The 134,185-nt window shown below is 40.2% G+C and overlaps 6 protein-coding genes across 14 annotated transcripts in view; 3 read left to right on the top strand and 3 right to left on the bottom strand.

The window, feature by feature from the left end:
* The window catches only part of LOC133514601 (phosphoribosyl pyrophosphate synthase-associated protein 1), a 10,372-nt gene extending 7,144 nt beyond the window's left edge, over nucleotides 1–3,228 (top strand). For both annotated transcript variants that reach the window (XM_061846424.1, XM_061846425.1), the window contains 3 exons: nucleotides 669–739; nucleotides 2,221–2,367; nucleotides 2,799–3,228. In XM_061846424.1, coding sequence (XP_061702408.1) covers nucleotides 669–739; nucleotides 2,221–2,367; nucleotides 2,799–2,957 — 377 coding nt within the window. In that variant the 3' untranslated portion in view covers nucleotides 2,958–3,228. The remainder of the gene's footprint in view (nucleotides 1–668; nucleotides 740–2,220; nucleotides 2,368–2,798) is intronic.
* A 3,038-nt stretch (nucleotides 3,229–6,266) lies between these two features.
* Nucleotides 6,267–8,697, bottom strand: rasd4 (rasd family member 4). The gene has a single exon (XM_061846447.1). It carries the CDS (start codon nucleotides 6,945–6,947, stop codon nucleotides 6,321–6,323), a length of 627 nt encoding a protein of 208 aa, XP_061702431.1. The 5' UTR covers nucleotides 6,948–8,697; the 3' UTR covers nucleotides 6,267–6,320.
* A 6,877-nt stretch (nucleotides 8,698–15,574) lies between these two features.
* Nucleotides 15,575–18,563, bottom strand: LOC133514630 (uncharacterized). The gene is made up of 3 exons (XM_061846459.1): nucleotides 18,533–18,563; nucleotides 16,025–16,348; nucleotides 15,575–15,931 (listed from the first exon to the last, which is right to left on the bottom strand). Exons 1-3 carry the CDS (start codon nucleotides 18,561–18,563, stop codon nucleotides 15,582–15,584), a joined length of 705 nt encoding a protein of 234 aa, XP_061702443.1. The 3' UTR covers nucleotides 15,575–15,581.
* A 2,029-nt stretch (nucleotides 18,564–20,592) lies between these two features.
* LOC133515002 (alpha-1,6-mannosylglycoprotein 6-beta-N-acetylglucosaminyltransferase B-like) lies at nucleotides 20,593–72,050 on the top strand. The gene is made up of 18 exons (XM_061847189.1): nucleotides 20,593–20,962; nucleotides 22,903–23,015; nucleotides 35,259–35,403; nucleotides 40,214–40,323; nucleotides 42,751–42,824; nucleotides 44,060–44,227; nucleotides 45,421–45,585; nucleotides 47,159–47,328; nucleotides 58,160–58,291; nucleotides 59,630–59,763; nucleotides 62,848–62,978; nucleotides 63,033–63,041; nucleotides 64,758–64,913; nucleotides 64,996–65,142; nucleotides 65,283–65,399; nucleotides 69,240–69,314; nucleotides 70,670–70,941; nucleotides 71,337–72,050. The coding sequence occupies exons 1-18, from the start codon at nucleotides 20,901–20,903 to the stop codon at nucleotides 71,533–71,535; spliced, it is 2,379 nt and encodes a 792-aa protein (XP_061703173.1). The 5' UTR covers nucleotides 20,593–20,900; the 3' UTR covers nucleotides 71,536–72,050.
* Nucleotides 72,051–83,459: 11,409 nt separating this feature from the next.
* Nucleotides 83,460–126,318, top strand: LOC133514537 (SEC14-like protein 1). 8 transcript variants are annotated; one of them, XM_061846312.1, is made up of 23 exons: nucleotides 84,054–84,177; nucleotides 85,101–85,300; nucleotides 85,438–85,523; nucleotides 86,979–87,128; nucleotides 87,630–87,761; nucleotides 87,968–88,096; nucleotides 88,261–88,429; nucleotides 88,867–88,896; nucleotides 89,522–89,631; nucleotides 89,819–90,008; nucleotides 90,271–90,359; nucleotides 90,452–90,522; nucleotides 91,104–91,275; nucleotides 92,666–92,800; nucleotides 92,911–93,045; nucleotides 94,785–95,036; nucleotides 95,104–95,282; nucleotides 95,393–95,494; nucleotides 101,477–101,602; nucleotides 115,923–116,106; nucleotides 116,697–116,793; nucleotides 119,031–119,180; nucleotides 120,257–120,394. In XM_061846312.1, the coding sequence occupies exons 3-19, from the start codon at nucleotides 85,461–85,463 to the stop codon at nucleotides 101,526–101,528; spliced, it is 2,160 nt and encodes a 719-aa protein (XP_061702296.1). In that variant the 5' UTR covers nucleotides 84,054–84,177; nucleotides 85,101–85,300; nucleotides 85,438–85,460; the 3' UTR covers nucleotides 101,529–101,602; nucleotides 115,923–116,106; nucleotides 116,697–116,793; nucleotides 119,031–119,180; nucleotides 120,257–120,394. The 8 variants fall into 8 exon arrangements, with proteins under 8 accessions (XP_061702293.1, XP_061702296.1, XP_061702299.1 ...); XM_061846309.1 differs by lacking the exons at nucleotides 84,054–84,177; nucleotides 120,257–120,394 and adding an exon at nucleotides 83,460–83,584 and having other exon boundaries at nucleotides 119,031–119,177; XM_061846315.1 differs by lacking the exons at nucleotides 119,031–119,180; nucleotides 120,257–120,394 and adding an exon at nucleotides 126,214–126,318 and having other exon boundaries at nucleotides 116,700–116,793.
* Nucleotides 121,869–127,087, bottom strand: nptx1l (neuronal pentraxin 1 like). The gene is made up of 5 exons (XM_061846318.1): nucleotides 126,208–127,087; nucleotides 125,367–125,574; nucleotides 122,902–123,146; nucleotides 122,643–122,822; nucleotides 121,869–122,120 (listed from the first exon to the last, which is right to left on the bottom strand). Exons 1-5 carry the CDS (start codon nucleotides 126,649–126,651, stop codon nucleotides 121,899–121,901), a joined length of 1,299 nt encoding a protein of 432 aa, XP_061702302.1. The 5' UTR covers nucleotides 126,652–127,087; the 3' UTR covers nucleotides 121,869–121,898.
* Between the last annotated feature and the right edge of the window lie 7,098 nt (nucleotides 127,088–134,185).

Here is a 134,185-nt window from a genome sequence, read left to right as displayed (position 1 = left end):
AAGTTCAGCTAAAACAAAGGCTTATTGTTGGGATTTGATTGCTATTTTCATCCAAAACAATCTCAAATCGCCTGTGATTGGCAGGTGAAATGCATTGTGATTATTGTGTGCATGTATGCAAATATTTGCTGGAAGCAGTGATGTTGAACTGGTGTTTGACCCATAAGAATGACAAGCGTGAATGAAGAAACCCTCAGCAGTGGTTGCCATACACTCTTGTCCAGTGTCAAATAAGTTTCTCTGGTGCCTACTTATTCATATGCACACTAATGTATGCATATGTGACGAACTGCCAAAGGCAGTTGAGCTGCTGGCTTCCGATTGGGTATCCTGGGCAGAAAACCCTCTCGATTCTTTGCATGGCATGTGCTCTACATTTTCACATTTAAGACAAACACAAGGGGTAGGTGGGGTAGAATGGGGGGAAGAATTCTAAAAGGTTACATCAATAACATTCTAATGCCAAATTAAAGTTAAGACATCTCTGAGTTGTCAAGTGCACATATTGTATATATTAATCCACTACTACGTAGCAATTTGGCACAATGATTTTCCTGAAAAGCAAACTATTTTCTCAACCCATTTTACCCAATCTATTGAGAATGATTTGTGATCTGGCAAAATGCAGAATCTGCCGCGGTGCTAACACAAACTGGTTTCCTTTTCAGTGATGATGGCCAAGGAGAAACCTCCCATTACTGTTGTTGGGGACGTGGGGGGAAGAATTGCCATCATTGTGGTAAGACGTTACTACAGTGCGTTGTTGATTGTATCCCACCAGGGGATACATTTGACTGTCCGCCACTTAGATTCTTGTCATACCCTACACCAAAATATGAAAACAAATATTTTGTGTAATGTGTTAACATTGATCACTTTACTTGGTATCAAGTTATTTAAGGGTACTGACTAGCACACTATTCACTATATTTGGTCAATACTGGTCATGTACTTGCGCTTGCTTATTTGTTGTGAATTACTAATACTCTAGTCTTCTCATCTACATTCACTATTTTGTTTTATTTATTCCTCCCATGTGAAAAAGAATTTCATAGGAAACTGTTCCTTTCAAACTGGACTCAAGTTCAAGAATTTCACATAAAAAACGTCTTGCTGTAAGACTGCAAAAATGGCACACACGACAATGAACATGCTATATTTTGCCCCAAAAGAATTGGTGTGATGATCATTTCGGTAGCTTTAATGTAACTCCATAGTTGTCTGTGTGTACTAGATATACACTCTAATATGATAAGATATAAAGTCAAACAGATGTTTCTCTGTGAAATGAATCACTGTGTGGTTTGAGACCCGTGATGACTTCTTTCGGTGAAAGTGTTTGGGTATCCTTTTTCACATGATTTATAGAAAAACTCACAATTCCGTGTGGAATTTGCCAAACCACTCAGACTTGATGTGTCTATTTTGTGTCCTAATGACATGGTTGTTTCTCCACGTCTTCCTGTTGAGTTTTCCAAAAGGGATAGGGGTAATTCAAAATTGTTTTCCGTTGTTGCTTAGCATGGCTGGCAGGTTTGTTTTACAGCAAAAAGGCAACTGAATATTTCAGTTTTCTTCCATTGTAGGTTAGCAACAAAGGTGTTAAATTGCTAACCCTCACTAACATGCCGCCAATGGTATATATAAACTGGGTCATTGCATTGACAAACAATGGTGTGGTTATTCTGTAACCAATCATACGCATCAGTTTCACCATGGAGAATTGGGGGATCACTTGATTTCCATCTGGACATTTCTGCTTTGATGCCGTGGCTTTTGATGTGGGATCCCACGGGGAGATTTTGACCAGCTAAATCAACCTTTCGCCAGCATGCCAAATGTGAGAATCTGTAACCTCGCATTTCAGCTTGACATTACCGATGTGGCAATGGGGCACCATACTTGCCGGTGTTGTGTTGATGAAGTAGATTCAGTATGTCCAAATGTGAATACAATCGTACTGTATTTTTGAGTCAATTCATAAGTAATTTTGTTTTTAAGAGTTAATGTCACACTAGCTGTTTTCCTCGTTTTTTACATAAAGTATTTCAGTCATCTACAGTAAAGATAATTTATGGATTGAAAAGTTAGCTCTTTTCAAACTGCACTGAACTGAAACTGCAAGAATTAGGCTCTCCAAAACCGAACTATTCCTTAAGCTTTGGGGACGGGGGTGATTGCAGCTTTAAGATCCACTTATTCCTGACTGTTGTTTCCCAGGACGACATCATAGACGATGTAGGAGATTTTGTAGCAGCCGCTGAGATCCTGAAAGAGAGAGGCGCTTATAAAATTTACATCATGGCCACACACGGATTACTCTCCGCTGATGCCCCACGTCTTATTGACGAATCAGCCATTGATGAGGTGAGAACAAGTGTTTATTAATGTGTATTCTTAGCATTGTTGAAACATCGCTAGTAAACACAGTATGAAGGGATATTTAAATTTGAATATCGTGAAAAGGTTCAATATGCAATACAGTGCACATTGTGCTTCTTTTCATCAACACTTTTCAATTTGGGTGTTACGCTACATGAAGTTTCAATATTTTACACCATGTGTAATGAATTGATAGAACAAATGGGTAGGTGCACCAGTAGTTTGCCTTATCACTCAGCATCCTATATAGTCAACAACAGCAACAATTCAAATGGATTTACATGACAGATTAAATCCACTGGTAGAAGTTAATTTCCCATCTTTCAACGGAGATGACTTGGAAATTTATAACAACTCGCAAATGAGTTAGATGCGTTAACAGTACATTGTTAATAAGTATTTGTCGTGTATTTCAGGTGGTGGTGACCAACACAGTCCCCCACGAAGTACAGAAGCTCCAGTGTCCAAAAATCAAGACCGTGGACGTCAGTATGATCCTGGCGGAGGCCATCCGCCGGATCCACAATGGAGAGTCCATGGCTTACTTGTTCCGTAATATTGCTGTGGACGATTAATGTAAAGCACAGAGGTGGGTCGAGTGTGATTTTTTTTTTTTTTTTTTTTTTTTTTTTTTTTAAAGGCTTTCCTGCTCCTTCTAGTACACTACTGTGATACAAATTTAAAAATTCCATTGCAACAACTATCTAAATCATTGTCCAAGTGTACATAATTACGTTTCCCCTTTTTTTGGCAACCGAAAAATCTCAAATGGTGTTTAAAAAAAAAAAAAAAAGCTTCGTGATTTTTTTTAATCGTGCCTGAATAAAGATGAAGTATAATTCTTAACTGTAGTGTGTTTTGAAGTTTCAGCTCTTTCTGGAAAATGATTTATTATTGCTGTAATGAAGCATTGCTGTGCTTCATGTCCGATTGCCTATAGAAATAGTAAGACACAGTTCTGTCTCCAAACCTCTTTGTGTTCCTAGCTGTGTTGCACTGTGATTAGCTTTGTTATGAGGCGTGTGGTTTGCGGCCGCCCAAACTTCTACTCATTGCAACCAAATTTGGAGGTTTCTTTTTTTTGCACCATTTATTAGACATTTAATGTCATGTGGCTTATGCTGAGTAACTACAAAAAAGTCTTTGAATTACGCTGCAAAATAATTCAATACAGAGAAATGATATGTTTGTGTTAACTTTTATATAGTTTACTGTCCTCTAACTGTTAAGACTAACACACATTCAATAGCAACTGTTACATCATTGTTCACAAAGCTATTACTCCATTATTATTTTGGTTTACAGCAGCACAGTTTGGACAGTGTTCAGTTTTGAGCTTGTCTGGTGGGTTAACATCGATCTTAGCTTTACTTTCCTGAGTATTTTCATGAGTTGGTATGTGTTGTTTGTGCTCATTTTATGCCTTTTTTTCAACAGTATTTTAAATGTTGGTCCTTGAAGTTAAAACACTTCTGGTGCCATAATCTTGTCAAATCCCATTTTGATGAAATCCCCAAAAGCAATGATCATGTGTTAAATTCAAGCTCAACTATGCTAGCAATGTGGTGTGACTGTTAATTTAATGCAAGCGCCCTGTCTGTGTATCTTCTTAAAAAAAAAAAAAAAATATATATATATATATATATATATATATATAATATATATATATATATATACCATTGACTTCTCATCTACCTCCATCATTAAGTAGGAATTCTGGTTCAGCTCCACCTTCGACTGAATTAGCATTGCAATTGTTAGCATGCTAAGAGGCTAAAATTAAACTTGTACATTTCCATGAGCATTTACCTGGCCTCAGACCGAAACCAGCATGATTTTTAGACTTCACCAAAATGAATACAGAAAACCACTGAATGCCTAGAAGATATCTTTGCTAATGAGAAAGGAAAAAAAATTCTTGGTAGAGATGCAAAAATAATGCAAATATGTAATTACTTACTTACTCTTAGTGTACAGTTAAGTTGACTTGGTTCCCGTTGACCCATGTATGTTATGAAGATGTGCACCTTTTGACCATTTGAAGTTATGCTTCGTCTTGATAATATATATCTATGCTCATCGAGCCCTTTGCTCAGGGACATATACCTTTAATAGCCAATACATATTTTTTCCCCATGTTCCTGATGATGGTTAGATGGGGTGCTTGCTTTTTGCTTTTTTTTTTAACCATTTTTCAAAGTTACTTTTCAATTCATTATTTCTCATCAGCTAAACTGTAATTGCATGTGCTGATTTGCAAGCGGGAAGTTGCTGTAATTAAATAATGTCTTCCCTTTTTTTCCTTTGACTCACTTACAACCTGAATGTTTGCTGTTGTCTGTTCAATAAATACTTTTTTTTAGGGCCATACTGGTGCCTCATTTATTTAAAACTCATTTTAATGTGCCTTTATAATGCGTAGTTCATGTAGTTTTCATTCTAAATTACAGTGTGCCAGACAAGATACATTTTGTTTGAAAAGTGCATATTAGAATATTCAATAGTGTAAAAAAATTGTAAGACAAAAGTGTATCATTGATGGGTCAGCTGGGTGAAGCTAATTATCAATTTTCTGTTTTTGGAATTTCTCATACTTTACATACATAATGCCATATATTTTTGCTGTAATAATAACGCTGTTTTTTAATATATTTAAATTTTTCTTTACTGTCCTTGTCCAGTTAAGGCCAGAATAATTATTAAAGTCACCTAAATGATCATAAAATTTGATCTCTCTCTCGCTCTCTCTCTCTCTCACGCACACACACACGCGCACACACACACTGTTTCTCTTCTTTAATCTAGAAATGTGTCTAAAAATGACCCTAGAAATTTGCAGTGACCTAATTTCTGTCCTTGCTGCAGTACAACTATTGACCATGAGAGAGCAATGTTACACACAGGTGATTCTGCTGGAGATTTTCCACGGTGTCAGTTCTTCTCTCTCAAAGTAACACGTGAAAAAACAAAAGGGGAAAAAAGTATTGTAAATTGTCTTTTTGCATTAGAGACGTTAGTATGGAAGCGTATCACATATCATAGAAATGTAATATGTTATAACGTAATAGTGAATTTTTTTTTTGGCGTGGCAACAATTGGCAGCAATATGCTGCCGTACTTTAAAATGCAAGTACATTATTTTATAAAGATTGGGGACATGCTATTGACAAAATTTTGAAGCATTTACTACAAAAGAACTGAAGCAGATCGATTTTACTTCCACTACAACAGGGCTGCATCAGTTTGGCACGGTTTTTATTCACATCAATTCATGTTCTGAGATGTCATTTTGTTCATATTGAAGCCATTTTTCTCATTCTTTTTCGACCAAAGTTTGTGGGTTTATTACATGCATTTATACATTTATTTTATATAGACCACAAAAACATTGGCTAAACCAGATGCATTGATTGAAATGTTTTAGCAAGATTGCTAATGGTCAGCATTTGCCTACAGGAGTCTTTTGAGCATCTACATAAAATACAATAAGGTAGATAGAATACAATCATGTATAGATAAATTACAGAGAACTTATTCCATATTTAAAATCACCTATGGGGAAGCTATTTACTAGCAATTCTTACAATGATGAATCCAATGAGGACAAACTAGCATTAAGGAGCAATCCAATACATCAATCCAGTCAGCCAACTGTCAATGAAAATGAGGCACCTGCTTTCTATCTATCTATCTATCTATCTATCTATCTATCTATCTATCTATCTATCTATCTATCTATCTATCTATCTATCTATCTATCTATCTATCTATCTATCTATCTATCTATCTATATCTATCTATCTATCTGTCTGTCTGTCTGTCTGTCTGTCTGTCTGTCTGTCTGTCTGTCTATCTATACCCCCCCCACACACACACACACACGAGTCCCCTTTTTCAGTGCACTTTTCGCATCTGTATCGCCATTCACTGTCACTGCATTAGGAAAGAAAACAGCTATTGGCCTTGTTCATTGGAGCAATCTTGTTCTTCTCCTTGGGAAAGCTTTCCCACCTGTGGCAAAGCGCCGGGCTTAGCCAGCTGGGCAGGTTGGCTTGCTGTAAAAGCTCCCGGAACGCTTGTAGCACGTTGATGTTGTCTTTGGCAGATGCCTCCACAAAGCTGTTGTTCCAGTCCAGCTCCACTGTTGAGACAACATCTTCACATGACACGCGACGCTCGTGGTGACGATCAATCTTGTTACCTATCACCACGATCGGTGTGTACTTGTCCTCCTTGACCTCCAGAATCTCATCCCGCAGACGCTTCACCACCTCCAAGGATGCCGGGTCGTTCACCGCGTAGACCAGTGCAAAGGCATCGCTGTTCTGGATGGAGAGCCTTCTCATGGCCGGGAAAGAGTAGCTGCCACTGGTGTCCATGATGTTGATGTTTACTTTGACACCCCCGACCTCGTACTCCTTTCTGTGGAGCTCCTCTACTGTGCGCCGGTGCTTGGGCTCGAAGGTGTCCTTTAAGAAGCGTTGGATGAGGGCTGTCTTCCCCACACCTGCCGCTCCCAGAAAAACCAGACGCACATTTGTCTGCTCCTTTTCTTCAAGAGACATGTTGTCTGAGTTACTAAAACTCTTTTGAACAGAAGCTCTCTGATGTCTTTTGCCCGGAGCCGAGAACGTTTTAATCTCAGTGTGTTAAAGACTGGCAGATGATGACTTCTGACACTGGCATGTATGAAGCTGGACTATCTGAATGCTGTATTTATGTTCACACACATGCCTGCCTCCTACGTCTTCCGACCAATCGTAAGAGGGCTTGTCATGTGATATAAGACATTCAGATAGATACGGTAGATGGAATATCTTTCCATTAGGCATCTAATGACAGATTTCAATTCTTTAGAGCGCACTTTGTACTAATAACTCTTTTTTAGTATCTTGAGCAAAAAAGAGAGCTAAAATCTTTATTCATTCAATCTTGTGGAGGAAAAAAAAACAACTGTAGTGTATAATTTTTCGAATTGTATATTACACGCACAAGAGAGAATCCACTTTTTCCAGTTCACCAGTAATAGAAATAGTTTAACAGATGTTTGTGTTTTTCAAGGGGTAAAAAAAAAAAAAGCACAAGAAATAGGCTTTAGAAAAGTATGCAAAGTTTAATGCAATTAATTAAAAAAAAACACACAGTAGCCAAATTTTGAGTTGAAACTAATTTGTCTTTGCATCCATCCATTTTCTATTCTGCTTTTACTGTTAAGCAGTGTAAGGTGCTCAGCTGACTTTGAGTGTAAGACGATCCACACTCTCGACTCGTCACCAGTCAGTCAACAGAAACATACAGAGACAGACAGTCTTTCGCACTCACATTCATGATGACAGTGAATGGGAAGTAAACAGACCCCGCCTGCATTTGTGATCTATTATATTGTGTTGTAATCTAGTCTATATCTGGGACATATATACCAATGTTTTGAAAAAGGGTGCGTATACTGTAGTTCAGAACTTGTATGTTTATGTTTTGTTATCTAAACAATATATATTGAATGTTTACCTGAAAATTCACAAAAAGATAACGGCCTTTTGAGAATTAACTTTTTTTTTCTCTAGTTATGATGGTTTATACCGTATAATGTTGAGGCCCATCAAGATAATTCAATTGGTCGGTACAAAACTCTGCAGGGTGACTCGGATGTAAATGTGTCCCTTGGTGTCGATTGTTGCTATGTTACCAGGGAAACCACGTGTGTTGGAATTGGAAGTCCCAACTGTGCACATACTGTATGAGGCCGCCAATCAGTTCTGATTGGACTTCAAGTTGGTTGAGAAAGTGGAAGTGATGAACATTCATGGGGAATATCGGATAATTGGGCATAATAACAAAATGGGGTGACTTGTTTTACCAAATGCATGAGGTATACTCTCATGGATCTTTTGTTGTTATTGTCCCTCTGGGCTGCAAAGTTTTAAGGCACGATGAAACCACTCCTGATGATAACAGCTGATGCATTTTGTAGTTTTCAGATTGTATTTTTTTGACGCTTCTCAATATGCATCTCCTCCTTGAGCTTGCTTGTTTTCTACTTTCATGACACGGTTGGTCTGTCAACATGCACTCCAGTTAACAAATCCCACAAGTGCACATGTGCATTGTTATGTTCTGCTCTGGCTCTAATCCAGCCATTCACTCTGTACCCTCGCGTATTCACACATAATGAGATGGCACATGCATGCGGCCTACAGAAGTACTTTCAGACTAGCAGGTTGTCTGGCCGGGAACATCCAGTCCTGGTAATGAGAGGCGTGGTGGTGCTGGCACAATGTTTTCATCTCCTCTAATTATATTACATGTTCGTGCTGTCCCGACTTGAGAAAGCATTTGTAGTGTTAAATGATCCGAACCCGTATTTGTGCTGTTTTTCCAAACTTAATTATTTACATTAAAAAAAAAACAATTTAAGACCTCTGTTGGTTCAGGTTTATAATGTCCAAAGACTATGTGTTGTCTTTCTTTCTTGAATTAATTGTTATTTTACGAATGTAATTCGTATGTTCAATTAAGTAGCAAACACAACCCTAAAAAGACTGCTATTTAAACTACTCACTATGTTATTCTGTTTTCATTAAGGGTGAGTAACCATTAACATGCTGATGACAACAATTTAGGGAAAGCGATTTATGAAGAAAAAAAAACTGTTAAATGCATTTGCCACAAGGAATGTAAGAATCTATCAAGCCAGAATGGGCAAGCTGCTTGAGAGATACAGTAGAATTCATTCGGGAGACAGCAGACTGGGACGCACTGGTATTTCAGCAGAGGTGGATCAGAGAGAGTGGTGACAATTTAATAACTTGTAGGTTAAGACGAAGACAAATAATAGCACCCACCTGCTATCAATGTTACCTTTGGAACAGAGATTTGGTTTGCAAGCATGCAGCAGCAATGGATAAAAATCTGAAATGAATTGCAAAGATTACAAACTACAAGTTTGTGACAAGAGTTTGGGGTTTTGCAGAGGAAGTGGCGAAACCAGTACCGATTGAGCTCTGACGCCAATGCAGGAAAATGAGAAAAGCGCAAACCAGGAAGCAACCCCCCACCCCACTAATCTGATGCAATTCACGTCGCACTGATGCCTAACACAAATAATAACCTGCATTCTTCAAGATCATTTAATATGTAACCAAATAATGTTTCCTGCTGCTATTTTATGAAGTACCTTTATAATTGTTTAGATATATTTCTTCCAGATAAATAGTTTGGATTTTTCATTGATTTTGATGGGTAATTAAATGGTGCATTAACTAAATAATCCATTGATTTTCTTAGTCGCTTATCCTCACGAGTGTCACGGGAGTGCTGTTGACAGCCTATCCCAGCTGTCAACAGGCAAGAGGCAGGGTACACCCTGAACTGGTTGCCAGTCAATTGCAGGGCACATGGAGACAAACAGACACACTCACAATCACACCTTGGGGCAATTTAGAGTGTCCAATTAATGTTGCATGTTTTTCGGATTTGTGGGGAGAAACCGGAGTGCCCGGAGAAAACCTACGCAGGCATGGGAAGAACATGCAAACACCACACAGGCGGAGCTGCGATCGAAACTGGACCTCAAAACTGTGAGGCCAACACTTTCCAGCTGAGCCACCGTGTGCCGCCTGAGAATCCATTTTCATAATTATGATCGTATTTTACCAGCATATATTTAACATTTAGTGTTCATCAGAAAGAGGCATAGGCAATGTTAGAGCTGTGTGTTCTGTCAGCATACAATTATCATAAAATAAGCCTGTGGGCAAAAGATGAGAGGAAAGGAGAATATTTGGCTGCTGATGCTGATACATATAAATGACCTTTTCCCCACTTGTTTGGACTTAAATGGTCAAACGAAATGACAACAATTTGTGTTTGAATCTTTGCAATAATCGTACTAGGCTCCAAGCATTGATATTATTTGGATCCAGTGACGTCATTTTAAACATTCGACCAGGGAAAATATACAACTGGTCTTTTTATGTGTGGAAGGAGAGAAGATGATTTTGATTTTACATTTTTAGTTTGCTTTATTAGCAGGCCATGTAAAATTCTTCCAACTGACCTTTTAATAGCTTTCTTTGGTAAGAAATGCAGTAGAAGTAAGTGCTAATTATTAATATCCTTTTATCACTAAAATGTATTTTGTAATTGGGGTTTTAAGGCATTACTGCTGTGTGTTATTCTCCCTCTATCAGTGATATTACCATAGTACAGATATATACCGGCAGCGATGAAGTAGAAGGTCTTAAAGGTTTTCCAAATGTAACTTTCTGAAACCTGCTTGACCTTTAATTTTGTCAAGAGTGTCATATGTCTGTTCACAGTTTCTTATACTGGATAGAAAAGACTCTTGAAGTGAGGAGCCAATTGATCCATGGTTTGTGATGGAGCTGGAAAAAAAAAATTCACCTACCTAAAGAAGCAAGGTTCTTTCTTTTTTATCTTCTTAGTAATTAATGCAGTGGAAAACTGGTGAATATTGTTTGGAGGCTCAGATACCTTCTTCAAACTGACTTAAGACGAGGTTTTGCCCACTCAGTCACGGTTCTCCCTGCTTGAAATCATGTTCTATTTCACAATATGGCAACTTATAAACACATGTTATTTTCCGACCAGGTACCGTTCTAGTACAAAGTCTGCAAGGTCAGGTTGTGTGCTTGCATGGGTGAAGGGAAGTGATGGTGTTTTTGTATAATGTCTGCTTGTGGCTGAAAAATGTTCTCTCGGAATCACCGAGGACTGTTCTGGTGATTCTGGAGCTAACAACCTTTATCAACTAAATATTTTGAGTCCCAACAATTTTCTGTCTGTTAAATCAAAATGATATTGTTTCCAGGTCTGTTAAATCAAATTTCCTTTGTATTCTTTTTTTATGCTTGTCTGTCAGTCATCTTTGGTCTAAATATTTAATACATTTCACATTTCTGCCTGGATTTCTACATTTCAGACCTGGTAGTTTGGCTTCTTTATTCTCTGACCACCACAAGAAATTAACAGTGTTTCTTGCACATCTTAATAATTGTATCATGCCTTGTCATCATTACCATGGGGACCTATAATGGAATTAAACTTACTGAAGCACATTTCCTCTCACACGCCCTTCCTGAAGAATCTAATGTCTGGTTTGGAAGCACAGAGCTTGTATTGTTTAAATCTGATTCTGTATGTATTATGCTCATGCTCATCTGACCCAAAAGGTGAAAACTGTTACAATTGTTTAACAAAACAGGTGATGGCGGACAAAGGGGCAGAAAACAGTGGTGAAAAGAAGAGGCTTGAGAACTGTTAAATTCATAGGGTGGCGTCAATTCAAGCACAAAATCCTTGAAATTTCCACAAATGCAATATAAATTGTACTTGCAGTTCCCCATTTACATTAATAGAATAAGCGTCCTTTTTTGTGCGCATGCAAGATGTCACAGACTCATCGCATCCACATTAGAATTCGCATTTGTAGTGTGAACAACTACAGAAAAAAAAAAATCTGATTTAGCAAGAAAATCCAAATTCGGCGTCATGCAGTATGCCGGTTGAAAACAGCCTTACAGTATGCATCAGTTCTAAGTAAAATCCAGCTATTTTCTTTGCCACTTATCCTCACAAGGGTCACGGGGAGTGCTGGAGTCTATCCCAGCTGTCAACAGGCTGGAGGTGGGGTACAACCTGAACTGGTTGTCAGCCAATCGCAGGGCACTCAGAGACAAAATAGTCACACTCACAATCACACGTGGGATCAATTTAGAGTGTCCAATTAATGTCACATGTTTTTGGGATGTGGGAGGAAACCGGAGTGCCCGGACAAAACCCACGCAGGCAGGGGGAGAACATGCAACTTCCACACAGACAGGGCTGGGATGAAACTCTGCACCTCAGAACTACGAGGCCAACACTTTACACCTGATCAACCGTGCCGCCCAGTCTAACTAATAGTAGGTATTAATTCCCAGCTCAACCTTGTATGTTTTATAAGCATGCAGTATTCCACTCTGAGGTTTTTGAAGAAGCGCGGAAGCCCTTCAAGGTGAATTTCATCGAAGAAGATTGTAAAATATCCTCGGGTTTCACCAACCTTGGAGATATTTGCGTTGGTGTGATCAAAAATGTTAAAGAGAATGAGAAGTGCTGTTAAGTAGCGTGATGATCTGAACTTCAGTGAACCGTCCTGTTGGATATCAGAATTAAATCATCAGCATTGAAGTAAATATTCCCATTTAACTCAAACCTCTTGTTTTTTGTGAGTATGCAGACATACTACTGAACATTTTGGTGTAGATCTGGACTGGCTGTTGTCAAACATGAGCTGTACCGCAAAATTCACAACATTTATTTGAGCCATGAATCAAGTAGAATTGGTATTCAAACATTCCTCTTCCTCATGCTGTAAACAGTCAATTTTAGACGTTCAAGGCTGCTGTACAAACCGGTCACCGACTCTGCCCCCCAGATATTGTTGTAAATATGCAAATGAGTAACCCTCAAACTGTTACGCCAGTTTTTTAAAGTATTGACACAAAATAAGACAGGTTTTGCTGTTATTTTCACCCTGAGAAGCTTGACAAATGCCACCCCATCATATAATTCCCACTTTTCTTGTAATTTTGCCATTTTTTTTGGTACAAGTCAAATTAGATTAGAACGCCTTATATCGCCATATTAGAAGAATTTATGCAGTAAATTATCTAACACGGTCATTAATTGAGAGAACCACCCTTCTAATCAATACTAGTCAAGTTGACTGAAGTTTTCTTTATGGTTGAAAAGTTTGAAGCTGTAGTTTGAATGACGAATTTGGATGCATGCGACTGGATGTGGCGGCACTGTGGGGCAGGTTTAAAGCGTTAGCCTCACAGTTCTGAGGACCCCGGTTCAATTCCGGCCTTGCCTGTGAGGACTTTGCATGTTCTCCCCATGCCTGCGTGGGTTTTCTCTGGGCACTCCGGTTTCTCCCCACATCCCAAAAATGTGCGTCATTAATTGGACACTGTAAATTGCTCCCAGGTGTGATTGTGAGTGTGACTATTTTGTCTCTGAGTGCCCTGCGATTGGCTGGGAACCAGTTCAGGGTGTACCCCACCTCGTACCTGTTGACAGCTGGGATAGCCTCCGGCATTCCCCATGACCCTTGTGAGGATAAGCAGCAAAGAAAATGGCTGCATAGATGGATGGATGGATGGATGGATGCGACTGCATGTTTCAATCGATCCCCATCATCTCCAGACATGCATTGGATTGTTCTCTTTGCTTGATGAGCGTTCAAATTGGTCCTCCTCGGAGAGTGCTTTCCAAAGGAAGACATACAGTATCTCATTATTGCGCCTTCAATAATCTTGTGTACAGAATATAAAAATCAAACACTACAGAATATAGCAAATCTAGTTTTTTTGTTTTCTGTCAGGCTCCACCACTTTCATTTCACCATGGCAACAGTGTCTTGGAAACATCAGCTCATCTTGGCTCATTTAAAGGCTTGTGTAGCCAACTACAATCTTTGTGTCCAGTTTGGATGGCCGATTTTCTCAAGTTTGTTTTTGCTCTTAGTTTATGTTACGGTTTTGTTCCCTGTTGTCTGATCATTCATTCAAAACATGCAATGTGCACACAGAATTATTTCTTGTTATCTTGGCTTCTGCTTGCTGACAGTTAGTAGTGTCACCTCTATAAATAGCATCACCAAAATGGTTTCTGGCCTGAAGGAAAAGCTGGGTATTGTTATTGTATTTGCGTTCCATCATTTCTTTGCCATTCTGTTTTCTTTACATTCAGTCACTCAATATCATATGAAGTATTCTCCTTTATCAGCTGTCAATTATGTATCCTTTATTTACTGCTGCCATTCTTACAGTATGCAACAGCGACCATTGTAGGATAATCATTCAACACATCAGGCAGCTAGCGTGGCCAGCTGGTTTTCCTGATATTGATTTTAGCATCTTAATTGTGATAAAATACATATTAAGAAAATAGCGTAGGGCTTAACTATCAGACTAGCAAAACAAAAATGTGTTTTGATGTTTTATTAACCACATGACTGGAAGGCACTTTGTACTAAAGCTTTCTGCTTTTTCTTTCTGAGCAAAATCTAAAAAGATGACATATCTTTGCTGTTGCATTGTTTTTGTTGTTTTGTGTTTTCCTAAAACAAAGAAAAAGAGGAATTTACATTTATATTTCAACATAAAAATATTACGCCAAACCATATAATTTCAATTTCATTAAAGTCAGCTACAGTACAATGCTAACATATAATAAGAAAAGGCATATACTGTACAGACAAATTTGAGTTAGCATACGTTTTAGCTACTATATGTACAATATATACAGTATACTCGGACATAAGTGGTTCGAGGTGTATGGTGCCTCTCATTCAAAATTTCTCGGGATTGGTTCCCGTGGCTAAACTGGAGCCCCGAACACAATAAACAATCTGTGTTGATGAATCCACTTCGGGCTCCCTCAATCCAAACAGAATTCAAAACTAATGTCAATCAATCCATCAACCCAATAAGATTACATATTACATGATTCAAAATTGGCGGTATACATTTGTCGTGTATGTTCTAAATCAAAATGTTTCTCATGGGAAAGTTACTGTTTTTAAGATTTTTTTTTTTTTCCCTTGAGCACACGAACATAGTAAAAATAAAAGACAGTCATGTGTATTACAAATGACGACCTGTCAGCCTTTTAAGTAATTTGTATTTTAGTATACTGTATTTGTTGTATTTTTTTTTTACATTACATGACAGCATTGATGAAAAGAATGTAATGAGCTATTGTTCAAATACAGATAAACATTAGGTGGTAATAAAAATATTTTCTTGTGTATCACTGGCCAAAAAAAAAACAAAATCACTTTAAAAAAACGTTTTTTTTCTGTCATCATTCACTATTTTGAGGCAATAAATGTCGGCAATGACCAAAACAACAACAATAATAAGAGTTTGGACCATTTACCTTGATCTAGAAGTACTTTCATTTTTAAAGAAGGCTGATTTTTTTTCTTTTTACTTAAACTGCAGATTAATATACAGAGGAACTGAATTAAAAGAAAAAAAATGAACAGTGTGCTCAAACTAGAGGAAATCAACATTGAGTAGTGCAAACCAAAACCAGAAACCCATGTTAAAAAAAAGGCTTGGCACATAAAACACATTCAGAAAAATACCGATATACACTCACCAGTATGTTCAGACCTGTTTGTATTATTACATAGTAAATATCAGCAACATGGTTTGTAACATCAGGCAGATCCACTGGAGTTTGCATTTAGTTTCGGATGCGTTTGTCGACTCTTTAACCATGACTATCTCTTGACTTGAGACATATTTGCCGAGTATCCAAAGTGAGCAGTTGTAAATTTGGTTTTCTCTTTGTGCTTTTATTGTACTTGAGATATTGTAGCGGCCATATTGGTCACGTTCTGCATTTGTGCTGTTTAAGTTCATCAACCGTTCATCTCCCTTGAACCAGTGGATTTCTCCAGGGCCGTAAACTCCATGGAACCAGCACTTTGCGGTGGACCCATTAATGAAGTAGTTCTGATTTGCAAGGCAGTCTGAGGTGATAAAGAACCATTAGAAGATTATAAACAAGGCTGCAGATTAAACACTCATGAATCATATCTCATGATCATAACTAGCGAGCTCACCTCGTACGGCAATGTTTGTGGTGCTGGATTTTACTCCGACTTGTGAACGAAATTTGCACAAGTACTTTCCTTGGTGAATGGGCATGATGTTTAAGAGTGTCAGAGTGAGATTATGGTGGTATTCATCCGTTGTGTTCTGACACAGAACTGCAGAGTCGTTGTTCTTGACCCCAGAGTCACATAACGTTTTGTTGCGACGAATCCAAGAAAACAATTTAACATCCAACGACTTGTCGGATGTGGCGTTGCACATCAGATTTACGTTTTCCCCACAGCGGGCCACCACGTCAGGAGTTGTCCACACAACCAAATCTGCCCTCACAGCTTTATGGTGAGAGAACATAAATCATTTTATAGTTCATATAAAATTCATGAACATTACATTTTTCAGAAAAAGGTTCAGTGTAGGATCCGAACTTCAAGCGCAAGTGCATTGCTGTCACTTTGTATGTTAAGATGTACAAAAATTGGTTACTGAGCTAAAGAGCACACATCAGGGGTTTTAAAACGAGTCTTAATAATGATTTGCGGTGGTCAACTATGATTGTCAAAGCGTTTCTAGCATCATCGATATCCTCACATTGATTCATGGCAATAAATCAATCACTTTAATTTGAGGCACACCATGAGTAAATTTGGTCTGTTGCAAATTGACTTTCATCCTGTTGCGTTTGGATAATCAAAGTAAATTGAGATGGCAGAGTGACAGGGGAGCGAATCTATTTAGCTGGATAAAGTGCCTTACTCTAGGGCATCGTATCCTTATCCTTGCAGCTCATGGGTGTCAAATGTACAGCCTGTGGGCCATAACCAGGCTCTCACGCAGCCCAATCTGGCCCGGGAGCGTGATTTTTGCAAAGTGTGGCACGGTTGCACAGCTGTAGAGCGTTGCCCTCATAGTTCTGACTACCGAAGTTCAAATCCTGACCCTCCATGTATGGAGTTTGCATGTTTCTCCGGACACTCCGTTTTTCTTCCACATCCCAAAAACATGCATTAATTGGACACTTTAAATTGCCTCTAGGTGTGATTGTGAGTGTGACTGTTGTCTGTCTCAATGTGCCCTGCAATGGCTGGCAACCAGTTCAGGGTGGACCCTGCCTCCTGCCCGTTGACAGCTGGGATAGGCTGCAGCTCTCCTGCGCCCCTCGTGACGATAACTGGCTTGGGAAATGGATGGATAAAACAGAGAACACCTTAAGTGCATTTTCCCCCATTCAAAGTAACTATTGTTGGTAATTTTGTACATGAAGGTCAGATTCATCATATTGCTGAAATTGCACTATGATTTGTTCAGAAATTTCACCCTGCTAATTTTTTTTTTTTGCAACAAGATTTGCAATAAAATCAAAATCAATACCATAAATGTGAATCTCCTTGTATGTTTAAAAGAATTTGAAAATGTAGAACAGACATTTCTAGAGATCAAAACCAGTTTGGTAGTGTTTGTGGGCACCTTTCACTCTGAAACCCCCCCTCCCCCCCTCCCCACCTCTCCCCTTCTTCTTTTTACTATATTGAATCAACCAGTCATTTTCAAGCACGGGTAGATCATCCTTACTTGTTCACTATTTATGGAGTCCAAACCTGTGCCAGATTTTAAGAGTAGTAGGAGATGATTTTTAACCCCTATCCAGATCCTGATTTAAAGGAGAACGCAAGCCTACATTACGTTCTGTCATGTAGCCTTCTCTGCTTCAAAAATATATATCCCACTACTGCCACCTGCCGTTCAATGAATGTAGTAAATTATTCAAAGTGAAACAAGATCAGATTCTAACAACAAAAACATTAAGTTTTGGAGATGATGGGGATCGATTGAAACATGCAGTCGCATCCATCCATCCATTTTCCTTGCCACTTATCCTCACGAGCTGTCCCAGCTGTCAACAGGCAGGAGGCGGGGTACACCCTGAACGGGTTGCCAGCCAATCGCAGGGCATATGGAGACAAACAGCCGCACTCACAATCACACCTAGGGGCAATTATTGTTGCATGTTTTTGGGATGTCGGAGGAAACCGGAGTGCCCAGAGGAAACCCACGCAGGCACGGGAGAACATGCAAACTCCACACAGGTGGGTCGGGGATTGAACTCGGGACCTCAGAACTGTGAGGGCAAGCTGATCCACCGTGCCGCCTGAATTGTTCCATGCCATTAGATTTCTTTTTACTAGTGTTGCATATGCACTCCTTCAAAACTATTTCCTCATGTGACACATTCCATCCCACTTTCTAACATTGCAAATTTCTCAGACATTCAATATGGTGAATCTAAAGTAACAACTGAATCCTTCTGTTGCGGTAGTAGCATAAAGTAAAAGAAAAAAAAAAAAAACATCTAGCAGACAGAACTAACACGCACTTGAAAAGAACCAAGAACTAACGTCGCTGCCCCCTTTTCTCTATTATCCGATATGGTGATATTTTTCTATTACTACCTACAGCTGGGTTTGAGACAAATCATTAGGATACTCTTAACATACTTTCAATGTTGAGAAAGCACTCACCTGCCGTGGTGACTGTCATAGTGAAGCACATGACGGAAAACCAGTTGAAAACACTTCTCGTAATAGCAGAGGAGAAAATCTCACTTTTGAACTGTACAAGAGTTTGTCATATTAGAAGTGGAGGGGTGGTACTTAAAGATTCAAATATATGTGTTGATGGTCTTTACTTACCATGGTGTTTGTCTGAACACAAGGTGAATGTATTTATTATTATTTTTTGATCCAGGGAAAGCTTTCTGCAGAATTAGAGCCACTTAATCCGAGAGCGACTCATGCGGGACTTCTCACTTCTCATCTGCGTTTAAAAGACGAGTGTGATGTGTTTGTCTGAACGTGAAAGAACATGTCCCGGAATGACAGTTGAGGCTTGCGTGTGCCGTGAAAGTCTCTTTCCCTGTTCAAACGTTCACCAAACTCTTTCGGACACTCCTCTTTGGATTTCACAAAAGCCCTTTGAATGAGACAAAAGAAACTTCCTTTGGATTTTCCAATTTCATCACAAGTAACCAGAATATTTATAATATATACACGGTGGTCACAAAAAATGGTTGCAATCCCTCAATATTATTAAAAATTAATATTTGTTATGATGGAATCGATTTGAGCAAAAAACACGATGTAGATGAACATGATTTGCTTGCTTTGGCAGTCAACCTCCATGAAATGGGCCCCAACAAAGCTCAATTCTGGTTCTGAAATGCTTCAGAATTCCTCAACAAATATATTGAAGATGTTTTTTTTCTTCTGAGTTTGGCAGGTGATGCCAAGCTTAATTAAGCTTTGCACAAGACGTATCCGCATTGTTCCGTAACCATCTTTCCTGAGATGAGTGGGCGTGTACCAACCATGTAGTGAGCAGGTACTTGAAAAATGAAAGGATTTTGGAAGTCACAACGGCAGCAAATTCCACCCATGTTGCAAGGGGCCTGTGGTTCAAAGGTCATTGCATTCAATCAGTGAACCAAGCATCCATGTCTTGTTGTTTTTTCATAGTGGATCAAGACCCCAATATCTTGAGTGGCATGACAACGCAAGAAGATCATGAGTGGAACAAGTGTAATAAAACATGTGTTTCATACAAAATAACAATTGTGTATTCACTGCATAAATGCTTGATTCTCTTGCTATCCCGCTTCTCATTATTAAGTCATAGAAATGTTGTAGCTATACAGTATAAGTACATATATCCAGGATCATTGTAGTCATGACTAGTCAGACAGATTGCGATATTTTTTTTGTCGCTGTTGTTGAGATTTTGAATTTTGGAATGATGCTCACTGGTGGTGTAGTGGAACACATGCCTGTCTTTGGTGTAGCAGCGTGGGATTGATTCCCACTCAGTGGTGGCAACTGACTGGTGACCACTTCTGGGTGTAGTCTGCCTTTCGGCCAATGTTATCTATGATAGGGTCTGGCACTCCCGTTACCCTTGTGAGCCTTGGAAAATGGACATGCAGCATCATGGATTTTCAAATGATAGATGTCTTTTATTGAAATCATCCATCAACTGTTTCATTGCACTAAAATAGATTCCCCACATACAGTAAATTGTCATTTTTCTTTTTAGCACTTTAGATCTAACAGCATTACAGGAGCTATTGAATGTTCCTCCTCCACTTCCCCCAATGTCAAGAGTGATTTAAGATTTTTTTTTTTTGTCCTTGAGCAATTGCTTGATGAGGTTTGAATGACTGTTTGATCGATTGCTTGAAGATGAGGGAATTCAACCTATGCAGAGGGGAAAGGACTCAAGTTTTTGGACAAGAATACAGAGGACAATGGTGGATGTTATGACTGATGAATTCAGAAGGAAGCGATGGTGCATGATTGGGCCCGGTGAAGGAATGTAAGACAAGCTCCATTATCTTAAAAATAAAGTGATCTCTGTTCTGTTCAATTTCCGACACTCCCAATAGATGGCTTGGGGGAAAACGAAGAAGAAGAAAAAAATGGCGTTATTAGCTTTCAATCAACAAATTGTGCTCTCTTGAACCACGTTTCACCTGAAATTCCAGTACGACTCGCTAGATGGTGGTCTTAGCCGACTTTAACCAGTGTTGCCCGTTTCCCGAATCCGCCAGTCGTGTGTTGTTCGCGCCCTCCGCACACCGTTGTCAGCATCAGCTGCGAGTCCCGGAGCAACAGTACACAGGACGCGGGTCTGACATTCTGACACAATTGTACGCTTCACCCCGGAGACGCCGAGTCGCAGCACGCATCGGAAGGTGAAGTTGGAGCAGACCTAAGAAAGCGTGGAAGTTGGGCTTTTTCGCTGACACTCTTGGTCGCTTGCCCGATTGAAAGTTATGCGTTCGAGTGCCGCGTTGCCCTGCACACACGGCACGCTGAATGGACCTGCGTGCGCGCAATGATGAGCAACGAGCTTTCCATGATGACGAGGAGACGCCTTCTCACTTACAAACCTTTCAGGTGAGCAAAAAACGAGCCAGCCAATCACGTGTTTTCCTCATGTCAAAATGCGTCGTTCGGGATTTCAAATCATACTTTGGAATTGGAGCAAATTCATGATGAATTATACACATACTGACAAATCAAAAGAGCAAAGTGTTTTGGGGAAAGAAAAGTTGCACAATTACGTGATAAAGGCGTATGTGTGAAATGCATTTATTTATTTATTTGAAGATTTATACAGAAAGATTCCAGATACATAAATTGGCAACTACAGTATTTTTTCCCCCAGGCATTGTCTGGATGTTTTACCCATTATAGTACTTAATCAAATTAGGCTGACTACCATTCCAATTTCCACGGGTGACGGCACTAGAAAAGATTTAATAGACAGTGGTGAAGTCAACCGAGGTTGAAGTGATTATGTACAATATTGACTGATTGGTTGACATTTTGGGGACTTACAAGGCAGCGCAAGGAACCAGAAAGGATTAAGGACGAGGACACAATCGAGTCAGAGAAGCAAGATTATTCCCATGACCGTTGGCCTTATCTGATGTTGTCTGCTCCAAGAAATATTGGTGGGGAATGCTTTGTCTTGCACCAGCATAAAAAAACAAACAAACACAGAAGCTTTCAGAAATTCTGCACTTCATCTAAAAAAAAAAAAAAAAAAACCATACAGGTACTTTTTTTTGTAAATTATCATTAGCTAATTTAGCATTCTGGGAGGCATGGTGGCTCTACTGCTAAAAGTGTTAGCCTCACAGTTCTGAAGTCCCGGGTTCAATCCCGGACCTGCCTGTGTGGAGTTTGCATGTTCTACCCATGCCTGGGTGGGTTTTATCCGGGCACTCCGGTTACCTCCCACTTCCCCAAAACATGCAACATGAATTGGACACTCTAAATTGCCCCTGGGTGTGATTGTGAGTGCGGCTGTTTTGTCTCGATGTGCCCTCCGATTGGCTGGCAACCAGTTCGGGGTGTACCCAGCCTCCTGCCCGTTGACAGCTGGAATAGGCTCCAGCACTCCCTGCGAACCTCGTGAGGATAAGCGGCAAAGAAAATGGATGGATGGATGGATGGATAATTTGTGTTGTATTTCCATAACCTTAGCAAAGATATTTTTTTCATTTTGCCGAGTTAACAAAGTTAACTATCTTTAAAAAATTCCATCCTTAAAGAAATCCTCTTTCCAAAAGTAAAGAGGTTTAATCATTATTTTTTTTTACCAGATTCTTAGCTGACTCAAGTATCTGTTCTACTCAAGTACCAAGTGTGAGTAATTCCGCCACCTGCATTTATGAAAAGCTGACAAGTACTAAATAAGCACTTCCTGCACAGTACAAGGGAATCCCATTTTGTGTGTATCTATGTGTCATATCTAACACTTTGTAAAACTACAATATGTTTCTTATTGTGGTTGTAGTAGAAATTCCTAACATATCTCATGTTAAACTGCAGTTGTACATGTACCTTTGTCTCAGTGTCTTTCAAAACTGAACATAATTATCACGCCATGTCTTGTATGGGATTTCTTTAGAATGTGCTTGTTTTTCTCTTGCTGTGGTGATTAAATGTTGAAGTGCAAACAGGGCTCACAGTAACACGGACCCTTCAGCGTCACGCACTGCAAATGCAATCAGTAATACTCATTATTGTAAATCAATTTGTATTTGATCGCAACGTTTGGCACGAGAAAACTTGAATCGTGGGATTTCAACTCGTTTGGGTTCGCTCCTTCTCTCTGAGAGATCGGGAACGAGTGCTCGTTCATAAAGAGAGAGAGAGGCAGAGAGATTTGAATTTACACACACAAGTGGCCACCGTGTGGTTTGATGGGTACTGTGTAAAAGTCTCACAAAGGACCTAAACTTGGACAGCAACTAAAACTGCGTATGCTGTGTGTAAATTACGTTGCTTCAACTCTGATGTCTATTTTGTCTCCTCTTCTCTCTCAGGATCTTCGTGGTTGGAATTGGTTTCTTCAGTCTGTGCTTTCTAATGACCTCTCTCGGGGGGCAGTTCTCAGCCAAGCAACCCTCAGATTCCCCTTTCACCACACGAGCCGAAGGTAGGCCTGCGCTTTCGTGGCAGTGGTTCATGCTGGTAATGGACACGCGACATCATGCTGAGAGCTGCGTGGGGCTTTCTTGATTGCTGCATAGCAGGCTGGCAGAACCCCTCGCTTTGTTCATCAGGGGTCCATCATGTTCATCGTCTGGCTCCTAGATGAGTTTCTATTATTTGATCTAGGCTTTGGTCTTCTTTTTGCATGAATAAGGGCTTCGATATTCACATCTTGATCAATGGATCCATCAGATGTTGTGATGCAACAAAGTTGCTCAGCGTTTTTTTTCCTCCGGTTAGATTTGTAGGGAGTTTACGTTTGCCACAACATGTGAAATCCAATCATTTCTGCGTTGGTGCCCCAAAATTTCAACAAGGTAGACCAGCATCCCCACTACTTCGTTTGAATGGGAATCAAGACGCCAACAACATTTTTTGACTCTACAGAATAAAAATGTGCTGTTCCTCTTGGGCCAGGAAAACAACAGGTTTTATTGATTAATTAAAGGTTACTTTTCAGGTTGATCTGTCAATTATTTTTTTCGTTTTAACATCTTCCACTGTTCAAAACACATCCCTGCGGATCTGTCTCTATGGATCCTGATACATTTTCCACAGACACTGTTGTAGAGAGAAACTCTTCAGAGCAGAGAGAAAGGATAAATGCTTCTTTTTTTTTATTCCATTGACAAGTTAGAGTTTATCATTTACCGTAACCTTAAAATTGTTCCCGGGAGAGAAAGCTGTTATCTTTCCAAGCACGTTGTCAGTGTTTCCACTTTGTGCCTGTGCATATAAATGGTCACAACACAAGCCATGGGGGGGTGTCACTGTTTGCTTTTGGGGCCACCTTCTCACCTTTTATCTGTGTCCGGCATGCTGTTGACATGGTGTGTCGTTCTCTGTGGCTGATATCAGCTGGCAGGAAACTTGTGAGCGATGGCCGTGTCATTGCCCATTTCTCTTGTATTGACCAAAATATTGGCAGAATCGCTTTATCCATTGAAGCTTTTGACGTAATCGAGACGGTAATGTTATCTCCGTAATCTACCTTTTGCTTTGAAGTTATTAGATCCCATTGTAGTCTTACTGAATGAGTTTTACATGGATGGGTGAATAATTGGTGCAGTGCCACTGAGTGCACTTTAAAGAGTAGTAAGAAGGGGAAACTCCAGTAATGTGCACTGGGCGCTCTTACATAAAACAATTCAAAGGTTCTTGCTCATTAATGAAGCCCTATATGCAGACTTGTAGAGGGTGGTGGGTTGGAGATGACAGGAGGGCTGTCTGATTAATTTAGCACTCACACGCTATAGTCAGCGGAAGGCTTGTTTGCCCTTTAGCTCATTAAAATCAGCCTCACTGCAAGCCACGGGACATCAGTCTAATGTAAATCCTCACACGTATGCGTATGTGCATATGTATATGCATCCATAAACATGTTAGTGAAAGTGCCTTGGTAGCACTGTACACACTTCCAGTAGCCATACAGCCTGAAGTTTTGACTCGGAACACGAATACACACAATACTACATACAGTACATGTGTTTATACAGAAAATCCCATCAAATACAAATGGGATGAAACACAGTATAGAATGGTAATCGGTGCGAAAATGTTTTTTTTTCTCCTCTAGCTTGGTTCTTCTAGATTCCTCTTTCCCTTGCTCTTTACATTATTTTTCATGACATTAAAAAAAGAATCTGCCAAATTCCAACCTTGGTTTTATTTCCCCTCATGTCCCTCAAGATTTTGTTATGGTTAAATAAAACAAAGGTTGAACTTTTTGGCCAGCCTGTAATTCTCATGCATTTGTTGGACCCAGCCGTCACGACCAAAAGAACACCATACCAACAGTGTAGCATGATCGTAGCAGCATCAAGCTTCGGGGCAGTTTTTCTTCAGTTGGAAATGGTGCTTAAGTTTAACTGTAAGGAATCGTGAACATTTTGAAACAGCAGTCAGAAGAATTTAAGGAGGAGGTGGGACTGCATCAGGGTTCTGCGCTGAGCCCTTTCCTGCTCGCGGTTGTAATGAATGGGCTGACAAACAAGTTCAGACTGGAATCCCCTTGGACCATGATGTTCGCAGATGATATTGTGCTCTCCAGTGAAAGCAGGGAGCAGGTGTAGTAACAATTAGAAAGATGGGGGTACACACTGGAAAGGAGAGGAATGAAGATTAGCTGAAGTAAAAGAGAATATATTGGTGTGAATGAGAGGGGCAGAGAAGGAAGAGTGAAGCTCCATGGAGAAGAGATAGTGAGGGTGGACGACTTCAAATTCTTGGGGTCAACAATACAGAGCAATGGTGTGTGTGGTAAGGAGGTGAAGAAACTGGCCCAAGCGGTATGGAACAGTTGGCGGAAGGTGTCTGGTGTTCTATGTGACAGAAGAGTCTCAGCTTGGATGAAGGGCAAAGTTTTTAAAACAGTGGTGAGGCCAGCCATGCTGTACGGATTAGAGATGGTGACACTGAAGAAACAACAGGAAGCAGATCTGCAGGTAGCAGAAATGAAGATGTTGAGGTTCTCGCTCAGAGTGAACAGGTTGGATAGGATTAGAAATGAGCTCATTAGAGGGACAGCCAAAGTTGGATGCTTTGGAGATAAGGTTAGAGAGAGCAGACTTTGATGGTTTGGACGTGTCCAGAGGGCAGAGGGTCAGTAAATTGGTAGAAGGGTGGTGAGGATGGAGCTGCTAGGCAAAGGGGCGAGAGGAAGACCAAAGAAAAGGTTGATGGATGTTGTGAGGGAGGACATGAGGACAGTGGGTGTTAGAGAAGATGCACGAGATAGGCTTAGAAAGAAAAAAAATGACACGCTGTGGTGACCCCTAACAGGACAAGCTGAAAGGAAAAGAAGAAGAGATCAATGTTAGTACACACCTTTCATTCTCAGGGCATTGAATCAATCACAACTGGACTGTTCCGGTTGACTTAGAGCATGTTTTGCCATGCAACGGAACTAGTGAGGACAGCACTAACTAGGCATTGTTGGTGTTGGTGGTGATGAGAAACCCAATTATTTATTCTGCAATTTGGAGGCACCTTACAAACCACAAACGTTAACATTCTTTTGGAATGCAAAACGCCAGTTGTTTAGATGCCCAGCACAGAGGCCACTGTCTGTCAACAAGTGACATCGGGCGGAAACTCCCTCATTAAAATTTCATTCAGGCTTCTGCTAAAAACAATGACAACAAAATATGTCAGGGAAAAATACTCAAACGTCAGAGATGCAGATATTTTAAATTGTTGCAGGTGTGTGCTGATCCCACCATACAGAAGTTTGAATACTATTGGTTAATTATGAACACAGCTACATCACCAGCTCTCAGGATGTGCACACTTGTGCAAGAACATGATCTGACTTATTTATTTTTACTTCCTCTTTTGAAAAGATAAACAAAATAATTGAGTTTGACAGTTTGTATGGCACACTGATGGTTGTAAAAGTTTTAGAACGGTTGATCAAGGTCTTTTTTTTTTATATCACAAAAACCTTGTATTTAGACATGTGTGTACTGACTCTATGTGTTTAGAAATCTTATTTAGTCCTGTAAAACATCTGGATTGGCTCGAGTGCCCTCTTAAACCTTAAAATGATGAGCGTCATTGAAAATGGACTGATGAACAGGTTTGACAAGAGGGCAGAATTTTGACAAACTACTCTGGGTGTAATGCGGTTCTACATTTACTGCAAGGGAGTCCAACCTGGCCCGGATGACACATGAGTGGATGAGAGCTGGAGCCACTTTTAAAATGCACGTGTTTCCCTTAATAGGTTCCCTTGAAGGTACATGCCGACTAATGATGTGAAAAAGAAGAAGGGTGGCACGGGGATACATTTTCTAGCGGGGTGGGAAGCATTAAAGACAGAGATATTTGAGCCAAGCTATCTTGAAGGCGCCAGAGGTGTACTGGCACTTTCAAATAAGCTCTTTGAAGACCACCTTCAGTATGTCCTTTTAACCAGAGTTTCTTAACGCAGCATTGCCTCAAAGGCCTGTGATACTTACCTTGGGCAAAGTACACTAAATGGCTTGGATGTTAATGGAAACCTTTTATTGCTGGCACACAAACAAAGCCATATTTCTTCAAATAGACATGGAGAGTATGGCGCACGGATTTAGAAGGTGAACTATAAATTGAATTTCCAAAACCAGGGTAATGGAAAAAAAACAAAAAGATTATGTATTTCATTTAGGTCTGTGCTTTGGGGTTGCTATTTCAGAACTTTGTTTTGTTTTTCTGGTGAAGCTATTGTTTTGTTGATTTGGACTTATACATTCGGTCATCATCATGCTGAACATGACATTCGCTCATCTCAATCAAAGGTTTCGGGCCCAAATTGACTGGCTGTGGTTTGGTGTTAGTATTGTAATGTGCAGACAGTGACAGTGACATAATATTTTGCAACATGATGGATAAATCTAATTGACTCCTGACAACTGGTCCCATTCTGTCATCTAGTGATAGGCATATATTTTTCGCAGATGTTGATGCGAATACTAAATGACTTTCTGCATCCTATACTGAATCCAGGATTGGAATCTTTCCTTGTAAAGAAATAATTCACAAATAAATCTATAAAAGAGCATTGGTGTCTGGATCAGCTAATCTTACACTCATCAAAAACACAATACGCTACAATGTGCACTTCTGAAAAAAAAAAAAAAAAAAAAAAAAAAACAATGGGTATTTGCTTGATGTTTTAGGTGACCTCAGAATGTATTCTTGGATGTACTTTGGGCATCGGATGGGATGCTTTGCACCACCTCATTTTGCCTCGGTTGCTGAAAGATTTGGTTAATCAACAATAAATTCCACACCGTTGATCTTTACTGTGCTACTTTTTAGAAAGCCTCCATTGAAGGAACAACCGCAGTGATACTTCCCTGGTACTATGTAGGTAGTTGTCCTTGTAGTATTAAAACTGCTGCACATTTGATCAGACAGATTATTTCTAAAATGTGATCATGTGAATGTAAAGAGAAGAAAACAAAATATATGTTTTCACAGGCATCGCTTGTCTTCTTTTTGTCATAACTAGGCACAACAAAAAGAAAAAAAATACAAAATGCAAGGTGCCATCCTTTGTTTATGGCCATGTTCTTTGATTCTTTATTTTGTGTGATGTCAGACTATTTTACTACCTGACACAGCTACCACCATGATATGCCCACTGGCGGTGTAGCGTACACAAAATTCTGATTCAGGCTTTAAAATTCCAAATATCTTTCCCAGCTGCACTATATCACAAGCGTAAACTGCACTCAGGTCTCCCGTGTGTCATCCTGTTTTGTTGTGTACAGCTTTGTGGCATCACCTACCACTTATTGTCTCTTCAAACCAGAGACCAATTTTTGCCATTTTGCTGCTAATGACTTGGGCTGCAGGTCTCAGTACGCGAAGTGTTGTTTCAAATTTGCACCCACACGGTGTTGATGTAAGTCGTGCTACTTGTTTAAATTGTCTCCTGAGGATACCAGTGGGAAATGAACAACTTAATTCCAATGGCTTCTGTAAATTAGCTGCAGAACACTTATTTGCAAGGATTGTCCATGCAACATGGTGACACATCGCTGCAAAAAATAATCCCACAGCTGCAAATCTAAAGTGTGATGCAAAGTAAATCTCTCAAGTCTCACAAAAAAAGACCTTTTGAACTGAATAATTTTATGTAGTCAGTGAGTGGTGATTCTGATTCAGAAAGCTCATCCTTCAAATGTTGCTCAAATGTTGTTTGGTTGAGCTGAAAGTGGGTCAGAAAGTTCACCTAAACTTTTAGTTCAGGTAACATTTGCTATTCTTGTATACTTATTTGGCATACATGCAAACTTATTATTATTATTTTTTTGCTTTGGAAACAGGAAATATCTTTATGCAAATGAACATCATATTGTCCTGGTTTGGCACAATGGGAACACTGAGAGCATTAAAGAGAATGCAACTCATATCCTCATTGTTTGCTGTGACACACTTCAGAGAAATTAATTGTGTTTTAATAGCCTCGAGTTTTATCAGCTGAGCTTTGCATATGGATGCTGGAATTTTTATTTTGTAATTTTCTTCTTTTATTTTATTTTATTTTTAAATGCAGCCCTATGGGGGCACAAACCAGTGCAATCTGTAGGCCGGTCCCAAGCCCGGATAAATGCAGAGGGTTGCGTCAGGAAGGGCATCCGGCGTAAAAACTGTGCCAAACAAATATGAGCGTTCATCTAAAGAATCCCATACCGGATCGGTCGTGGCCCGGGTTGACAACGCCCGCCCCCGGCACTGCTAACCTGCAGGGCGTCGGTGGAAATTCAGCTACTGTGGGTCGAAGACAAAGAAGAGGAGGAAACCGGATCCATCGTCAGAAGAAAAAGAGGAATGCACAGAGCCTACAATTGAGTGTAGGGACTTTGAATGTTGGGACTATGACAGGAAAAGCACAGGAGTTGGTTGACATGATGATTAGGAGAAAGGTTGATATTCTGTGCATCCAAGAGAGCAGGTGGAAAGGTAGTAAGGCTAGAAGTTTGGGAGCAGGGTTTAAATTATTCTACCACGGAGTAGATGGGAAGAGAAATGGAGTAGGGGTTATTTTAAAGGAAGAGCTGGCTAAGAATGTCTTGGAGGTGAAAAGAGTATCAGATCGAGTGATGAGACTAAAATTTGAAATTGAGGGTGTTATGTATAATGTGGTTAGCGGCTATGCACCACAGGTAGGATGTGACCTAGAGTTGAAAGAGAAATTCTGGAAGGAACTAGATGAAGTAGTTCTGAGCATCCCAGACAGCGAGAGAGTTGTGATTGGTGCAGATTGTAATGGACATATTGGTAAAGGAAACAGGGGCGATGAAGAAGTGATGGGTAAGTACGGCATCCAGGAAAGGAACTTTGAAGGGCAGATGGTGGTGGACTTTGCAAAAAGGATGGAGATGGCTGTAGTGAACACTTATTTCCAGAAGAGGGAGGAACATATAGTGACCTACAAGAGCGGAGGTAGAACCACGCAGGTAGATTATATTTTGTGCAGACGATGTAATCTGAAGGAGGTTACTGACTGTAAAGTAGTGGTAGGGGAGAGTGTAGCTCGACAGCATAGGATGGTAGTATGTAGGATGATTCTGGTGGTGGGTAGGAAGATTAAGAAGACAAAGGTAGAGCAGAGAACCATGTGGTGGAAGCTGAGAAAGGAAGAATGTTGTGCGACCTTCCGGAAAGAGGTGAGACAGGCTCTCGATGGACAACCGAAGCTCGCGGAAGACTGGACGACGACAGCCAAGGTGATCAGAGAGACAGGCAGGAGAGTACTTGGTGTGTCATCTGGTAGGAAAGGGGAGAAGGAGACTTGGTGGTGGAACCCCAAAATACAGGGAGTCATACAAGGAAAGAGATTAGCGAAGAAGAAGTGGGATACTGAGAGGACAAAGGAGAGGCAAAAGGAGTACATCGAGATGCGACGTAGGTCAAAGGTAGAGGTGGCAAAGGCTAAACAAGAGGCATATGAAGACATGTACACCAGGTTGGACACGAAAGAAGGAGAAAAGGATCTCTACAGGTTGGCCAGACAGAGGGATAGAGATGGGAAGGATGTGCAGCAGGTCAGGGTGATTAAGGATAGAGATGGAAATGTGTTGACTGGTACCGGTAGTGTGCTAAATAGATGGAAAAAATACTTTGAGAAGTTGATGAATGAAGAAAATGAGAGAGAAGGAAGAGTTGAAGAGGCAAGAGTGAAGGACCAGGAAGTGGAAATGATTACTAAGGGGGAAGTCAGAAAGGCACTACAAAGGATGAAAAATGGAAAGGCAGTTGGTCCTGATGACATACCGGTAGAGGTATGGAAGCAATTTGGAGAGATGGCTGTGGAGTTTTTGACCAACTTATTCAACAGAATACTAGCGGGCGAAAAGATGCCTGAAGAATGGAGGAAGAGTGTTCTAGTTCCCATCTTTAAGAACAAAGGGGATGTTCAGAGCTGTGGGAACTATAGAGGAATAAAGTTGATGAGCCACACACTGAAGTTATGGGAAAGAGTAGTGGAGGCTAGACTCAGGACAGAAGTAAGTATCTGCGAGCAACAGTATGGTTTCATGCCTAGAAAGAGTACCACAGATGCATTATTTGCCTTGAGGATGCTCGTGGAAAAATACAGAGAAGGTCAGAAGGAGCTACATTGTGTCTTTGTGGATCTAGAGAAAGCCTATGACAGAGTACCAAGAGAGGAACTGTGGTACTGCATGCGTAAGTCTGGTGTGGCAGAGAAGTATGTTAAAATAGTACAGGACATGTATGATGGCAGCAGAACAATGTTGAGGTGTGCCTTAGGTGTGACAGAGGAATTTAAGGTGGAGGTGGGACTGCATCAGGGATCAGCTCTGAGCCCCTTCCTGTTTGCAGTGGTAATGGATAGGCTGACAGATGAGGTTAGACTGGAATCCCCTTGGACCATGATGTTCGCAGATGATATTGTCATATGCAGTGAAAGCAGGGAGCACGCAGAGGAACAATTGGAAAGATGGAGACATGCACTGGAAAGGAGAGGAATGAAGATTAGCCGAAGTAAAACAGAATATATGTGCGTGAATGAGAAAAGTAGAGGGGGAAGAGTGAGGCTACAGGGAGAAGAGATAGCGAGGGTGGACGACTTCAAATACTTGGGGTCAACAATACAGAGCAATGGAGAGTGTGGTCAGGAAGTGAAGAAACGGGTCCAAGCAGGTTGGAACAGCTGGCGAAAGGTGTCTGGTGTGTTATGTGACAGAAGAGTGTCTGCTAGGATGAAGGGCAAAGTTTACAAAACAGTGGTGAGGCCGGCCATGATGTACGGATTAGAGACGGTGGCACTGAAGAAACAACAGGAAGATGAACTGGAGGTGGCAGAAATGAAGATGTTGAGGTTCTCGCTCGGAGTGAGCAGGTTGGATAGGATTAGAAATGAGCTCATTCGAGGGACAGCCAAAGCTGGATGTTTTGGAGACAAGATTCGAGAGAGCAGACTTCGATGGTTTGGACATGTTCAGAGGCGAGAGACTGAGTATATTGGTAGAAGGATGCTGAGGATGGAGCTCCCAGGCAAAAGAGCGAGAGGAAGACCAAAGAGAAGGTTTATGGATGTGGTGAGGGAAGACATGAGGGCAGTTGGGGTTAGAGAGGAAGATGCAGGAGATAGGCTAAGATGGCAAAAGATGACACGCTGTGGCGACCCCTAACGGGACAAGCCGAAAGGAAAAGAAGAAGAAGAATTTTATTTTATTTTTAAATAAAAATGAATCTTATTGAAACCACCAAGTGACAATGTGATTTGATTTCCGGTGTGGAAAAATAAATAATAACAAATAAATCATAACATAGCAAAAGTGCCGCCTCGCATATGCAGACAACAGCAGCTTTTGACTCGAGCTATTTAAATAGCAGAGCTGGTTTCCATGTTCAGAGAGAATAAGAGTGTGGAGTTGCACAGAGAATAAAATTAGGGGCAATCGTTCACTGCTCTGAGAGCCTTTAGATCTCAATCGGCCTTCTCTTTAATGAATCTTTAAATTAGGATTGAATGCACAGGAAGAGGAGATAGGTTTGTGTGTGTACTCAGAGGTGAGGAGTGTTCCCAAATATAGAACTCAAGTAAGAATGCTGCCCTTAATGTATATACTTGAGTAACAGTAAAAATGATGCTTCAGTAAAACTTCTCTGACCAGTCAAATTTTTGCCTAAATGAGCTTGAGTAAGTGTAATGCTGAATGAAGTGCAGTCCTATCAACCACTGTTTTCTTGTGAGATGATGACCATGAAAGTGAGCTCATCTAGCGAGACGGTATCTTTCAAAAACGGGCTTTTTGTATAAACAAGACGGAAACCCTGAAAATGTTCAATTTCGATTGTATCTGGCGTTAGCAACTGAAAATGTAGCTGTGTAAACAGCACATTTTGTAATGTAACCGTAGAGGTTCTCAAATGGTGAGGCTTCCTTTAAACTTTAAGCAACTCAGTTTATACATTTTAAATGCCAAATATACAATGTTATGTCATCTATCCTACAGAAGTTATTGCTGGAATAAGTTCATATTGTTCCTTGATGGTGTGACAAGCTAGTAGCAAATTGTGGTACACATCAATTTTTTTATGTATATATATATATATATATATATATATATAACCTCATGCTAAATGTTTCATCTCATATAATTTTGTTATATTGATAAAGCAAACCAAAAGCTAAATTTCTATTACACGATATATGTACCATTACTACAATGCATTACAGTATTACACCACTGAAAAATCTAACTACAGTGATGAATGAACAACTAAAATTGTGAAATTAACACCTCTCTAGCAGTACTAACCCAAACCATGCAGAAAAACCTTTGTAAAGACAAAGTATTTTTAATTTCTCTCATATTTAGCAAGTGGTCAGTATGTTGTGGCTGGTCGGTGTTTATAACATTTATATCCAAATTTCAAATTACGCTATGACGTTACCTTGCTAGCCGTCTGATCTCAGAGCACAAAGCAGGCTGCAGTGCAAATGGTGCTCCAATCCAGGAAGTTGTTCAATATTGATGGAGTCGTTAGAGGAGATTAGCTGCTGCTATTTAAAGTCGTTAACGGCAGATGAGGAATCGCACAGTGTAGGCTCCACATTGGCATTAAAAAAAGTTACGCAGTGTGATTTTAGTAAGGAACACAATGGAAGTTGGAGTGAATGATGGCCTCATGAATACTTGATTGGAAACATATGCTATATAAGTTACTGTTCTAAAAACGTAACGTGGACAAAGGGTGTTGAGTCTCAGTATTGGTGATTTATGAGACGTATTATCGTGAAGAATTGTCAGTTCTCCTTCCTCGCCCAGAGGCTTTTAGATTTACTGCAGCGCTGCAGCTCAGAGAGCAACTTAGGGCAAATATCTGGAATCCTTCTCAGGCAGCTCCAATCTCCCGTTTAAAGTTGGAGGCACTATTCTCAGATATAATTGTGTACTGCATGGTAGAAGATGTTGGAAGCCTCCTACAATCAGTACAATTTGGGGCAGAGAGTATATTCTATTTTACTTTACAGCACTTGGGTCCTATTTAAGATCTCGTCTTTTTTCCTGTTTGGCTTCGTTCTTTCTACTTAAGCGATTGTTCAAACTGCTGCTGCTACAAAGCTGTCTGTGTGGGAAATCATCTGTCTTTGGAAGTGAAAAATTATTGTCAAACTGTTGAATTATTGAAAGGAGGCTTTCGCTCGGCCTATTTGACTGCATATATCCCGGCAATGATTGAAAGTGTGAGGAAAAGGAGAAAGAAATATTTACAGTCACTCCAAAACACTATTCGCTTCTCAGCTGAAAATCTCCTGCAATTTCATGTAAGACCTTTAAACTGAGTTGAGCGTGTTTTTTTAAAAAAAAAAAAAATATATATATATATATACGGTACTCTTTTCTTTTTGTTGCTGCACTGCACACCAAGGGTAGAAAAATATTTTCTTGTGGTGCTTTTTCTGTTTGCTTGTCTGTTTTTCTGTTCTGTTTGCTTTTTCTTTTGTACAACTGGTAATTAATGTATGTATATTTTATTGTGCTTTTCAGCTTTCATGGAACCACTCCAATTCTTTTAATTTCTGATGGCATACACTGTGGTCACGTGCTGCATCTAATTGTAATTTCTTTGCTGCAAGGATCCTCGGCTGCTTGACTACTGACGCTATTGTGCGCTAATTAGTGTTTAGAGCTTAGTTTGATCCAAAACCAGTGCGGGATGAGGACCTCAACATGTAGCGATGCAGTCTTTTGACATTACTGCCTGCCGCTGTAGGCCAGTTAATTGACAAGGTGTTTGCTAACAGCACGAGACCACCACTCGGGTCATTAATTATTTGAGTCGAGCAAGAAAACAAAACCAATACTGTCAGAATAAATTGCTGATTCTGCCTTTTCACCCCCGTCTGCTGGAACACAGGCTCCTGGTGAGCTGCTGATTTAATAATGAAGGACAGTCAGGGAACCAAAAAAAACTACAGTGTATTATTTAAAATAGAGTAATGATAGAAATAATAGATTGACCTTGGCGTGCTTTAGTTGCAGTAATCAGTAAATCAATTTAATTTAAATCAATAGCATGCATTTCATTTTGTTGGTACTGCTTATTTTCAACTACTACTGGACTTTTAGTGAAACTGTGATTAAACCTAAATTCCTGACTTTGCTCCATTTTCGTCCCGCTTCTGACCTGTTTTTTCAACTTTTTTTTCTTCCCTTTTCAGTATTTGGGGGTCAAGAATCCCGCGGTGTGCTCAGGAAAATCAGCGACATGCTGGAAGTCATTATGAAGCGGATGGACACCCTGTCTAGACTGGGTAACACCACCGAAACCCACAAGTTGGATGAGCTCGCCTCTGTCCTCGACAGGTACGCCAAGCGTATCTCCTTTATCGTTGAGTCCCAGCTGTACAAGCGTTGTACTCGTCTTGCAGGACACAATATTTTGACTTGTGTGGCAGCTTTTTAAGAAGCAACTTCAGCTATCGGGTGATGACAGTTGATTCTGTAGGGAAATTATGAGGAGTCAATGTCCTTCTAGCCTACTATACAGTTAGACATTCCTGTTAATTCTACCGCTATTTACCACATATTTTACAGTAAAATACTAAGAAGTGTTTTTATAGGTGTTAACAGTGTTCACCTTGAAAAAGTGACGGTAATATAAGGGTGACCTGGTGTACTTGTGCAAGATCCTCCTGTAACCCCCTACCACCACCACAAACATTCACCCATCCATTTTCTTCGCTGCTTATTCTCACAAGGATTGTGGGAGTACTCAAGCCTATCCCAACTATCAATGGGTAGGAGGCAGGGTACATCCTGAACTGGTTGCCAGCCAATTGCAGGGCACATGAAGACAATCAGTCACACGCACAATCACACCTAGGGGCAATTTAGTGTCCAATTAATGTCGCATGTTTTTGGGATGTGAGAGGAAACCGGAGTGCCCGGAGGGAACTCACGGAGGCACGGGCAGAACATGCAAACTCCATATAGGCGTGTCCGGGTTTGAACCTGGGACCTGAGAACTGTGAGGACAACACTTTCCAGCTGATCCACCATGACGCCTCCACCACAAACAATAGAAGCAATAACTCGACACTATTTTCCATAATTTACTGCAATTCAAGTTGAGAATAAAACTCTTAAAACCCGATGAGGTGTCTAACCGTGTACTCATGCAATTTGTGTGTGAAGTAATTAAATGTCTTCAGGTGAACCATCTGTAGCAAAATCAAATACAGTACATCTATTATGATCTCAAGAAATGACATTCGACTTTTGTATCTACATTGATGGCATTTCTATGACAGAATAATAGCTTAGCTTGAAACTTATCAATTTCAACTATTTTGCATGTAAACTGAGACAAGGTCATTATTTCTGTCAGTATACTTTTTTGACATTTTTCTTTTTTGGTGCTACGCTATGAGATTTTAATAATTATCCTTTATTTCACACAATAAAGGAAAAGAAACATCACATTCAATCATCTATAGCTTAATAACATTACCTGGTCATTTTTTTGAGAAAACGTATGGATCATTTTTTTTAACTGTAAATGAAAAATGTACAGTTTTCTACTGACATTTCCTACTAAATGATACCAGTTCTTCAGATTAAAAAAAAGTAACTTTAACTCTGCATAATTTGTGAACACAAAACAGTCCAAGACAACGATAAGAGCATTGGTCTTTTAATGACTTGCTCCAGCTGCCAACCCGTATGTGAGTGTGGTTGCCACAGCAACAGACCTCTCACACTCGAATCTACTCATGGTTTTGAGTAATGGAGGCTGCCCCTCTTTGTGTACCGTCCATTTCCATCGCTACTCCACCTGGATAATAACTATTGATTTTTACACGTACTTTTGCTTTCTTACATTTTCTTACATTCTTGCACAGAATCGTCAAATCACATCCTATTGGAAGTATACGGAACTTTAATAATACATATGTAATACTCTCTCAGGTAACAAAAGCAAAGGCTTCAATACAGTTTTAGATTTTCCAGGTTACCTGATATCTTTTTTTAAATTTTTCATTTTTCCTGAAGCCCACAGGAAAACATTTGATTCTAAATTCTGACTCTCATATAGCAACAGAGATGTCACTGAACAACGGCCCACAAAGTACTCATAACTACATTTTTACAATAAGGAATGTTAATCCACTGCATTTGCCATGGAACCAGAACAGTTTGCTTAATGTTATCGTGTTTACCAAATTTCTTGCAGTATGTGGCCACAAACTAGACTCCCGAATTCTGGACAAAAAACATTTTGGATTACATTCAACAGATTTCAAATTTTTTAATATGAATTAGTAAAATATAACCCGATGCATTATTCGCACCATTAATCTTACAATCATAACACGAAGAAATGCTGTACTTGATCGGTGTTTTTTAAACTAAGGAATTAAGACAAAACTGGGACTTTTGTCCTTAGTGTGCAAACTAAAAGATGCAACAAATTATGACTGGAACAATGGACAAAGAACACTGATATCTTTGCATTCGTCACAGTTCTGGCAGCTGCAGTATGTTATATTTATATGATATTACTACAGTTATAACTACTATTATTATCATAGTATATTAAAAAAAATCTACTCTTGTATTCCAAAATAAAATGCATTAAATAAAATCACGGTGATCATACATTGTTTTCACCAAAGTGTTCTGGTACAAATAATAATTTTCCATTTTGACAATTATGCAGTGCATGACAAAGAACACATTCACTCCCATTCACGCAGTGTCCTTGAACGCACCTTGCCCACTCACCCAGCTGCCACTTTTCTTCCTAGTGTCACTCTGGAGAGCGAAATAGGACATGCAGTAGACGTACATTCTTTCTACAAGCATGTCCGAACAGGTCCAGGTGCTGGTCACTTCATATTATATTAATATTACAGAGCCTACGATGCGACAAATGTGCACAAGTACATCACAATGACGATGCTCAAACAAAATATTTTCAAATAAACATTTAATTGGCCCCTTTCACACTAAACGGTAAATGTTACTGTGGCAAAGGCCCCCAATTTGGTGCTTCTAATTTTGTGGATGATTATAATGCCAACCTCCATTTAATCTGACGAAACTGGTGACCCCAGAGATGCAGCCGTTGTACTGTTGCACTCCGTCGCTTTCACTGTGCATGTGTGTACATTGTTCCTGTCGTGCTTGTGTCCCCGCATGAATGGCATTTCATTTTTTTGTTATCTGATAAACAAGAACATTTTCCTGTCACGTCTTCCTGGAATTGTGGGGAAAAAATAGGGGTTGATGCAAGGTTAGGATATACTATGCTTATGTAAATAAGCTCATCGCCCACAGAACCCAATAGAACCACCGTTCCATTACTTTGAAGAGATTTTCAGAGGGAGGCAAAGCAAAAGAGCTCATTAAAAAGAACTCTTTTCAAGGAGAAGAGCCGTGTTTAGACAATTTTGCATGTAGCATGTGAGAAAGTGGGAATACGGTCCATATCTGACAGGAGGGAGCACGGGCAATTCACCTCTTGTATTGTGACAAATTCTCTCCCAAAATCTTTTCTATAAGCAAAACGAGAATGTGAGTCAACCATTCCAATGAAACAAAAATACAGTGTACATAATTTAATTTCAAACGATGTAAAACATTTATTATGGTACAACAGTGTAGATTATTTATTGGTTATTCTTTTCAGAATATACCCACTTCTTTACCCACGCTGTATGTCTTTGAGTACAATGCGCCGTATGAATCATTCAAGTGCATATATTTTATTACAAATTGTATGTGTGGGTGAAAAGTTTTGCGGTATTTATTTATCGCTTTAATACTCCCACTTTTTCACCAGTTAAAAATGTAAGAGCACATTTTACATCTAGGCCAAGATGCACAGAAGGTAGTTCTGCTTTTTTGTATTTTTTTGACAAAGTATTTGCTAATTAAAACGCCCGACAAATTAGTTTTAAGTATTATGAATTCGAGAATTATGCACGTCTTTTGTGATCCCCACTTTTGTAATGCAAATAAATGCTCTATAATCATCTCGGCTCATGTATCTAACAAGGCATCTTAGAATCTGGATCTCTGGGCCAAATGAAAACAAAATCATTGAATTTATGCAATTCATGCATTATACTGTACACAACAATACAGGATTTTTTAAAATGTGCTGCAGGCAGCAAGCTTTTTTTATTATTTTTTTTTACAACAATGCACTAAGATCAATGTGTATTTCATTCATCCATCCATCCATTTTCCCTGCTGCTTATCCTCACAAGGGTCATGGAGTGCTGGAATCAATCGCAGCTGTCATTGGGCAGGAGGTGGGGTACACCCTGAACTGGTTGCCAGCCAATAGCAGGCCAGACAGAGACATACAACAGTCACACTCACAATCACACCTAATGGCAATTTAGAGTCTCCAATCAAGAGATGTTTTTGGGATGTGGGAGGAAACCGGAGTGGCAGGAGGAAACCCACGCAGGCACGGGAAGAAGACGCAAGCTCCACAGAGGCAGGGCCGGGATTTGAACACCAGTGTCATGAGCAAGGCCGGACCACTGCCAAGATGGGGCGCCCTGGCCACCATCTGGGCAGTGACACCTCTGGTACTCGTCACATCTCTTGAGCATTGGCACTCTAATTGATCATGTATTTAAGTTTGGAGGTTTGCCAGTTCGTTGCCTCGTGTCAGTGTGTTGAGTTCACTGCCAGTTGGATTCGCCAACACAGAGAGTCAGTGTAGTGTTGAGCTATCCTCGTCACAGGGATTCTGTGCCCTTTTGTTAATCACATCCTGTTATGCCCATTAGTTTGCCCCATAGTCATCGGCTTGCTTTACGTCTTTTGGATCCTGCCTAGCCTCGTGTATCTGTACCTCTTCCTTGTTTTGACTTGCTTTTTGGAATCGACCAGTTTTCTAAATAAAACCACGCCTAACATCATGCCCTTGTTTTGGAGTCCTGCATTTGGGTCGGCCGCCGCACCGTTGGTTTGTGATTCCCACTTCCTCAGAACTGTGAGGCCAAAGCTATACAGCAGCGCTATCATGTTGCCCCATATTTCATTCATTATGTTGAAAAAGATCAGGATGAAGCCTGATGTATTTAGAGCAGGATGTATTATTATTATTATTTGCTTGGAATATTATATGTGCGCATGTGTGTGTGTGTGTCAGAATTCAGCCAATGGGTCTGGTGGAGCGGATCCAGGCCATAGCCCAGAACATGTCGGACATGGCAGGGAGGGTGGAGCAGATTCTCCAGCGCACCATTGCAAGCAAAAGAAGTGAGATTGAAACCCGAACACACACACACACACACACACACCACACACACACACACACACACACACACACACACACACACATGCACACGCAAACACGCGTACGCATACTCATACACAGACCTGTCCTGCTCTCTCCCACACCTTGAGAATGTCAAGTACAGCTGTAGCCCTTCAGATGTCTCCCACCCAAGCATTTCAAATCCGTGCAATTTCAAAAAACACTTTCCTCTCTGCCTGCACAAGCCAAACTGTCAAGTCTGAATGTTCTTGGATGCACAATTTATGAGTAACTTGCACTTGCTGGTTGAGCTCACAGAACATGACAGGCATTATTTACGACACGATGCCCATTCAAATCGTGAACCCTTCATTTATGACCTGTTTGGAAGCACTCCGATGATCCACACAACACATTCTCCGTCCGGCCTTACAGCGCTACTTTGCTGAAGCAGGATATTTAAATCATAATGATGAATGACCGTGACGCTAGCTATTGGGATGCGGCTCTGTCAGCGTTTTCATTAGCTGTGACTTTCAATTTCTGCATCGGACGGAAAGCAAAATCTGATTTTAATCCACGTTGCTCTTTGGGATGACGGTCCAACATGTTGTGTCATTAACGTGTCATACTGTCTGATACCATTTAAATGAGCTTGAGTTAAATGCGGCGCCACGCAAATTTTCTTTTCAAGTCATGCCGCTGTCATGCTAATAAGACCTTGTGACTGATGAGGTGCAGCATGGGGGAGAAGCTGCGACTTCTCCCCTAATTGGGCTCACTAGTTCTCGGTCTTTGAGGGGAATGATGGATGGAGAAGGAAGGAGGTGCGGAGAGATAAAGATAGAGTGCATTAAGTGAAAAGGGAACGAAAAAAAAGGAGGACGCTGGAAAAGCGGCTAAGGGATAATAAAAGGTGACATGGTCATTAAGCACAGGAGCCATGTAAAGGCCAATAACTTTCATGAGCTTGGTAGGGACTCATATTACCTAATTTGTCGTTAATGAAAAAGAAGATGAAATACAATCATAGGCTAAAATATTACTTACACAAAATTGTGCCATATCAAAACATTAATTGACACCATTAATAAAATATTTATTCACTGTACATGCAACAATTTAAGTACAGCAACATTTAACAGAATTCATTTTCTCAATACAATTTAAGCGTGCACATACAGTGAAGAAAATAAGTATTTGAACACCCTGCTATACTGCAAGTTCTCCCACTTAGAAATCATGGAGGGGTCTGAAATTTTCATCGTAGGTGCATGTCCACTGTGAGAGATAATCTAAGAAGAAAAATCCAGAAATCAAAATGTATGATTTTTTTAATGATTTATTTGTATGATTACAGCTGCAAATAAGTATTTGAACACCTGAGAAAACCAATGTTAACATTTGGTACAGTAGCCTTCGTTTGCAATTATAAGGGTCAAATGTTTCCTGTAGTTGTTCATCAGGTCTGCACACACCACAGGAGGGATTTTGGCCCACTCCTCCACACAGATCTTTTCTAGATCAGACAGTTTTCTGGGCTGTCACTGAGAAACACGGCGTTTCAGCTCCCTCCAAAGATTTTCAATTGGGTTTAGCTCAGGAGACTGGCAAGGCCATGCCCAAACACTGAAATGCTTCTTACGGGGCCACTCCTTGCTTTTCTAGATTTTTCTTTTTAGATTATCTCTCACAGTGGACATGCACCTACGCTGAAAATTTCAGACCCCTCCATGATTTCTAAGTGGCAGAACTTGCAATATAGCAGAGTGTTCAAATATTCTTCACTGTATAGAAATGTTTAGCAACTCTTCTAACACAAATGAGATGGGGTTATTTAGGCCATTTATAGAGAAATGGTTTTTTTTTTAACAATAAATGCCATAAAGGTATACAGTTGAATCCAGGCAGTTGGCGGCTAGCCCGTTGGGGAAGCTAAATAGAGAAAGAGGTCTACAGCTTCATTCAAAGCTCTTTCTTGTCAAACAGAACTCAAAGCGCGTGACACCTGTCACAAAAGATCCAAAAAGTCACAGAAAGTTGGACGATAACACCTGTGGCTGACAGCTAGGAACGAGACAAAAAAAACCCCAGTCAAATCGCTTACGAGAAAAATACAATTTCTTTTAAAGTCATTCCTATAACTACTGATGTTCAACTGGCAATAGAATGAAAAAACTGTAACACAGAACAAAAAAGTGTCGCAGTCTTTCTGCTTTGATTGTGAGCCACTGTCATTGACATTAAAGCGTCAAATATTCTTCTTTGTCTCGTTCTTTTCTTAACACAGTACTTTCAGATAAAAGTGTCACAAAAAGCGAAAGGAAAAAGCAAAACACATTTAAATCCTTTGACGCTGGCTGAAATGAGGCCTAGACAGATGTGTGTGTGTATAAGCTCTGATAACCACTCGCTTTTCTTGTCTCTAGTTAAGGAAGGAGCCTTCGGACAGTGTGACATTTCTAAAGACCCTCGTTATCCAGACTGCCCCAGCAAGATGGATGTAAGTCTGCCTTGGATACTAGATTCCAAAACTATTTTTCACACAGAAAAACACATTTATTGTCCTGGCCGTCTCGGCGCAGCAGAGATTGAGTGTACTGTAATACGAACTGAGAGCGACACTCCTCGCGGAGTTCTGGGTTGTCAAGATGAGCACATTTCAAGTGGCAAAGGGGCAGCATGTAGCCTGTGGGTGGAGCTACTGATTGCAGCTCTTGTTGTACAGACATATATATACATATATATATATATATATATATATATATATATATATATATATATATATATATATATATATATATTCGACAAAAGTCAAAATGCTATTTGCACAATGACATAAGGGAGCCCCGACCAATGTATTTTTCAAGTTCATGCCTTCTTTTGCATCTCGCAATACCACCTTTATCCTCGAGGGGTGATAATGAGCATCTTGAACCATTCTCTAAAAGTGAGACATTTTCTACAATGCACTTCCACGTAAATTTCTAGTGATGCAAAACCATTATAACTATGTTGACACTGAAAGCCCGCATGTAACAAAGATGCACAGATTCTGAAACTGCAGGGAAATAACTCATCAGTGCAATGACAGCCCTGAAGTATGTAATAACACAAATAATTAATAAAAAGAAACCACATTACTCCAGTGGACACTGTAAGTAATTTTTTTTTTCTATTTGATGACCGACTGGCATATTTAAATCATATCTAATCCAGGGGATGGGGGGGGGGGTATCATACCAGCACCGGGTGTGACTAAGGAGTGAATAAATAATTTCTTGAAATTCTAATCTGTGTTTGGGTGTCAAGAAACGTGCTATATATGTGTGATGCGTGATTATTATTCTAGATGACCATTACGAACCCTGCTAAAAATTTTCTACAGAACATTTCTAAAGAATTTCTAAAGAACTAGAGAACTTTAGGACCCAAGTTTATAGAAATTCTATAGAAAATCTCAGCCAAAGTTCTATCGAACAAATTGTTCTGTACAAATTCTATAGAATTCTATAGAATTTCTATAGAACATTTTTAGCAGGGAGGGAACACTGTATTTCAATGACGTCAAGCTCGCCTTGACGCCGTATATCGGATCTTTCCATTTTGGCTCCAATTACGTAGGAAAACCTGACTGTGTGTCGTTCTTTTTTCCATCTCAAACCTTGTGACAGTTTTCAATCAAAAAGACTGTTTGACATTTGAGTCTTGAAATACGGTTGTGCGTGTGTGTTCCAGTGGATGCGTGCCCGTTGGACCTCTGACCCGTGCTACGCTTTTTATGGCGTTGATGGCTCGGATTGCTCCTTTCTCATCTATCTGAGTGAGGTGGAGTGGTTCTGTCCTCCTTTAGCCTGGAGGAATCAGACTGCAACGCCCACCTTGAAGCCTCAACCTCGGAAACAAGTAGGACACAAAGGACTGCTATTGGTTATAAAGGGATCAAACTTATTACCCCTGCAAAAATCTTTGTCTTGGAAGGCATAAATTTTCGGGAGCAAGGCTGCCAATGTGAGAGCTGTCAGGGGCAAATATTTCAAAATGACAAGCAAAATTAAGTAGAGCAGAATACTAAACATCAAGAGGGTCTCCTACCTTTGTAGATTTGGTCCTGTGCCTGTTTCTGCAGCGTGCATTTAACTTATTGGGGTGAAACTGAGCATTTATCACTTCTTAAATCAATCCATACTTTTAATTTATGAAGACTAACATCCTGACATGTTGAATATGCAACACGGCATCCTTCCACAAAGCACTACCTGTCATTCCCTTGGTGTTTCTACACCCTTCGGTCATTCAATCGCCGTTTTCGCCATTACCAAATGATGCATTTCATGCGCAATGATTATTAAAGCTCGAATTCCCCTTGCATGAAGGGTCCTCTCAAAAGCATTGTGTCGCCTCCACTATGAATTCTGATGTGGAGTCAGTCTCCAGCCCTCCTTTTTGCACGCTACTGTATTTGCAGGCGCAACTCACTGAGAGGAATCCTTTGGGTACTGGATGTGGTTGTGCCTTCCACCAGTTGTTCTGCAGATTAAATGTAACTTCATTGTAAGAGCGCGGGCATATATGTGGGAAACAGTCAAATGTACTTTTTTCCCTGAGATACAGCCAAAAAGCTGCATTTGAAATTATTCCTCTGCAAAGATAATAATGCTCTGTTTTGATTGGCAATGTCTGACAATTGTTGCTATTGTTTGTAGTTGTACAACAGCACTGCATCAGCCTGGCAGCTGTTTTTACAATCTTCACAGCCCAGTAAGGATAAAAAAAAAATCCGGGATTTCAATTTTCTCATCTACAACAAACACATTCGTAAGTTATAAATACAACATTTATTGTAGATTTCCTGTATTTTATCTAACAGCAATGTGCTGGCATACCTAATGTGTGCAAATGGACACAAATGTCTTTCTGTGCCTAATATAGTTTTAAAATCCCCCATTGATCAGGCCAAGCAATAATCCCTCATGCTTTTTGTATGATGACTCACGATTCGCTAGAAGAAATGAAATACTGGCGTGTTTTAAAAAAAAAAAAAAAAAAAAAAGATAAAATCAGGAGTTACAAAACTAACAACGGCTCATGTCCCCCAGGCTGTGTTCCGGTTCGACACGGGCGCTCTGCTGGAGCAGGTGGGCACTGGAAAGGAGTCTCTGAACTTCATGAAGAGACGCATACGCAGGCTGGCAGCACAGTGGGCCTCTGCTGCTCGGCGGCTGGATGACAAGCTGCGCAGCCACTGGAGGGACGAGAAGCGGGTGAGCGTGGAGAATTTGCACACATAAATATGCATCCCCACACGAGCGCTTCCATCAGCAGATGACACGAGACTTAAAGTGCCTCATTTGGTTGCAGTGAAGTGTCTTAATACCGTCTAAACAAACATTTAGGTCGCTCTGACCACGCTCTTTTTTTATGAAGTGCCTTGACCAAAACTGCTGTGACATTTGTGGGAATAAAACCCCACTTCCTTAACTGAGTCCGTTTCCAGTGAATGGTAGTTTATACAGCTAGAGATTTGAATACCACGATGAGAGTAGTAGAATAGGCATTGATTGGCTCGGCTGAGCTGAAACTCCAGCGTGTTTTTGTGAACGCCCTCTGAAGAAAAGTCAATGGCTTTGAAGTCCCTTGGCCTCAGTTGAATTGTTTGAATGGTGCCTCTGATGTTCTGCTTTTTTGTATGTGTGGAAACAATAGTGGTTTAGTCCTCCTAAAGACTTGACAAACCCCACTTTTTCTTTTCTAATTGTGTTTCAAGAGTACGTGTAGGGTGAAGGGGGCCACTTGTTCGAATTGAACAGCATGTATGTGATTGTGGTGAAAATCGCAGCTCTGACATTTTGTGTGGAGTTTTTGTCCTTGTGTTGTTGTACGTTTTCTCTGGGTAGTCCAGTTTCTTCCCACATATACGGAATTGTCACTGGTTGTCGACACGTGCCCTGGGATTGAGTCGTGACCAATCTCGAGAGTCTAAAATAAAGATGATCAAGCCAAAGGTCAGCTGGGATAGGATCCACCTCGCACATAACCTTGAAAAGCAGGAGAGATAAATGGATGTTTGTCATAGAAACAGAACACAAATAATCATCCTTTTAATGTTTTCTTTCTGAACACTAAAAATGGTTGTCTGTGAAAAAAGAGAACACCCCCACTTGTGTTCAGGTTAGGCAACAAAACAACCAATGGCAATCCACCAACAAGATACAAACTGCCTGCTTTGCTATGTTCCGGTATATTACGCTCCCGTTGCTTTTCCAAAACTGTATACTGGAAGTGTGATGTCAACATTGTTGTGAAACTGAAAAAGAAAAAAATAACAGTTTTACTGCATGGTTGTGTGGGGATGGGGGTGAAGGGGGAAAAGGGAAGGCTGGTTGCGAGTACATTATGCATTTTCTCTTTTGTGAATAAATATATTATGCTCCGTGTTATTTTCATTTCTCGTGTGTGTAAGGTATACTAATTAAATTATATGATTTGAGACGAGAGATGTGTGTTGTTAAAAGATTGTGAACAAAAAAAATTTTGACTTTTTGGGGGGAGATTCAATATGCACGAATTTGTCTATTTGGTCCTATCACTTTCATTAGTGTCAAAATAGTATATTATATCTGAGGCTGTCTGGGAAATCTGAAGCATCCAGTATGTGAAAAAAAATCACTTCTTCCCCCATGGAGGAGCACATGTCGTCTAGACAGGTAAAATCTTCAAATACTGGCAACTTGGAATAAGATATTCCACAAAAATCCAGCCACACAATGTGCAGAAACAAATATTAGCTTGACTGTCCTTTCCTGGGCTCACTTTTGACCATTCCTGTGAATACAGATTCTTGTCCACGTGGGATTTCTGACAGAGGAGTCTGGCGATGTGTTCAGCCCTAAGGTGCTGAAAGGGGGTCCGCTGGGTGAGATGGTGCAGTGGGCCGACATCCTCACAGCTCTATATGTGCTTGGACACGACCTCAAGATCTCGGTTTCTGCCAAGGAGCTGCATGGGTATGTATCGATTCCCCCGTTTATGTTCATTAAAGCACCAACTTGAAATATTTTGGGTATTTCCTTTGCTCATATTTATGTGGAGTTTTTGGCCACCATAGTGAATACAAATGGATAGCAGTCAAATGTATAGACATGGTTAGATGCAAAAGAAGGCACTGGATGGGCAACATTGTCGGGACACAAGTTACAGGAATTAAAAATTATGATCAATTCCATCTCGCCTCATAAGCAGAATTCAATTTTCTGTGAAGAGTGAAACAAAGGGAGAAGAAACAAAACTGGAATTTTCTCCTGAATTTGTGAGGTCCTGTTTTGCTCGTAATCTTACTCGTTATTGTCACAATGTTGGATGAGGCTGTTGGGGTCTTCACCAAATCGTTTTAAAACTTTTTACAGTAGGTGGATAAGCAGTCAGGAAAATGGATGGATGGATAGTAAAGTCCTTCGCGATTGATGGGGTGTTCTCTGAAAGTAATCAACAGCCCAATCACTGATAATTCTTACTTCCTCCGAAGAACATTTTTGAATGAGGGCTCGACAGTGAGCATCACTGCAGTTTGTGCAACTCCTCCCTGGTGCGACTCCCGAGTGCTAACCGGCTTGCTGCTTGTCATCGGGCCACACATGCTAACACACGTGCACAACACTTCTTCAAAGTTGACAGGCAGTTTTTAACTTAAAGTGCAAGACTTGATCGATTGTCACACTCCCGAGGTGGGGAGTTCAGGCAGCCGGCAGTGTTCGTGATCCTTACGGATTTCTTCTCTGGGAAGACGCCTGTGTGCAATATTTGATTTTCTGTGGGCGCTGAGAAGCGGGTGAAGACAGGCTGATGATAATGTGTGCTTGTTAGTGGGCAAACCATCCGCCGCTGTGGAGAAGAAGCAATGGCATTAATGGGTTTGGCTGCCCTTTGAGCTCAAATATCAGGCCAGGAGGAAAAGGTGCTTTGATAAGGGCAGAGTCGGGAGAGCCACAAAGTGGGAATTATGCTTCGGTGGGAATAGTACGCCTGGCCGCAGTATTATTTACCTCTGTAATTGGTGTCATGTTCTATTGATTTATAGCCGTTCCCAAATCCATTGGGAACACTAAGATAAGAAGTGATTAAATGAGGTCTAACGTGGACCCAAAAGCTCGATTTCCATGCTTGAACTAGCCAATTTAGTGTCTGATAGCATTTTTAAATATATAAATCTACTTTAACTCGACCCACATATGATATGACCGTGTTTACATTTACTGCATACCTGCATACACACATGGCCAAACAAATAAATTATGAAACTGAGTGGCAGGAGGCAGCTATGACAAGCTATTGAAGTGAACACACTTCCCTTATTTCATGCTCTGGGCACTGAGAATTCATTTTTTTGTTTTACAGCGGATGTGTTTATGGATAAAAATATTGTGCGTTTACATCGTCGCTCACTCTGCAGTCGTATTGGCAGATTCAATTAACGTTTTTTAAATGTGTTGGATTTGTTCATCATCATTTCGATTACAATGATGAAGCAAAACTATTGATTAGCTGTGTAGTCTTAACCGCATGAAGTACTGGTTCCCATTTTATTGTGACAAAATGACCGCTGTGCAAGAGTTCATTAAAACAACAAAGAAGCATTATCGATGCCTGACTCCACATGGGACAAAAACTATTGGAATTGGACCACTTGAACCGTGCAGCCGGAAAGGAATTGGCAAAGAAGCGAACGCCGTGGTTGTGGTCATTAAATCGCAACTGCTAATGTCCTGGGACTGTTCTTCAGCAGATGCTACTTTAGAGACACACAGTTGATAGCTTGTTAGTAAATATACATTTATAGATGCAGGCAGCGTAGCATTTGTCTGGAGCTGATAGTGTACTCTCTTCATCAGGAAATAAAACTTGCAGCCTGAGGGAAGCTATAATGGGGGTCTGAAATTGGAGGCAATTAGATTGATCAGTCTCAGTCCTTCGGGATACATTTTTTAGTGTATGTACACGACGCATCCCACTTGCATGTATGGCATTTCTAAATTGCCCGTTTATGGGCAATATTTGAAAATCCATTTTGCATGACTATTACTGAGTAATATCTGTCTCTCAATTCCTTATTCCTACTCGCCCACGTGCTATTAAATTGACTTATCGTGATGTAGGTTGTGCTCCCACAGATTCCCTCAGGCTCCAATCTATTTACATCTCCTGCTCGTCGCTATTTTACCCATGCTTTGGGAAGAGGCTCACCATACTGCTCATTGATATAGTTCTACATTTTTATGCAAGAGAAAGATTAACTCCCAATCTCACTGAACTACCCTGAGAGGTAAGTTGGTAAAGTCCAGTAATTTATTCTCCATCTATCCAGTTATTTTCTACTGCTTACCCTGGTCAGGGTCACATCTGAACTGGAGCCCATCATACTTGACTTTGGGGAAGAGTCAGAGGAGCACACTTGACAGGTCACCTGTGTTAGTCGCAGACATATATTATACATATTACAGATATGGTATTATACATATTTTATAGACAACAAATCACATACTTTTCATTTAACCTAGCATGCACAGTGAGGGAATGTGAGAGGAAACTGGAGCCAGGAGGATTTATGTTTTTTTTGCGTGCTTTTGAATAAATCATTTTGAACACAAAAGCCACAAAATTGTCAATAACTGGATAGCAGTTAAATTTAAATTATTTTCATTTATCTGGTTTGTAGTGGGCTGTAATGAAACTTTTTTCCCCGCTAGTGGCAGCATTTTTCCTGGCCTCACAATCACATTATTGGGTTTATGGGCCTTTCAAATGAATGTTAAATTGTCAATTTCTCAGTAATCACCACGAAATCCATCCACTTGCACATTATTGTATTCAACATTCATGTGTAACTAATGAAATACTATCATTAAAATTGTACTGTATTCATATTTAAATCATTGTTCAAACGGGTTTATCGACTTAATAACGATGATAGCTGCAAAATGTGAACATAATCCTAAATTGTAGATATTGTGTGGCACAGTAAAGCCTTGTTTCTCACAAGTTATAGTACGTAAGAAGTAGGAAAACACAGACACGTAGTAACCTATATATCAATACCGTCTATAAGATACGTTCACTCATACCCGTCAGCGACTGCGTTGGTTAGGCTTGTTTAAATTCTTATCCTTGAAATGTGGCTCAGACTCTGATTCAGACTGCATTTCAATAGACTGACGAATGGTAGACAGAGTATGGCAACCAATCAATGCGGTTGATATGAATATATGAAGTGACAAGACAACCCAACGTTTGTTTGACTTTATGCGCCAGGTGATTGGAAAACAGTCCCGGGTGCTCTCTGCCTTTTGCCCAGTGTCAGCAGTGATAGGCACCGTCTCCCTGGAACTCTGAATAGAAAAAAAAAACTGTTTAGAATATGGATACATGGATGGATTTGCATACTGCATTGCCTGAGCGCAATCTTTCTGAAAGCGTTATCTTGGGTGTTGATTTGCCACTGAGTCATGACGAGCGTCGCACAAACCCTTGTAAACACATATGAGCAGCAGCAACATGAATAAGGGAGGAAGAAGCCTCTCAATAATAGAGCGCTGATGACATCATTCGCTGTTTGGTCACAGCGGCACTGGTTGCACTGTGACTCAAGGTGTGTTGTGTGTGTGTGTTGCAGTCTGCGTGGTATTCTAGATGGCTGTCACATCTGCTCGTGGCATTCTCTCAAAGAGCGAGAATGGCTAATTAACCCGCAACAGCGCAAGTGAGACGTGGTGGGTGATAGCATGGAATGAGGAAGCGGCTTTATGTCTGGGGGCAAAAAGTAGCCTACACATAAGGAGATGATGTTGTCATAAAATAATCTGAAGACACAACAGCGTCTGTGTTAATGCGGTCAGTGAGACTCCCTGTTGCCTCCTTGCATGGACGGCACCGTCGTCTCTCCCCAGGATGTTCTAATCTCTTCTTCTTTTCTCCCATTGACACTGACTTCACCTCATGCTGTTACATCCACTTTATTTCTGTCTTGTGGCTTTACACCATGTTAGCGGGGCTTTACATTTCGCCCATGGCTTTTCAATTATTATTCGGCAGGTTCCTTGAAAGAATCGAGAGTAGCCACTCCTCTTTCAAGTGTGTTAATAGTGTGTTTTGTGATACTATCACAGTTACTTGGGATTTATTTGTGGAAATATCACTTTGTAAAATGCCTTGGTAATCAAAAAGCTCATCAGATTGACTATGAAGTGCCAAATGAGAAGAAGTCTCGTGTTGTGCCACCGCCAATATGTGCTCACCTTGCAGTCTTCTGATTGATTTATCTCACTTTTTATGCTTTAGCATAGAAATCCAAAATGTGAACCTTTTTTGAGACCTTTTATGTGGAACGTAAGTCAGTGACCACAATACGCCCAAACTCTAACCACTGTAAATGGATGGTAAATTATTATTTTGTGTATTTTATTTTTTTTCCAGGTTAGGCCATGAGAACACATTCGAGAACAGATTTTCATTTACAATGCCAACCTGGCATTATTTAGTTTTTCTGACGAAATACAACAAAAAAAAAAGTTTCATATTTTTTTTTTTTTATTTATTTATTTATTTTTTTACTTTGTGGTGGCAATGTCTCAAAGATTTGATCCAATTCCAAAATATGTTATCATTGGCGAAAACACGCAGCGGAATCGATTTGGAAATGAAATCGATTTTTAACAAGCATTTTTGATTTGATTCTTGATTATGCATCTCAAACACATAGATTGGATTTAAGAATACTGAAATAGGCCTAATTCAGTTCTTCTTATAAGGTGTTTTTATACTTGTATATTAAACCAATGTATTTATCATGCCAATTGTAATTAATTATCCAATATTAATATACAACTGTAGAACCACCGATTCTGAGACATTTTTCACAGGTGATTTGCAAAACATTTCTCCGAAAAACATACCATGAAAAATGAAAAGTTCTTGAGAAATGCATTTGTGGTCGCAATTTTTTCTTAAGAACACAAACATCTTTCACACGTCATCTCGAATTTAATGAAATTTCTGTTCGAGTAAATGAGGTGTTAGTGTGCAATCCCGCTCACAGTGAAGAAGAGCGAAAATGGGAATGCAATATGGCGAGAATACAAATGAGTTGCTGACTTTGCACTGCACTTCCTCACCCAGCCTCCTCCGTAAAATTTGATTTCTCTTCCCCAGATGATTTAATATCAATGTCTATAAAACTTCTACAACTTCAACTGACCATATATTCTTCTTCTTCTCGGATAACATTATCGATAACTGATAGGATTCAGCAATTCATGGTGCAAAAATATTGGGCAACCACCAAGTTATTGTCACTGTAAAACGGCAAAATAGATGCAGTTCAAAGAAATATGCAGACGAATAAAAGTATTCCATTTTTTGTGAACAACTGAATTAAAGATGTTGCTTCAGAAATTTTAATTTCATCAGTTGACTCACTGGGTTATAAACGGGGTCAATGAATATGAATGTGTCATGTTCATATACTATATTCAACTTCAAAATCTTCAATGCACTTTAATCCTTTTCCTATTACCTTCTACCAAATTAGCATACTTTATATCCGACTACCTCCACGATCATCAGGGAATCTAGAAAAAGTGTCCACTTTGCTCTTGGTTCCATTAATACAATACTAAATAACCTTTTACTTAAAATTGCAACACCAAATTCCAAAATACTACACATTTATCAAAGCCTTCTGGGGAAGGAATGCACTAGATTTTCACCAATATAAGCGCAATGTCAACCTCACATGTTTTACAAAACACTAAACACACTTCCATCCATCCATTTTTGTAGCCGCTTATCCTCACAAGGGTCACAGGAGGGTTGGAGTCTACCCCAGCTGTCAACGGGCAGGAGGCAGGGTACACTCTGAAGTGCTTGCCAGCCAATCACAGGACACATAGAGACAAACAGCCGCACTCACAATCACACCTAGGGGCAATTTATAGCGTCCAATTAATGTTACATGTTTTTGGGATGTGGGAGGAAACCGGAGTCCCCGGGGAAAAACCCACGCAGCCACGGGGAGAACATGCAATCTCCACACAGGCGGGGCTGGGATTGAACCCTGCACTTTAGAACTGTGAGGCCAACACTTAACAACTAATCCACCGTGCTGCCACTAAGCACACTTGTATACACTATATTCGTATACAATGATGTGACGTCCTTGCAATTACAAAATACTGAGAGTCAAATTTGGGCACCAATGAGCCATATTTGTAAAACACAGCCATTTGGTGCACGACAGACACACAATTGATTAATTGCAGACACACCAATTAGGTTTAAGTACTACGTGAATACGCAACGGGACAGTTCACTCGTTTTGGGGGCTAGGTAGAAAAATAACTTCTAATATTTGCTGCACTCTATTTTCATTTTTTTTTTCAGAATTTCATTTTACTGTAATTTTCGCCAGTGCTGGACACAATATTTTATGTATGTTTGATATTTGCTGACCGTAGTTCTTTTTATACACGTTACTCTAATAGTGTGAAAACTGGGACATATTTTGTTATGATTCTTTCTCCACGTTGACGACATAACTGATTTGTATGTATGAGGAGAGAAATACATTTTTATCAGTCTGCGCCACTATCTGCTCTAGTGTTTGGCAAATTTACATATTGTAAATTTGAACTTTCTCTATGTACCTCTAATTACTGTAGGATTGTTGAATGTGTTTGAGGATCGCAACAGTGGTGTGTAAATGGGTCAAACGAAATGAAGGCATATGAACCGTGTATGTTTCTCAAAGTTATAAAAATGAATTTTATATGTACATTAGTGTAGTTTTTAAGAGAATGCTTCATTTTGTAAAGCATCTGAGGGATTCTGCTACTTGTGTTTGCGCAATAGAAGGATTTTTAGAATGATTTTAATAGGCCATTGCTGAAGCTAATGGCTGAGATGGATGTTTTATTTTAATGGATGATAGGCAAAAGAAAGTCATCTATTACACCCAAAAAATTGCTCTACCTCAACTCTACTACTGTCAGCACAAACCGCAGAGAGCAAATGGTTGTCATGTGAAGGGGTCTTTAGCAGGCAAAAGTGCAAAAATCCATCTTGATGGATGAAATGAAATCTTCACACATTCCTGCTCATCGGTGTCGACAACAAGCTGCCACAAGGCTGCGTCGCTCATTGCGCTCGTTGTCCAAATAATGACTGATTTTGCTCTTTTGTGTATTCAATATGTAGATCCCAACAAAAGCCCAAATTTTCCAGTGGCTGGGAAAAAAGCACTTCTGATGCATTCGTCCATTTTCTGTATTGCTTATCCTCACTAGGGTGGCGGATGTGCGAGAGCCTGCCCCGGCTATCTTCGGGGAGAGGCGGAGTTCACCCTGAACTGGTCGCCGGCAGATCCCAGGGCACATATAAACTTGTATTTCTCAGAAATACCATTATTTTTATGTTTCTCTTCTCTTACTTGTTCTTTGCTCAATAAATTATTGTCAATGCCTCAGTATTTCTACCAGTATCCCATAGCTTTTTGTACTTAAAATTAATTGCAAGCTGCGGTAGGCCCGTGTCTGATTAGATACTCTTCACATTTTATAAATTATACACGCCTGAACTAGGTCATAGATAAATTCAGGTGATACATCGCTGTCTTAAATATTTAATAATTAATACATCATGAATTATGTATGCATTGCATGTACTTCTTTGCAAAATAGTTTTTCTTGCCCTGCCAAATCAGCATTTTCTCCATCTTGGAATTCTCACTCAAACACTATTTTTAACAATTTAACATCCAACCATCCGTTTCCTGATTCGCTTATCCTCATAAGGGTCACAGGTGTGCTGAATCCTATCCCAGCTATCATCGGGCAGGAGGCCGGGTACACCCTGAGCTGGTTGCCAGCCAATCACAGGTCACATTGAGACAAACAACAGTCGTACTCACAATCAGAGCTAGGGGGAATTTAGCGGCTCCAATTAATGTTGCATGTTTTTGGGATGTGGGAGGAAACTGGTGTGCCCAGAGAAAACCCACGCAGGCACAGGGAGAACATGCAAACTCCACACTGGGAGGGCCGGGATTCGAACCCCGGTCCTCCAGACGATCTAACTACATGCGCCTCCGTGCCATCTAAATTTTAACAATTTCCCTTTATATATAATTACGGTAACTGAAATCTCTTTTTTTTTCGTGGGGGGGGGGTGTAAAAGGAGCAGAAATGTTAGAATGGGGATATTTATGGACGAGCATTTGAATATATTACCCTAGTTTTGGTCTGTATTTTGGTAAGATCAAAGTTGTAATAGATGCCAGCGATGAGTATTTTATATACTGGTACAGTAAGTAAGTTTCTTTCGGCTTGTCCCTTTCGGGGTCGCCACAGCGTGTCATCTCAGATGAACGCACATATGTTTGGCACAATTTTTACGCCGGATGCCCTTCCTGACGCAACTTGAGAATAAAAGAGAAATCTGGCTCAGTCTGTAAATGTGTTCTCTTATCTATTAAAACAAACAAATTCTGCTGTCAAAGAAAGCAACCAACCACAATCATGTTTTTATTTTGACCTTGGAGGCGGTTCTTTGCCCTCCTAAATGTCATTCACGCTTTGTTCTTCCCGCAAAGCGCATGGAAACCAAGTGCTGTCACACTCTCGGAGGCAACATCTTACATGACATGACAAGCACCGTGAAGGCACGGTGACAAAACGATTCAACAAAAAAAAAATGCTTGAAAGTCACTCCACTGTTCTGTCAAAAACGTTAGTTAGTGTTGCACAAATAATGTGCCTTTTTCCCGAGATCCAAAACAAGCTGTGTGGACAAATTGGCTGTCTTTACGATTGTGGGACTGCCTCGCTGCGTTTGAAACGCTTGAACGGCGTCACCGTCGTCTTCCTGAGAGCACCGAAATGCTTCACAGCGCAATTGATCTTGTTTATTTAATTTTTTTATTTTTTTTTATTCCTACTGTTTGAACACTCGCTGTGTCTGTCTCTGCATCAACCAGAGCGATTTCATACACGCACGCGCTTTCCCACAGAAAGCCTCATTGATCGCTTCTGAGCATCTGGATCAAAAGAACTGTCCATATGCAGTATTTCGACTGCGAGGATCTAAATGAGCTACTTTGATGGTTCTTTTATGTCCAGTAGTTATGGGTGGAAGTTAACTGGCGGCCAATGTTGAGTCTGAATAAGTTACAACATGGTTGTGCAAATTTTCACGGGGAAGTGACATTTTCCCTTCTCCCCATATTCATATCATGTATTGTGCTGGATTTTTTGGTTGGGTTTTTGGAGCTTCTCCAGTTTTTGCCACCTTGTTATTTTTATTACTTTCATCTAGTCTTGTTAGCCAAGCATCCTTATGCTTGAATTCATCGAGGCTTGGTTTTATTTAATTAGATATTACTATTTGTTTACTGCTAGTTTTGTTTATATAATGACCCTTTTTCAAAGCAGCCATTGTGACTTTTCAAAACATTGACAAAAACAGTTTCCATGAAAATTATTAGAGGGTGAGTCATTACAGAATTGTAGAATGACATCTCCTGTTTGTCGAAGTTCCTGGAAGTCTGAATTCCCCTGTGAATTAATACACAGACTCAAGTAAGATTTGTGTTTTGTTTTAGCATTGCAAACTCGGAGTAAGTCTGTGCCGTACTGGGACAAAGTACAGTGATATTTCGACTTATGAGCAGGCAGGTGCATAGACGTTTTTGGGAGGAAGTCCACAAGCCCCCCCAAAAGAGTTACCCATAACCAGAATCATCCATAAGAAAATATGTATATTTTACTAACACAACTGTCATCAAAGCATGAAAGGTGGCGTGGCAAGGTGTGAATCACAGATCAGAATTCTCAAAATGTCATGAACCAACGGTGCACGGGCGGACCCAAATGCAGGACTCCAAGATGAGAACATGATGTTCAGTGGGTTTTATTAGAAACGAAAGTTGTGCACGACAACACAGTCCAAGAAGGCAGAGTCCAAAACACAAGAAACAATGTCCGATAATTATGGGTCAACTAAAGAGCATAACCAAAAGCGTGACTGGACTATAATGGCGCAGTTGCGGGGTAACCCTGGAAGCGGGAAAGCATACTCAATGAACTGGAAAAAAACAGTGACAACTCCATCTTAAATACACTCATGTGACACAGCTGTGACCGGCGACAGGTATCAGAGATGAAACTGCTCGGAGCGATGGCCAGGCCATGCCCCTCTTGGACGTGGTCCAGCCTTGCTCATGACACAAAAGAATTCAAATATCCCTGCCCCGTCAGATATCAAATCAGTTTTGGGGGAAAATGATGGCCCCGTGGGGGATTTTCTTTACTGTAAATATTGATCAATGATGTAAAAACTGGACTTCAGTAGAAAGGGCAGTTGATTCTCATCTAGCACAAAAAGGCAGGTGCTTGTGCTTCACTGAAGTTTTGTCTGTGTACGTGCCTGCTTATGAATCCCTGAACCAAAGAGTTACGGGAATTACTTGGTGTTTATTGTTGTTGTTATATTTACTTTTATGTGAACAGGACCAACAGCCTAACACACAAAATGAGAACACTCGCAAGGAGCTGGTGTAGGCCACAACCCTTACTCAGATACTCACACACAGACGAACAGACTCCAGCTCTTGTGGTTATTCAAACAGCCATCATACTTTTTAGACAGTACAGTGTTGTTTGTGTATTTTAAAAACACAATTTCAAAATTGTATTTTACTGTAAATTGTCAGTAAGTCACGGTACCACTACAGTTCCATCTTTTATATGGCCTAAGGATTCTGCGCAGTGGTCTGTATGGATATTATGTGTGCAGGTTTTTGGGGGTCCCGCCCGGAAGAGGAAGTTGCCCTCTGACCGGCCCTCTGCCCTTTGACCTCATCTACACAGATTACCACGGCCTGCAGCAGATGAAGCAGCACATGGGTCTGTCACTGAAGAAGCACAAGTTAGTACTTTGCTCTTGCTGAGTGTTGCGTTTTTGAAAAGATAATTTAACTATGCTGTTTCTTAACTTTTGGAAAACAAGGATCAGCTGCAGAACCAAATCAGGTGATTGACAAATACTCTCCATCTCAGCGCTTGGTGTACTATTTCTTAATTGCTATGTTGCATTTCCTCTTGAGGCTCGACACTGATTATGGATGCAAGCAGTGCACTGATGAATCTTCTCAAATTGGATTACATGAATTGATTTTGGGCTTCCCTGAGTGATCATTCTGTGCTAAACTGGCTGTTTGGCACATTTAAAATTAAACACCCAGGTGCAGCCCTAATTTGATATTAGCCCACTTAAAAATAGTGGCCTTTGGTGGTCAAAGATTAAAATTTTCTTATGTGAAGCTTTTTATTTAGGTGGCTAATCAGGATTTGTTTCGAAATGGCATATTTTTAAATCCTGGTTGATGGGTTACTATTGCAGTCAGTTACTATGGTAACAGCCATTTTTTTCAATTGCATCATATTATATTCAGTGTTCCGCAATACAAAATACTGTGAAGAGTTTCGACGATATCATTATCATATTAGTTGCTGTTTTGTGTCACGGTGGACAAGTGGTTAGGACATTTACCTCACACTTCTGAGGACCGGGGTTGAAATTTGTCCAGGTACTGGTTTTCTCCCACATATGTACTTGGTTGATTGAAGACTGAATTTTCCCTAGTTGTGAATGTGAGTGCGAATGGTTGTTTGTTTCTATGTGGCGACCAGGTGAGGGTGCATTCTTTGCCTCTCGCCCGAAGATAGCTGGGGTAGCCTCTAGCACGCTCACGATAAGCAGTACAGAAAATGAATGAATGGATATTTGCTGTTTGAGCTCAATTAACATTTAAACTGAAAGTTATCCAAGATTCTGGACTTACATCTCAATTTACCCCCATTTCAACGAAAAGCCTTCTTGCCCATTTCAAACCTGGCTTGTGTTTTTCAGACATAAGCATGTTTAAATAATAGGGCAGCCTATCTACAATTAACCTTTAAACAGAAACCCATCAGTGACTAGATTGTCAAATTGACCAACTATTGTCTTTTGAATATAGGGTGCAATGTTTACAAACCTCAGTGCTCAATTATACACAGTGTAATGTGTCAAACTGGGATGATGATTTCAATGTAGTTGAAAACCCAAATAAGAAGAGTGAACTGTGTCCTGTTTTGTCTGAAAAAAAAAAAAAACAAGTGTAACTCGATTTATTTTTAGTCATCCAATTCATAGAGGTGAGTGCATCTGCAAGCAAGCAATTTCTTTGTTCTTATTATAGCCAAACTGCATATTTTGTTCCAGGTGCCACATCCGTGTGATCGACACATTCGGCACCGAGCCGGCCTACAACCATGAGGAATACGCCACTCTGCATGGCTACAGAACCAACTGGGGCTACTGGAACCTTAACAGCCAACAGTACATGACCATGTTCCGTATGTGGATATTTTTGTCTTTGTGATACTGAAATGGGTGCGAGATGGACCACTCACGGTCATCCACAGTTCTGCACAAATTGGCACAGAGAGTGTTGTTAGTTGTCGAGTTTCTCTGAGCTGAGTTTGGGGGCACAGAGCTGTGAGCGCCCTCAGAACAGCTGCTTCTGCGCATATGCGTCAAGCCGCCAACACTGTGGCCAACACTGTAGTTCCACGGCCAAACTCGCACTGGCTCATGCACAAACGTTATCACACCAAACAGGGAGTTGCTGAAATCTTGAATACAGTAAGGAATTGGCATAATAAACCGTCTGTCAATTAATTGACCATTAAGGATTTTCTTCAGGGTTGCATGTTCTCCTCGTGCTTGGTCCCGCAGTCCCAAAACATTGCATGTCAGATCCATTATAGACGAAAGTTAGTGTGAATGGTCTTTGTCTCTATGTGCCTTGGATTCACGGTACACACGACCTCTTGCTAAAAATCAGCTAGGATCAGCTCCAGTTCATTCTATAAAATGAATTCTTTTTTAAAAATTAATTACAGAGTACTCTTTGGTGTCCCTCGAGGGGAAATTCAACTCACAGTCATTCCGACCACACAAAGAACCACATCCCACACATGGAGTCATGCAAGGAGACAGTCACAATTAAATATTGATGTGAGTGGTACACCACTTGAGCCAGTGCAGTGCGGATTTTGCCTTGCCCAAAGGCACCTCGACAGTAGCCAGCAAGCAGACAAGGATCACTCCAAATATTAGTGGCCTTATTTTTCATTATTTTTGTCCCTTGTGGTGCCTTGGTTTCGTCGACTCCAAAGCCCCCATTCCTTTTTCTTCACCCAAAAAATGTGACTCATTTGACATTTGTATATATGCAGTATATATATATATATATATATTTTTTTTAATTTATTTATTTTTTTTAAACCTAATGACTTTTTGATCTGGAAAAAAATCTGACTTAATTTTTCCATTTATTTAGCGTTTATTTATCCAGTTAAGGCGGCACGAAGGATCAGCTGGTAAAGCGTTGGCCTCACAGTTCCGAGGAGCAGGGTTGGATCCCGGTCTCGCCTGTGTCGAGTTTGCATGTTCTCCCCGTGCCTGTGTGGGTTTTCTCTGGGCACCTCGGTTTCCTCCCAAATCCCAAAAACATGCAACATTAATTGGACACTCTAAATTGCCCCTAGGTGTGATTGTGAGTGGGGCTGTTTGTCTCCATGTGCCCTGCGATTGGCTGGCAACCAGTTCGGGGTGTGCCCCACCTCCTGCCCGTTGACAGCTGGGATAGGCTCCAGCACTCCCCGCGACCCTCATGAGGATAAGCGGCAAAGAAAATGGACAGATGGATTATCCAGTTAAGGAAATTGTGTGACACTTATGACAGACTGAGCTCCTGACACCCCCAAAAATATGAAATTGTATTGGCTGTAAATCGGAGCGAAGCCTCCACCAGCGTGACAGACAAGAATTCTACCACTGAATCGTCAATGCCTATAAATGATGTCATGATGAGCAATAGAGAAAATGGATGGATGGATTTATTGATTCTGTCCATTGTGTGAAACTGGAGGCAAACTTGAGTGCATTAAAGCAGATTTGCTGTGGATTAAACAGTTAATTCTCTCTCAAGAAGAATATGAGGATATACCATTTATCTATCCCTAGTTTCTGGCATTTCAAATATATTTGTTCCATCCTTTCGTCCATTTTCTATATTTTGGATCGCTAAAGGTTGCCGCAACGCTGAAGTCTATCCCACCTGACTGTGGTTGAAAAGCAGACACGTGCGCAGTCACTGATTGGTAATTTATGCCATGCATGGGATACGAGATAGCCATCTGTACCACGACACCACCACTGCCACTGACCCTATTTTACCAGTCTCTGAACCTTAAATTGCTCCCACTTGGCTTGGCAGTTCCTTGCATGGCAGCACTTGCCCATTGGTGTGTGAATGTGAGCATCTCCAAATCTCTTTGGGCACCGTGACGGTGTAGAACACTGGTGTCAAACTCAAGGACCGGGACCAGATCCGGCCCGTCACGTCATGTTTTGCGGTCAGAGAAAGCAAATCACTAGTCAGCTTTTTGAAAAATTTTCAAAGTGTGATATGTGAAAAAAAAATAATGTTGGGATAATGCAAGCATTTACTTTGTTACCCAAAGGTTTTTAACAATAACCCGAATAATAGGGGAAACAAACTGTTATCCTTGACGTCTGATTTCAAAACAGTTAGCCCTCAACTGACTGTGTATATGTAATAATACGATGAGGTGATGAAATATTTTAAAACCAGGAAGTCACAATGGCCCTCTGAAGGAAACCATAATTACAATGTGGCCCGACACAACAAGTAGCTTAATGCCCCTGATGTAGTGCTTCACGAGAGCTCTTTCCGGGTATATAGTGCGTTATCTACAGAAAACACAGAGTAATATATATGCGCACATCGTTTAAATTCAGTTACAATCACTGTAGTGGTACGATCGCTTGACTTCTGTACGGGTTTAGTGGGTTCATTTGTCATTCAGTGACAGTATGAATGTTTGCCCGTCTCTATATGTGATGGACTTTCAACCAATCCAAGTTCCTTGTGCCCAATGTCAGCTGGGAAAAGCTCTCGTTGATAGGAATAGAAAATGGATGTATAGAAGCGTACTGTATACAGTACAGTACACAGACCAGGATTTGCAGAATACAGCAATAGCCAATGCAGAAGCTGCATCAAATGTTCTGCCTTTGAAAACGGTATAATGCTCAAATTTGTTCTTCAAGCATATTTTTTAACCAGTATCATATGCAGAATGGGAGAAAGCATTTGAGAATATCAATTAAAATGTATTAGTTATTTGACATCTTTGTCATGGTAGACATTTTAATACAACTCTTGTGTTAAATTATACCTCAAACTATGACAAGATGAAGTTTTCAGAGATGATTTTTACTTAATGGAAATCTGCAATTTTCAGTGCTTAACAAGACGAAGTTTCATTCTACAATTCTTCTTTTCAAAGCTAGGAATGAGTCTTTGTCGTACACTCGTAACCTCAGTCGCGCCGTCTGTCCTCTGGCAGCTCACACCCCAGATAACTCTTTTATGGGGTTTGTGGCAGAGGAGTTGAACGACACTGCCAGACTGAACATCCAAAAGAACAAGGTCAACAACATGGCTGTCGTCTACGGCAAAGAAGTCAGCATGTGGAAGGTAACCATGACACAAAAGGCCCTCGCCCTCCACTCACTGTCTCTCTTAACCCAGTTACAGTGCGTCCAATGGATTAATTACCTTTGACAATTGCTTTTAAATTCATTATCAACTGACTCTGAAGTTACATATTCATCGATTATTTTGACACTGAACTGAAAGAACGATCTCTATTTCTGTATGTATGTGTACTTTCTACATCTCTGTCTATTACTACCTTGGAAGCCAGAACATACGTGGGCTGACTTCAACCCTTTAAAAGCGTTAAACCTTTTACACAGAACTGTGACGCAATACACCGCTTTCCAAAGCCCAAGCCATTTTTAACTCATTTTATAATGGAAACAAAATATCTAAATATACATCCACTGACAAGAGCGCTTGTCCTCATTACGGTTGCAGCTGAACTTGAGCCTAAACCAAACAAGTGAGAAGTCGTTGCATGCTCAACTGTTTTTCCAGAATCTTCTTTGCACAGCCTCAACTTTTTTTATTTAATGCAGTTTGAACGTAAACATTTTAAAGGATAATTTGTCTTGCGTCTCACTTATATCTGGCTTTTTTTTCTTACATACTTGCTGCCTCCATGATTTCATCATGCGCCACTGACATGCCTAGCTTCACGTAAGTAAATTAGCTTATCTTTAACTGAACATGAACCGATGTCTGAAACAAAGATTCCCCCTCATCAATATGAAAATACGACTAATAACCTCTTAAATAATGTAGCAGATAAGAGACAAATACTGTCAGCTATTTCCACAATATGAACAAATCATCAAAATTGAAACAAATGGAATTAAATTCAGACATGATCATCACCACTTGAGTTTTTATGCAGTACATTTTGTGACATTTTGTTTTTTCTAATGCAGAAAGGTATACCTTGGCTCACTAAAGGCTGGGAAGCACTGCTCTAAGAAAATGTTTTCTCCCTCCATATGTTGCTCGGAGACATTTTAAATGAAAAGTGTGGAGTTACATTCAGATGGCATTTATGAATGATTTATGGTTTGAAGAAACAGCTTGAGTAAATCATTCATAACATTACTGAGAATCAGTTTGCAACTTTAACTTTCAGTCATCCATAAAAATGTGTCATGTCCATATAGTCACTAGACAGCCCGCCCGATTGAACTTTTTTTAATTCGAATTTGAAAAAAAAAAATGGACACCCTTTGGGTGTTCTCTGTTTTTATATCTTGATGTCTAATACTGATGGGTGATGGGAGAGTTTAACTCATCCTAGCAGTGAGGGAAAGTTTTAAAACCTAAATACAGTCAATGAATGAAGAACTAACTAGAATAAAAGATATGGACAGAAGTCTTTTGAACAGAGCTTTTAAACAGTCAAGGGTTGGATTATATCGCTAAATTCTCCCCAAAATTTAAATTCTTCACCAAACAAAACATTTGAGACATCTGTGTGCTTCCAACTTTGTAAGAACAAATTCAAGAAAGTCATTTTTTGTCCTACATGCCCACATGTAACAAGCAGGGTCCATAAAGGCGTGGATGAGTTTGGTTCAGAAACACTGTAGACTTTCATTCCAGCCTTATGAGCCGGGCCTACATATGTATCAAACATTAGTGACCTCACAAATCTGTTCAAGGAAGACCAAATTCCATCCAACTATGTTATTCTTCCGTTTTCCAATTTTGCTGTAATTTTCCATTTACCCAACACCATTGTCTGAAGTGTATCGATCAGAGTAAATCCCATTAATGCTAATCCACCACTTTTAGCCATGTTTTGCTAAATGTCATATCCCTTAAAAGGGTAAGGAAACCTTCCTGTCCATCCTGCATCGCCACATGGAAATCCATGGGACGGTGTACTATGAAACACAACGTCCCCCAGAGGTGCCTTCCTTTGTGAGGAACCATGGTCTTCTCCCCCAGCAGGAACTCCAGCAGCTCCTGAGGAAGGCTAAGGTGGAGCCTTTGAAATGAAAATGAATCATTGCTTATGCCTTAAAGATTTATGTTTTCCTCCCTTTTCATTTTTCTTTGAAAGCTGTTCATTGGTTTTGGATTCCCGTATGAGGGCCCCGCCCCTTTAGAGGCCATCGCCAATGGCTGCATCTTTCTGCAGCCCAAGTTTAGCCCTCCTCACAGTTCTCTCAACCATGAGTTCTTCAGAGGGAAGCCCACCTCGAGGGAGGTGTGAACACTTTCTTGCCTCCGAACATAGCCCGTGTCTTGAACAAAATGATTTTCTTTTCACATAAAACATATTACAAACTTGTGTTGTTTTTCCATTGGGAGCACCGAAAGGCAAATTATTTGGTGCTCTTCTTTCAGGTGTCCTCTCAGCATCCCTATGCAGAGCAGTTCATCGGCAAGCCACACGTCATTACCGTTGACTTCAATAACTCGGAAGAGTTTGATGCAGCCATCCGTGACGTCATGAAGATAAAAGTAAGTTTGCAACCCTACCGCTGCTATTTGTATCTTCTACTGTAGATATTGTACTTATATCTTACTGGAGAATATGAGACATTTTGTTCTCTTCATGTTTTAGCCACTTTGAACCCATCACCCCTTGAATTGCGCTCTTCATCGCGGCATTGGATGATGCAGGAAAATGCTTTACTGGTTGCCTTGCTGCTTCCGGCATTGCTAATCACTTGATTGCATCCCTGCATACAAACTTCGGTACAGCACCACATCAGAACTGAGCCTTATTTTGAAGGCTAAAATGTAGCCTCATGTCTAATTTTGCTTCTAAATGTTATGTTTAGATAAATTCCACAAAACCAGAAAAATAACTAACTTGTTAAAGCAGGGGTACAAATCCTAAGGCCTAAATCTTTCAATGAGATAAAATTCCATTTCTCATAGTCAGTCAGAGGAATAATACTCTAATATTTAAAACATTTTTTTTTCATTTACAACACAAAGCTGAAACCCTGCTAAAAAAAATTCTATAGAAATTCTATACAAAATCTATTAAATTCTCTAGAATTTGTACAGAACAACTTGTTCTATAGTACTTTGGCTGTGATTTTCTATAGAATTTCTACAAAACAGAATGTTTTCTATTGAAATTCTATAGGACTTTGGTCCTAAAGTTCTATAGTTCTTAAGAAATTCTTTAGAAATGTTATGTAGAATTTTTTTTTTAGCAGGGAATGTAATTCTGTTTCCATTTTTACATCAGTCAAAATATTTTTTTAATAAAACAGATAGAACGCCTGTCATGAATCAAAAGCAAATATATCAGAAAGGGGATGAGATTACATTTTTAAATATGAACACAATGAACCAAAATAAAGAAGGAAATTCTGTTGTCATACATCATATTTTGAGTGTGGGAAAAAAGCTAACCAAATACGGATTAAGTGAACCCAAACATGGGTTGAATAATAAAAATAATCAAATTAATACATTTAACAAAAGATATCAACAGCGCTTTTAAGTTAGCAATATTTGCATAGTTAACATATCACTACCTGTACTGTACTATGATCACATTCAAAACATGTGAGCAGAAGTAATTTAATTAGGAATAAATAAGTCTAACTATTGACTAAAAAGCATCACTTAAAACACTTTAAACAATGCATTCTGGTGCAAAAACTACTGTAACCACTTTCTTTTTGAAACACACAGTCAAATGAACGCTATAATCTGGTACGAATGCGCTACAGACTAGCTTGCGTGGTCAACTTGCAGTCACCCTGAAGCTACTGCCTATGCACAAAACCCATGAACCAGTCCTCTCTAATAACCAAATATATAACGGAAAAGTACTGGTAATGAATATTTAAGGCACCTACATTTTAGAGGTGAACATATTTATGTTATGATTGATTTTGGGCACTATTTTTAGGCCCTCGACTGCATGGGGACAAGTCCAGGTACAAACTACTGTACATAAGGTGACTGGACCAAACTGTTTTCGAATAGGGCGCATTTGGCACGTAGCAAGCAGCCACCTCGTGTAGTTGCAGTCGAAGGGGCTGATGGTCTGCTTGCTAAGCGGATATCGTGTGGTTTCAGAAAGCACTGTTGGGAGCTTGATGACCACAAATAGCCGGATGCGGCCTGGGGGCAACCTATCAAGTGCTTCCAAGAATTCTATCTTGTATGGGTGGATCAATTAATATGGCAAACTTGTTTCCGTGAAGTTCGACTGTTCTCTCTATGAATACCTACGGGAAATATGTGGCAAAGTATGTAATTGCTTCGTCGGCTCCATCACCTAATTGCTGCGGCTAAAACCTTTGAGAGAACCATAAAAAACAGGTCAAAGGGCTGGATAACCAAATAACTGCCTGAACTTCATTATAACATCTCTGTAAAACTAGAATCTAATTATCTGGAGGGTCATCACTGTGTGTCACTGTGTAGGTTGTCCACTCTGTGACTAATAAAGACTACTCTGTGACCCACAAAATGTGATGGCATCATATGAACTCCAGTAATTTCCGATTTAAAAAAATTACATTTGTTGAATTCATGATGATTTATACAAAGGGCAAACTTTATAGCGCACAGTTAATTGGATTGAACAACCTTCGTAGCTGCATGTCAACAAATATATCCACAAATATATCCAGCACTCATTAAAATGATTATTGATTTCATCCATTTTCTCTCTCTCTTTCTTTCTCTCTCTCTCTCTCTCTCTCGCTCTCTCAGTCTCTCAGTCTCTCGCTCTCTCACTCTCGCCTACAACTTGAATGGAGTCCACCTCTGATAAATTTACTTGAGTGAACATGATTTGGAATGGCAGACATCTGTCCTCACCAGGTCTCACAGTTGATAGTGCATATCAGAGCAGAAATGATGTCTAAGGAATTGTCTTCAGAACAGCAAGACCGGATTGTGTCTAGGCACAAATCTGGGGAAGGATACAAGAGAATTTCAGCAGCAAAACTCTCACTCTAACTGGTCTCAGTTATTCACAAATGGAAGAGGTTTGGAACCACGAGGATCCTTCCGAGATTTCCCATTCAACCAACCACAGTAGCAGGAGAAGAAGGTCCTTGGTCAGAGCGGTGAACAAGAACCTTATGGTTGCAAAGGAAGTGTAGGAGAGGAGTAAGAGAACCATCCAGATGGTCAACCCGTGCTCACACTCTCCACCAATCAGGTGGTAGAGTGGCTAGACGGAAGCCACTTCTCACTAAAAGCCACGTGGCTTCCTGCTTTGTGTTTACCTCAGACATACAGAAACAAACTTGTCAGGTCTGATTAAATCAAACTAGAACTTTTTGGCCAGAATTGCAAGCGTCATATGTGGAGAAGAAGAGGCACTGCTCATCACCTGGCTAACACGAGTCCTGCTGTGAAGCAGGATGGCGGCAACATCATGCCGCGGGCCTGTTTTTCTGCCGGAGGGAATGGCAGACTAGTCTGCATAGGGGATAAGACGACAGCTGCAAAATATGGAGAAATGCTTCAAAAGAAATTGTTCCAGAGTGCTCAGGAATGCAGACTAGGGCATCAAGTCACCTTCCAACACGGCAATGACCCAAGCACACAGCCAAGAAAATAAAGGAGTGGATTCTGGAGCACCCTTGAATGGCCCAGCCAGATCCTGGACATGAATCCAATCGAACATCTCTGGAAAAACATACATACATATATATACATACATACATACATCCAGTGCCCAGAGAAAAACGGTCTGGTATTTAACGCGGTACTTCAGAACTGTGAGGTCAATGTGTTCCAGCGGATCCACTGTGCCGCTATATATACATATATACATACTGTGTCTGGGGGGTGTAATTCTTATTATTTTGCCTTTTCACCACAGACAATGCAAGTGTCCTTCCTTGTCACTTCTGTACTGAGCTTGTGTTATCGGTAAAAAAAAAAAAAAAAAAAAAAAAAAGGAATCAGGAATAAAGACCTCACTATTGATCAATGTGCTCTTGACTGATTTCAATACATGTGCCATCAAAAGCCAGACAGTGAATGACAGGCTTTGACAGCGATGTTAAGAACCTCCCCCATAAGAACTCAGAACCCTGTCACTTTAATCTGTTTTTGACATATTGATGAAGTTGTCACCAAGCATAATGAAATCAGTTTTCAAAGGTGTCCCCTGTGATGTATTACGCCATTGATTTTAATGTGAAGCGCATGGAAAGATATAAGCCTTTTACAATTACCCTAATGAATATGTCAGTGATGATTAACTATTTTGTTCAGTGACAGTAATTACGCTGGCTTGGTTCTGCAGAAAAACAACACATTCTCTGGGCCCAAAGTTCTTTCAGCTGTGCTTCACATCTGTGTTTGCAGGTGGAGCCTTTTCTGCCGTATGAGTACACCTGCGAGGGCATGCTGGAACGAGTCCATGCCTACATTCAGAACCAGGTCGGTCTCTTTACTCAAAAATGACAAGCCCATATCGAACTACTGGCCATAGACAACAATGTGCATCATGTAAATCGAAATGTCAGCGACGGCGTTGCATTTCGAAATGTAGCGGAGAAAAGAAGTCAAAGAAAATCTTATGGAATAGGAGTATGAATATGATATAGGGTATATGTGTATTTGTTTGCAGTAAGATAAAGTATGCTATGTTACGACATAGTAATAAATAATAGCGATGAAATAGCTATGATAATAAAATCATACACTACAAAAATATAATTCATAAAAAGTAGTGACAATTCATATTTTCTTGTCATCCTTTTCCAAACAATATTTTAGTCAAACAAAATAACAGAATAATTACACCAACGATGGGTCAATACAATTGTTTGTTGTTTAACTAACAACACAATTGTGTGGAAGGAGCAAATATGAATTGAAAACAAGACTTTTTGTGCCTCTCTGATCAAAATGAATGACTGTTTAAAAGTGAAATATTTCACATGAAATGACTCTTTCATATTAATAAACAACATCAATGCTCTGCATTATACTGAGAGGAGTTTCTAATATTTCTAGTTGCCGTGTGTAGCTACATAACTGCAGTATTACAAATTGTATGGGCTCCTAGTGCAGTGCAGTTCTACACCACTACAACCCTAACATTTAACATATTTTTGAGAATTATTATTTTAGGGAACGCAAACATTTTCATCATGCTTTTATTGAATCTCCTTGAATTGTGCCAACATTTTGTGTACCTAATACATTGACTATCAATGGATAGATGGAAATGGATCCAATTATATTTAGCTTTTTATGCTGTTGTGAATTTGCATAAAATGTGCATTTCATCATCCAAATAAACATGCCTATATGTTAGTTGTAAAAAAAAAAATGGGCCATCTTTTTGTTTTAAGGATAAGAGAGCTGGAGATTGGAAGACTAGTTATTGCCTGTGGGCGCTGGAGGCGCTTTAATAAATGGCTCTGGAGGCTAGAGGGACATGTCAGAAATTTGTTATTACCGGACTCTTATGAATAGCTCTAGCTGGGGGGAGGGAATCTAATCCAGGCTCTCACAGGATCATAATTCTCCTTTCAATTCTCATTTGTCCGGTGGAATAACTGCATTCATATTATTGTTTGAACGCTTAATCTGTCAAGCACCTTCTGTATCATCACGCTTGTTTTATTATTTCTCCAATAAATTACCGAGATGCTGGTCAATCTGCTCATGTAAATATGCAATTTGTCATCACTCACTTGTGGAGTTTATCCTCCACTGGAAGGTCAATGTGTTCGCACTATAATGCGTACAACGGTTGATCCAAGTTATTTCATCTGCACCTGCAGGACTTTTGTTCTCCTGAAGTTCTGTTTCCTCCATTAAACGCTTCCCGGCTCTGGCAGGGTAGCCTACTTGCTCCTTTCATGCTCCTGCCCAACTCTAGCCTCCTCACGTGGGCCTCCAACATCACCTCCTACCCATCCTGGCCCCCGCTAGGTGCCCTGCAGCTCTTGGCTTCGCTGCAGGGTGAGTCGTGCGTGAAGGCCTGCCAGGACGTTGGGTTAATCTGCGAACCTGCCTTCTTTCGTTTCATCAACATTAAGGAAGCCTTCAATGCGTAAGATGTGTTTTCATTTATGGAACACTCGTTTCTTTTTTTGTTTTTGTTTTTTTGTTTGCTGAATATATGTGGCCGGGTAGCTTTGACATAAAACAAAAAATAGTGCAGCAGTATAGCATATATTCACTAAATTAAGTTAATGATTGGCTCGAATCAATTTTTTTGGCGCAATTGAGGGCAAGATAAAGCCTAAAAGGCCAAAAGTTGGGAAATAAATGTTCCAGAATTTCACCTCATTGGAAAGGTATTTTATTTGCTACATAGTGTGGACTTGAGTGGTGATTTCACATAAAAATCAATTGGAACTTTTTTTTTTTTTTTTTTTTTTTTGCACAATGCCTCATCAGATTGAAAAAAATCCAGAGTCCTCCACCTTTGTCTTTGTCTCCAAGGCTGGAGTTCCAATGTGCGGGGCTGGAGTCAGAGATGAATCACCTCTTTCCTGCCTTCTCAGCAGAACACGCAGAATGTGGCATGCAGCAGGAGCCTTTGCTGTTCAGCTGTGCAGGTGCCAGCGTCAAATACCAGCGTCTTTGCCCCTGTAGAGACTATCGAGATGGTCAGGTGGCACTGTGCAGAGACTGCTTGTGACCGGATGCGCCCGGTCACGTTACCCTCTCCGACTTGGTAGCTTGCGGTCCAAAGTGTTGAGCGGGGCCGTTGTGGAAATCCTTTACAATGTAGCTATTAAAGTAAGTAAAAAATAATGTAAAATAAAATCTCTCAGGGACTTGCATGATTGTACTTTATATCTTGTGGACTTTGAGTGTCAGTCGAAAGGTTTACGTGGTTGCCTGTGGGACCATCCAAGATTTATTAATTGAGGATGCCATGGTGTATCCTGGAGCTCTAATAATTTTCTCAACCAATTCCCATGCAATCGAAAGGGGCGGGGGGTATCATGCTTGAAATTCTTGGTGTTTTGAAATTATGTGAACCCTTTCAGTGATCATAGTGGCTCTTTGTATCAGATGCACCCAAAGCTGTTTTACACCATATGGAGATGTACTATTTTCCATGTTCTGTATTTGGACATAATTATTTTATAAAATTGAAAAAAAGCTATTATTTGTGATCTGAGATCTATTAAAAGACACTTACCTATAGATCTGCCTAAAATGTATTTGGTTCTTGCTTCAACACAAGGAAACAAACTTGTGGTATAGATGTTTATACAAAATAGTTTACATGTAATTCAACATAATGGGGTTAAATTTGTGCTTGTGAATACGCGTTCAAGGAAATATTGCAGATTCAACCCTTGACCTACATCGTTCATTACTCTCTCAATGAAGAGTAGATTTTCTCTGACAGGTGATCTTCAGAATTTGAAGCTGCCATACTGTATCGTGCAAAGATTTTATGCCACTGGTTGATTTGTTGTTTTTCAAATAGTAATGCTTTTTTTTTTTTTTTACAAGTGCTTAGTATATGACGAGGCAGTCCTTCTGTCAAGAGTCAACCTACGTGATCTATGTACGTACATTTGTAGATTAATATTTGAAACACTAAGGAACAAGTATTCAAACCGGCAACACAATAGAACAACTGGTTAGAGCGTTGGCGTCACAGTTCTGAGGACTGGGGTTCAAATCCCAGTCCCACTTGTGTAGAGTTTGCATGTTCTCCCCATGCTTGCGTGGGATTCCTCCGGGCACTCCTGTTTCATCCCCCATCCCCAAAACATGCATTCATTGGAGATTCAAAATTGCCCCGATGTGTGTTTGTGAGCCCAACTGTTTTCTGTCTCCTTGTGCCCTGCGATTGGCTGGCTATCAGTTCAGGGTGTGCCACCCTTCCTGCCCGATGGCAGCTGGGAGAGGCCCCAGGACTCCCGCGACCCATGTGAGTATAAGCGGCTAAGAAAAATGAATGAATGGATGGATGGATATTCAAACACAACAGTCGAGTAACACATGTAGACAAACAATTAACTATATTCACTGGCATATTTTTTATTCTCTGTGAAAAATGAATAATATTGCAGATTGGAGTCAAGTACAGCAGATTAGTGAAGCTCTTCTTCGTTTGTTTACATAGCTTTACCCAGTAGCCAAGTTGTACACACCAGAAGGAGCTGCAATAAATTGATCGTTATGTACAAACTATTATATACTTTATATTGATAAATTATATTGTTAGCAAATCTTTATGTTAAGTACAATATTATGTGCAGTTTTCTCCTCAAAAACATTGCAACATATTTTGTTTTTTTTTGGGAGGGAGAATGGAATGGACGAGTGACATTTGTACAGCATTTGTAAGCTATTGTATTTTGTAGTGGAGTAGAACTGCAATGCAATGATCCTTCAATGGGAACGCCAAGGTAATGAAAAGAGTAGAATGCAGTGATGTTGTACATTACTGCAAACCATTTAATTAGTGAATACTCCAAATTTAGAAAGAAACTAATCATGTGGCGCTTGCACTGAATGTTATTTAAAGGACATATTGAAGCTAATACTGTGAATACAGGCCATTATTCTGTAGTTCTGGGCTTGACAATGAGGCCTGCAGAACAGAATTCTCCCCAAATTATCTCAGTAGTATGGTCATTTTTGGCTGGTTGCTGATGGCAGACTTTGATTTCCAGCCACATCCTTTTAGCTCAGCCACAATGACGTTGAAAACCTGTGCGATTTAATCATCACCCTGCTGACGTCAGCAATAGAACCACAAAAGCACATTAGTATGTGTTAGTGGCTGCTTCAAGCTGGATCGTTTTATTTTCTTGCAAAATTGCAATAATTAAGCATAACAGAAAAAATTAGAGGAGTGTAATGCGCAGCCATGATTTCAAAGATTCAGAATTTGAAGATAAAGTGTTATGGCCTAAGTGAGAAACATGAGAAGGACTTAGGCTGGTGCATTCCTGAAAATTCTGAGGACCTTCAAGGGGGCTGAGTCAGAACCTGCAAAAAACAAGAGGAAATGAAGGAAAGCCGCTCGTGAATCCCTGCTTTTTTGAAAGTACTGCACCCAGTAGCCTGCACGCAGCAAAGCTCTGTGACAGTCTAGTCATGATATTCTTTTCATTTTCTACTTTTGTTCTTGTTTGTACAGATTATATTTTGCAGTCTAATCTCAGATTATGTTTTAGGCCCAAATATACACATCGGCATTGCTGCGTCCTTTACTTCTTTTTGCTAATAATGTTAACCATATTGGTTCTTAAGTAATCATGGACCGGGGTGACAAAAACATGCAGTGAAGTTTCACAATAATAGTTTTACATTCCTCTGTCTACTGAATATTAAATAACTGAGTCTTCATTTCTGCTGCTGATGTCACATCAAGAAATATGGCTGCACATCGATTTCGGAGATCAGTATCCTTTTGAGATTGTGGAACTCAGCTGATAATCAACGTGATGTTTTTTGTTTTTTTGGGCAACAAATGTGCTGCACTACAGAATTTGATTCTCACAAGCTCGACTCTGACTCTGATTCTCTGGAGTGAAAAAAAAGTGCAAAACATACTCCTGTGATGAGATTAAATTTCCATTTCTGCTGCTTCGTAACTTCAATTTTACAGTACTGATACAGGCAAGCCTGAACCTGTTGAGCCTTATGCTTCTATCTTTGGAAAAGAATAACTAAAAGTGCACAGAAAAGACTCGAACTATATGCCTCAATGCAAGTGTCAACGTACTGACTAAATTTGTCCGCTGAAATTTAATGTCCACTGATTAAGTATTGAGTGATATGTCTCGATTAAGGGGATGCAATTATGAATTGCGCACAATGGCTTCAAGTGTCAGTTATCAACTGAGCTGCTGCTGCTTCACTGAATCCCTTCCCACAAGATAAGAGGATTTAAATGAGGCAGACTTGAGAGTCCAAACCCTGAGTCGGAGTTAGCACGCTTGCTCTCTTTTGATGATGGAGTCTCTTTAACCGATAGTGACATCTCACAATATGTCAATTTTCAGTCTCCAGATTCAAGACTGACCAGTATTGACCTTCGTCGGGAGTCTCAGAAATCAAACAAGAAACAGATCTGTTGCACGTGTAAAGCCGAGGGAGTCAACAGAGGCATTCAGACTTTGGTTTTCCTCAGTTTATGGCAGTGCTGAAGAAAATCTCTTTAAAAACATTCCCTCCAGCTGTGCCCCAAGTTAAGTACATTTCTTTTTAGCTACATGGAGCTCATTTCTAATCTTATATTTTTTTACGCTACTTCTTCCGCCTCTTAAATTTTCATGGGAGATCAGGAAAAGTCAAAATTGTATTTTATACATTTCTGAGATTTACACCCTAAGGTTAAATACCAGCCTCTGATAAGCTCTTTTGATTTATTACCATTCTTATGTAAACCGCAAATTAGAAAATTCTCAAAATACTCACCAACAACAACTATAAAAATGTTTTTAAAAATAATGGCTGCTTTTACCACTGTACACAAAAATGTCAGGTTGGACACAACACACAGATTAACAGTAAAAAGTAAGTAAGTTTCTTTCGCTATGTTTGGCTCAATTTTTATGTAATTGTTGTTAAAAAAAAGTTATAAAAATGGAATTTATTCATATTATGTTTTTAATCATCAGTTTTTATTATTGTTGTTTTTACTTGATTCATTCTAAATAAAAAAGCCAAAATATACAGAAAGATATTGGAATAGGATTACAATTAAGAGTTTTAGAAATAAGAATATTATCTAATTATTAAACATGTGCGAGATTCTAATTTACAAATGGACCACCATTATTACAGTATAGTAACATCATATGTCAATATATATAATATACTGTACTGTACTCTATATTTTATATTTGGGATGTGTATTCTCATTTCCCTCCCACAGCCGTGAAAGCATTCAAGGAAGACTCCGGCCAAATGTAGTTTTGCCACCTGATGGGCAGCTCAGAATGGTCCGTACCCCGAGGGCACTTGATTTAACATGTAACATATTTGCCACGAGAGGTGATTTGACCTTTTCAGAACCAGCAAGCACTGCTGTGCTCTATCTGTTGTCTTGCTGTGTTCAAATTCTCTTTTTCCTTGTGATTTCTTTTGGTTGAAGTTGCCCTCGAGTAGTCTATCCGAGTGAGGTCCACATAGATTACTATGGTAGGTATCCACACAGGGCAATATTTGTGAATGTGTGTAACATTTCGAATCATTGAAGTAAGAAATATATTTATACATCCGTCCATTTTCTTAGCCACTTATCCTCACAAGGGTCGTGGGGAGTGCTGGAGCGTATTCCAGCTGTCAGCAGGCAGGAGGCAGGGTACACCCTGACCTGGTTGCCAGCCAATCGCAGGTCACATATAGAGACAAAGAGACGCACTCACAATCACACTTAAGGGCAATGTAGAGTGTCCAATTAATGTTGCATGTTTTTGGGATGTGGGAGGAAACCGGAGTGCCCGAAGAAAACCCACGCAGGCACGGGGAGAACATGCAAACTCCACACAGGTGGGTCTGGGATTGAACCCGGGACCTCAGAACTGTGAGGCCAACACTTTTCAGCTGATCAACCGTGCCACCATATTTATTCATTTATATTTTTTATTTTGTATATGTACAGATTTGTCCAGGGGGAGATTATATCATATCATGATGTGTTGTCATTGAATGAGTCGAAACGGCTTTTGTCCTCTTAGCTTGTCATGAAAGCTCAGACAAAACATGTCAAAATGGGACAAAATGTGTAGCAAATGTGGCAGAATGTGACTATACATGAAAGGAACATGACACCCCCATTCCACTCCGGACTGCCTCTGTTTTGTGACGCCTTAATAGATGCTGTCAGATTTTGTTGCGCTCATCTCATTTTTCAATGGCAGAGAAGGTTTCTCATGCGTATCGTGACGTAGCAACTTTTTTTTGGGGGGACAATTTAAAAATCTGGTCAGGTATCACGTTTGCCTGCCATTTGCGCTGTTTCGCATGCCCTTTTGTCCACAGTGGACTGCAGCAGGGCTGCAGTTGCCGTGGGGAACAATGTGTTGCCTAAGCATGAAATCTTCCACTTCTCACCCCTGATGAGCACCGATATTGCTTGTCGGTTTGTTTTGGCTCATTATCTTGCCGCATGACGAGGGGAACCCCCAATCTGTTTGGTTGCAAATTCCTTTAAATTGGCAGCCAAAGTGTTTTTCTCGACTTCTGAGTTTATTTTTACCGCTGTGTACTGTCATCACCAAATGTTAGTGAGGCTATCGCAGAAGAAGCCACGCACGTCCAAATCGTGACTCCTCACAGATTGGTTCGTTTATTTGGGTCACAAGCAGAAGTTTTGTTTCTCCAAACTTTTACGATTTCCATCACTTTGGTAAGGGTCAACATCATCAGTCTATAAAGCTTTGTCCCAGAATATTTTAGGTATGTTTCAGTTGTGTTTATCAAGTTCCAGCCTGGCCTTACCGTACTATTCTTCTAGCTAATGAGTAGTTTGAGTCTCTCTATGTTTATTCATGGTTCTGATTGACTTCACTCCTACTGCAGGTCGTTGCAGATGTCACTTAGACTTGTTTGTCTTCAGCTACTGATGTTTTCCTTGGCATATGCAATAAATTTTGTTACAAATTATACCAGTGGTTTATTTCTCCATCATGATATCCAAATGATTGTCTTTACTATATTCATTGTTTGTGAAATGGTTGTGATAGATCTTTTCTCAGTTTGGACATGTTTATCTTTCGTCCACTGACGCTGATTAAATTACAATCATTATAAAGTATTGAGATTTTAAAATTGACTGAAGAATAAATGTAAATGTAGCTGGGAAAAAAACAAACAAAACACAGCTTTCGGTCACATGTTCCAATACTTGTGCTTGAAAGAAAATTGGTGATCCAGATGCGAATAGCTTTAAATCAAAGGTGAAATGTTCATCTTTTCTTTATTTATTTTATGTCAAACCCAAATGTTTTAAGTCTGAAGCAAAAATAATCAAATTGGCGAGTGGACATGAATACGTTTTATTGGCTTTGCTTAGCAGTTAAATCACGGACTCATTTGAACTTAAAAGTCCTTTTTCCTATGCAGCCGTAGTTTTCTTCATCCTTGATTGGTCCTGCTCTTGCCCCAGAGGTTCAGTCCAGGTCTGGACCATGATTGGCTCACCCATTATGCAAATACAGAAATGCATAGAGTAACACTAGTGCCCTGCTAGTGTGTGATAAGGCCAACCTTATCTAAAAAAAAAAAAAAAAAGGACTAGGGGCATCACAAGTGGGTACAGTACGAATGCGCATTCAAAACAGAGTAAATATTGAATCACAAGGGTTAATGTCGGCATTTGCAGCTAATCTCAGACACCCACACTCATTAATTTACACACAATAACACATCAGAATTCTGTCGTCGCTGCCATGTCTGTCAGCCCAGATGGTGTTAAAAGCTGTTTCACGGCCATCTTGCTGGAAATTACACCATTAATGCAAACTGTCAGGATTAGCATAGTCACTGAAGCGCCCAAGTGATTTTATCCATCTGTTTTGCACACATGCATTGCATTGAGAATAGATTCAAAGTTTCTTTTTTAGTTTATTCAACAGTTAAACCAATGAACTGTTTCAGTTGAATGATATTCATCATCTGATGAATGTTATTTTAAGGCACTTCACTCACAACCATTCACAGAACCATCCAAATCACCTTGATGACAGTGGAAAAAAAATACTTAAACAGAAGTAAAAGTCACAATAATGATAATTATAATAATAATGGACAAATGGCTCACAGTTCAGAGGACTGGGGTTCAAATCCCTACCCCACCTGTGTGGAGTTTGCATGTTTTCTCCCCGTGCTTCCATGGGTTTTCTCCAGGCACACCGCTTTCCTCCCACATTTCGAAAACATGCATTAATTCCATCCACTCATCCATTTTCTGAGCCACTTATCCTCACAAGGGTCATGGGAGTGCTGGAGCTTATTCCAGCTGACTTCAGGCAGGAGACGGGGTACACATTGAACTATTTGCCAGCCAATCGGGCACATAGAAACAAAAAAACACTTGCACGAATAGTCACAATTTAGGGTCCTTAGTTGTTGCATGTTTTGGGGATGTGGGAGGAAACCGGAGTACCCACAGAAACGGGGAGAGCACGCAAATTCCACACAGGTGAGGTTGGGATTTGATCTCGAAACTGTGAGGCAGTTGCCCATGCCTCAATTACTTTAAATGTGGTGAACTTATCCACGCAATATTATGATTGATTTTATGTGAAGACAAAAATGAGCAGCATTTCGATTCATAACCATTGTCTAACAAAGGTTAAAGGGAAAATATTAACCATACATGCCGCCCTTATAATTGGGATGAATTAAACATCTTGAGTATTTTCACATGAAATTGTTTTGTGACGTGAAAAACTGCATTCAAGACCCAGGAAAGGCTGTCTGAGTAATGAAAATATGCCCACTACACAAGGGTGAAGACAGAGAGGCTCTCCGTCTGCGGCTTATGACTCTTAGAGGTTGATATGGGGAATCCATACTAATCAGCCTTTGACAAATAAGGAAGGCGAAGATGTGACATGATAGAGATGAGCGAGAGCGCCAAATGCCTGATGGACAGTTCATCTGCCCCGCTGACCCTTTCGTCTGAGTGGACTGTCAAGTTGTCATTGAGGTGATTGAGTGTGGAAAAGATTTTCCATGTGGGAGACAAAATTGTTCATCCTTGAGAGGAAATGAAAGGATTGAGTGAAAGAGGATGCAGACAAGCGGATGAATCAGACACCGGGGGTGATTACGAAAAATGAAGAACTGAAGTGGGAGGGAGATGACAGAAAAGAATTAGTCGTACGTATGTGACAGGCTGGGGCTCAGCTTTCGGATGCGTTGACGTGAGCGTCCGCAAACATCAACAGTAAAAAGTTCATTCCTTTCAAATGCCAGAAAAACATGTTTTTGCAGTTCAGCGTTGTCAAAATATTGATGTCAAAGTTCTCGCAGAAATAAGAATATGTTGTTCCGCTTCGAATCAACACGGCGCAACTTCTCATAAGTTATTTAACCTACTGATCGATGGTGCAGGTGCAAAGGCTGCAGATGAGTCAGATGGAAGGTGAATATGGCGGCAATACATAGAAGACGTACATTGTGACCTCTGAACCTCGTCAAATGACACAACAATGTTTTCTGCAAAATTCAGTCAGCTCTCTAAAGGCACCGTTTGCTCTCATGAGGTTGACGTGATTTCAGTCCTGCTTGGATTTTATTTATTTATTTATTTATTTGTCCTGGAGACTATAAGTGGCCTTGCACAAAACACGCATCTGGGTGGTAAATCATTAAGATGCTTAGCCGTGATTAAAGATGCTCTTTATTCCCTGAAATGCCTCAGATGAGCTCTTCTGTGTATTTCCAGCATGCAAAAATCCATGTTTAATAAAAGATTTAACACTTGACTAATCAAATCCCAAGACTTCCTGGCTGTTTCTGTAGATTCCACGATTGATTTAGAGTTGGTGATTTGATAGAACATATTTGTTGGTGTAAGTTTGCCATTTTTAATATCCAAGATGGATATTTGATGTGAATTTACTCTCCTTAAAGTCACTGATGGTGTAGTGGTACACACGCCTGACTGTGGTGCAGGCACTGCGGGATCTATTCCTGCTCAGCGGTGGTGTCGATATGTACCCTGTGACTGACCGGCAACCAGTTCAGAATGTAGTCCACCTTTCTCCCAATGTGAGCTGAGATAGGCTCTGGCGCTCCCGTGGCCCTTGTGAGGATGAGCGGCTTGGACAATGGATGGATTCATTTTCCTTTATTATACCACGTCTGCAGAATAATTATTAATACATCGATTTACTAATCAAAAACGGAAAGAGTTTTGAACTCCTCATCTATTTCTTAATCTAATCGATTTGATGCATGAGGTCTTCTTAATTCAATGACATGGCAACATGTAACCAGTATTTTTTGCTGACGGAAAATACATAAATGACACGTCACTGTCATGTCCTATCTGTAATCTCCTGTGTAATTGCTTTAATTGGTCTCATCTGAGCTGGTTTGATGTCTCCATCTGCAATGACAGACACAGCTGCCACCACACTTTGCTACGCGTCTAAACGTCGTGTAAGCAATTTCCTGTGACACAAAGTGCAGTTGCATCTGGCAGTGGATTGGAGTTGCACCACAGCAGCAAAAACCATTCAAACTCTACAAGAACTGTCTCAAAACGACGACCGAGAATAATATGATAATGCTCTGTTTGGATTGACATGGACTCTTTGGTATCAATTCAGCAATATGTTATTGTTATTGTATGCTTACAATTGTTATAGCTTATTTTAGATTCATTTGAGTGGCATCATGTTCAAATATTTAAATGTCATTACCCAAGCCACTTATCCTCACAAGGGTTGCAGGCAAGCTGGAGCCTATCCCAGCTCGCCTCGGGCGAATGGCGGACTACACCCTGAACTGCTCGCCAGTCAGTCGCAGGGCAGATATCGACACCATCACTGAGCAGGAATCGATCCCACGCTGGCCGCACCAGAGGCAGGCGTGTGTACCACTTCACCATCAGTGACCCCAAGTTAAATGTTATACTGTATTGAAACAAAAAACATGAAACAAACAAGCGTTAAATGCAACTGAATACAGTGAAGCCAGATCATTAGATTTTGTATGCCTAATTTTGTGTTTTATGCGCCAGTATGCTGACTTTCTATCCCTCGCAATTTTCCTGAATTCATACAGGAGTTTCACACAGAGATGAGTGAAATTTTTCAAGCAACTGTTGTCCATCCAGATCATCTCGAGAGTTATGAGCTCCCAACAAAGTCACAAAAGAGGTAAGAACTTGCAAACCTCAACACAAACGATCACGGACTAACTTGTTGCAACGTGCATAAATAAGAACGATACTTTATCCGACAATAATACTACACGTTTACAAAACATGTATCCTGTGATGTAATGTATATCTTTCCTTGTATGTATTTTTGCGTTAAAATTTGGGGCCCAGGTTTGGCGTTGTTTCAATTTCCCTTGAATACAACGAATAGGAAGTTCAATCTCAATTTTTGGGGGTGAAATGAGGTATTGTAGTGTGTCACCGTATTGTGATCGTGACTCATCAGTTCAATAACAAATCTGTGTCAATATGCTTCCTAATGAGCAGCACATTCACTTCACAATTTGCATCCACCACATAATTCTCCAGCTCAACTAAGAAGCACAGACTTTCTTTCTCTCTTAACTGCTCCAGGGCTGTTTTCCCTGCAGCCTCTTTAATCCAAAGGGGGGAATATATTGCTCTCAAATGTAATTATTTTACGTTGCTTCCAGACTATAATGTAATTTTGCATCTTCCAATGATTCCATAAGGCTGAATTCAGTTTTTCCCTCTTCTGCTTCTATATGCACAACAGTCTTTTTCTTCTGCAAATGCGAGGCGAGGGATTTCATAAATCAAATCTGTCTTCTCTATTTTGATTTGATTCCGTAGGGTTCACTTCATGTAGACGCTATTTGATGTGAGGCTTGATAGGAGAACACGGGTGCATTCCATTACCCTTCACACGCGTGTTCATGTGCCAAAGTTCGATGAAAGGGTGCCTAAGATGAATGCGTTATTCTTCATGCTGCTGCACGACAGCCATCACGATCACAATGAGATGCGTTCATTCGTGTTTGTGTCAGGTAAGTATACAAATTGATCAAAGTATTTTGGAAGGATAAACATTGCATTTGACTATGTGGTAACACTACTGTATAATTGATCGTGGAGAATTACATTATTATTTGAATTTAACACAGTTCCTATATGGCATTTAGACACATAATCTATTTTAATCTTACTTTTGTATTACTTTCTTTGTTGCTCCACAATTTTTTTTTTATAGCGTTGCGAAACTTTGGCCTCCTACTGCTGAACTTTTCCTGTCTCTCAGGTGAAATATGTGTGATAAATATTTACTGCACTGGGATAGTTTTGGGAAAAGGGTATCGAATAATTTTTGGATTAAATATCACTCCATAGCCTCCCCCATTGCTGTGGAGAAAGTGTTGCTCCAGGGGCTCAAAGGTCACATAAATTCCGTGAATTTAGCAGTTGATGAATGTACTTTTGTTGTCGTGTCGCTGCATGTGTCAATCACAAACTCGGGTTATTGTCATAATTGACTGAGGACCTCAAGTGGACAGAAAGTGAACTACATACTTTCGTCGCCCTTTGTTGACTTCACTTGAATTTTAGACTGTGATACAAATAATATTGCTCCCTCACCAGCCGAATTCCAAAGAGGGGTTTTTATTTCACTTCAAATTCTTCACCGTCTTACCTAAAATCCCTTCTTCCAAAATCTGATCAAGAAAGCAAAGATGAACCTCATCTCCATTTCAGTTGATGTGCAGATGGCAATTTATTTTCGTTTTTTTCTTCTATTGCTGTTATTCTATTACTGAGTCACCGTTTGTGTTTGCTATTAATACACACGTCTGGCATGATGATTCGATGTTTTTGGTGAAGACGTAAACACGAAATAAACAAACCACGTGTTTGAAAATTCGATGGATCTCGTCTCAGGAGAAGACTACCCAGTGTGTTTACTGCTGGTAATTAGACGTTGTGTACTAAGGAGTCTAAAAAATTGGGTCACAAGCGAGACAGTGGGAACCTGGGTGGTGACATTTTCCAAAGCATTTTCTACCAGCTCTATTGGGTATGTTGTTTTTTTTTTTTTTCATAATGGGAAATAAATGAATTGTTACCATCCCGTAGAAATATGCGTGGAATTGTTGGTTAAAATAACTACAACAACTTAAGAATTTGTCGATTTGAGATATTAAAATGGGAATTCAATGTGAATGTAAAATGGAGCTTGTTTGTATAACTTAGCAAGGATGAAATGTTAAGTTTATAAAAAGTTTGAAAAACGGAGGTTATAAGCCTCAACCCCCGGCCGTCCCGCCAAATGGAATACATTTCAAAAGCCAATGTCGACAAAGTATCTCTTAAGCATTTTTACTTCATCAATCTTGCGTAAAATGTCGTTTTGACGTACGTGGCTTTAAAAAGTAAACCACACAGGTTCATAAAACGCTTTGTCATACAATATTTATGATGCGTATGACGATAATCTTCTTAATTTTGACTGCCAATACAAATGAGTTATGTCTCCAAACACAGTTGTCGCGGCGACGAGTGACAACTGTGGTCACGAGTCGGATAACTTCCGGTCTCTTACCGGAAGCTGGTTTGTTACTGGCACTTGAATTTTATCGCTAACATCAACGAAATCAGTCTTCCAAAACGGTAATAATTCGTTGTTTTTTTAAATCAATTATTTAAAAGAAAAACACTGATTTTACGTATGAGTCACTTGCGTTGCAAATGATTCAGTGTTTAGTAAAAATATATTTTGAACTGAGTTGAATTTAGTGGATTCAGTCGAGTCTCTGGTATAATGACTAAAATAGCAATTATGTCAGGTACCTATTCATTATGTGACTTCTTTTGTTTGTTTTTGTCATTTTATATACTGTACAGTAATTCAGATCAACTTTCATCGGCATCTATTAATTTAAATATAAACGTATAAAGTTGGGGATATTGATTTAGAGAATTTAAAAATCTATAAAATTTAGAGTTGAACATACTTTGAGTAATTTTAGTGTTTCGGTACTACTTTCACAGCTTGCTGAAGTCCAAGATTCACAAAAAGTCTTAAACGACCAATACAGTTCCTGGTTTCATAGCAGTTTCTATTTTAAAAGTCGTCTTGATGTTCATCTAATTTTGACATCACAAGACCTAGACAAAACCAATGAACAGGACCTCTTTGCAATAGTTCAAGAGGGGTTAGTGTCACAGTGTAAAGGCCAACAAAGAAACAAACTGGAGGAGTCACACAGGCTTAGAAGTGAACATTTCTTCGATCAAACATAACATAACCAGCTTATTTTTCATATTCCCCCTTAAAAGATCTTAAATTTTAGTTGTGTTGTAATCGGTCACAAAGGTGGAAAAAGCTTCCAAATGTTTTGTCTTCATTGGATTGAGTAGACTTTTTCTATCCACTCTTTTATATATATGTTTGATGCAGCAGCTTGTTAAAAGGAATTGTTGTTCTGTCACCCCCCCCTTCTTCTGACTTATAACTGTTAGTCTGTTGTGAATGCAGATTGTGTGTTTCGATTTCACGTTACATTTTTTCCACCTGTGTCCGCTTCCACCAGGGCTGCGAGATCTGCTGTGTGACCTCCAGCTGGCTTGAAAGAGGCGGAGTTCACAGTCACCATCTGCTCAGAGTGCTTGTCATTTTACAACACGCAATGAGTCAAAAAAGCATTTCCTCCCCCAGCTGACAGTGCGGGCGACATTGAAATGGATCGGTAACTTGAAACATCTTAAACCTGAACCTCAACATTTCATCGGTGTAAGTCCCACATTTTGATCTTTAGAATATTGTGCAAACTACTGTGGCGACTATTAACCCTGTCGCTAACCTTAACTCAAATCAGGTAGGAACAAGGAACAAATTGTCATTTATTTTTTTTTTTTGTGGTTATTTAGCAGGGACGAACAGAGCTGCAGCCATGGTGCGGGAATACCAGTCTCCTGTTCGGGTCTACAAACATCCATTTGAGTTAATAATGGCAGTGAGTAGTGCCTTCCCTAAATGTTCATAATGAAAGTGAGGTGTCATTTTGCTGTAGGTTCCTAGCGCATTTGGATTTGTTGCAGCCAGTGGTGGGACCTGGGCCTTTTTACTTCTTTTAGTCAGGCTGCATTATGATCATCTATGTATGTATTCCTCGTAGGGAAAAAAATCCCAAACAAATAATTCCCTATTAACATCTGAGCATAACTTCTCAGCTAGCATCGATGAATTAAACAAAAACAAAACAGTCACTACTTAATTGAAATGAGTTAATGATAGTCTGGTTTTATTGACGTCTCATGTGATTCTTTAGTATGTCAAAAGACCTTGAGTTAATTATTTCAGTTTACAGACAGTTATGTAACTTTGCTGATAGTATGGTGGAGTATGGCCATCTGCGACAGTATTTATGTACACAAGCGTTAAATTCCAAATGATTGGCTTGGCTGGATTCAACATGGTATGAATTCAGCTGCCTCTACTGTGTGCAGGTCAAGAGTTGTATGTGAAATAAACAATTTAAAGTGCAGGGGAAATATTTAGTGGAGTCAGAGCAGGTTTTCCTCGCTCTTCTTTTTTCCTTTTGGCTTTTGCTTCTTGCCTGACGTTATACATTAAACCAAGCTTACGCAACACGTCAATGCAGGTGAAAGACCGTGACTTATTTTTTTTGCACTGCAGACACCAGCCTTCACGCTTTCAAGAAAACATCCACAGACGCTTTGTTGGACTCCGTGAAAATCTTCCCTAACAGTAAATAAATCGCCTTAGTCTGAGTGGACTCCATGAAAGGCTTCTCTTAAAATAAATCTCCTTAGTATAAAGGGATAATGAAATAATACTTTCTTGTAGGATTTCCAGATCCTTTGAGGCCAATGTATCGTCTCCCCCTTCAGACACTTTTATTTACTCCCAAGATTTTTCATTAAACCTCCACTCACTTTGCCTTTGCCAGTAAATATTTCTGACAAGTGTCGTACTCACAGTAATACTTTCTTATTTTGACGCATCTTGTTTTTTTTTTTATGAATGAATATCATTGTTAATATTATTATAAGCCTACCACAAAATGTAGTTGACTGCCTAATTAATGCAACTTGGTCGTTGGTTTTCTGTTGCTACGGTGGGTATATGCAATTCCTTAAACAAGTATCATCATATCATATCTTAACATCTGAATTTAAGATCAAATAATTAGTGGTAACTCTCATTTTGTGTTATCGCTAGTGTTGTTTGTAGAATAACTTTTCATCATTCCCTGCTGTGCTTATATAAACTTGGCAGTGTGCTAAAATCATACAATGATGTAATTTTGTGTTAGCAGTCATCAACAAACTAGGCTTCTTTGGTACACAACCATGTCTCAATGTACTTTTACAGGTGTTGATTTGTTGTTCGCAGAGTAAAAGACTTACTGTAGATACTACTACGTACTTTAATTTCTGTCATTCAGGCCTACAACAAGAGATTCCCAAAGTGTCCCCTGATCCCAGTTTTTGTAGACAGCGAGATCATCAGTGAGAGCCAAAGTCAGGATGGCTCCACATTGGTGATCGAGAGGCGCTGCTGGATTGACATTGATGCACCCAAGCTCCTCAAACGGGTATTTTTGCTGTCATGTCCGTCTTACTTTATGAGGGCCCTAAGAAAATCTATTTTGACGCTGTCACTTACGCTACATACAGTAGATGTTGAAAGAATCAATGGACTGCCAAGATGATGTCACCGTTTGAAGCATGTGGGCAAATAAAACAAAATTGACCTATTGATAATCAACACTGGATATAAAAACTATAAACACCCCTTTTCAAATGCTTATTTTTTCAGGCGGGAAGTAAAAATAACTGAAATGCTATTGTTGTACACTTTTGCACCTATTATTATTGCAGTTTATTTTTGCTTTGCTCTCAAAAGTTTTTTTTCTATTGAGTCGAACAGTTTGTAGGCCACATTAAGGTTGGAATATCTTTAGAAATTATTTATTTTAGTCACATTTTTATTGTCATAAAAACCTTGCATTTTTGGACAGGGGTGTGTAAACCTTTTATGGCCATTTTGTTGAAATATCCTTGTGTTGACCATATGAATGTTTTTCTACTCAAAGATTGCTGGGATAGACTACCTGTATTTCATCCAGAAGAACACACTGAACCGCAGAGAGCGGACTCTCCTCATTGAGGTCCAGAATGAAACTTTTTCCACCAGGGTCGTTTCCTGTGAGTGTTGCAGATATACGGTAAGAATCCAATCCTATCCATATTAAGTATATTGTCACCACTGAATCCATTATCGTTCCGGTTCTAATTAATGTTAGTCAAATACCGACTGCACCTCAATTAGTTTGGGGAAACATCACAACAATGTTTACATTTATTTTGCTTTTGTATAACATGACTAGCAGAGGGCAGCTAGAGAATAAGACATTCTGGTCGTGCTTTGCAGGTTCATCCTGAGAATGAAGACTGGACATGTTTTGAACAGACGGCTAGCCTTGATGTTAAATCCTTTTTCGGCTTTGAAGGCATGGCAGAGAAGATAGCGATGAAACAGTATGCTAGTAGCATAGAAAAGGTTTGTATTTTCTTTGATATGACTCCTCTGACCCTAATGATTTAAAGTCTTCATGTTGGGGCAAGAGAAATGTGTTGTTAAATCTTTTGAGCCTGCACTTTCTGGTCTCTGCTACTGTTCAGTGTCCCATTGATCCTAAGCCATGTGTCCTTTCCGCGTGATAGGGTAAAGAAATTATCCAGTTTCACCTCTCGGAACTGGAAAAAGAGGGCATAACGTACATACCCCGTTGGGCTCCACCATCTTCTACCCAAGACATCCCTGATGTCAAAAGTGCGCTGCATGCCTCTGATGTGGACCACCCTACAGAAATGTTGACTCCCTCTCCTGATGGTCAGTGTGACAATAGATACAAAACAGCAACAAGTACCTTATGCCAGTTTTGTTTTACAATTAGTGTCCCCCAAAATACACCCAATTACAAATACTCATGAACATTGGTCAGGCACATAAGTACACATACTAGTGTTCAAGAGAGATATATTTATGAAGTTTGAATTGGGTAAAAAAACAAAATATTAAGAATACCTTGCTGAGTGATTTAGTATGTTTCTGCAGTGTAGTACATCACTACAAATGAGTTCCTGTGGGAGTGTCAAAAGGATAGAAATTATAAAGAAGTGGGAATGAGTACAGTATTTTTTTTTAATTCAATTGATTAATTGTATTACCATCAACAAGAGTTCAAATAGGTGATAAGAGAGGGAAGTGCTGTCGAAAAATAACTTGCAAGATGACTTCACAAATCCTGTGTGTGGTTTCCATTGCAGGACCATCATCAGATCAACATGATGCAAAAGGTAAGTTGAATTCACGTTGGGGGAGGAGAACATGAAAACTATTTATATTTTGTCTAGTTCTGATGAAACTGCTGCTATGTCTTGCATTTTTGCATCAGTTGCAAGCTTCATTCACACTTGGACAATAAATTACACCATTGCACCTTTTGGAGTACAATTTTGTCCATGTGTAACAAATGTGGCCTGGAAAAGGGTAGAAATGATTGAATCTTTTGTGATATTTTAGCATAGATTCGACCTTGCAGGACAAAAGGAATCCCATGTGCACCTATTTTTCTTACAGATGAGAATTAATCTGCATGTTTACATACCTGAAATCTCATAAATCTCAACTCTCTTGGTTGGTTAGCCATGACCTGAATCTAAAATTACAGGATTATTACCTACTTGTAGTCTCTTTGCCGAGTTCCTACTTCAAATAATACGTGAAAAAGAAAAGAAAAGAAAAGAAAAGAGAAAGAAGAACATGTGTAAACTATCGGAAAATTCCACATTGCAAGTTCATGTTGTTTCAGCAGGTTTTCTGTCCATCTCTCTTATATTTTTCACCCAGGTTAAAAGTGCCTGAGTCTGAAATGCATGCAATGGACTATGTGCTAAAGCGATGCTGTGTTTTGGCCTGCAGACAAGTTGGATGCTGATTACATCAGACGTTACCTAGGTGATTTAACGCCTCTGCAGGAAAGCTGTCTTGTTCGGCTGCGGCAGTGGCTCCAGGAAACCCACAAGGGCAAGGTCAAATACATTATGTCTGAATAGATCATTCTGCTTTTTCACACACATTTTTGTTTTGTTTTGAGTAATTAAATGGAAGTCATCTGCCAGTTTCTCGGTTTCTTCCTGATATGTTGATTTTTCTCTAACTTAGCAGGTAGGTTTTTATGGCAAATCTTTGGTGAACCATCTGGTTTTGCCTTTACAGATTCCAAAGGATCAGCACGTGCTGCGCTTTCTTACAGCGACAGATTTCAACTTTGACAAGGCTCGGGAGCTCCTGTGCCAGTCACTCACATGGAGGAAGCAGCACCAAGTGGATTTCCTATTGGACTCATGGCAGCGTCCTCAACTTCTCCAAGACTACTACACTGGAGGCTGGCACCACAATGATCGAGGCATAATTATTGTTTGTCCTTTTAATTCACATTTAGAGAGGGTATTGGATTTATTGCAACTAGTTAAACTTGTGTTTTGCATTTCGTTATTAACCAATGTCTGAGTGCAACCTGTTATAGTTTCCATGAGTCTTTTATCAGTCTTAAAAACATTCTGAATGCCCAGCTATATTTTAAAATCCGGTTGTAAGATATATATTTAATTTTTGTAGCTTGTTTGTGCATGCATTTGTTTGTCTGATCCATATCTTTTTGTGTTTAGATGGCCGGCCTCTGTATATATTACGTTTGGGTCACATGGATACAAAGGGTTTAATGCGTGCCTTAACAGAAGAGGTGTTGGTCCGACAGGTGAAAGGGTTAAAGTTGTCATTTATACATGATTCAGCCCTTTTGAATCCAGATATCATGGCTAACATTGATGTTTTACCTCAATGACTCAGGTTGTTGCCATCAATGAGGAGGGACTGAGGCGCTGTGAGGAGAACACGACAGTCTTCGGTCGCCCAATTAGGTCGGTTCCCCTTTCTTGGCTTGAGAGCAGGGGTGTCAAACTCATTTTAGTTCAGGGGCAGAGTTTGTCCCAATTTGATGAGACGTGAGCTGGACCAGTGTATTTGTGGTTTAATAAAATATAAATAATTACAATTCCGGTTTTGTGCAAATAATTGCAAGTACATTTGGATTATATTCACATTTATTGATTGTCTTGTTTCACATTACGAGGAATCCCTAAAATGAATGAGTTTTCATTTAGACATTTGCTCAGTGGATCTGTACACTGTAGGTACCTTTCAAATACAATCTAGAAATTATAGTTACATAAATTCCCACATCCATCTGGAAATCTTGATAACCTCAACTGAGTCCTCACACCATACTATCTTGAGATGTGGGAATGTCTCAGAATGAGGGTAAAGTTGTCCCCCTCGCCATGTAAACATGTATATAAAAATGCATACTTGTTGTGCCAGCACATGAAAAAAAAAATCATAAAATTGTATTGATGCAGCATTTTATATGAATTAGGCTTGCTCAGTAGTTCTAAAAGCGCTTGTGTCGCATGTATCGTCATGCAAATATTGCGTTTGCCAGTTGCTGGACATGCCTGGTGGATCTGGAGGGTCTGAACATGCGTCACCTGTGGAGACCTGGGCTGAAGGCTCTACTGAGAATCATCGAAGTAGTGGAGGCCAACTACCCTGAGACTCTGGGCCGCCTGCTCATGCTGAAAGCACCCAGGGTATTTCCCGTGCTCTGGACCCTGGTGAGGATAAACGGCGATACTCACTAGCCACAACATTAGGTACAACTGCCAAATTGAATGCAATTCAATGTAAGCGCTGCGCTGTGTCATACTGAGAGATGCTTGTAATATTTAATTCAGTTTTTTCTGTAAAGCATCACCATGTACAATATTCCTCATTCTGTCAGAATGGTTAAATGTAGAGAACTCACTTTACTTGAAAGAATATTTATTATTGCAGTTTGTGATGCTTGACATCGCTGGAACTGATATGGCAGCAAAGGTCCTACACAGTGTTTTCCAAATGTTTTAGAGCCAAGACACATATTGTATATTAAAACAAAAAAATCTCGAGGTACTCGACCAAACAAAATGTTACCAAAAGGAAAGATACTGAAATTAACATCTCATCTCAATTAACTCACAAATTCACATAACGAGTGTGAAATCTAGGTCTGGATACAAGTGGATACATGGGTAAAATGTCCCGTATATTATCAAACCAACTTTTCCCAGTATTGGAAAGCTATATTGGCTCTAAGGTGCCTCAGTAAATATGTAAAATCATGTACGCATTCCCGAGTTCCACATGTCTTTTTCCCGAGAGACCTGAAATCAGGTAATTCCAACTTCTCAAGTTGATCTACTTCACTGGGTCTTCGACAGTATAAAGAGGAAACCAATCAGAGGAAAAGAGGCGGTCTTTGTGTAAATATGGACAAAGTGAATATAAAACTGGGTTGAACAGAAGTACCTGTCAAATGGGGCCTTTTCTGGACACTCATAAGATAAAACTAATGTGTTTTGTTTAATGAAATTTACACTTCTACTAACTCCATATTAGGGAGTCACTCTATGGACATCTAAATAGCTAAAGTATGAGGCCTTTAATTGGACCATCTGCTATCTAGTGGAAAACAATTTAAATGTTCTGCCTGCCACTATTGTTAATTGGCACAGATGAATGAACAAAGATGCAGTTGTAGTCAATAAATACGGTTGGGAATCGGACAAATTGCTTTAAGAGGCTGAAACAGCAGCAGCGCCAATAAATGCACTGGTACTACATTTTATGTGCAAATATTTGTATTGTGTTGCCCTTATGTGCAGTTCCTATTGTCATTTGTATTGAGAGGAAATCTAATGATGAAATATACTGTAAACACCTATCATGTGATGACTATGTCATGCAGTCGTAAATTGCATGCAGCGAGCCCACAATTACATAGCAACAAACAAAGCAATGTTCGTAATCCATGCGTGCTATAATAGTAGACAGTACAAGAATTATACCACCCAAGATCAAATAAGAATACAGGAACATCTTTCATTATTTATCTTGTGAATTATATCCAAAAACATTGGTATTCACAATGGGCTCAGTATACATGCTCTGGTGTCTGACTTGCAGGTCAGCCCACTGATCAACGAAAACACACGTAAGAAGTTCCTTGTCTATGCTGCAAATGACTACCAGGGTCCAGGAGGTCTGGTGAACTACATTGACCAGGCGTTTATCCCTGACTTCTTGGGAGGGGGCTGCGTGGTGAGCTTGGCTGCATTGCACTCTTTACAAAGAACCGCACTTGAACACATGGAATAGTGTTTTTATTATTTGTCAACTCACTTTATATTCTTTCTTCATGCACTCCTAAGTGTGAAATCCCTGAGGGAGGTTTAGTCCCCAAGTCTTTGTACAGGGCAGCAGAGGAGCTGGAGATGGAAGACAACCGATTATTGACAGATTCCATATATAAAATTGCTAGTATTTTCAAGGGAGCTCCATATGAGGTACTATCAAATTTCTTTGCAAGATTGTCACTTAACTAACCACCAGGAAGTTGAATGTAAATGTCAATATCCTTTACACTGACAGAGATGACTTGTAATTGGCATCATTGACCATAATGTGCACATCCTAACTCTGTTCATCATCTAGACTTTGTCATTTGTATCAACATGCAAAATGAATGCATAATTGTCAACCCTTTAATCCTCTGACAAATTGAAAGAAGTACTTTTTATCTCATGTTGAGTACTGTCGGAAACACAAATGTGAACATGTTGTACCATACTTTCTCGTGTATAATGGGCACCAATGTATAATGGGAACCCCTAAACTCGAAATTCTGGAAAACCCTTCAAACTATGTACAATGCATTTTTACAATGCTTGATTTTGCTTCTAACCAGATGATCAAAACAAAGTAATACCTAAGAATTAAGCACTTTATTTGAACAAATAATACTTTCTGTTTATTAACTTGCTCTTATGCCCTACCATTTAGTAAAGGAGACAACACACATTTGTACTCATATGTTTGAATACCCAAGTAGAATGTGTAAGATGTGTGCAATTCTTTAAAGAAAACATGAAGGACCAGGCAAAACAATTTATTTTGATGGGATTCTAATTCAACTGTCAAGCATTTCAGAAAACCTTTATAATTAAAAGCGAACATCACCATAAAGAAATTAATGAGGGTTATTCATTTATCAGTTGTGTTTCCGCCAGGTTAAGTGTACTTATGAGCACAATTGTACAAATACGTAGTCATATTGGAATGAAAGTGGAAGCTGCACCTTTTCCATAACCTTTAGGCGGCATACTGCAATGAAAGTGTACAGCTTTTTCATAACCTCTAGATGGGGACATACATTGATAAAATGTAATCTTTTTCATTTTCTCCTATACCTAATTAAAATGCAGACTATTGACTTGAGAATTTTTGTGGGGAATAAATGCGCATTAAACACAAATTATGAGTAAATAAAACTGTTCTGGCGCCACGGTGGCGCAACTGCTTAGGGCGTTTGCCACACAGTTCTGAGGCCCGGGGTTTCAAATCTTGGCTCTGCCTATGTGGAGTTTGCATGTTCTTCCCTTGCCTGCGTGGGTTATCTCCAGGCACTCCGGTTTCCTCCCACATTCCAAAAACATGCATTAAATGGAGACTCTAAATTGTCCCCAGGTGTGATTATGAGTGTGATTGTTGTCTGTCTCCATGTGCCCTGTGATTGGCTGGAAACCAATTCAGGGTTGACAGATGGCATAGGGTCCAGCACTCCCGCGACCCTTGTGAGGATAAGCTGCTCAAAAAAATGGATGGATGGATAAAACTGTTCTTTGCTTATAACCGGAAAAATGGATTTGAAAATAAATTATGAATGGTGATGAAAAATGTAAAGTTCAGTTTTTATTGACACTTACCTGAGGGGTATTAATTTAACACAATGTTAGCATTTTGCAGTGGTGTGTATAACCGTTTCATCTAAGAGCTGTTTCTAATATTTAGCTACATGGGAGAGGCAACATTAGAAATAGCTCTTAGTACAATGCAGACCACAACTACTAAACTATTTTAGTCCATTTGAATTAAATGGAAGGCTGGTAATTCATTTACATGTCCTAAGGTGTCACCAGCTGGAACAAATGTACACATCAAGTTTACAACGAATAATTGTGAAATGAATGATACATAACTAACTGTTGTCTTCTGTGCTATCCCCGTTCTGTCTATATGCCTTCAGATTTTAATTGAGATCATGGATGCGTCCTCTGTCATTACCTGGGACTTTGATGTGTCTAAAGGGGATGTGCTCTTCAACATCTACCATTCAAAGAGGGCACCACAGACCCCAAAGAAAGACACGACTGGAGCCCATAATTTTTCTACCTCTGGGATTGGCAGTTTGCAGCTGATAGACAAGAGCTGGGTGCTGGGCCTAGACTACAGCCTGGTGGAGAAGTCCCTCACCTGCAGAGAGGGGGAGAGCATACAGGTAAATGAAACCCAATCTGTTGCTATATCTTATATTCTGATCCTGGACATTTGCTCTGTTTGAATAGGGGTCTCACATCACTCGCTGGCCTGGATGCTACATTCTCCAGTGGTGCTTTCACAGCTCCCCGGCTGCCTCGGCCTCCAGCCTGTCTTATGTGGATGACGTGCTGGCCTCTCTGCAGGTCTCCTCCCACAAGTGTAAAATCATGTACTATACTGAGGTGCTGGCTTCCCAAGACATCAGGTCAGTTAATTTAGTCTACCGTGTCATGGTTGTGTTTTTTTTTTAAAGACAAAAAAAAAAAACTGTCAAGACTGACTTCCAAAAATAAATCCATATATCTGCTTTTCTAGGGGATCCTTGACCAGCCTGGAGTCCAGTAATAGTGGCTTCTCTCAGCTCAGTGGATCCACTACTCTTTCTAGCCAATCACACGCCGGCTCAACTGTCTCAAGGTAACACCACTTCGACAACAAACTCCAACTCACTAGCAGTGTTCAAGAATTCTTGGCTTGTTCTTGTACCGGAAGCTTTGCTGTTGTATCGGAAAGGCAATCGGTACTTTGGTCAAACTGTGTTGTGTATGTAAAATTGTATTAAAATGTAATCAATCATGGGACAGTCTTGTGTGCTTTTATTGGGTTAATACGTGGCGTCAAACGAGGTGGCAGCAGCTTGTGCTTGCTTGTGTGAATTAATTCGGATTGTCCACTAGATGTCAGTGCATTCTTTTGCAGAAAATGTTTGCGCCTCGGTTCCACATTTTTTCTTTAACCTAACATAATACTTTTAGTTCATCTCTACATGGAAACAAGTTTGATGTATAAACTATTTAAAAAGCCAGCGCTTTCTAGAGATTATAATGTTATGTTTGCTGTGGTGTAGAAATGCACTGGAGGAGGCATGTTTTACTACTTTGGTGACCATTTATATCTTATAACAAGCTCCTTGAGCAAAAATAAAAGTAATATTTACACAAAAGTCACTCTTTAATATGAAACAACAAATCTAGCTACATAAACTGCGGTGGGTATCACATCCTTTGAAAGTCACACAAAGCAGATTTATAACATTTTGCTCACCGAGGCTTGTTCGGTGAAGAAATAGTAGAGTTGCTCGACGAAAGAATTCATTCCAAGGGTGTGTGTTGCTCTAATCTCCAGAGAGCCTTGACACCGAACTCAAGGGGAGAAATGACTGCAGTGGAGGTGTTGCAGTGTAGATGTAATGGCAATAAGCTACGCTCTCTACACCAATAAATGAAATATTGGGTGGGAAAATCTCTTAAGATTTCTCACTGCATGCAGTATTTGGTCATGTAAGTGGCTGCTTGAGTCACTAAGAGACTCATGCTTTATCTCATTCCATCTGTATTAAAATAGATAATGAAACTTGTGAAGTATAAGGAAATGACAGTCACAAAAATATAAAATAACAAGGCTCTCCATATGTTTACCCAATTTGAGATATGGAACAAAGCATTAGCATGTTTTCTGAGGCTGCTAATTTGAATACTGTGAGATATCTTTTAGACGCACAACTCACAAAGAACCTTAAGATCCACAACTTTAACATATCCCTCGAGTTGAAGCTTATTGTACATGTTTCCTGACTAGCAAATGTGAGTTGTCAGTCAAAGCTCTTTAAACAATAGTTGAAAGACAAATGATGGATTTTCATTTTAAACAACCCTTTTTATACCACAGTGATTAGAAGCCATATTAAGATTAGTAGGCATCAAAAGATTCATGATTTGCATGCAGGGTATATGGATGAGTAAAGTGATTTTCATGGACAAACTGTACCGGAGTCTAACATTGATCATAGTATATGTATGTTTTAAAATACAGCCCTAACAAGAACTGGGTATTTTGAATTCAGTCTATTCTTTGTGGTGTCAAGGCAATGTTTGAGCCCAAGCCAGACTATTCCATCCTTAAACCAAATCAGATCCCAACCCCATTAGAAAGTCCATGATTAAGCCCTAGCTTTCTTAAATCAGGTCTTCCGTTCCTAATTGTGCCCGTGCACCAAGAGGAAAAAACATTTCGACATTGTGAGTGTCATGATGTTAATATTCAACACGTACTATCGCAAAACAACTGTTAGTCTTTCTTAACTTCTTGGTTGTGAATTGCACTTCCAATTTCTGGGTGTTAATTTAGACTTTGGACAATAATTTACTTTGGTTACACCCATCTATTATATTTCCTATGAAGTCTAGGGTCATGTAGAGAGAGTGATAGAAGAGTGATAGAAATACAATAGTACCACAACCCAGTTGTCCTTGAGCTGGAAGTGGCGTTACGTTGGACAGATTTGTCAATCTCATCTGATGAATGAGAAACTGGACAACAATTTTATATTAATGCCAGAAGGGACTCAGATGAATTGTCAAGTGTAACCTTAATGAAATTTGCAGGACATTCGGACCATGCATACATGGAGAGGGGCTTCAGTGACCGTGTTGGGCCTCTCTTCACTGTCCGACCTGATCAAAATTATCTGGATACAAGGGCTTTAAAACTACAGGAAGTGGAAATAAATGAAAATGATGAAAATGACAGATTCTACACTTTTTTTTTATGAAAAAGTGCATTGGTTCGTTACATTAAGGATTAATCTGCAATTCTGTATGCATTGAGATTCATCCCTGTGTAGCTTCTGGCATCAAAACATGGCAGCTTCCCATACACACACACCAAATTAGTCATCTCTACTGTCTTTAATACTGATTTTGTTGCCCTGAGCATTGCTGACAGTGTATCTTCAACCATATTGATGGCATTATCAACATTGTGTCTACCCTATGGGTAAGCTGATAGACAACAATAACTGCATTTTAGGAAAGTAGGGTGTTTGCTGCTGGTTGAGGGACAATAGGAGGGTGAACACTGATGGTATCATTCTCATCCCAGGATGATGTCTTAAAATCAGATGCATTCTCTACGCGTCATAGCCAAATACATATGACATCACCTCAGTGCTAGAAAAGCTTTCCTTGGAAGTTATTTTCAGTGAGATGGCAGAATCAACGTGTGTGACAGAAGAGTCTGCTAGGATGAAGGGCAAAGTTTATAAAACTGGTGAGGTAGCAGAAAAGATGCTGAGGTTCTCGCTTGGAGTGAACAGGTTGGAAAGGATTAGAAATAAACTCATTAGAGGGACAGCCAGCGTTGGATGTTTTGGAGACAAGGTTAGAGAGAGAAGACTTCAATGGTTTGGACATGTCCAGAGGCGAAAGAGTGAGTATATTAGTAGAAGGGTGCTGAGGATGGAGCTGCCAGGCAAAAGGGCGAGAGGAAGACCAAAGAGAAGGTTTATGGATGTGGTGAAGGAAGACATGAGGGCAGTGTGTGCTAGAGAGGAAGATGGAGGAGATAGGCTAAGATGGCAAAAGATGACACGCTGTGGCAACCCCTAACGGGACAAGCTGAAAGGAAAAGAATAAGATGGCAGAATCAACGCAAACAGCACCAAGAGCTACTGCTTTATGTTAGATTAGGACCCTAAAACTTTTATAAACTTGTATGTTGTTGGGACCTCAGTATTATCCAAGACAAGCAGAACAAGACTGGCTCAACTGACTCTTAGACAACCTGACTTGACTAATTGAATTCGGTGTGAAGTAATTCCCTGTTGGTTTCTGTGTGTACACAACTGGATGCATTTTCAGATTTGTGTTCCCTGGCGGCGGCACAGTGGGTCATCTTGTAAACGTTGGCCTCACAGTTCTGAGGTCTCGGGGTTCAATCTTGGACCCACCTGTGTGGAGTCTGCATGTTCCCCCCATGCCTGCGTGGGTTTCCTCCGGGCACTCGGGTTTCCCCCCACATCCCAAAAACATGCAACATTAATTGGACACTCTAAATACCCCCTAGGTGTCTATGGTGTTTGTGTCTATGTGCCCTGCGATTGGCTGGCAACCAGTTCAGGGTGGGATAGGCTGCAGCACTCCCCCAGTGACCCTCGTGAGGATAAGCAGCAAAGAAGATGGATGGATGGATGCGTTCCCTGGCTTTTATTTGTGAAGCCTAAACATATCCCTCATATAAACACTTCAAAAGCAGTACATTTGCTGCATCTTTTCAACTGCGCTGCTAATCTCATTTTGGCTAGTTTAGAGAAATTATTGTATCTATTTTACAATTTAAGTAGGTCTGATTGAGATGTCCCGGATACTTCACACTAGGTTTGATATCGTCCAGCATTGATTTTCCCTAAGATAAGAGAGACCATCAATCTCGCCTCAAATTAGGCCAAAGCCTGAGCACTGGCCTCATTTGCAATGGAGAGACAGCAGTCCGCCTACTAGCTCAATGTTGTTTTATTGCTTCACTAACTGGACCTTGTTTTTCTTTCTGATGTCGTGCAGGTCAGTCAGGAAACACATTTATGCACGTTAAAATTAAATTACATAATTGTTGTCCACTCGAAGATGGTGTCTACTTTCTCACAGTGCTCATAAAATTTTATGAAGGAGGCAAAAAAAAAAAAACAACATAATAACTTGGACCATTTTCATGTGAGGCTTCACATGAGACTTATGCAAATCTTGTGTGACTTCAGCATCTAGGATAAATGCCACAAGTCTTCTTTGTGTTTTTCTTGGCTTTATAATTTGTTTTAACATGATGACAAAGGGGAAATGTACTGTGTCATGATAAACAGAACCATAAATGTAACTTACCGCGACAAATTGGGTATTCAGTGCGATGTGAGCGATCCAGTTATGCATTTTCTATCCCCCTTACACTTTTTTTTTTAAAAACCTGTCCCGTTTAGCTGCATGATGTGTCAGAATGGTGGATTTGTATGCCTTAAATCATGGAATAGTTTTGCTGTGTAACGAGATCTTTTTTTTGGGTGGTGGTGGGGTCGTTACTGAAAATGCAGCAGAACAGGAAAGGTTTTCAGAGGACAGACGAATAAAAGAACAGACAAGCGGATTAGAGCTACAAATCACTGCAGAACAACAGTTGAACAATCTAGCTATAACAAATTTTCCGCACTATAGGGCACACCTAAGACCCTTTAATTTTCCCAAAAGCTGAGAGTGCGCCTTATAATCAGGTGCGCCTTATATATGGATCTATATCTGGATCTATATTGAGTTTTTAGCGCAGCTCATCTAATGGATGGATAACGCAACCCCAGCCTCTACCGTAGCGTCTATTCTATGCGCCTAATAATGCGGTGTGCCTTATATATGAAAAAGTTTTAAAATAGGCCAGTCATTGAAGGTGCGCCTTATAATGTGGTGCACCTTATAGTGCGTAAAATACGGTATATTTTGACTGTTGCTTGGGGTCATATATCGAGATATATGACTATAGAAAGGGGTCACGTTCTTATATACCTTGTCAGGACATGCAACAACTATGAAGACAAGATGAGAGAGGACAAGAAAGAACAGGATTGGGCCGCATGAGGGAGGTGTGCTACTCGCAATAGAATTCCGTACAGGGCGAACCATATGAAGGGGGCCATATTTCATGCCATAACCAGCTGTTATATAAAATAAAATTTCCATATGGAATGTGACAGGATTGTGATTTGTGAACATTCATTTTGACTGGATCTGGGAAGAAACTACAGCATAATATGGAACATTGTCTTTAAATGAGCTATTATGTCTCGAGAGTCTTTCTTAAAGAAGATTAAATGCTGCTACTGCCTGCACTGTATATTGCATTGTTGAGAAAAACAAACACCTCATATATTGCATGGAATCAAAGTTTATGGAGATTTTGCGGACAATCAAGGCCATCAGATTGGAAAGTCATTCTTCCAAATTAGATACTTTATACAATATGTTCAAAAGTTGTGAAATTCAGTCAAAGCTCTGATCTAAGATGTAATGTTCTCACCCACCTTCAAGAGGATGACACTTTTAGAAGGAAAGGGAATATCTATTTTGTTCAGGTGGGTATTGTGACCAACCTGTAGAGAGAGAGCAATGGCAGGTACTCATATCTTTAAAAATTTAAATAATTAAAAAAATATATATCCTCAAAGACACACACACACACCCCAAAAAATAGAGCTTACAAACACTGGAAGGTGAACAAAGGCACGCTTGACTGACATATTTTATGTATTTACAGCATATGCGGTATTCGTCGTCTTGCTTTAGGAATACGATTTTAAAATCTTCCTAAAAAGTTTGAGAATGACCTCAATAATACACAGATCTTTTTTTCCCCATTAAAAAGCATACCAGCTATTATACCCGATTTCCACAGTGCTAGTGACCTTCATGTCTCCACATTATTTCAGATCAGATGCAATTATCGGTAGTGCATGGAAGGAAGTCTCTGCAGTGATTTAAATTCTGTCTGCTGCAGAATAAAAGATTGAAGTAGAAGACGTCTGTCTTTTCTTATACCTGCCAGGCCACTGTCGCTCAGCGACCATCCGTTTGCTTCTGCTGGCAGGTGGGAGAAGCAGTGTGGGTGTCTGCGGAATAAAGAACAGAGATGTGCGTGAGAGCAAAGGCAGCGATAGACAGCAGATAAAGGTGCCAAGGTGGTATTAGCGATGAAGAGAGCTCGGCGATCAAGGCAAGTTCCCATTTTAAAGAGCTGCGGGGCTTCTCGTGGGGCCAGCTGCCATCTTTGTTTCCCAGTCACTTTTTATCTGCTCAGACTTTGTCGAGGAGTGATTGTATTCAAGTTGATTTGGTCTGGTTATCAGGTGCGTGTGTGTGAGTGAGTGGGTGTGTGTGGTGTTGGGGGGGTGCTTGTGTGCAAGCATATATGCATGTGTACATGAATACTGTTTATATACTTTGTCCTGTTCGACACGCGTGGTCATCCTGGACAGTCCCTGTCAGGACAGGTGCACTATCGGCTTACTGGTCATGGGGTCATTGTGTGTGTGTGTGTGGGGGGGTGGGGGGTCTCTTCTCTCTGGGTCTTATATCTGCTTGTTTAGCTTGTGTAGTCGAACCAGTGTACCTTTTTAGCTTTGCAGTATGTGTGACTTCACCACCTTTGTACCTGTTACATGGTGGTGATCCCAACTTTCCCTGACACTCTGACTCCTCTAAGCTTCAATCCTCCCTCTGATAATGGAAATCGTCTTCCTTGAAATGCATCTTTTTTAGAAAATCGTAATTATATCATCAGTCGTAAATTATGTAATTTCGTGTGTTCAAATGCGGTGTCTGAAACGTAAAAGAAAATGCATATATGTACATATGTTCTCTTTCTGTGGAAAAAAAAGTTTGAATATTCTCTGTGAGTCAGCACGGTGAATCAGCTGGTAAAGCATTGGCCTCACAGTTATGAGGACCCGGGTTCGATCCTGGCTCGCCTGTGTGGAGTTTGCATGTTCTCCCCGTGCTTGAGTGGGTTTTTTCCGGGCACTCTGGTTTCCTCCCACATCCCAAAAACATGCAACATTAATTGGACACTCTAAATTTGCCGTGAGGTGTGATTGTGAGTAAGACTGTTGTCTGTCTCCATGTGCCCTGCGATTGGTTGGCAACCAGTTCTGAGTATACCCTGCCTCCTGCCCGTTGAGAGCTGGGATAGGCTCCGGCAATCCCTGTGACCCTCATGAGGATAAGGGGCAAAGAAAATGGGTGGATGGATTCTCTGGGTGAAAGCCCTAGTGTAACTTTGTCATGCTTGTCATTAGTCCTTTTAGATGGCCTGGTCCCACATATTGTATGGAGTACAGTATAGCCTAAATGTTCGCTACCTCTGTCATCTTTTGTCAAGTACCAATCAAGGTAGATAAGACTCTTGATCTGACAATAAGAAAAAAAAAAGTTTAATGTTGTGATATGATTCAGACCAAGTTAGTCTAATCCCATGCAAATGCTATGTTTGGAATTTGATATTTGTCATTCACTTCATTCTTGATTCTCTGAATCTCGTTACGTAGAAAGTAGAAAGATAAGTGATGAACATAAATTAAGTCAACAGCTAGTCAGGCCTGAAGTTCAATTTGATCCTTCTCCAGAATCACTGTGTTAATGTTCATGCACAACACTCAAATATTTTTGTGAATTAGAAGATGGGGTGTTTTTATTTCATGCTTAATTTAAACATTGATTGATGCTAATTGCAAACTGCTCCATATTATACCCCTTTTGCTCACCTTCAACAATAGCCTGTATTTAACGAGTAGTCCGAGTACTACATGATACTTTTTGTGTGGTTACAATGTTATAGCCACACTGATGGCCACGCTGCTGTCAGACCAGGTCAGAACAGGATCTACTCTTTCTGAACCATTGAGTAGAGGACTAATCTACCACATGTTGGCAAAGGGGCCTATTAAACAAATATTATATCTAGTACAAGTCTTGACATCAATAAAAGAAATGGCAGAGGTGCATAAAATTGTCATTGTCCAATATTTAAACAGATTGCGATCAGGCGGATGTGATGCAAAGCACAAGTTCTCAACTGTTGTCACCATGTAAGCAGCATTACAACATACATATGGAGAACATGACTCATTTATAAAAATGTATACCTTGGCACTAATCTCTTCTTTTTGGCAAAGTGCAACATCAATTGTTTGGCTTGTAGCTGTAACATTTTTAACAGTCTTTTATACCCACCAATTGAGAATCACTGATCTACCGTAAAGAATAGTTTCAACTTTTGTCACGTCAACTAAAGGACGTTGTTTATTTTACTTTATTTTATTTTGACAAAGCACATATGAGCTGTTGTTTGAGCCTGAGTATAACGGGTGTGTTGAACGTGTTTGTTTTCTTTCACTTTGTTCAATTTCATATCACTGGCAGCATAGTAAGTGGAGCAGTGACAGCTTTTTTTTTTTTTTTTTTAAGCCTCCTCCCACAGTTCATCCACATGTTGTCAATCCCTTTGGGCTCACACACTGTGCTTTTAATTGCCTTAAAGTCTGACTTGTGCTCTAACCAGGGATTTTCAGCCAAGAACATCTAAGCCTATTACACGCTTGTTAGCGTCAAGAAACACAATCCGTCGTGAAAGAATGTCTGACTGTCTAACAATTTACGCCACTTGCTTGACCGTCACCACTGCGCGTCTGTCCTTTAGATCGGAGTTAAAATGCGACAATAAAATACTGAATGTGACGCATACTTATCCCAACCCGTAGGCCTTAGGATTTTATTCTGCAATCATTGCCCCCTATTTCAGTCAAGCCATGTTGACTAGGGTTGGATGACGTGGTTTAAGTGTCGTTGAATGAATTTGAGTCACAGGGCCTCCCTTCTGGAGCCAGGCCTTGGAGGTGGGGCTAAATGGCAAGCGCTTGTTGGCTGGGCCTGCATGCTTGGGGCCCAGCCGGGTGCAACCCCAAGCAGGTGAGAAGATATCTATTGCCCCACCCCCACCAGTGGCTCAGGGCCTCCACTTTTGGCGTTCAGAGAGCACAAAGTTATATTTTAAACATTGTGATATTCCATGTGCACCCTGTTAGTTTCAAAGACTTTTGAACAAAAACCTTGAACACAAGAGCGCACTCCAAAATGTTATTTAGAACAATTATAGAATCCAATCATTTTTCCTGTTTTCACCAGGAAACATTCTTTTGTCTTTAAGTGATGTTATTGAAAGGCTTTAGAGAAGGTGTTCGACGTTGTTGTGTTCCTCGCAACTTTGTCCTTGACTCTGAGTAATAAATGATGCCCTCCAGCGGTTGTTTACACGACACAACATTCCTAGAGTCGTCATGATTGTTCTGTTGCTGTGAAGAAGATTAAAAGATAACAGTTTCGTTCTTACAGATGAATGCGCCGGTTTCTTCACCATCTGAGCCGACATTTTTTTTTCTTCGCTTTTTCTTTTTCAAATTGTTCATGTGTGTCACACCAAGAAACCCGTCGAATGATCATTGCTTTTCAGATGTGTTCCACTTACTATTTGTTGGTTTTGGATGGAACCAGTGACATAACCAGCGGCACATTTATGATCATTTGGACATTCTACCCTGATGAGAAATATAAAATATGAATTGTTGCAGTACTTTGACGATGTCAACATTCCTGCCCATTTTCTATAACGCTTTGTCCTCAGCTGACTTTGGCAAGAAGGATTGCTCACCAGCCAATCACAGGGTATGTCTGATAGCATGTAATTCTAATTCATTTTGGGTGCAGCAATAGCTTTATTTTAATTCTGATTTTGGAAAACTTCTCTTACTATGCATGGATTTTATACTGCCAAACATGACTTGGAATAGAAATTCACACATTTTTAACAACTTAGTCAAAAAATCAAAAGGAGAATGACAGTCAGAAGAAGATGGGAGAATGGCCTCAAACCTATAAAATTCTTTCATTCATAAGCTCTCTGCAGTCAGATAACGTGCCATTAAAATGATGATAGTGTTCGAGATCAAACTCTGAAGTCTTGCTGCCCATAACTGGTAATATGACTCATGGTGTTGTCGGAAGATGACGGATACTTAGTTTCGCACTTGGCTGCCAGATGACGACATGTATCTTTGTGTCACTTGCAATTGAGGACTTTCTAATTCCGATCAAACGTTGTATCTTCACAAGGATTAAAGAGAAGGCCTTGAATGTGTTGAACCGCTGTGATGGATTTGTTCCTATCCCAGGGGGTGCTTAATAATTGGAACACTTCCACTTGCATACGCATTTCGCTTCTGACATCTACCGGAGGGAAGAAGTAGTCTGCTTAGGCTAGACATAACGACTCTTCTATTGTAGGATGTGAAAACTGAACCTTAAAGGTCCCCTTACATCAGATTTCTTCAATTGTTTTTTTTTAATAATCTTTAAAGTCCTTTTTGTTGGGTCGCAAGATCATTTGAGTTGAAAGTGCCCAGGAAGTATGTTTTAGAAAGTTTTTCTTGAAAGCTTTTCTTGTTGATCTTTTATATTTGGTAGTTGAGACAGCTGGATTTCTCAATAATAGGTGAAATGTAAAAATGCTATGATATAATATTAGCTTAATCCGATGAATAACTACAAAATGTCACAGTCTAGAGTAGGGGTCAGGAACCTTTTAGGCTGAGAGAGCCACAAACGGCAAATATTTTAAAATGTAATTCCAAAAGAGCCATCCAATATTTTTAAAACTAAATCCAAGTGTATTTGTGCATTTTATGTAAGGCCAACACTTTAAGAGTACAACTTTGTTGAGTAGTTTGAGACTTCCATCCGTTATTCGTGATTGGTCTTAATGTTTTTTTTTTAAATGTGAGAAATACCTTTCATATGCATACTGTAGGTAGAACCAAATATTGTCATTACAGCAATATTCACACGCCGCAGTGTGTGGTATGTGACGGGAAGTGCATTACAAGTTTTCACAATCAGCTGGTCTGCAGGTTGAATTTTTTTCATTGGTCCCCAATTATGTGCACTTACCAACAATGCTTACTGACAGAGGCATGTCTTTATGTAAAAAAAAAAAAAAAATATTCCGGTGGTGTGAAGCGCATAAGCACTCTGTCATTATAAATCACATTGACAGGCTTCGTCAGGACTGTCACATTTGTAATTATGAGTTTACCCCTTTAAGAACGGAGGAAGAAGAAGAAGAAGTGTGTGGCTGTCATTGGAGGCCGTGCAGCAGGTCGTTGTTAGAGAAAGTTACGTGTGGTGCCAAAATATTCTAAAAAGAAAAAAAAGATGTCAAGCTGATGTCTTTGTTTTTGGGCCACGCATGCGATGGACACATTAAGCACCCCTGCTATATACAGTATGTCACTATCAGGGCTCCACGTGCCATATGCAACCATCAGAAGACCCAGGTGTACCTCGCGAGCCATAGGTTCCCGACCCTTCCTCTAGAGAAACCTCCTGAGGCTTCTTTAACTGTTTACAAAGTTTAATATATATGTTCTAAATACAGTACTATAGTAATCCCAGAGCTATGCAAGATGGTTTGCCTTCTCTCACATTTTAGACTTCTATATAAAACGCATTTAGGAAATGATCCATTTGCTTCTTAGGGCTACTCAATTCTGCACTTATTGGATAGGCTGTAATAAAGTTCGTTCCGATGGGTGACTGCTGGACTTGTACCGAGATGATTTCATTCTCCCCAATTGCTGCAACATTTCCTCAAAACGTGATTTCAGTTTATAGAGTCAAGCTCCGGTTTGTTTTCCGTTGGATTGTAGCAGAGGTTTGTTGTCTCCCCGCCACATTTGATCAGCGCTGCATGTTGCTACAACCCTGAATATCAGAAAACGATACGAGTACATATGTCTGATTCTTACTGAGTTCATGACAAAGTATTCTGTCTCTGTTGCTCTTGATTATGAAAGAGTCTTTGCTTTTGCCTCTGAGACTTGTGAGCACAACCAAACACACTTGACAGGAGCCTTTGCATCCTCCAGCACGTTTTAGAATACAACGCTGAATAATATTGTGTTGAGAAATACGTGTCATCAATAATTCAAGAGTCATCTTGGTTTATAAAGCAAAGTGATTTGTAAAATGTTATACCTGTAGTAGTCCTATACTAAACAGCTCTGAAGGACCATTTTAAAAGAGAAGCGATGTGAAAATAACATTTTACTACACGGCCCCTGGGCAAGAAATGGAACAGTCACACTGCTTTGGCACCAATGGCGAGCACATGTAACTGAAATACTTTAATATTGCTGTCAGTTAGATGTACTTTTAACTTGAAATCCAATCAATATCTTGTTCCTACTGTATTGACTTTCGATTATTATTTCTTTGCTTAGTTAATTGCTCAACCTGGTGTAATCCTCTGGTGTTCAGTCCTTGGAGATTTCCCACAAATGTGAGGCTGGTTTGTTCACCTTGAGCCCAAAACTTGAATGTCACAAAAAATGCCTTAGACGTGTTTCAATAATTTGGTAGTAAACACAACACTCACTTCATTGTCATCCTTTCGAGGATTGTGTTTCACTGCTCATATTTTTTTAAAGACTACTAAGCAGGCTATTATTTTAGAACAAGTATGGAATCGGTCATAAAGTTTTGCAATTCTAAATAAAGTTAATAATAAATGAATGAAAGGAAAGGGTGTGCTAATTCATTGCTGCTGTAATAAGTTATCTCATATAGAATATCATCGTGTTATGGTAATGCATGATGTACATTAGTAATTAGTGCAAGTGCTAAATATTTGATGTGAGTGCTCTAATGGCTGCAATCCCCTCATTACTAATCAATGACTCCACCTGGAATCCACACATTCAGCGTTGCTGCACATTTCCCCCACGTTGGATTGATGACATCTTTTCTGACACGTCGGGTTGCCGGTGTTATCCTCCGCTGATCAATAGCAGCACCAACAAGGTGGTTAAAATAACTCGAGCCGTGCGCTTCGTGGGAGAACCTACTTTCATCCATCTAACTCAGGTAATTGGTCCTGGTACAATAGCGTGGTATATTTCTTTACAAAGCAGGTATCATTATAGGTGTGTCATGTGTGCCTTGTGGAGGCCTACAGGGAAGAATAGGAGACAGAGATAAAGACGACGGTTATTATAAGAAGCTGCAATGCGGTGGCGGATGACAGCTTTTGAGCAATGGATGCAGGTTTCAGGCGAGCGGAGTATGGGAGAGGCCGGGCTCGGATCGTGCTCTCCCGAGGCCTCGGCTTTTTCTGCTTGATCCTATGTAAGCTTGTGCTCCTAGGGAAGGATTTTCTGAAAGCCATCTAATTAGTCATGTTCAATTTTAGTAATTATGACGCATAACGTCATCTTCTGTTAGCTTCTTCTTCTTTAGGACCTGTTGCAAGTTCTTGTTTGAGACTTGTTTGGTAAAGGTTTGTCACTTAATGTATTTAGATGAAAAAAAAAGTATGTTTTTTTCTGTCTGCTTAACAGTTGCAAAACTGCAATCTATCGCACTTAGAAACATCACATATATGATTCATTAATCTAAAAACAATGCAAGAAAAAAAACTTTTCTCAACTCGATCTCGTTCAGAAGCACAGACTTTAGTTAACAAAAACTAAGTCTTGAGAGTACTGATTCTCTGTTTCTTGTAAGCCTAAAGAACTGAGCCACAAAGGACTTTAATGATAAAAGTTGTCAGAGGCACCTTCGCTACTTTCATAGCCCACAGAATAATATTGCAACAGAACATATCGTGAAGAAAGAACAATGGCTCAGGGCCTTGGGCGCAGGGAACGTCGACCTCACTCTGACAATATTTATTGATTGACATTTATTCACCAGCCAGTTAGATATCTCAGTGGAAAGAAAAGAGATTCCAGCGGCTGCAAATGTCGGAAAACATAAAATTTGTACCAAATTAGTTTCTTTTTTGTACTTGTGTATATTTCGATAATGGCCATCTGAATGGGCACTGGGATCATCAGACCATTACCCGGCGGATTTATTTTTTTGGGCCATTGTCAAAGTTGAATTCATATTTAGGAAAACAACAATTTATATTTTATTTATATAATTTATATATTATTGTCAATGCATACAAAGAAAAATGCATACATAATATTAAATTGTATGCAATAATACAAGGACAATAATAACATTTATTGTCATTTCATAACCAAATGTAAGGCTGACTCGTGCCACAGTTATGTTTTTTACTTCCGCCAAGGAAGGGTGGCCATTTCTCATCGTTATGACGACAACAAGCAATGAAAGGCGGCATTTCAAATAAACGGATCATGTCGAACGTGCTTTGGGATTGGTCATCAAAGAGCAGCCTGAGTCGGACTGCCAAAATGATTGTGCCGTCAACCACTTAAAAAGACACACACACCCCCAGCAGGGCTCATCTGACACAGATTTAGTTTTATGCAGGTACATTTGCTTTTGCCACAGATAATGTGCCTCTACTTGCATTGCATTGCAAGCGCTGTCAAGATTGGGTCTTTTGTGGTGTTGGAGGCAAGAAAGTGGAGGACCCAAATTCAGGGCAGCAGGGAAGCAAGGCAGAAGTGCAGGAATTTTACATTTTATATTTTATTTGGAAAAAAATAACAACAACAAGATGTGTGGAAAACTCCCAAAATGAGCCTGGGCAGCCGTGATTGTCGGTTTGACCTTGGATTAGAACCTGCCCCGTGTGATGTGACCTGGGTGTTTCGCCAGTGTACTGGGATTATTCTTAAACCACTGCTGGACCAACATCGCACACAGGATTATTCGTTCATCCCATAATTTCGCTGGTTTGCATGCCAACCTCTACAGGATTTGACACGTTAAGGGTTTGCTTCCATTTCTGGGCCGACTGTAACCACACGTTTCACAAAATGAATGGAATATGAAAGTCTTGTCCATATTGACTGGCTTCAGTTTGAGTCGATATTGATAAAGGCAAAATGAAGCCAGTTTTTCAGGACATGGCGATGCAGTAAATCGTTTTTATTGTAATGACTTTGATGCGTTATCAGTGTCTCAAGTTATATCTGTGATCTGGTTATCTATTTTTTTTACTTCATCCCTACTAGATCAATCATACTGCATACTGTACACAAACATGATACCAGTGCAATAGTCTTGGTTAATTTGTACTTTAGCGGCCGCTTGTCTGAACTTTTTTCTGTTTTGTTAAAAATAAGATCCACCAGACAATATTATTAATGACTTCCAATTTTGAATCGATTTGCCTCACATATGGCTTCAGCTACACACGAGTGTTTCAGAGCTTTACGATATGTACTGTAGGTGTTCCTGCTGAGCTGTTACGACAGCGGGTGAGCCATAACAAGTGCGAGTTATGACACACCAGCATGTGCACCGCAGGCTGCCCGTTTATTTGAAACGATTTGATGTATTTTGGAAAGTTAATGACTTTTGTCATTACAGGAGAAACGTGAGCCAATTAGTACAGTACAAAGTCCCTCTTTCTTCTTTTCGGTGGTTTTGATAACTTTTCTGGATACATCCAGTATAGATTTAGAAAGATGTCAGTAGTCACTTAATTGTTATACATCCATCAATAGGAAAGTAAAGAAGGATTTTCTTTTACTAGGCTCAGATTTCTTTTTTAATTTGTCTAAATGACCACGCCACAATTCGTCAACTTATTTCGCAAATATCAAAAGACTCAAAATGAAAGAAATCTTTGAACATAACGTTTGTGATGTAAGCAAAAAAAAAAAAAAAAAAAAAAAAACAGTTCAGGTCACTCATGTGGACGACAGAGGAATAATCAGTAAAGTTCGTATTGGTTTACTTTTCGGTCCAGAGGAAGAATACTGAAATGACTTCACGAAAGCACCAAATGTGAAAAGTCATTGGGTTCAATATACTCATTAAAAAAAAAAGAAAGAAAAAAACCCACCAACAAAATGCAATCCCAGAAATGCAAAAATGTTTTTGAAGGTGCAATTAACAAGGTGGACTGACTATTCTACTTTATAGGGTTCCTTTCATTTTAGTAACATAACAAAATGTGTTCTCCAGTCTACATATTATTTTGTCAATAGCACAACACTTTGAAATGCATTTTTCTTTCAATGTCTTTATTTTCATGTTTCGCTGGGGATTCTGTCCTTAAATGCCCATTATGACTGTGATATGTCAAACTTATGGCCACAAATACAGTGGGGAAATAAAGGTTCTGAAGCACAAAACACCCACAGCTGCACAAGTGACATCGTTGGTTTTTTGTTTTTTTTCTTTTTGTGTGTAAATTCCCCCACCTTGCGCCGGGTGCTCGTAAACAATCCTGACCCCATTTGACAGGTTGTTTCAGTTACAGCCTCGCGCCGCATACCCAGAGCTGTTCCTGGTGCCTCTGAACTCATGGATTATTCATGGCTCATGGAGCTGTCCCACTGTGTGCCTCGTTGCCTGCTCGGAGGACAGACCCGCTTGCGTCAGTTCAGCGCCAAAAGTTGTCATGCGGTCTGTTTTTGACATTTGACATTGATCATAACAGGTGGACGCTTGTCCTTTTTGCCTACTAATAGGAATAATTCCTGTGTGGAATAATAACCAATCTTATTGTGGATCTTTATTTTGTAATCACGATTTGGACTTTATATTATTGTTGTTGTCTTGATTTTTGTTGTTGTTGTTGTTGTTATGCAACTGCATTTGGTAGCTGTTATTGAAATCCTAAAAAACAAAAAAAGTGTAGCTTGACAAATTAAGGACCCACAAGGTTTTGTTTAATCTCCCTCTCCCAACTATAATATTACATTGTTTAGAAGAAGGAGTCTTTTATTTTGGACTGTCCCTGGGTAGACATGATGAAACAATAATATAATATAATATTGGTCTGGGTTTCTGGCTGTCACTGCACAAGACATTTTAGGAATAGAGCACCTCTCATTCTCTTGCTCACTATTGGTCTCTCTCTGTAGTTATCTCTATAGGTATCGTGTTTTTATGGTAGAAGGCAAATATGTCGAGTATTTATTGGAAATGATTAATAATCATTGATTTAGATGTAGCCAGCATTCATACTATACATGGATTTTTAAATTCTAGTACACTATCTTTATATATTCCTATAGAATAAAATGTTATGAATGCATGCAAATAGATACAACGCAGATTAGACACTGCTTGAGAAAAGAAAATGCCTCAATCTTCAGTGAAATGTATTGTTTTTGTCTTCATAGAGCAGGTGGAACTTGGGACAGTATTGCATGACACGAAATCAGAATTTCGTACGGGATCATTTAAGTAGTCACTTTTCTACTTACCTCACCAATTGAGAGGTTTTACTATAAATTATGCAGGTTATTTGTTGTTTCCCTTCCAGGTTCTTATATGTGGCTGCCCCCCCCCCACCACCCTTTTCTAAATAAAACAGCAGCAGTGATTTCCGTATATGACAGCTCCTCTTTCACTTTAAGATGGAAAACGCGCAGCCTCGTCAACGCTGCGATTATTGTTAGCTGTGACTGCCATAGTCCAGCCGTACATGTTGCTCTCTAACTGAGGTGTGAAGGGGGAAGCATAGGAGGCCAAGGGGGGGGGATCTGTGATTGCTGTCTGCGACTGACCTGATTATGATTATTACAGCTCCTTGGAATTCCTCCCAGATGGTGCAGGATTTGTGGCGTCTTCATGATAAATATGCCTGTTGTGCCAGCTTCTGTCGCAAGATGCCTGTTGATAAAATCTGGGCCTCGGTGGGCGGCCAGGAGAGCGCACGATAGGGAAGCGGCTATTTTGATGGGAGGGGAGTGAAGTTATGTTGGCGCGGATGCAAAATCATGACACAGAGCAAATGTAAAGTTACCAATTATAGTTCCTGAATTAACTAAAACATATCCTCTAAAGCTGATGAGTGTTGTTAACAGCCCTGCCAAATTTGAATGTTCCAAAAAAACCTTGAAAAAGAAAATAAATTAATTAATGAATAAATGACGACAACGAACTGTTCTATAAGTTGTGGCACCTGGGAAAGATGCATTTTTTTTGGGGTGTAAACATGACCAGCTAGCTGGCTGGCTGCACAGTGTAGTGGTAGAAAATGTCCTAGTTATTTTATTGTAATGAAGTAAATCACAATGAGGGCTCTCGAGTTCTCATTTAGTGAGATGGGAGGACTCATGCTCGACTCCAAAGTGCATTGATGGGGCACCGTTTCAGTACGGGCCAAATAATCGGGGGGGAAATGTGTAGCGCTGTTCTTCCGCACAGAAAGAAAAGAAAGAGTAATGGAGGCTAGACTCAGGACTGAAGAAAGTTTCTGCGAGCAACAGTATGGTTCCATGCCTAGAAAGAGTACCACAGATGCATCATTTGCCTTGAGGATGCTCGTGGAAAAGAGAAGGTCAGAAGGAGCTACATTATGTCTTTGTAGACCTAGAGAAAGCCTATGACCGAGTACCAAGAGAGAAACGTTGGTACTGCATGCGCAAGTCCGGTGTGGCGGAGAAATATGTTAGAATAATACAGGACATGCATGAGGGCAGCAGAACAGCGGTGAGATGTGCCGTAGAGGTGTCAGAGGAATTTAAGGTGGAGGTGGGACTGCATCAGGGATCCAGTCTGAGCCCCTTCGTGTTTGCGGTAGTAATAGATAGTCTGACAGATGAGGTTAGACTGGAATCCCCTTGGACTATGATGTTCGCAGATGATATTGTGATCTGCAGTGAAAGCAGGGAGCAGGCGGAGGAACAATTAGAAAGATGGAGGCATTCAATGGAAAGGAGAGGAATGAAGATTAGCCGAAGTAAAACAGAGTATATGTGCGTGAATGAGAGGGGCGGTGGGGTAAGAGTCAAGCTCCAGGGAGAAGAGGTGGCGAGGTTGGATGACTTCAAATACTTGGGGTCAACAATACAGAGCAATGGCAAGTGTGGTAAGGAAGTGAAGAAATGGGTCCAAGCAGGTTGGAACAGCTGGCGGAAGGTGTCTGGTGTGTTATGTGACAGAAGAGTATCCGCTAGGATGAAGGGCAAAGTTTCTAAAACAGTGGTGAGGCTGGCCATGATGTACGGGTTAGAGACGGTGGCACTGTAGAAATAACAGGAAGCAGAACTGGAGGTAGCAGAAATGAAGATGCTGAGGTTCTCGCTTGGAGTGACCAGGTTGGATAGGATTAGAAATGAGCTCATTCGAGGGACAGCCAAAGTTGGAGAGAGTGAGTATGTTGGTATAAGAGATAGTGAGATAGTAGATATAAGATATAAAAGTCTCCGCTATGATGAAGGGCAAAGTCTATAAAAGAGTGGTAAGGTGATGTACGGATTAAAGACAGTGGCAGTGAAGAAACAACAGGAAGCAGAACTGGAGGTAGCAGAAATGAAGATGGTGAGGTTCTCGCTTGGAGTGAACAGGTTGGATAGGATTAGAAATGAGCTCATTAGCGGGACAGCCAAAATTGGATTTTTTTGGAGACAAGGTTAGAGAGAGCAGACTTTGATGGTTTGGACATGTTCAGAGACGAGAGAGTGAGTATATTGGGAGAAGGGTGTTTGAGGATGGAGCTGCCAGGCAAAAGAGCGAGAGGAAGACCAAAGAAAAGGTTGATGGATGTTGTGAGGGAGGACATGAGGACAGTGGGTATCAGAGAAAAAGATGCACGAGATAGGTTTAGATGGAAAAAGACGACACGCTGTGTCGACCCCTAACGGGACAAGCTGAAAGGAACAGAAGAAGAACAACAACAACAAGTGCTGTCCCTCCGCAGTTCAGTACAACAGTTCTCATTCTTTGAATGATTTCAGCAAATATCTTCAAACATGGATAATGTATTTAAATTTACTGAATTCACTTACAAAGGTCTTAAACATCCTTCTGGTGACTAATCAGAGGTGGACTTTTTTTTTTTTAATACTGCAATAATTCTGTCCACTGAAGGTTGCTCAAACTGAACGGAGATGTATATTCAAGAAGAAGATGAGGAGACTCTGAACGCTTTACTTGAGGAAAATAATATATGGAGTTTAACTGGGGATAGACAGATAGGGAGAACGTTGCCATTCTCTTAAAAGTGGACTTTGCTCTAATTAGTGTATATCTGTCTGCTCACAGGCAAAACGTATCCCAGGAGGCTGGATGCGGGCCTGCTTTTCTCCCTTGTAAGGAAACTGAGCTGTTAATCTTTAATCATTTCAGGCGGGTTGCTGTGAAATTGTATGTGCTTATCATTCGCTTTTTGGCATGCAATCAAGATAAAGTTTTCTGCAGCGGAAACAGATAACTAACGAGGTATACGTTCTGACTGTTGAATGTTTTCTTTCTTTCTTCGTTTCTTTCTTTTGAATGTAATCAGTGAGTACGTAGTTGAAGAGAGGAAAGAGAGAAAAATGAGCAAGAACAGGAATCAATTATTCATTTCAGAAAAGAACCCTGGATCTGCTGTAGAGCGTGGAGAATGCTCAGTTAGGTTCCAGGGCTTCTTGCTGCAGCAGGTACTGGGTGTCTTGAATCTGTGCAGGGTACAAAAGAAATGTCATAATTGTCAAGACATTGTGGAGTGAAATGTGCTGCCTCGCGTCAGAACTCTTGGTCTCTGCTGTATGTCATTCCAGGTATTCCAATAGAATCGGCACCTAAAATGCACAGCCAAAAACACGGAAAAATAGCCACAAATGAATCATTGGACTATTCTTCTATCGGTGGAATGAGCTGAAATAAGTCATCTGGAGAAGGAAACCATCAAACCTAAGACAGCTGGAGAAGTGGCAAGGAGTGGAGTATCATACCTGTCGACAGGTGCAAAACTCTGACACATAAAGTAATCCTTTGACTTGATATCTATCCATCCATCCATTTTCTGAGCTGCTAATCCTCACGAGGTTCGTAGGAAGTGCTGGGGCCAATCCCAGCTGTCAACGGGCAGGAGGCGGGGTACACCCTGAACTGGTCGCCAGCCAATCGCAGGGCACAAATAAACAAACAACCAGTCACACTTACAATCACACCTAGGGGCAATTTAGAGCGTCCAATTAATGTTGCATGTTTTTGGGATGTGGGAGGAAAGCAAAGTGCCCATAGAAAACACATGCACGCAGGGGGAGAACATGCAAACTCCACACAGGCGGGGCCGGGATTTGAACCCCGGTCTTCAGAACCCTGAGGCCAACCCTCAACACTATGCCACCTTGACTAGATATGTTAAACAAAATACTGAGCTAAGATCTACATCATGTTCATCTAGACGGCTTTCATTTGTTTTTTAAGCAAATCATAATACAAAAAATGAAAACATTCATTAGGTTCGCTGATCAAGAGTTTAATCAATCAATTGCCAGAGGGAAAAAAAACTGTTTCAATGCCTGCAACTTTTGAATTTCATTGATCAGCAGCGCTTTCCCGACGGAAGGAGCTGGAAGAGCTGGTGGCCAGGATGTGGAGGGTCAGAAAAGATTCTGCCTGCTCTGGACCTAGTTCAAGTTGCATGTAAGTCCTTGATAGTGGGTAACGTAGTGCCGACAATCCGTTCAGTGGTTTTGCTTGCCTGTTGCAGTCTGAGTTTGTCCTTTTTTAACAATTTCTCATTATTCCAGTGATTACTTTGGGGTTTTGTTTTGTTTTGTTTTTAATGGAAGGTCACTACAGAATGTCCAGAGACACAACAAGTATCGCTGATGTATCATAACAAGTATTGCTGATGTATCATTTACTTCTGCTGTTTCCGGATTGGGTGGCATGGGGGGTCAGCTGGAAAGTGTTGGCCTCAAACTTCTGAGGTCCCGGGTTCAATCCCTGACCCACTTGTGTGGAGTTTGCATGTTCTCCCCGTGCCTGTGTGGGTTTTTCTCCGGGCGCTCCGGTTTCTTCCCACATCCCAAAAACATGCAACATTAATTGAAGACTCTAAATCGCCCCTACGTGTGATTGTGAGAGGCTGTTTGTCTCTATGTGCCCTGCGATTGGCCAACAACCAGTTCAGGGTGTAGCCTGCCTCCTGGCCATTGACAGCTGGGATAGGCTCCAGCTCTCCCCCGCAACCCTCGTGACGATAAACGGCTAAGAAAATGGATGGATGAATGTTTCCCGAGTGTATGGTGGTGAGTTCATACAGTGTATATCACATAAACATAAATACTAGGAGCCTGTTTTTGTCATCAAATTAATCTAATATCCATTTCATTAGTGATGCATTCCTTCAAACGTGATATGTTGGGGTTTCTTTTGAGGTGGAACATTTTTGCATATATTTGGACTGAGGCTCAAACGGTGAACGAGTTCGGGAAATTCCCTTGTCAAGAGGGAATGAATTATGCATTTAGTCGCGCAGGGGGTTGAGCAATACTGTTTAAGGAGCTCTGAGAATAAGGACAACTTTGAATTTGTCCCTCATGTATATTTTCTTTCGCCAAATCCTTCTTGCCTGAACATGCACCGGCCTTGACTTCCTTTGCCCACACACCCATAAAAAATACTTTTGCTGATTTTTGCCACACACAAATTGTCTACAGAGCGTTTGGATAAATACTTTAAAAGATGATGTGGACCAAAACCAAGCAGAAGGATAAAAGGAATAAAAAAAAAAAACAGGCACTATTGTATTCTGAGGGTTGGACAATCATAGCCATACAAACAGCAAACAAATGTGTTCTCAAATTAGAGACGTAATATCTGAGAAAAACTCTGTATAGTAGACCGCACAGAGTTCAAATTCAAGAAAATATGCATTTCTTTGGATAAAATACAATAACCACCGTGTCTGTGTCAACAGCGTTCTATCTTGCAGTTGAAAGCTCTTCCTCAACCTCAGTGGGCCAGTTCCATCCCAGTGAAGCCCACATCCAGCTCATGTTTGTTTTCCTTCTCCCTTCTCATGAATTTTTCATCAGCCGCTCTGTGACACATTTCATGTGTTTCCCTTATAAAGAGCACAGTAAGCATTCTTCCACGAGCTGATATTTGCTTCTGCCCTACTGTGACTCTTGATTATGGGCTGTTTACCCCTGCCTGGTGGGGAGTTTTATTGTTATTATTTATTTAGTTTTGGCTTGAAAAAATCTGGTTCGTTTTATAATGGACGTTCTTGTTCTCTTGGTGGAGCAGCTGATAAAGTGTTGGCCCCACAGTTCTGAGGTCCCGGATTCAATCCCGGACCCACCTGTGTAGAGTATCCATGTTCTTCCCGTGCCTGTGTGGCTTTTCTCCGGGCACTCCGGTTTCCTCCCACATCCCAAAAACATGCAACATGGGTGTGATTGTGAGTGCGGCTGTTTTGTCTTGATGTGCCCTTCGATTGGCTGGCAACCAGTTTGGGGTGTACCCCGGCTCCTGCCCGTTGACAGTTGGCATAGGCTCCAGCACTCCCCGTGACACTTGTGAGGATAAGTGGCTAAGAAAATGTATGGATGGATGTATAAAGAGTAGGATATCAATATTAACCATATTCCAAGGTAAAAAAAATATATTATTTTCCATATTTTCCCCTGCTTTCATTCATCTACCATCCATCTGTGCATTTTCTGTACCGGTTATCCTCACTAGGTGTGCCAGAACCAACCCGAGTTACCTTCAGGTGAGAGGCGGGGTACACCCTAAACTGGTCGCCAGCCTATTGCAGGAACATATAAACAAAAGGAACATATGCGGAAACAAAGCACCATTTGTTCGCACATTCACACTTACAGGCAATTTAGAGTCTTTAATCAACCTATCACATGTGTTATTAGGATGGGGGAGAACATGGAGAACATGCAGACAACGGGAGAACATGCAAACTCCACACAAGCAGGGTCAGGATTTGAACGCCGGTCCTTAGAACTGTGTGGCAGATGTGCTAACCAGTCATCCACTGTGCTGCGCCCTTTCATTCATTGAAGGTAAATCAGTATTCGTGTGTGCGTGCGTGTGTGTGTGTGTGTGTGTGTGTGTGATGTCATAGCATAATACATTTTCATGATACTTGCTGTCATGATATCACACTGTTGTAATGTGCATATATAGGAAACTTGCATATATTTATGTTTCAATATTGACACATTCACTTATTTGAGTTGTTTTTTTTCCCCCACTGAATTGATCCCCAGCACGAGACAGCAAACACACCTTTTCACATGCAAGTTGGTGTGAAAGCAATCGTTAATAAAATCATCCACTGGTGTCAGGGAATTACGTTGAATTATGTCGACTGAGAGCAAAGATTTGTATGTGGGGAGGAGCTAAGTTTAGCCTGGATTGTTAGTCTTCAATGCATGTACATGCCCACTCCTGTCAATTACTACATGACAGGGCATCTAATGTAATCATTACTATTATTATTATTACAATCCACCCTGTGTAGAAATGTACTGCTGCACACACTGAAGCAGGGAGTGATTTCCGGTTTTCAGGCATTCTTACGGGCACTTCTGACCTTGGTATCCACCACTCTGTTCTTGACCATTCAGCTATCCACCCACGCATCCGTCCAACAAGTACATCCATCCCCTCACTCACCTAACCATACACCCAGCCCCATACAGTAATTGGCCATAATTCAACTTGGCTTTAGCATATTTTTCCAGGCACTAATACGTCAACTCACATTATCCTTGATGCAATCACTGGTAGAAACGGGTGAGAGATGGGACACACTAATATTGCCATACGTCATCCTCAGTGCTTCTTTGATTTGGAGTCCAATTAGGACTTGTCGCCTCTATATTAAGAAAGCAGGGTGGATCGGGATCAGGAAGGTGTATAGTCGAGTTTGAGCTCAGCCTCTAGTGACCACTCAGAAAGTGATCCCTTTGTTTGTGTGTGTACGTACATCTCCCCGTCTGGAGGGATTTAGAGATATAGCCCTCTGCTCGGAGGTGACTTTTGGCTCTCTGTGGAACAAAACTGTTTTAAAATCCAGCCGTCAAAGAGTCCCACGAGCTGTTGGTAATGGCCTTGCATTGGGTACGTTCTGTAGTTAGTCTGGTGTCAGGAGAAAGGACCGCCGATGGGGAGACAACCGAGCAGTGAATGGAAACCAATTTGTGGGAAATTTGACCTGACTACGGCGCAACCGAATGACCTTGAGAAGGATGGAGAAAAGGTAACCAAAGAAACCTAACTGAAGAAAAATGCGTCAGCCGTGATTCAGTCTCTGAGAAACCGCATAGATTGAAAAGGACATCAATAATGGAAACAACTTGTTGAAAAGCATCTTATTATCACTGCAAGTGTGTTCCATCTGCTTGTGTCGATCCATCCGCAAACAATTATGGCTCTTTATTATATGTATCGTAAATGGAAACAATTCATTGAAAAGCAGCATGTTATTCCTGAAAATCGTGTACCTACAGTCTACTGTCTGTGTCTTTATATTCTTTTTCAGTTTCTAAAAACCTTGGTATCTAACATGGATGAAAGTTGCCGTTATTTGGTTATACACTTGTGTATTTTTTTAACCTTTTTGAATGCTTTATTGTAAAAACGCAGTCTTTACTTGGGTCTCTTGATTAATTTACATGAATATAAATCCCAAACTATACTTTGTTCTCAAGAAGTTGTTCATTGAAATTTCAGTTTTTCTATCAGGCCATTTTCTTGATTTGTCAAAGGAACTGAAAGACATTTGGTTAAATTCATTTTTCTGCCTCTTCCAAAGCAAGCACCAAAACCTCCCCACTCCAAAAGACTTGGAAGAATAAATACATTCACACGTTTTTGAGTCAAGTATCACAATTTATTACAAAAATTAGAACTTTTTTTCTTAATCTGTTAGTGCTGCCATGCTTTATGCATATAACAATGCAGTATAAAATCTCCACCCAAAAATCCAACAGTAAAGCAAAGATCATAGATGCTTACACAGCATTTACAGTAGTTAAGACATGCTGTTACTGTACAGAGAACATTACCATTATTGTACAAACATCTGCAAAATGCCCCATTGTCACCCGTGAATTGCATTTCAAGACAACCCCGCCTCCCTCAAGGTGTTATGACAAATACACTGATGAAATGAAATCCGTGAAAACAAAGAGGAACACGTCAACTCATGAATGCGCTGAGATTCTTTTCAACAGCCCAAGGCACTCAGGCTTGAATGTTGGCAACGGGCATGTCACCCTTCACACAAAATCACGTCAAGCAGTTGGCGCAGGGGATGAAAAGTAAGAGAGAAACCCAGCGGTCTAATGAGGAATGCATTCTCTTTTAAGGAAGTGCGCCTTGTCCGTTTTCACAGTGAAAATCCCTGGCAGTCCAAACAAGATGAATCTCTGGAGGAAATTGTTTTGTTGAATTGGAGGACATCTTTTTTTTTTTTTTACAAAGACTACAAGACATTCTACGGCATCGAATCTTTCATTTTGTGTTGCCGTGAGTCTTCTCGGGTCTCCGAAGTGGCAACGTCAAGACAAAGCCCCGGACAAACATACGCCATGTAACGCTGGAACTGTTCATTTACCAAGAACTCTCGCAAAGAGTTGTGGTTTGGAAAAAAATAATACGGTGCTCAAATTCTTTTCTTAGGATCTTAAACAATTCTGAATGTCATCACCAAAATATTTGCCTCTGGATCCTTCAAATTCCTCCGCAGGTTCAATAAATGCACTGATCTTCTCTCAATTGAGGTGGCGGCAAGCTTCAAATGTCCACTTCGACGCACCTCCGTAAATTTCAAGGCTTGTTTCCAGCCATGCAAAAACATTGCCCACCTGTGCTTTGCTGCTGCAAGTTGCCAGATTATAGATTTCTCCCACGGATAGTTTCCGATCCCAGATGTGAAAGTTGGCTAAATCTCCAACGAAAGCTTGCGTTGCGTCAAAGCCCCCTCCGTACGTGTCCTGCGCGAAAAAAAGATTGGATCGAATTAGTTTCTTAAGTGATCCCAACCTAAATTTTCCTGTTGGATTATTTCATTTCTTCCCTTGAGAGGTCATTTAAAACAGTTTACCTTACAATATCATAATTGCCTATGAAACAAGATGTTTGATTTTGAATGTGATGATGAAAAGGCTTTTTTTCCTCATAACGTGATTTTCAGCAGAGTCTAAAACAGGTATGTTATCTTAATTTCCGGCAAGGCCAAATCAGAAATCAGAATAGTGTAGTGGTTGACGTAAATGCTGAAACTCATTAGCCCATTTGTAATCACCCTGTTCTCAACTGGCAACCAGTCCAGGTTGCAGTTTGCATTTCACAATTAGTCAGCAGAAATGTGTCCGAGTCCTGAACCTGAACAGGAAAATAACTACAGAAAGCGAAGGGATGGTCAGACTGCACCAAGATTTGCACGCCAATATGGGTGGGGAAAAAACTTCTGGATCGTAATAATATGTGACAATAAATCACATTAAAGTCATTACCTGCTCTTGACCGAGGATCAGCAGGCCCTGTGGTTTTATCGGATGGTATGGGGCAAGGTTCTCACCACTCCCCCTCTTGACGCCATCTTGGAAAGCTTCCCACACACCATCCCGAGTGGTCCAAGTCACGCAGATGTGGTGCCATTTGCCATCATTGATCAGGAAAGGCAGTTTTGCAACCTTTGAGGCAAGTGCAGACGCATTGTCAATTTGTGAACGTCAAACAATCCAGCCAATGCAAGTTCGTCTGGTTCAATACCTTATCATTGATCAGTATCTCCATTGGGTTATTTCCCCATTCGATGAGCACCAGCTCATTAGCCTGGCCGGGAACGGCGTAGGAAAAAGGTGTGCCCACTCCTGGGGATGCGTTGGACTTGAGCCACATGCAAACAGTGAGGGCGTACATCTCGGGCAAACTCTTCTTCACCTTTGCATACATGTAATTGGTTCTCAGTGGAAATGTAAGCTGGAATTTATCCAGAGGCCTGTTTTCTCGCTGACCTGTTTGGAGGAAATAGAAACGTGTTTGCACGCATGGCAAATATTTTCAACGACGCAGTCATCTTTCAGAAAGCTGCGTTACCCCAACCCCATTTCCGTTTGGCAACTTAGCCGCTGGCATTTATTGCTTCTGTGTGAGGTAATTACAGTATAAACGTATCCAAGCCAAACAAAATATATTTGAAACACCTCTATTGGTGATTGCCAACCACTGTTCTGTGGGACATTAGTGTGCCGCAGGAAATTAGCCAATTTCACTTCATTGGTCACTGAAATATTAATGACAAAATAATGTATCTTTGTTCTGCCATGTAAATGCAATGATGTGACAGGCAGACCAAGTACAGTAAAAGTTCTTCCTCTAGATGACAGAATTAAATGATTAAAGGTTCTCTCTAATGATGAAAAAACTGACCCATATTCCGTAGTTCAGCACTTAAAAATCAATGTCTCCAAAAAAGAATTCCCTCCAAAAGACACTCGGTAGTAATTTTAGTCGCATTTTCTGATGAAATATTTCCTTTTCAGCCATATTTTGGCTCACTCACATTTTGGTCACGTCAGCCTGCTACAGCCCGACCCTTCGAGTGCAGAAGGCAAGGACGTTTCCTCATTGAACTTCTCATTGTCCTGCAGTGGAATTGTCATCGATATTGGAAGTCTGGATTCTTTTTCTTGTTTATTTGTTTGTTTTAGGTAAGAGTGATACATGATGAAAATTGTGACAGTAACACATTATAGTCGGCTTGTTTTGTTAGAATCATTTGTTGAAGTGACTCATCGAAGAAAGAAGACAGCCACAGGTAAGTCCTTGCAGATTAATTTCCGCATATATAAACAGGTCTCGTTAGCTCAATTGCCTTCAAGAGCTTTGAAAAACATTAGTGGGATGACCTTCCACAAAAAAAAATCCTTGTGTGTTTTGACACACATGGCCAATAAAGCTGATTCTGATTCTCATTTTAAAGGCTTTCTGTATGGTGGTGGCATCATGTAACTTGGGCAGATGTATCATTTTAATGGACACCGTAACAAATTTATGATTTTTTGTTGTTGTTGTTGTTTTGCATTGAAATATTGAATAAACATAGTTTGGGAGTTCTCGCTGTTGTGTTCATGTGAAAGTGGAACAGTATATGATAGCAACACAAGGTATACTGTGATACCAACTTGAACAAAGCCGAGTTTGGAAAATCAACTTTTTTTTTTTTTGTATTTCCTGAATAGTCGGCATTTTTGAGGTGGGGGGTTCAAAACAACTTTTTTCACACTTGAATTAAAAAAAAAATGTATTTTGTTAGTCCATGACAATTTGCATCATAAGCATGTCTAATTTATGAACGTAAACTTGTTTAGGGGCTGCACCTCAAATGCTAATGCATCCACAGAATTAAGTGTGCTGACATGATCTCATGAGACTCAATTCAAGAGTTGGATAAAAATGTAACACTGTGCATTAATGTGGCTGTAGATTTATACACACAAAGTATTCTGAAAGGTTTAATTCAATGTATTACCTTTGCAAAGTCAGAATTTTGTGTATGTAGTTCACGACTTTGCTATTACAACCATGTGACCACTCTTTAACAATGCATGTGCTCAATGTTCAGGATTTCATACTTAACACTGCTTGTATTGGGATTTTTCTGCATTCAGTGTTCATTTGTGTTTCGGGCCCAAACGTTATTCTTGATTTTTGTCCATAATATTGCAGAGATGTGTGTGTTTGTGTGTGTGTGAACACACAGTGTGTGTTTTTTTTAACATTAGAAATAAATCAACAAGTTGATGCCACCTTGTCTGCTCATGTCTCATCAGACGATGCAAGTGTACATAATGAAGTGTCCAGTGAATGGACCATCCCTACCACACTCATACACACTCTGAGGATTTACATTGGAATTATACATTACACAACAAATCCACGATGGTGATGGTCCAGATTTGCTTTAATCTCAAATTGATAAATACATCAGAGGAGCGGTGACGTTTTGAACCTCCACCTCACGTGTCATCTGGCCTCTCATAAAACCTCGAGTCTGCCAGGAGATCAGCGCTTTCCCAACACATGCACACATTTTGGGTTTTAGATTTCAAATGGAGGGATAAAAAAGATTTAATCTGCCGGAAGAGCGGTAAAGCCGTCAAATATAGTTGCTTCCCCGTAAACGTGCCCAATCTGAAAAGATCTGCTCTCGCCACAGCTCTTGCAGCACATACCTTTCTCCAGGTCTGTGATCCTCTGGTGCAGAGACGTGAGCGTGGACTCCACTCTCCCACGCTGCTCAGTCTCATTCCGGAGTCCGGGCTTCCCCTCTTCGATGCTGTTCACTCGGGACAACACCTGCTTCTCCAAATCGTCAATTTTACTTTGGAGCAGGTCTTTGAGGCTGTTGGCCTGCACCGAGTTGTTACTTCGACTGAATTGCTGTGTGAAAGGAGGAGTGTGATACACTTTGAGCTTTTAATGTGGGAAATCAACTCACGAGCCGCAGCATTAGAAGCGCCTGCATAATTGAGCAAGAAGCAATAAGAGATGAAACCGCTCTAATAAATGCAATAATATGACATTTGCATCAGCCTCAGAGTTATTTCTGATGTTTGTAGCACACAGATGTGCAACATAAGTTGACATACCCTGGCAGTATTTATGAAATAATGGCAATTGTGTAAGGACCATATGACCGATGACTCAACACAGGCAATCTCATAATCATTTTTTTATGTTTTGTTTAATGATTGTGCTATTCTGAAATGTAATACTTGGTTTTAGAGTGAATCAACTAAAGAATTTAAATGAGTTCTTTAAATGAAACATCTTACAAATTCTGTGCGCATTTATGCGTGCAACCTTATATATCTCAAATTGTTTCTCTAAGTAAAAGAAGCAAAATTATAGAGGCTTCCAGTATAATGTCATGAAAATAATACTTTGATGGAAAAATAAAGCATTAATATGTTTGTAAAATCAAATTTTATGTATTGTATTGGACTAGATTAATAATTTATGCCCTGTGGCTTGATGCACTTCTTCAATTAAGTGTTAAACGTGTTTTCCTACCTCAAGGTTCTCAAGTCTCTGCTTGAGCGACTGTAAAGTCTGCGAGAGTTGCGCCAGAGTGTCTGCGGGGCCCCTGGATACATCCCCCATGGTGTTTTTGGTCCCAGCTTCTTTCCTTCTACCCCCGGGCCGCCCTTCCCCTACCTCGGTGCCGCTCTGGCTCTCGCATCGCGCCAACTTTGAGGTCAGTTCTCTTATCGTCTCTTTCTGGTTCATGATGGTCTCTTTCTGCTGCAGGACCGTCTCCCTTAACTGTACCACAGTGCTCTTCAAATCATCACCAGAGATGCTATTCTGCAAAGTGGCTGCGCATATGTCCATATCCTTTGGGACCGAGGTGCAAATAAATTGCGTCTGTCCTCCAAAGTCTTGACACGAACTCTGCAAAAAGAGGCATGAAAATAGAAAAAATTTCCAAAAGCTCACATCCTCTGGAGCTTGCATGTTGGATTTTAGATTTTTATGATTTTGGTTTGGTTGGAGGGGAAAAAAAAAAAAAAAAAAGAAGCCGCAGTGACTTCCCGCGTGTAGTGTAATCCGAGTGTGGAAGAGGACCGGTTTTATACAGAGAGTGTGCTTGTGCGCAAAGCAGCTTCACTGCATCACCACCGGAGGGGAGGGAATCTGAGTCCCTCATTAATAGGCACCAGAGGCAGCGTCACTTCCCAAAGAAAAGCCCTTCATTTTGCTCCCGGGCTCTCTTCAATTTTTCCACTGTTTGTCACGTATTACCGTTTGTTATTCTTATTGTTATTATTGTTTTTGTTAGTGCAAGTCAACACAGCCTACTGCTTATATTTTGTTGTTTTATTGTTTTTCCATACAATGAAACCTCTCTTTCCGTTAGTTTCCGCTCTCTCTCTCTCTCTCTCTCTCTCTCTCTCTCTCCTCTCTCTCTCTCACCCCCCCACCTCTCTCTTTCTGTCAAACACAAACCACACGTGCAGAATACGTACTGTATAAATTGATCTTCAGCACCAAGGACAGCGGCATCCAAAGCATTTTTCCTGTGCTCTTTACTTTTGGGGGGGAGGGCTTCACACAAACACACACACACACGCACACACACACACACACACACAGAGAAGCAGCAGCAGCCTCAATACTTTTCTATATCTGTAGCTGTACAGTTAAATTACCTGGACATACAATTACCACCACCACCAAAACCCAAGATTATAATTACGACATTCATTATCCACAAATGACACATTTATTACCCTCCTTCGCCCATCCAGCACACATCATTCAGTTAACGCTGAATCATTAAATCGTAACATTAAATAAGCAATGAAAATCTATTGGATCTGTCAGATTCGAATGGACATATTAACCAAGAGGAACAGGGATGCATAAAGAGGATGATTAACAAATGGATTTTAATGTGTGAGAGGGAGGTGCTTAGGTGGAGTTAGATGTGTCATGGATGACTTCCATCATCCATACTGAATGGGTCGTACAGTGTACTGCAGCTGTCTGTGCGGAATCACTTAATGAGTTGACTTCTGTGCAACAATAGGAGCATCAGTAAATCGGTAGTTGATAGTTCAAAGGCAAAAGCACTAAATAGAGGACAATAGCCTTCAATTTTCTATGTCACTTGACCTTTTTGGGGGTCGCATGTAACAGCTGACATCACATCACCCTGCACTGGTCGTCACACAATCGCAGTTTTTGGAAAGCGAAAACATTTTTGGCCCCCCATTGACCATTTTAAAGCATTTAGTTTCTAGAATCCTGGCACTGGGGGAAAATTACCGCATGTGAGATTTAAAGTAAATACATATAACGTACAAACATTATACTGTAAGTATCCTGTTGCCATTATGTCAGATATTGTCCAAACTTTTTTAAGTCAATGGTACAACATTAGATAGGCTCGTCTACCAAGTTACCGATAATGAGGAAAATAGCCCAGATAGATTAACATTTCTTACAACCAAGTCATAAAATATCAAGCTGTTTCCTGCATGTTAAACATCTAGTTTAGTTGTTTTGTTGTTGTAGTGTTCATCCATTTCTACCTGTTCTACGTGCTAACTTGGAGACAGGCTGGGTACACCCTGGATGCCAATCAGTCACATAGAAACAAAAAAAACCTTTCACAACAAAGCAGGATTTAATTGCTGCCAACTGCCTCACAGTTCTGAGGACCCGGGTTCGAAGCCAGCCTTGCCTTTTTGAACTTTGAAGTATTTCAATGACTTCAATGACAATTAAGTGGTCAACAAGTATGGTCCAAGAACCTGTATCATTTTTCTTAGGGTTGACTGTAGTGTATGCTGTATTGTGTTATGACCATGTAACAACATTTTGAGAGGGTTAAAAGAAGTTATGTAGTCAAATCGAGGCACCGTGTGTGACATAACTGTTTGTTATCAGCATTCAAGTGTTGTTTCTTTAATATGGCACTGAAATGATGCAACAGCCTCAAAGAGATATTGAAGGGAAAAAATTTACTTTAGTTATGAAAGCAGTTGTTATCTAAATGAGATGTTAGCCATTTTTAAAATGGCAGGCAACACAATACTGAGTCTAAATGTGGATTTAAAAAGAGGGGCAAGGATGATATAAGAGAAAATAAATTTAATGTGAAGCATCTGGAATTATAGTCTTAACACTGTTAGGTAAAAGTGATGACCCCCCCCCCCCAAAAAAAAGCCCCTCCCCATATATTGTATACTTTATATTATATTCTGTCCTGAACTTATCTCAATTGACTAAACGGAAAACACATCAAAATGAGTTTTACATCAGAGAGTCATCATTTCGCGAATCAAATACTATAATGAGTTCTTTTCAAACCGACCATCTGGTATTTATTTTAATTTTCAATGCAAGTTATAGACCGCAAGCTGTATGATCCTAAAAAAAAAAAAAAAATTGAAAAACTGTAAAATTGTTTGTTTAAAACTTCTAATTGTCAGGTAGCAGAAGACAATTAATGTATAGCGATGTTTTTAATGTTTATTGAACAAAAATCCCTTACATCTTTAAAATCTGCTTCATTGTAAATTCATTATTTAGTACCTCCCACACTTGAAGAACTGTTGGAGCCAGATGCTTTAAGTGGGGAGAACTTCGTTTCTTCCCACAAAGTGCACCCCCTCCCCCCACACACACATCTTTTCAGTGACTAAGCCTATTACCAGCTGTTGAATACACAATACAACATTGTTGCTGTGGTACATGAATTAATAATGGAGCTTGGAATAAGTTATTTTTCAAGTTCTTACTTTATACTGCACGAGACAATAAAACACTGACATATAAGGCGATACTAATAAGGTACAAATAACCTACTAGCGTCACAATCATAAACACTGCGCCAATCGGATCACTAATTGGACTTTACAGCCAAGACAGCGTCCACCTGTTGTCTGGGTCAGAATACATTCAAACATGGCGGGAATGTATTCTGCAACACTCGTAATCAATAGTTGTCTGACCTCTGCTGCTGCTGCTGCTGTGAAAACACAATCAGCGGCGACATACAGCTACGTTGATGTTGTGCAGTATACACTAATGTTCATTAAAAATGATAAATCCTATTACTCAAAGTAAGTAGACTAGGGACCAGTCAAGCAGGATTGGGGGTGGGGGGGGGGGATCAGTGGCGCTGTACATGGAGCGGAACTGGAAAACAGCTTGTTAGACATGCACTTCTTTTGACCACAAGCTGTGAACTTTGAGAAAGTATTAGGAATAAAAAAAAACGAAAAACATATGGCCTGCCTATATTGAATCCCCCCAGTTCCTGTTTGCGGTAGTAATGGATAGGCTGACAGATGAGGTTAGACTGGAATCCCCTTGGTCTATGATGGTTCGCAGATGATATTGTGATCTGCAGTGAAAGCAGGGAACAATTGACCCCTCCGTGGATATTGCGCAATCCGCGTCACTGACCAATCAGAGGCCAGAGATCTGCATAGACCAAAGCCCGTTTTTGCTCCCGCCATTTTCTCTGACAACATTGAATGGTCCAGTATAGGTTTAGTTAGCATTTTATCGCGTATTTGGGTTATTTAACAAAAAATATGGTTAAGAGGTGTAGTCACGGACTTTGTAAAAGTGACGACAGGTATCCTGAAAGGCTAGTTGGTGGAGTTCGATTCGTACCCTTTCCAAAACCGAAGACCCAGTACGAAAAATGCCTTCGATGGATCAAACTTTGTGGAAGACCGCATCATCAACTAAATCCATCTAATACGTTTGCACGAAGGTATGCCCTATATTTGATTTTCAATACCTGTCTCGTATAAATGAATTCGAAGTTCTTCGCTAGCATAACACTGCTCCGTGTGAACGATTGACACACTTATTCTTTGTTGAGCGATATTTAGCGATGATCGGACTGCACAAACGTATTGATTTCTTGCTGGCTCGCGGCCAGAAGCTTAACCAGACTGTGTTTGCACGAAGATATGCCCTAAATTTGATTTTTAATACACGTCTCGAATAAATGAATGAGACGTTCTGCGCTAGCATAACACTGCTGCGTGTGAACGATTGACACACTTATTCTTTGTTGAGCGATATTTAGCGATGATCGGACTGCACAAACTTATTGATTTCTTGCTGGCTCGCGGCCGAAGCTTAACCAGACTGTGTTTGCACGAAGATATGCCCTAAATTTGATTTTTAATACACGTCGTATAAATGAATGAGACGTTCTCCGCTAGCATAACATTGCTACGTGTGAATGATTGAATGAAATCAGAAGCATGGCGTCTTTCTCAGTTAAGAATGTATTGTATTTAGAATCTATGATATATCGTTGATTTGAATGAAATCAGAAGCATAGAGTCTGTCTCAGTTCAGAATGTATTGTATTGTATTTGCCATTTTTACTGTTTGTCTTACGTGAGCGCAAGTGGCGTGACGCCACTTCAGGAGCCGTGGTTAAGTGCCCTGTACGGAGGGGTCAATTAGAAAGATGGGGGCACACACTGGAAAAGACAGAAATGAAGATTAGCCAAAGTAAAACAGAATATATGTGCATGAATGTGAGGGGTGGAGGAGGAGGAGTGAAGCTCCAGGGAGAAGAGATAGAAAGGGTGGACAACTTCAAATACTCGGGGTCAACAATACAGCGCAATGGAGAGTGTGGTAAGGAAGTGAAGAAATGGGTCCAAGCAGGGTGGAACAGTTGGCGGAAGGTCTCTGGTGTTCTATGTGACAGAAGAGTATCCGGCAGGATGAAGGGCAAAATTCATAAAACAGGATGTATGGATTAGAGATGGTGGCACTAAAGAAACAACAGGAAGCAGAAGTGGAGGTAACAGAAATGAAGATGCTGAGGTTCTCGTTTGGAGTGAACAGGTTGGATAGGATTAGAAATGAGCTCATTACAGGAACAGCCAAAGTTGGTTGTTTTGGAGACAAGGTGAGAGAGAGCAGACTTCAATGGTTTGGACATGTTAAGCTGCGAGAGAGTGAGTATGTTGGTAGAAGTTTGCTGAGGTTGGAGCTGCCAGGCAAAAGTGCGAGAGGAAGACCAAAGAAAAGGTTGATGGATGTGGTGAGGGAGGACATGAGGACAGTGGATGTTAGAGAGGAGGTTGCACGAGATAGGCTTAGATGGAAAAAGATGACACACCGTGGCGACCCCTAACCGGACAAGCTGGAAGAAAAAGAAGAAGAAGATTGGGAGTAACATACAGTATAAGAATAAAATTGACATGTGTCGAATGTGCTGTAGCGTGTCAGTTGCCATAGCAGCCAAGAGGAGCGATTACACATCTTGCTTTCCTGATCAGAGATGTCTCTATGCGAAACTGTCATTGTGCCTTATTTAAAGGGAATGAGAGAAGCCGCTTTTATTGGACATGATGGAAATTAGCTGTGTTGCTCAACCGTTTGAAAAGGAATGACTAAACATTCATTCAGTAAAATGTGCAATGTCCAGCTGGGTGCTCTGTTTGTGCTGAGCTGATCAATAAAATGCAGTATTTAATAATCATGTCAGAGCAGTAGGGGAGGAGCCAAAACTGTTTTACTTGAAAATTGTGTTTCATGGAAACACAATGCTTTACTTAAAAATGAACAAAGTCTGAGATCTAAGCACAAGGAAAGAATAGAAAGAAAGAAAGAAACAAACAAACAAACAAAAGAACAAAGACAAAACACAAAGAAACCCTTGCGGAAACCCGAAATGAGAAATGACTGGTTAAATAGTACACGCTTCGACTCCTGATGTTGACAATGAACCAAAGGCTTTAAAGAACCCAGGCAATTAAATACACACAAATTGGCGAGACAACAAGGAACACCTGGACAAGACACAAGTGGCTAGAGGGAGCTGATTGGTCAGAATGCCAATAATGGTTGAAAGCATTATTGGCATTCTTCATCAAATTGTTTAAAGCTTTAAGTAGAGACCATTTTTGCAATTCGACAACAGGTAAATTACCATTTTGAGGCTCTCGTACAAAGCAATTGCCGATACATTGTACACAAATAGCTCATAGAGGCTAATTTAGATAAAGATCTAATCTATTACCTCTTGGTTGATTTTTCCACATCTGATTCCCTTTATGGCCTGCAGCTGCTGTATGATCCCTTTCCGTATGTTTTATTTCAAGTGTGTGATTTAATTACTTTTTCCTCTGCATGAGCTGAGATGGCATCGGAAAGCGATGCCAGGCATCGTCTAAGATCAGGATCATCCTCTCTCATTAGGTGACTGTCTTCTCCTTCCACTGCAGACGATGAATTAATAGTGTTTACACGCAAGTGCGTGCGAACCTTTTAACACAGCCGAGACTGGGAAGAATTCTAAATATATCCTCGTTGCAATCTTTTGGCGCTCACTCATTCCTGATTTAATTCCTCGCATTTAATCTGACGCCAAATGCATGCAAACTGTCGGGCACTGAAACAGGCACGGAGAGCCAACGCAATATTTGGAATATGCCAGTCCTTTGCTCTCTGTAGTGCATGTTTGGTTTTGTACATTCACCCTTTCTGTTTACACTGTCAATGTTGACTTTTTCCTTGAGCAGTTGGCAACCTTTCGAGGAAATGCTTCAAACTTTGTAGGAGATGAAGAACTGCACGTTGAGGAGTTGATTCATTCATGTGAGATTTATCGCGCAGGCACGCAGTTTTATATAGCAATAAAAATAAGGCTTATATGTGCACATTTCTGATGTGATCTACTCGCCAAATTATGGTTGCAGTTTTATGCATCGAGCCTCTAGTGACTGCACTACATTGATTCCTCCTCACCTTTTTTGGGGTTTATTTTTTTATGAAATGAAAACTTGCGCAAGAAGGATGCTACAACATGAATTGCACTTTGACGTTTTCAGTTTGATACTAACAAGAGTTGTGGTTCTTGTCAATCTCACTTCAGTTTTAGTGCTTATCTTGAGCAGGTATATGATTTTTTTTTTCTTCATCATTTTCAAAGATTCCCACGTGTCTGATAACATGTCAGTTGTAGAATATCACTAGGGAGGAAATCTAGTCTCTGGTGATGTCTATGCATGCCAAACTTCAGGTTGGAACTGACTGCTAAGGATTTGCAAGCAAGTATTAAAAAGTGATTTGTGATCATTAATTTGTCCCAGGTAGCACGGTGGATCAGCTGGTAAAGCATTGGCCTGTTCTGAGGACCCGGGTTCGATCCCGGCCCCACCTTTGTGGAGTTTGCATGTTCTCCCCATGCCTGCGTGGCTTTTCTCCAGGCACTCCGGTTTCCTCCCACAGCCCAAAAACATGCAACATTAACTTGACACTCTAAATTTCCCCTAAATGTGATTGTGAGTGTGGCTCTTTGTCTCAATGTGCCCTGCGATTTGCTGGCAACCAGTTCAGGGTGTACCCCGCCTCCTGCTTGTTTACAGCTGGGATAGGCTCCAGCACTACCTGCAACCCTAATGAGGATACGCGGCGAAAAAAAAAATGGATGGAATTTGTCCCATTACGTTTGGTCCCTTAAAAACTGGGAGGCATAATTGTTGTAATCCCCACG

Source organism: Syngnathoides biaculeatus, chromosome 16 (genome assembly GCF_019802595.1).
Source record: "Syngnathoides biaculeatus isolate LvHL_M chromosome 16, ASM1980259v1, whole genome shotgun sequence".
NCBI classification, from domain to species: domain Eukaryota; kingdom Metazoa; phylum Chordata; class Actinopteri; order Syngnathiformes; family Syngnathidae; genus Syngnathoides; species Syngnathoides biaculeatus.
Note: the sequence above shows the minus strand (reverse complement) of the source record. Positions and strands in the feature narration are given on the sequence as shown.

Excerpts from the sequence above, each read along its gene's own strand:
- rasd4 (XM_061846447.1), bottom strand. The coding sequence starts at position 6,947 with ATGTCTCTTGAAGAAAAGGAGCAGACAAATGTGCGTCTGGTTTTTCTG.
- LOC133514630 (XM_061846459.1), bottom strand. The coding sequence starts at position 18,563 with ATGTGCTTCACTATGACAGTCACCACGGCAG. Across the intron at positions 16,349-18,532 it reads TATGACAGTCACCACGGCAG|CTGTGAGGGCAGATTTGGTT; the intron begins GTGAGTGCTTTC and ends CTCACCATAAAG. Across the intron at positions 15,932-16,024 it reads CACAAACATTGCCGTACGAG|ACTGCCTTGCAAATCAGAAC; the intron begins GTGAGCTCGCTA and ends TTATCACCTCAG.
- LOC133515002 (XM_061847189.1), top strand. The coding sequence starts at position 20,901 with ATGATGAGCAACGAGCTTTCCATGATGACGAGGAGACGCCTTCTCACT. Across the intron at positions 44,228-45,420 it reads AGCCTCAACCTCGGAAACAA|GCTGTGTTCCGGTTCGACAC; the intron begins GTAGGACACAAA and ends CATGTCCCCCAG. Across the intron at positions 69,315-70,669 it reads ATGCCTACATTCAGAACCAG|GACTTTTGTTCTCCTGAAGT; the intron begins GTCGGTCTCTTT and ends CTGCACCTGCAG.
- LOC133514537 (XM_061846315.1), top strand. The coding sequence starts at position 85,461 with ATGGTGCGGGAATACCAGTCTCCTGTTCGGGTCTACAAACATCCATTT. Across the intron at positions 90,009-90,270 it reads CTGGCACCACAATGATCGAG|ATGGCCGGCCTCTGTATATA; the intron begins GCATAATTATTG and ends TTTTGTGTTTAG. Across the intron at positions 90,360-90,451 it reads AAGAGGTGTTGGTCCGACAG|GTTGTTGCCATCAATGAGGA; the intron begins GTGAAAGGGTTA and ends TCAATGACTCAG.
- nptx1l (XM_061846318.1), bottom strand. The coding sequence starts at position 126,651 with ATGCAAGCTCCAGAGGATGTGAGCTTTTGGAAATTTTTTCTATTTTCA. Across the intron at positions 125,575-126,207 it reads AGAGACTTGAGAACCTTGAG|CAATTCAGTCGAAGTAACAA; the intron begins GTAGGAAAACAC and ends CCTTTCACACAG. Across the intron at positions 122,823-122,901 it reads AGATACTGATCAATGATAAG|GTTGCAAAACTGCCTTTCCT; the intron begins GTATTGAACCAG and ends CTTGCCTCAAAG.